Below are 121,896 nucleotides of genomic sequence, written 5' to 3'. Positions count from 1 at the left end.
TGGCAAACAGACTGCGACAGCACTCAGGAGGGTTGTTTTTGTATTTTTCCATTCTCGGGGGCGGGGATCAGGAAGGACAGGAGGCAGCCTGCAGAGGGTGGACTGGCCGGGAGGGAAAGCAATGGTTCCCCGGGTCTCAGGGGAGGTGCTGCCCAGAGCAGCCGTGTTCCCACGCGCCCCCAGCACCGGGGACACCAGGCGGTCCACGGGGCGGACGGAGCTCCCAAAGGCCTGTGTCTCCTCTGGCTTCCTCCCCACACCATGGGAGAGCGTGTGCAGGGCAGCCCAGCCTCTGCTGTCGACGACGGGGACTGTGTTGCTTCCCCTGGGCTCACGGGGACAGGGGATGGCTCTCCCTCAGCAGGCGTCCGAGTCAGAGATTATAAGGGTCAGAAACCTATTCAGCCGAAACCGGTTTGGCTCAATGGATAGAGCGTCGGTCTGTGGACTGAACAGAAAATATCAGATCAAACTGCCCTCCCAGGAGGTCCCAGGTTCCATTCTGGTCAAGGGCTTGTACATTGGTTGCGGGCACATCCCCAGTGGGGAGTGTGCAAGAGGAAGCTGATTGATGATTCTCTCTCATCAATGTTTCTAACTCTTTGTCCTTCTCTCTTCCTCTCTGTAAAAAATCAATAATATATATACATTTATTTATTTTTATTTTTTTTTAAAGAAGGCCTCCCGAAAACCATCGCAGACAGCCCAATCCATGATGCTCTGCTTTTTCCCCGGTCTCTCTGCCAGAGCTGGAGCTTGCCCACCAGTCTTGTCACGACAGGGCAGCATCTGTGGTGAAGGTCACCTGTCCTTCTGTCCCAGCCCCGCACAGCTTCTGTGTCCTGGGACAGAGTCTCAAGCTGTAGGAACGGACTGATTGCCATCAGTTCCATTTTCCACCTAACTCCAATACCAAAGGTGAGGCCCCTTAGCCCAGACGTGTCTACCTAAGTGAGGAGAGGGCATTCATGACAGAAGAGTCCAAGCTTTTTTTCTCTTCAGTAAGAAATCGTTCATCTCCAGGATAAAGGAATTGACAGCTGTGCAGCACCACCCCAAGACATAAGAAGGTTAGCTCAGATGTTATAGAATTCAAAGTTTCCATTAAAAAACATCTCATGCCCTGGAGGGTGGCTCAGTTAGTTGGAGTGTCCTGTGCACCAAAATGTTGCGGGTTCAATTCCTGGTCAGGGCATTCCTAGGTTGTGGGTTCAAATCCCTGTCAGGGTGCATACGGGAGGTAACTGATCAGTGTTTCTCACATCGATGTCTCTCTCTTCTTTCTTTCTCCTCCTTCCTCTCTCTCAAAAAATCAGTAAAAACATATTGTTGGGTACGGATTAAAAATAATAATTACAAAAAACAAAAGACAATGCATGTTTCTTATAAATATATAACTTTATATATTATATATATTCACAATATATACAGGGTACAAACGTTTTGTAATGTAATACTAATGGCATGTTTTCAAAACAAAAGATGGGTACATCCAATGTGGTTCCTGGTTCCTCCAGAACCTGCATCAGACGGTGCCCCAGGCCCAGATTGCTGTGGAAGTGAAGGGGAAGAGACGGGTTGCTGCAGCCTGGCTCCAACACCCGTGCCCTCCCCAAACTCCCTGGTCTTCCACTGGCACCAGCCAGCATGGCCCAGGTGCACCCTCAAGTGGGTGACCCTGGGGCATCGGCATGGCACCCCTGTGGGCACGGAAGCCTGTGGAGTGTCTGAGAGTGCTTTTAACCACCATCTCTAAGGCAGCATCTCCATGACCTGGAAGACTCAGTCATGGGGCTCAGGATGGTCTAAAAGCAGAGGCGTGAGGTGTTTTCAGTTTATCAGTAAAAACAATCTACATATCCACACGCTAAATAAATTAAGAGTGAGCTACAAAGTGCCGTTTCTTCCTTGTGCTGCGGAATCCGGAAGCCACTGGTCCCAGCACCCCTTATCTTCCAAAGGTTTCCTCACACTCCACCAGCTCATCGATGGTGCGCAGCAGGTCTTCAAAGGAAGGCCTCCCCTCAGGTTTCTACGATTAAAAACCAGAGAGAAGCGGTGGGTTCCAGGCTCCATTCCAAAAATGATTTCCCAAACTCATATAACAGAGCGCTCTAGAGCAAGGTACTCGTTGCTCTGGGACTGGAACATGCAGGCACCTCCAAAAGGGTCTGACCCAGCCTGCATGTACTGCCGCTGGCCTGCGTTCTGCTTCTGTTTTTGTGCTCCCACTCAAGAACCAAATGCAAAATCAAGTCCTGCTAATCAGCTCTCTATAACCTGTCCACCCCCACCTCCTTGGGACCAATTTCATTTCCCTGAAAAAAAACGCTCACATGGCCTCTCTGCTCAGTCAAACCAGTCTCCACCCTCGAGTCCACACACCAGGGTCATTACCACATCCCTGCCTTTGCTCATGCTGTCCTCTCTCCCCCTGACCACTCCCTGGCCAGAGCCTCTGCCCATCCTAGTCAATGTGCTTAGGAGGCTTATGGCAAATGACTGGGAGCTTTGGAGTCAGATGGGACTCAGGTCCTCTGTAGCCAGGTGGCCTCATCAGCTTCATGAGTCTTGGTGTTCCCATCCAGAGTCATCACAGCACCTCCAAGGGTTATCTTTGGAAACTAAATCTGAAGCATTCAGTACAGGGCCTAGCATATGATACATGTGAGCTGATGTTATTATCTTTAATTATGGTCATCTTTCAAAAGTCATTTTGGTCTTTAATCTCGTCTATGAGATGACAGTTCAATGCAGTTGGAAGGTAAACTTCCAAAGAATGTGAGTAAAAAGACCCGAGAAAGTTGAGGGCTGGAGTGAGGAACCCTTACTGGAGAAAGAGTGATATTTCAACCGTAAGAGACTCCCAATGAACGAAGAGCCCCTTCTGCAGGCTGGTTCCTGCGTCCCTAACTCAGTGGCAGGGTCCGCACTCCGTCGTGGGGCAGCCTGAACCCATCATCTTAATTATTAGCATTTTCCACTTCTCCCAATTCTTCTTCTCATTATTCAGAACTGAGTCCAGTTCTGAGACTCGGCTTCCTGCCTAAGGTTCAAACCACGTAAACCATGCACTCACCCACAACTCACTGAACCATAAAGACTATACATTATTCATCTACCAAGACAAGATCCACCAATGGTTTAAAGATTCCAAAATTAAAAGCACACACAAAAAATTCCATACCTCCTGCCAACATCTCAGCATCACTTCGTAGACATATTTGGACGCCAGCTTGGGCCGGTGGAGGCGGTGGCCGCGAGTGACCATGGTTACCACCTCATAGTTGGTGTTCTTCTCGAAGGGCATCCTGCCCTCAGTGAAGACTTCCCACATGAGGACACCTGGAAGGGGCACGGGTTACCACGGGAGGCACAGCTTCCCCTTCAGAGCGGGCGGAGGGAAAACGGGCAGCGGGTCTTACCGAAGGACCAGACGTCCGATTTGCTGCTGAAGCGGCTGTAATTGAACACCTCGGGCGGACACCACTTCACAGGAAACTTAGCACCAGAAGAACTTGTGTACTGGTCATCCAGGACGTACCTTGAGTAAGAAAAACACAGTATCGGTTTACACCTCTGAGTTCTGATCTGCATCTAGAACATGTTCTTGCTTTCCACCACCCTCTCCCTCCCTTAGAATAAAAAATAAAAAAACACAGTTGGCTGAAGTCCAACAAGCATCCGGTGGAAGCTGAATGCTTGCTTTGGTGGCCATGCCTGGTGATTTCCACCTCAGCTTTATTTACTTGAAATGGATGGACGGTGACATTAGTATCTGTAGTTTCACTTTTGTCTTTTCTTTTTTATAAGCAACAGAGGCAGAATGCAATAAAAAGAGCTCGCAAACGTTTCTTTGTGAGCAGTTCTGGTACAGAGTTTTACCCAAAGGCCCCGCTTGTAAAACATCTGAAGCAAAGCTGTGCAAAAGGAAGTGGTGAAAGGCACTTGGAGACATACGTGGTTTTAGCCCCCACAATTCCACAGAGCGCAACTTAAAGCTATAGCAAATTAAAAAAGCAAATTGCAAAATGACATGTGTAAATGGTGGAGTATATATTCATAAACCAATGATATTGCTCCTACACACACACACACACACACACACACACACACACACAAACAACAACAAACTACTATATACTTTTTCTATGGGCGCATACTTCTATCTTTCTAGAACACTATGACTTGGGAGAATCCTTGATTGGCATGGTACACATGGCAACTTCAGCCCTTTCTGTCACGTGTTCAATATGTATTTACAAGAGGAATGTGTTTGTGTGTTACATGAACATAGAAAGTTAATTTCTAAAAGCTCCTTGTTCCTGGGGGAAATATTCAAGCCATCGCACGGGCCTCCTTTGCTGTATAGACAGAGATGGTGACGATGCCACCAGGGGCTGGATCAACCTGTCTGTCCATCGGAGGAGACTGAATTTGTGCATAATGAGTGTGTTAGAGGGGCTGACACAAAAGCACACATTTTCTGAAAGCCAACCACATGAAAATGGAACATGAAGGCCTGCCTGTCAAATACAGAACATCTTTGTACAAAGCAAACCAAGAGCAGTGGGTAACTAACCCCCTGACTGCCAGCAGTCCCAATCCCACTGCTGACAGTAACACAGCTTTCTTCCTTCCTTCCTTCCTTCCTTTCTTTCTTTTTAAATGTATTTTATTGATTTTTTACAGAGAGGAAGGGAAAGGGATAAAGAGCTAGAAACATCGACCAGCTGCCTCCTGCACACCCACTACTGGGGATGTGCCCGCAACCAATGTACAGGCCCTTGACCGGAATAGAACCTGGAACCTTTCAATCTGCAGACAGATGCTCTATCCACTGAGCCAAACCGGTTTCAGCAGTAAGAGAGCTTTCTAAGCTCCCAGGCCCTGAGTCTCCTTAGGAGTTGACCTTGACCTGTATGCCTGTTCCTGCATCCCTTTATTATTGCTCTTTGTGTTGGCCATGGGCAAGCCACCCTGGCTCTTTAAATTCCTTGAATAGGCCAAGCTTGCCTCAGATTTCAAACGTTTAAAAAATATATATGTGTTCTTTTCTTTTTTCCATCATCATCCCCCCATCCTCTCCTCCACCTCCACCAGCTTTCAAACTTTTATACTTGCTGTTTCTCTACCTGGAATATTTTACCCTCAGGTTTTCACCATACTGGCTACTTTCTGCCTTTTTTGGTTTCATTTAAATATCTGGGTCTCAAAGAGGCCTTCTGGAGTGCCATCACCCCTCCCTTACTTCATCACCCAGCACCTGCCCCACCCCCAACACCAAGCTTTCTCTATCACAGGGGCCAGCAAACTGTTTCCGCAAAGGGCCAGATAATGAGTATTTCCAATTTTGCAGGCCGGTTTCTGTCACAACCACTCCACTCTGCTTTTGTGCTGTGAGAGCAGCCACAGTCAAAACAAAGCACAAGCAAGGCTGTGACCCAGTCACGCTTTACTTATGGACACTGACACCCGAATGCCAGAAAACTTTCACGTGTGTATTCCTCTAATTCTTTCCCAACCATTTAAAAACGTGCAGTCCTAGCAGGTCTGGCTCAGTGGACAGAGTGCTGGCCTGTGGTCTAAAGGGCCCCAGGTTCAATTCCAGCCAAGGGCACATGCCTGGATTGCAGGTTCAATCCCTCCCCAACCCCCACTAGGGGGTGTGCAGGAGGCAGCTAATCAATGATTCTCTCTCATCACTGATGTTTCTCTCTCTCTCTCTCCCGTCCTCTCTGAAATTAACCAATATATATATATAAAATAAATAAAAATGTGAAAATTGTTGTTGACTCACAGGTCATACAGAAAGGGGGGTGGGGTCAGATTTGGCCCAGGGGACGTAGTCTGCTGAACCCCTGCTCCATCACATCACTCCGTCCTCTGTGTTTGCCCCTCTGTGTGTCTCAGGTCCTATGTCTCACCTTCCTCTTGAATATAAACTGCATGTGGGTGGGGACTCATATGTCTTCCTCTCTGCTATGGTTCAGTCTAACACTGTGCCTGGAACATATGAGGCACCTAATCTCTTAATGATGGATACATGGATGAATGAATGCACACAGAGGAAGAAGGACAAACTATAGAAGGACAAATTAAAATTTCAAAAATTAAGCAAATACAAACAGAACAGATTTGGGTATTCTAAGAACTTTACCCCGAAACAGATTTCTGTAAAAACAAAAGATTCTAAAAATCTAATCCACACCAGGGAGAAAAGAAAGTAGTGTATTTAACAGGCTATACCACCACCTAGTGGGGAGGATTAACAATAATTAACAAAAATGTATCCACATTTTAATGACTATATGTGTCTCAAAAGAGCCAGCTAATAAGCTTACCTTTCTGCTTCATTAGAGCAGATTATCCCCATGCTTATTCATTCTACATGCCAATATGAACATCACATAATAAAGCATTAAGCAATCATAATTTCTCAACAATTTGTTTACCTGAGGAAAAGCCACAGCTAACAGTAAAGGACACGCTCAGCAAAGAAATCTTCCAAAAAGGCAAGTAATTTATTTTATTAGCTTATATAATAAATACTAATAAATGGAAAAATCAATTAGTTCCTCTATAAAAAATGAAGGGTACTATCAATATTTTTGCTAATGTAACAAAACATGTGGTTTCAGAACAGCGCTTACGAAGGCTTCCGAGGAAGAAGCTGACAGTCAAACTGCAAGAAAAAGTCAGACTTTCTGTACTTTCAAGGGAAAGGTCACAGTTTCACATTAATTTAATCTAAAAGTTATAATAAAAATGGTCACATATACTCAGACTTACCTGGCCATTCCAAAATCAGATACTTTCACAACTCCTGCCTCATTTACTAGACAATTTCTGGCAGCCTGGGAAACAACATTATAATGGCATGTTAGTTACAAAGTTCTACAATAACAGTGGGAAAATATAAGTTCTGTTTATATTGAGTTTAGGATGGCCCAGTCAGCATCTGCAGAGGGTGGAAATGTCTCTTCAAAAGTTGTTTGTGCCGGGACCAGTTTGGCTCAGTGGATAGAGCGTCGACCTGCGGACTGAAAGGTCCCAGGTTCGATTCCGGTCAAGGGCATGCACATTGGTTGTGCACACATCCCCAGTGGGGGGTGTGCAAGAGGCAGCTAGTCGATGTTTCTCTCTCATCGATGTTTGTAACTCTCTATCCCTCTCTCTTCCTCTCTGAAAAATCAATAAAATATATATATATATTTTTTAAAAAGTTGTTTGTACACCTATGGAAATGTCTCCAACATACAGTTGATCCTTGAACAACTTAAGTTTGAACTATATGGATCCAGTTACACATGAATTTTTTTTCAATAAATACATACAGTACTGTAAATGTATTTTATCTTCCTCGTGATCTATAATAATAAGAGCATAATACGCTAATTAGACCAGACATCCTTCCAGACAACTTCCGACAAAGCCGGGGATACGAGGGAAGCCCTGGGTCCCGGGTGCAGAGGGAAGCTGGTGCTGGCAACCAAAGGAAGGAAGGCCTACTCTTACACAAATTCTGTGCATTGGGCTTCTAGTTTTCTTAATAAGATTTTTTACTAATTTCTTTTATTGTAAGAATACAGTAAATAATACATATAAAATATGTATTAATGGGCGGTATGTTATTGGTAAGGTTTTTGGTCAACAGTAGGCTATTAGCAGTTAAGATTTGGGGGAGTCAAAAGTTATACACAGATTTTTAACTGTGTGGGAGTGGGATTCCCCTAACCACAGGAGGCAACCAATCAATGTTTTGTTCACACATCAATGCTTCGGCTCACTCTCCCACCCCTCTTCCTCTCTGTCTAAAATCAGGAAGGAAGAAGTCAAATTGTCACTATTTGCTAACAATAAGATCTTACATATAGAAAATCCAAAGCCAATAAAAAAAAAAAACCCTGTTGGAATTAACCGGTAAAGTGGCAAGTTACAAAATCAACTTATAGAAACCAGTGGCATTCTTTTACACTAATGATGAAGCATCAGGGGAAAAAAACAAAAAAAACCTATTCTCATTCACAATAGCATAAAAGTCAATACAATACTTAGGAATAAATTTAACCAAGGAAGTGTAAGATCTGTACAATGAAAACACATGATTTTGCTGAAAGAAATAAAAGAAGACACAAACAAGTGGAAAGACATCCCAAATTCATGGATTGGAAGAATAAATATTGTTGAAATGGTTATACCATCCAAAGCCCCTTATAAATTCAACACAATCCCCATCAAAATATCAAAGGTATTCCTCATAGAAATAGAAAAAACAATCCTAAAACTTGTGTGGAACCACAAAAGACCCTGCATAGCCAAAGCAAAAAAGAGCATAGCCAGAGGTATCACCCTTCCTGATTTTAACCTATACTACAAAGTCACAGTAATAAAAACAGTATGGTACTGCCATAAAATAGACCATGGAACAGATCAGAGAACCTAGAATTAAATCCTGGCATTTACAGTTAACTAATATGCCACAAGGGAGCCAAGAATACCCAACTAGGGATGAATGGTGCCAGGAAAACTGGAGAAACACACAAACAACAATGACATTGAACCTCTATCTCACACAACTCACAAAAATTAACTCTAAATGGATCAGACTTAAACATAAGACCTGACAACATAAAACTCCTAGAAGACAACCTGGGGAAGAAACTCAATAATATTGGTCTTGGCATTTTTTTTTTTTTTTTTTTTTTGCATAACACCAAAAGCAAAAATCAGCAAATGGGACTATATCAAACTCGAGAGCTTTTGGATGGCAAAAGTAATAATCAACAAAATGAAATAACAGCTTACATAATGAGAAAAAATGTTTGCAAACCACATATTGGATTAGGGGTTAATATTCAAAATATTTAAAGAACTTAAAAAAATTAAAAAATGGGCAGAAGAAATAAATAGATATTTTTCCAAAGACATCAAAATGGCCAACAGGAACATGAAAAGATATTCAACATCCACTATCATCAGAGAAATGCAATTCATAACCACAATGAGATGTCTCTTTACACCTGACAGAATGGCTATCATCAAGAAGACAAGAGACCACAAGTGCCGGCAAGGATAAGGTGAAATGGGAACCCTTGTGCATGTAAATTAATGGATGTAAATGAGTCCAACCACTATGAAAACAAAAAGTTAAAAAGAGACCTACCATATGACCTAGGAATTTCACTTCTGGCTGAATACTCAAAGGAAAGGAAAACAAGATTTTGATGAGATACATGAGCACCCATGTTTACTGCAGCAGTATTCACAATAGCCAAGATATGGAAACAACCCTAAGGCTCATCAATGAATGAGTAGATTTTTAAAAAGATGCGGTATATTATATACACAATGAATATTATTCAGTCCATGAGAAAGAAAGATATTCTGGCATTTGTGACAATATGTGTGGACAGGTACCTCGGATATCACTTAAAAGTGGAATCTAAAAAAAGTCAAAACTGGAAAAAAAAAGTTGAGAATAAAATTGTGGTTTTAGGGGAACGAGTGGTTCTACCAATAGACACATTCTGAAAAATAAGCAGAGAAGAAAAGAGAAAGAAAACAATGGGACAGAGGGGGCAAATGAGTAAGAGAAAGTAAAAATAAGGAAGTGTCTCCATCATAATCATTTATAACCAATAATAAAAGATTTACTTTTTCTGGTATTTTCAGGAATTAATATGGGTTCCACCTTTTTTTTTTTTAAATATATTTTATTGATTTTTTACAGAGAGGAAGGGAGAGAGATAGAGAGCTAGAAACGTGGATGAGAGAGAAACATCGACCAGCTGCCTCTTGCACACCCCCCACTGGGGATGTGCCTGCAACCAAGATACATGCCCCTGACCAGAATCCAACCTGGGAACTTTTAGTCCGCAGACTGACGCTCTACCACTGAGCCAAACCGGTTTCGGCGGGTTCCATCTTTTGAGAGATTAAAAAAATAATAATAAACCAAGGATTTCTGTTACATCATTTCTGCTGATAGTGTGTAAAGTGGAAAACAGCTTTGTATTTAGTTAAAACATGAGTCAAGCTTAACTTCCTAATTTAGCACCATTTGCAAGTCCTTTTGTGTCTCTAAAGTTAATTTTCTTATCTATAAAAGAATAATGGTCAGAAACACTCTCATGATTAGCTATTTCATGAGATTCTTATGGAGATCAACGAATCTATGCATGGTAACTTGCTGGGACATATTACCTGTCATTATGTATTATTTATACAACTGCCTATGTAATTATCTATACAGATAAAAGCCCAGCAACTGGAACAGTGTAATGACCAGAATGACTGGCTGCTATGACATGCTCTGTGGTGGCCAACGGGCCCCATCTGGGTCCTAATCAGCCCCCACAACCTCCTGCTGCCCCACCCCCCCAGCCAGCCCTGCCCCCAATAGGGGGCAGAGCCAGCTGACTAACTGCCCATGGCCCCTCCCAATCTGCCCCCCCACTCTAATCAGGGGTGGGGCTGGCCAGCCAACCTCCCACATCCCCTTCCTCATCCCAGTCCCACCCATGCATGAATTCATGCACCAGGCCTCTAGTGTATTATATAGATTTTTAAAAGATCCTTCTGTTAAAATTATGGCACATTAAACTTACCAAGTTTAAAAATAATAGTGAAATATTGCTGACCATAAAAATTGGATATTAACAGATTCTTGCTCATTGGCAGACCCTGCATTACAAAGGAATTTGGACAATGAAGGGGAATCGGGTGGCTCATAATTTACCAGATCTCTGTGGATGAAGCTGTTTCGCTCCAGGTACTCCATCCCTTCGCACACATCTTGGCACATGCTCAGCAGCACATCTCTACTGAAATGGCCTTGCCTCTGCCGGAGGAAGTTCAGCAGGCAGCCCCTCTCCATGAACTCGGTAACGATGTAAATCGGCTTCTGCTGGGTGCACACGCCATAGAGCTGCACTAACTTCGGGTGTGTCAGTTTCCTGGGAGGGAAGTCAGGCACACACACCGTTACTACAGGAAAAGGAACCATCGGGGCTCAGGCCGGGGAGGGGACACTGTTTAGTGCAAAAAGGGGAACCGGAAAGAACACGGAAACTTACATCATCACTTTGGCTTCTTCTATAAAATCTTCCTCGCACATCGCGCCTTCCCGAATAGCTTTGATCGCCACTTTGTACTGAGCTCGCCACTTGCCGAGCCTCACCACTCCAAACAGTCCACTCCCCAGCTCCCTCATAAAGGTCAGCTCTGAAGGGTTGATCTCCCATTTCTCTGTGAGACAGATGGGGAAAGTGATAAAATCTCATAAAGAGAACAAAGCACACATCAGTGGGAAATAAAGAATTATAACTCATGTCCATCTCATAGTCACAGGGTGGACGTCAGTGTATTAACAATGACTGGTAAAAAAAAAAAAAAAAAAAAAAAAAAAAAGAAGAGTAAACTTGCTGAAACCGGTTTGGCTCAGAGGATAGAGTGTCGGCCTGCAGAGTGAAAGGTCCCAGGTTCGATTCCGGTCACGAGCATGTACCTTAGTTGCAGGCACATCCCCAGTAGGGGGTTTGCAAGAGGCAGCTGATCGATGATTCTCTCTCATCGATGTTTCTATCTATCCCTCTCTCTTTCTCTCTGTAAACAATCAATAAAATATATTTAAAAAAAAAAAAAAAGAGTAAACTTGCAGCCTGCATTGAAACTGCACATGTGTCATGGACACGGACAACAGTGTGGTGACTATCGGGGGTGGGGCGGAGGTAGAGGAGAGTAGAGGAGGACATATGGTGATGGACAGAGACTTGCCTTGGAGTGTGAACATACATTGTGCAGATGACATGTTGTGTAATTGTGCACCTGAAACTTGCACCATTTTGTTAACCAGTGTCCCCCCAATTGAAGAAAAAAAAAAAATTTTTTTAACTGCAAATGGTGGCTCTCCACTCTCTGATGAAGGTGTACCTCTTTCTAAGTTGTCACAATACAAGCAAAGTGAACTGATCAAGGCAAGAAGATGTTGCATAATAGGCTAATCACAACAGAGTTTGAAAGTTAAACCTTAAAAACAATTCCTCCTTTACCACTCTTTCCCCTCATATTTTTTTTTGTTGTTGTTTGGTTTGGTTTGGTTTCCAATTCCAGCAATTCCTGCTATTTAAAAGTTTTATGCTGGAAGCAACAGAGACAATCAAGTGGAATGCCTTCTCTATGATCACCATCCTTACTTTTCTGGGAGTAACCAACAAAGCCAATGAGGACCAGAAAAGGCTCTGATTCGTTTTAGGTGTAAGATGGTAACTAATGCCTATTTTCCATTGACAGAGAGTTTTCTGTCGAAGTATGTCTATGATGAAAACAGAAAACAGAGGGTAACTACAGCTGTTAAGTATACTAGTAATCATCTAAAAACCCAGACTACAACACTTATCAAAACAGCTCTGCTGTGTGGAATGCCATTCATCTAAAAGGCCTTGCGATGATGGCTTCTTTTCAGGGAAACCTGGCAGGGCAAGAACAAACGCGAGTTACCGTAGCTGAATCCCGCAGTGGTGGGCGCCTTCTTCTCCTTTGCACTGACAGGGTACCGCAGCCTTGTGACAAGCCCTAGAAATCAAAGAAAGTATTGCCGTCAAATTCATTCATAATCGACCTGCATGGCCAAGTGGGAAGCTAAAATCCATAAAATCCATCCATTTAGTCACTCAGTGCTCATCCTCTGTGCGTGCATACAGCTCTGTGCCATATCCTGGCAAAAAATAAAGACAGGAAGGCAAGAAGGAAGGATGAGCCTACTGTCTGAGCTGACAATTTCATATTCTTATGTAGCAGGAAAAACTTGAATATATATGTATATTCACACTTTTATTAATTCAATAAAAAAATTTTAAAATACTACAGTGCTTATCAATATGCAATCTGTACTATGAAAGGGAACTACAATATTTAATAATAATTGATTCTCTGGCCCAGTTGCTGTGGCTCAGTGGATTGAGAGTTGTCCCATGGACTAGGAGGTCCTGGGTTCAATTCCTGGTTAGGGCACATGACCAGGTTGTATGCTCAATCCCCAGTAGGCGGTGTGCAGGAGGCAGTCAATCAATGTGTCTCTCTCTTCAATGTTTCCATCTCTCTCCCTCTCCCTTCCTCTCTGAAATCAATAAAAACAAAATATTTTTTTAAAATAGATTACCCAGACATAATATTAGGAATCTTAACATAAAAAAAATCAGGCTCTAAAATATCAACAACTGGTAATACCAACTACTGGAAATCAATGAGGAACATTAAATCTTTTCATCTAAATTGCTAAAACACCAAATAAGAAAAAATGGCAGATATCTCTCCTATAAATACCCATTATACCCTGTATTTCCTCTATTACAGCATATCTCATACTAACTTAATATCATTATATACTTCTCTGCCTCCCATGCCAAGTGGTAAGATCTGAGAGAGACAGAAGATCTGGGAGAGACAGAATCAATGACTACCTAATCCACCATAATCTCCCTAGAACCTAGCACATTTCCCAGCATGCACTAGACAATACATGTTCATTAAATGAATGGAGATAATGGTGAAAGAAATAGTGTTATACAAACACTGAAAATAACATAATATAGTCTTAAAAAAAAGTCCTTTGAGGAATATATTGATAGGAAATGTTCAACACTGAGTTACCAAATGCTCAACATTGAGTTACCAAATGACCCAGAAAATCCATTTTACCAAAGGAATATGAAAGATATTTCCATGCCAAGACTTGTATATAAATATTCATTGCAGCATTATTCATAATAGCCAAAATATGGAAACAACCCAAATGTCTATCAACCGATGAATGATAACAAAATGGATAAACAAAGACCATACAATGATTTATTACTCATCAATAAAAAGGAATCGAGTACTTATATAAACTACATCATAAACTAACATCAAAAGCATTATGGTAAGTCAAAAAAGGTAGTCACAATTGAGCACACATTGTATGATCCCATTTATATAAAATATCTAGAAAAGGCAAATTTGTAGAGACACAAAGATTAGTGGCTGCCCAGGGCTGGACTGCTGAAAGGATACAAGACTTCTTTTGGGGTGATGGAAGTTGTTTGTAGATTATGGTGAGAGTTGGCACAACTCTGTAAATATTTTAATGATCACTGAATTGTACACAACTCTATAAATATATTAATGACCACTGAATCTCAATAACTGTTCCAGTCATTATCTGAGAAAAGTGAACAGTCACAAGTAGAAACAGACTTTGTAAAAAGTGCCTTCAATAAAATTTCAAAAGTTACTTTTTCATAAATTGGGTTAGACTCTTGGCTATCCCCTATTGGTTACATCTTTAAAGTCAAAGGCTAGACATGTTTCCTCTCTCACTCTGTGGAGCCTCAATGGGCATAAATGTGGCTTCTGGTGTTTGGTTAGTTCCCACTCTGCATGGTGAGGGTAGTAGAGATCCAGGAAGATGGAAACTCTGTCTGGGACATGATTACTCCCGTCTTTGGAAGCCTCTAGCCCAAGCCTAAACCTTGAGCTTGTCTGGAAGCTTCTGTGACAACTCTGACATATACATATCTAAGATTTTATTGAAAAAAAGAAAAAAATCCAATGACACTTTGAAAGACGGTATGGCAGGCTTCATTCAGGACCATTGTGATAGGGTCAGAGACCACTGCAATGGGATTTTAGAGTCAGGGAGACAGACTGGACTCAACCCCAAATACAACATGGGCAAGTGGGAATATATTAATATATCCAGGAACGGGATGGAGGTCAGTGGGTGGAAAATCACTAAGAGAAACATCAGAGGAAGGGAGGTGGGCAGTTCTGGCTAAACCAATCTAACAGGGTCTTGTGGACGATGAGGAAGTTGCTCAGACACTGAGGGTGATCAGACATCAGATATCGAGGGTAGGGGGTTCTGGTTCAGCTGACTTAGCAGACCTCCAGCTAAAACTGGATTTTACAAAAGTGCATGGCCTAGGGCAGCAGTTGCCAACCAATGGCCAGTGAACTGCTGGTAGCCCATGAGGTCCGAAAGGCTGACGACCACTGGCCTAGGTGACAGTTCAGAAGTCTGACTACAGTCTGGTCAAGCAAAAAATCTTTGTCAGTACCAAGGATATAAACCCCAGAAATGTGACATTTACCATACACAATAAAAATAGCTCATGCCCTGAGGTCCAGACTGAGCGTTTTATGGGACTTGATATTATTTCTGATTTTTCTTTGTATATAGCACTTTTTAAAAATATATTTTATTGATTTTTTACAGAGAGGAAGAGAGAGGGATAGAGAGTTAGAAACATCGATGAGAGAGAATCATAGATCAGCTGCCTCTTGCACACCCCACTGGGAATGTGCCCGCAACCAAAGTTCATGCCCTTGACCAGAATTGAACCAGGGACCTTTCAGTTCACAGGCTGATGCTCTATCCACTAAGCCAAACCGGTTTCGGTGTATAGCACTTTCTTAATATGCAATAATTTTAAGTCAATCAATCACATTTTACAAGTAATTACAAAATACAACTGCTCAGGGAAGAATTCATATAAATTCTGATCATTTTAATCGCTCCCTCTATTGAAATGGGCACTAACAGCTCACCTACCTGCTGCATTGTGCCTATGATATTCAATTATCTCAGGAATGGAACCAAACGCGTGTTTTTCAGCCAGATAATACTTCTTGGGGGAGGTTGTTGTTTCCTTTATATGATAATGCCTGAAACCTGATGAGCCTTCTCTACAACAAAAATCAAAATGTGTTAGAACCAAGTTGGAAGAATGTAACTTCACTCTGAAGACATGTTCTACCAGGTCACCACAGGGTCCCTACATATAGCCCCTCCTACTTGCTGCACACATTTTGTTTCTCCCCATGCCCACCTTAGCTTTGCTTTTCACATGTAAAGGCAGAGTTTTTACAGTGGTCACTGATAACATTATTGGCCCCTTGCCTGAGATTGTAACAGAGAGCATTTACCAACTTCGTTTACCAGCAGTTAAAGTCTTAACAATAGCTATTAGCTGGCTACCTCTGTCTGTCCCTGTTGTTGGAGTAAAATTGCAAATATTTAGAGGACTTACATCCACTTAAAAGTGAATAAACTAGACTCGTAAAAAATGTACAAAGTTCTATTTTAGATATCTTTCTAGAACACAGGGATTCTGGAGTCATCTCTTGCTAATAATATTACAAAGATAACTCCTACTGCCCTTAAGATAAAGCTCAGACCCAGATGATGTGGCCCACTGGTCGAGCTTCCACCTATGAACCAGGAAATCACAGTTCAATTCCCCATAAGGGCACAGGCCCAGGATGCAGGCTTCATCCCCTGTAGAAGGCATGCAAGAGCCAGCCAACCAATGACTCTTTCTCATCATTGATATTTCCATCTCTCTCTCCCTCTTCTTTCTTCTCTGAAATCAATAAAAATATAATTTTTAAAAATATATATATATAAAACTCAGACTCCTTGACATTGACATGACCTGTCCTCCACATTTATTTCTCAGATTCTCTCTCCTCTCTTCATCCTGTCTCCCTCATTCTACAATCCAGCTGCAACACACTCTTGTCAGTACCTGGTACTCATTCTATCTCCCTCCATCCCCCTGCCCCCTGCTTCTGGGCCCAGGCAGTTTCCTGGGTCTGAAACATTCTTTTCCCCTCCCTCCAATTTTTGCCCGCCTCACCTGTCATGTCTGTTTGCATGTCACTAGACAACATTAACAACCAACTCAGAGGTGTTGGGCTATGTACCCCATTTTCCCTATCCTACGCCAGCACACAAGCATTGCCCTCCTAGCATAGCACTTATTCATATACTATACTGACTGTTTCCTTTTCTGAAGCAAATTTGCTCACTGTGGTATCTGTAGTGCTTAACACAGTGCTCAGTAATTATTTGTTTAATATTGCTAACATTTTTATAGCTATTCTCAACTATGAAGCAAATTATTGAAATATCAATTAAAAATTTTTAAAGTACAGACTTTAAAAATCAAGTTCAGATTTTCTTTTTAATGTTAAAAATTAGGAATCCATACGAACGATAGAGGAACTTCATACCAAAACTATAAATTTAAAAGAGAGGGAGAGAGAGAATAGGATTACTTACCCTCCAAACTTTGTATAAAGGGAGACTGTGTACATGCCCGGTTGACTGGAATCCCTTACCATAAAACCGCCTTCTTTATCCTGAAATGCAAGTGAAGAGAATTGTTTCAGTTCAGTAACACATACCAATGCCATAGAGAAGAGTCAAGAACCCAATCTTGAACAATTATTAGCTTTTATCTAGAAAATCTGCTTTGGAGAAGCACAGCTTCCAGGAGGTTTCCTCCATATGACTTCCCGAGAGATTAAAGAAAGCACACCCACAATCCCCCCATCCGCAATCACACGCTCAGGATGAGAAGTCTCAAAAGGATGCTCCCTCGGGGCCCTTTCAGAGCAGCAGACAAGATTCTGCGACTCCTTCAAGACTTGGACACGAGGGGGCACAAGTTACTGAAAAATGTATTTCTTAATGATTGGGTTTCATTTCATACATCTTTAATAACTGCTAAAGGTCTGATCCTGACCCAATATCCTCTTCTATCCAAACAGCAATTTTTTTTCTATAAATATATCAGTGCTCTTTACAAACACATGTTAAAAAATCCTGAGTTCCCCTAGAAATCAGTGTTAAATATCATTCCTTACAAAAGGAGAAATGGAGGCACAAGTGACTTAATTAGAGAAAACCAAAAGGCAGAAGCAACAATAAGTGACTCAAGGATGAATCATCATAAATTTCAAGCCAAAGAGCAAGAGAGATAATGGAGTTAAATAAAACCCCACAAATAAATCTGATAAGAACAATTAGGGACAATGGTATAACATTTCTTTGGTAAACAGAATAGTAGCTACCATGTATTTACTAAGAATTTACTCTATTTTAATATGTTCTCATCTGTGGATTTACTTAATCCTCAAAACAGTCCAATGAGTAGGTACAAATGCTACCGTGTTTTCCCCGAAAATAAGACATTCTCCGAAAATAAGACCTAGGGCAACTTTGGGAGAAAAAATTAATATAAGACACTGTCTTATTTTCGGGGAAACAGGGTATCCCTGGGCACAGAGAAGTTGGATAATCTGCTCTAGGTCACATAACTATAATAATAAGTAGCAGACCCAAGATTTGAACCACAGGTCTTCTAGCTACCCACTCCCCTAGAGTTGCTGCTAATTGTGGGGTCACCAGGGAGGCATGTAAGAATCCTGCAAGGAAGTCACATGGTTAGGTGTCATTTGAATCAAGCAAAGTCACCTGCTATTGCTCTCTCAACATAAACTACAGAAACAATTGCCCAACAAAACCTTGACTGGTGGGGAAACACAGGAGATAAGATGAGAAAGCATGAGTTTAAAAGACTGGAAACCATTCGTGAATGGAATAGCTAGATACAGAATGCAGAGAACTGTAGAGGTCACCTCCCAATCCAACTCCTCACCTCACAAATGAGAAATGGGCTAGAAAAGTCACCGTTAGACTTGGGTCACCTTACTTAGCCCATTATAGTTCCCTCGATACTACATGTTATCCTTTCATGTTAACCCTTTTTAAAGTGTAAGAATTTCAGCACATTTATCTCCAAAGGCAACTAAATACTTTATAAAAAGCTAATTTCTAAAAGCTATCATGTACTTGTCACTAAGGGAAATGTGGGTCTCTGACTCCATCTTGTCCAAGGCTGTCTGTTCCTTTGGCCTCAGGCGAGTAGCTCTGCTTTGTTGCATATGGACATACAAATCACTAGAATTCTGCTAGCCCCTCCCATTTCCCTTTCCCTTGACATAAAAGAAGCCTGAACTCTCTACTTTCTTAGGATGGATTTGAGGGTTGGTCTCCCATCTTCTCGGTTGGCACTTTTGGATCAATAAAGCTTTCCTTACTCCAAAGTCTGAGGTTTTGAGTTTTGGCTTTTCAAAGTATCAGGCACACAGTCTTTGGGCTGGTAACATATTATTGATATTAATTATTTTAAAACAAATAACTTCAAATAAAAAAGGAAAAAGACATTTTAGTACCAAAGCAAACAATAGATCAGTAAAAGAGTAAAGAAAATGTTACCCATCTATAGCTATTACCTACTGTTATGGGTTTAACCTATTGTTAAAAGCTTGGTGGAGTCCTAACCCTCAGGACTTTCAGGATGTGACCTTATTTGGAGACTTACAGAAGGAATCAAGTTAAAATGAGGTCATGCAGGGCAGCCCCTAGTCTCAATGACTGGAGTCCTTAGAGAGGATAAATAGCAACACAAAGCCAGACATACACAGGGTGAGCAGAGAGACCTGGAACAGCTCCTTCCCTCAGAGCCCTCAGAAGGAGCCAACCTTGCCTTCACCTCGATCCGACTCCTCGCCTCTCGAACATGAAATAAGATATTTCTACTGTTGAAGCTACTTGGTTTGTGGGGCTTTGTTACAGCAGCCCCAGGAAACTAATACACCAATGTTCACTATTAAATGGTTAAGAAAATAGACCCTGTACTTACAGTATTTTTTAGGCTTTAGGGACAGGAATACATTAAATGATTGGATTCATTACAATTAACTGGTGCTAAAACCAAAACCATGAAACAAGTATAAATACTTACTTCACTCCTGAGGAGTAGTTCAGCTTTGCTTCTATTCATATTTCTGCAATACCATCTGAACAGAAAAAGATATATCTAAGACCTCAGATTTCCTAAATTATTTGCTATTCTTTTTAGACTTAACAAGGTGATATTTCTCATTTATTACAAATACAATAAATAAGAACAAGATATTACTCATAATTTCAGTAATACAGACAACCACTAGCAACATTTCATGTATATACTTCCAGATATTTTCTACCCATATTTTTATGAAAGTGGGATCAAACTATACTTGTTATAGCATAACTTAAATTTTTCATATAACTGCATGACTGACATCTTTGCAAAACAATATAGTTCTATGTATCATGGTATGGCTGTGCCATAATTTACTTAAGCTATTCTTCCTTATTTAACATAAAAATGATTTCCAATTTTTCACTATTATAATAATACCAAGAATAAAATTTCCTCCACAGACTCAAACGTGCAGGAATGTCACATTATTGTCTTGAATTCAATTAAATCTTATCCCAAGCCCCCATCTCACCAATAATCAACAGATTTTTTAAAATATATATTTTATTGGTTTTTACAGGGAGGAAGGAAGAGAGATAAAGAGCCAGAAACATCGATGAGAGAGACATCGATCAGCTGCCTCCTGCACACTCCTCACTGGGGATGTGCCCGCAACCAAGGTACATGCCTTTGACCAGAATCGAATCTGGGACTCTATCCACTGAGTCAAAACTGGTCAGGGCAGTCAGTAGATTTTTATCTCAAGTCATCATGGAGGGTCCCCATTGAATTTCAGGAAGAGTCAAAAGAAACAGAGCAAAACAGAAGAGCAGGCCTCCTGGGTTCTCCAGACTCACTGGTTCTATCCCTGGAGGTCCCCAGAGGCCCTGCTGTAGGAATCTGCCATGGCGAGGCAGCAGAGCCTGCCCTCCGTGCCACAACCCCAAGTGCCTGCTGATCTGTGTCACTCATTAGCCCTCAGGAAATCTTTTCTGAGGAAAGATGGACACTGCCATCACCCACCTCATTCTCAGAGGTGCTCCACACTCTCTGCTGCCCCACCCCAACCTCTCCATGAGATATTAATTGACCCTTGAACACACACACACACACCTTCTCACCCCAGAAGTCAAAAAAGTTATTCAAGTATAACTTTTGACTGTCCCAAGACTTTACTAATAGCCCACTGTTGATCAGAAGCCTACGGAACAGTCAATTCATACATATTGCATACATTACATACTGTATTCATACAATAAAGTAAGCTAAGAAAAAAATGTTACTCAGAAAATTATGAGAAAATACATTTACAGTATTTAGTGTAAAAAAAAAAAAAAAATCCGTGTAGAAGTGGACCTGCGCAGTTCAAACCTATATTGTTCAAGGGTCAACTGCATAAGCAAGGAGGCCAAAGAGCATGAACTCAGATTTTCTTTGGACTTTTGTTTTAAACTTAACTTCTTTTGTTTGTTTTCAATGCCCTTCAGTGGGCAAAAACTCTCTACCAAGGTCATATTTCCTGAGGTTCCAATGTTATGAAATCAGGCTGGCCCCTCTGGACATCTGAATTTTCCACCATTGGGTCGGCCTTTTATTAAACAGCCAGCACCTGAGACAAGCAAACACAAAGGCCTTCCCAAATGAAGGAAGGTAAAGATACAAAGAACAAAATACAATACAAGGTCTTTCTTGGTCTGGGTTCTTTTATGCAGCTGTAGAAGCCAAACGCAAATTACGAGCTGATGACTGTTATTTCACTGGGAGCCTGAGGTGATTACCCGGGTCTCAACATTATGGGCACCGAGATCTCACTGCTGAGGACCGCACTCTGTGAACTGAGCCCAAGTTCAACAAAACTGCAGTTCTGATCAATCAACTTCTGAATGCAATTAAGAAATATATTAATAATAACTGAGAAGAGAATGGATCCTCTCCCTAAAGCTTTTCCATTGATACAAGAAACATTGTCAGATGCCAAAAGCAGTCACAAAAATTAATTAAGGAAAGGTAACTGGAACTCTCATTATGCATTATAAATCAGCAAAAAGATTGAAAACAAAAAACAAAAATCGGCGTCACAACCAAACAACTGGTCAGAGGTGGGCCCCGCAGCTCCGTAAGGTGCAGAGGGTCTGGGTCTAGTGCAATTTCACGCGCTGGGCCTCTGGTTAGATATAAGATACTCAGAGAAAGAAAGAGGCCTTTCCCCACCCAGTGTATTCAAGCTCCCAGGAAAAGATAAAGGAAATAAGGAGCAAACAGCATTGCTGTTCTGAGGGGTTATTTTTATGCAAATTCCCCAAAAAGTCCATGTTCCCTCCCTAGGTATCAACTCAGAGTTTTAAGGATGTGATGAAGGAAGAAGAAAAGGAAGATGTGGTGAACACACAAACAGATGAACCAATTAGTGGTGAGTATTTCCTAACAATTTCTGTGGCTTCTCTCCCTCTTCTCTGAGACGTATCACCAGGCAATAGTGACTCTGCTGAATCAGTCCTGTCAGGACTGATATACACACAGGGGGATAGTGCGAAGGAGCTCACGTGGCAGGAGAGAGTGCTGACACACAGATGCCAGCCCACGTAAAGCTTGCCCTGCCTGTCACAGAAACGCCTCTGTTAGGGGGCATTTAGCTCTGCTTGGGGAAGGAGCTATACTAGAAAGCAAGCCCACGATTTGTAAGTAACTTGTCATCCCATTCTTAGATATCACAGCCCCAATGTGAACGATGTTGGCAGATCGGCTAGCCACTTCAAAATACCCCAGATGAACAAGATGTCATAGCAGTGTTTGATCCTGCTCAGAGAGAACGGAGTAGGATCCCGGCCAAGCTTCTTAGGTAGGGTGGGTTGGGTAAATCATAAGAAGAAAACAGGTATAAATGAAGAAAAAAAATAGAAAACATTCAATGAACCAGCTATCAACCTTTGTCAGTTCTTAATTTGGCCCTTGCCACCTATGCCCCCAACTCAAAGCCTTATTCTAGACTTTTTATTGTGTAAGGGCCCTTTCATTCTTGTCACCTTCTTTTTTTAACATTTTTTTAAAATTTCTTTAATGATTAAGGTATCACATATTTGTCCTCAACCCCCCATTCCAATCCCCCACTGCACCCCAACTCATGCCCCACCCCCCTATTGTCCTTGACCACTGGTTAGGCTCATATGTATGCACATAAGTCCTTTGGTTGATCTCTCCCTTTTTTCCCCACCCTCCCTTTGAGGTCCACCAGTCTGACCCATGGCTCCTTATCTCTGGGTCTGTTCTTGTTCATCAGTCTATGTTGTTCACCATTTCCCCTAGATGAGTGAGATCATGTCCTATTGGAAATATACTTATAAGAATCAAAAATGAGACAAGCAATAATCATTATGCTGAAAGGCATATGAATCAGTCTGTAGTGAGCTTCTTTCTGGGCCACCAGTTCTTTTGAGACCCAATTTCAATGTCAAACAGTTCCTTATGTATATATGTCCTTTAACACCTTTCCATCAAGAACATCTTATTGACCATCACAATGAACCCACTTTCTTTCCTGCAGCTGTTCCTCTGAGCATTTCCTCCCCAAATTGTAACCTGAGAGTGGAGGGAGCCCGGACTAGGATTCCGACAGGCCCAGGAGCTTCAAGCCAGCAATCCTGAGTCTAGCCCAATGGACTGGGCTGCTCCTAGGCCCAAACAAACAGCAGAACTCTTGACTTAACAGCTGCCAACAGGCGTTTACCTTGGGGACATTTAAGAGCGGAAAGACAGCAGGAGAAGAAGGGGAACTCTGGCTGTCACATTAAGAACAGGTTTCCCCTTTTCATCCGGCAGGCGTGGCACGATGCCATGTGGAATCCCTGACCTCTGGCACATGGCCGAGGAGACGCCCACGCCGAGACCTTACATAAGCTCACTTAGTCACACAGAGGAGGAGAATACCTCAGAGGAGAGAACATTTCCATCCTAAGATAGACCCAAAAACTCATGGCACTGAATCACAAACTTCGTAAAATCCTTACTTGTAATTCCGTGAGTCATAAGGGAGTTCTCACATTTTAGGGGATTATCTGGTTGTCAAGTGCACCCTTCTCCTCAAGGTCCCAAACCTAGCCAGCCCTTATGCCTAGGTCCAGAGCCCTTCCTAATACTCCATGATGCTGGTCTTGAATTCAAAACTTCATGGGATGTTTTAAAGAAAGCACTACTTCAGAAAAGTTAAGTTGTTGGATAAAAATATCCACCACTCCAATATCTCAACAGTCCATTTCATAGGAGACAGTCCTTGACCTGTTAGTTCTCAGATCACTTTAAAATCAGGTCCAAGTTTTCATCTTTTAGAATCTTCCCTAATTCTAAGGATTTGGCTATATTTTTCTAAAATATTTTTTAATATGTTTTATTGATTTTAGAGAGAGAGGAAGGAAGAGGAAGAGATAGAAACATCGATGAGAGAGAAAACATTGATCGGCTGCCTCTTGCACCCATACATTCATTGGCGGCCTCCTGCACCCCTCTACCGAGGATGGAGCCTGCAACCCGGGCATGTGCCCTGACCAGGAATCAAACCAGCAACTTCTTGGTGCATGAGATGATGCTCAACCAACTGAGCAACACTGGCTGGGCTCCAAAAATATTAAGAATAGTAACACTATTATTTATAATTTTCATTCCCTACTTATAAACAACCTTGAGGAATCATACCACTAAATGCTGTCACTTTTGAACCTATTAATCTTTTTTAGATCTTTAAGGTATACTCATGTTCTAAAAAGTGACATGGTCAGAGGAAACAGCTTTTCGTTGTTGTTATTATTGGTAGTAGTGTTTTTAAAGAAGTAAATGGAAACATCAGTACATTTCCTTAGTATAACCACAAAAGAGAGTTTGTTATATATAAGCCTCTCATTAACACCTGGCCATGCATGGCCAGTGGCATATGAATAGTATGCCATTGCTTTCTTTGTAAAGTAATCTGACTGCATTCACTAGGGGTCTTAACCCATTCATAACTAGCCGTTAGCCCAGTACATTGATTTTTAGAGATCTGGTTTAAGACAGTAAGCAGGAAGAGGGTTATCTCAGTTATTTTTACATATAAAGATGCCTACACAAACATAATGCCACACAAATAAGAAAATGATTATATAAACTACTGCATATTCATATGCCACATGTCTGGCTATACCCCCCAAGGCCTAGCACAGTACCTGATACATTCTAAGGTTTCAGCAAATATTTGATGAATTTATTACAAAGAAATATAATGCAGTTATAAAAGTGTTTCTGAAGAGTAATTAATGGCATGAGGAAATAGATTCATAATGTTCTATTAAGTGGAATAAACACAATATAAAACAGTTATCTACAGCATGATTCTATTTTTTTTAAAAAATTGAAGCAAAATATGCTAATGTTGACAGATCAATTCTATGTTATTTATGAGTAATTTTTCTAACTTTTTAATATTTTTCAAACAATTTTAAAACAATAATCATATATTATTATACTTAGAAAAAAATAATCAAACATGTTTTTTAAAGGCCACTCTGAGAAACTATATTCTGATTTTTTGAATGCATGAACAATGACCTGCATTTCAAAGTCAGTTAACGTGTGATTTGTTTACAATAAATTTAATTGTATTGCTATATAAAACCATTTATACACAGTACCTTCAGGTAAAGTGTATTATAGAAACTAATTCTCTCAGCATCTTTTACAACCTAGACAAGTAAGTGAAGCCTATGTTAGTACCACCTTCTAAAGATAATGAAAGATATCCATTAACCTCCAAGATTCCTTACATAATTAGAAAATGAACACATTTCCTGGTTCTCCACATTCACAAAATAAACATTTACTTACTCATATTGATCTAAGTTGTTTGATTTCTTTCCTGTTACATAATTGCTTGGGATATATCCTTCACTCCTAGAAAGAAGAAAAATACTTTAGGTAAACTGATATTATCTTACTAAGAGGTTGTTAAAAGAAAGATTATTGCTTTCTTAAAATAATGAAAGTATAATATTGCCTAAAGCTTATAAGAAAGACCAGCTGACCTTTGGTAAGTCAATATAGCAAAAGCATTTGATGCTTTACAAAGTACTTCCTCATTTGATACTCACAATAAGTCTGAAATAGGCAGGTATTTTGTACCTACTTTCTGGTGGGGAAACCAAGGCTTAGAAAGATTAAGGGACTTTCTCAAGGTCCCAAACCAGGAAGAGGATTATCTCAGTTATTTTTACATATAAAGATACCTACACAAAGCCAGCAACACTGCCAGCAATTGATCTCATCTCTAAACTTGTGACTAGGTTCAAGGCCCTTCCTAATATTCCATGATGCTAGCCTTGAATTCAAAACTCCTTGGGATGTTTTAAATAAACCATTACTTCAAAAAAGTTAAAGTGTTGGATAAAAATACCCACCACTCCGATACCTCCATATAGAACATTATTTCATAGGAGGTAGTCCTTGACCGTCACATCAATATTATCTGGAGTGCTTGTTAAGGCAAATTCTTGTGTCATACCCCAAGAGATCTGAATTGAGAAGGTCTATGTGAGGCCAAGAAATCTTTGATTTTTACCCCATATGACTCTTATACACACTACAGTTAAAGAAGAATTCATAATAGGTGGAATCTTGGTAGAAGCTAAGATTCTCCACATAAGAAGGAAGAGATTCATGTATAAAATTTAAAAATTGAGTGCAAACCTTGCAATCTTCACTCTGAATTTGAACTATTATTAAGAACTCATAATACATTCACAGCGAGTATGTACGTGTAGTCCTATTACATTGAGAAAGACCTAAGAGCAATAACAATCCAGTAACAGAATCCCAGCACCCCAACTATTGTCTCCAGGTATCATTTCTTGCTAAGAGGAGCTAGCACATGCCTGGCTGTGCAAGTATTTTATACATACAGTCATGCACATGTAGATATTCTCTCTCTCTCTCTCTCTCTCTCTCTCTCTCTCTCTCTCTCTCTCTCTCTCTCTCTCACACACACACACACACACACACACACACACCTCAGGGTGTCTCTCTCTCTCTCTCTCACACACACATACACACACACACCCCTCAGGGTGTAAAAACATAAAAACGCAGGGTTTTTTCAAGATCAAAATAATCCAATTAAACCTATCATGGATGAGAAAGAGACCAGTGTAATGCATCCTAATTTCTGGAAAGAAGTGGTCGATCCATTCATATTTATTGCAGAACTGATAAGAATCCATTGTGCTACTGCAAAGTAATAATGTTTAGTTTCACTTATGGCCGGCCAGCAGAACCAGTCTCCTTCCGTGGGAGTTACACGTTACCCTCTTCTCCTCAGCACTTAACCCCCACCACCCACCGTGTGTCATACTTACCCATATTTATCTCTTGCTCTCCACCAATGAACATCATTCTTCTCTAAAATGATATACTCCTGGCCTCTCTCTAACCTGAGGTCATGTGCTTCTGTCGCTTGGAAATCATACATAGCTACCACTATTTCTTCGCTATTATCTTCTTCTTCGGGTGGAATTGGTGGGGGAGGCCTTCGCTAAGAAAAGGAGAGAACGTGTGAAAGTTTAGTCTTCCCTCTGTGAGCAGTAACACACTGAGTGATTCACACATCACCACAGAACAGAGCAGAACCCTCGAGTCTGCCTCATATCATCTGGTGAACCCTCCCATAAGTCTGATGCTACTGGACCTCTCATGGGTTTCAGAAGATAGGGCAGGCACAAAAACTATCTTGAAACTTCAAAAGGCTTCTGCTCAGGGGCAGGGGCAGCATTCCAGGAAGAAGGAAGGGGTGATAGGTGAGTAGAAACCACAAAAGCGAGACCCACCGCACCAAGGGCCTGCAATGGGGAAACACAGCATGGAATGGAGACTTTTATCTGGTCTCCTCCCACCCAAAGGAATTTACATTTGTCTTCCTGTGTGCAAGACACACACTTAGTACATAATTCCCCATTTACAACTGAGGAAACGAGGGTGTAAGTAACCCACTCCAGGTCACTCCCACCAGAGTCACGTTGGATCAGGCCCTGCCTGGGTGCAGCGTACCTGTGCTTCCCACCATATCCCACTCTCCAAAGGAGTGTCACTAAATCTGTGCCGTAAGACTGCGGTTTTAAGACTAAAATGTTTCTGTGAAGTCCCACACCTCTTACACAATTCTCTTTTAATTATATATAATTTCAAAGAGGAAGAGGGAGAGAGAGAGAAACATCAATGATGTGAGAGAATCGTTGATTGGCTTCCTTCTGCACACCCCCTGACTGGGTGGGAATCAAACACTGACCTGGTTCATAGGTTGATGCTCAACCCCTGAGCCACACCAGCTGGGCCTCTTATACAATTCTTGAAGCCGAAATGCAGGCAAAATGCCAGATGATAGTAGGGGCCCCGATGATAATATCTGATACAAATAATACTATCTGATACCCCCAAAATCAAATCAGCTATAGCATATCTGTTTCTGATATGATGGGGGGAGGGGGCAAACAGCATCACCTGAAGGAATATAAACTTTCTCAATAAACTGCAAGTGCTTCCGAAAGTTAAAGGCCACCTACCTTCTTTGTTTCCGGTGCCGGAGGTAGTGCTTTTCTTATACCTGGAAATGACAGCAACAAGAGTAGGTCAAAATGCCATCTACCAATGATGGGTCATTTTTTTTTTTTTAATATATTTTATTGATATTTTACAGAGAGGAGGGAGAGAGAGAGAGAGCTAGAAATGTCGATGAGAGAGAAACATCGACCAGCTGCCTCTTGCACACCCCCTACCGGGGATGTGCCCGCAACCAAGGTACATGCCCCTGACCGGAATCGAACCTGGGACCCTTTAGTCTGCAGACCGGCGCTCTACCACTGAGCCAAACTGGTTTCGGCCAATGATGGATCATTTTAAGGAAAAATGAAAATGAACACATTGGCAAGAAGTCCACTCTGACTGTCTCACTGTAGTGGTTGCTCGTATTAATATTTGCAACAGGATTTTAAAGATTTTTAAATGCTGTTCAAATTGGTTTGTATTTCTGTCTTTCTGAGCAGGTTGTAAAGGCCACAGGGAATGGGGCCTTGTTTAGTCTTTGTAAACAAGTAGGATTATATAAAACTAAAAATCTTCTATTAAGCAAAGGAAATCGTCAACAAAATGAAAAGGCAGCCTATGGAAGAGGAGAAAATATTTGCAAGTCATATATCTAAAAAGGGATAAACATATAAAATATACAATGAGCGGAAACCGGTTTGGCTCAGTGGATAGAGTGTCGGCCTGCACACTGAAAGGTTCCGGGTTCGATTCCAGTCAAGGGCATGTACGTTGGTTGTGGGCACATCCCCAGTAAGGGGTGTGCAGGAGGCAGCTGGTCGATGTCTCTCTCTCATCGATGTTTCTAACTCTCTATCCCTCTCCCTTTCTCTCTGTAAAAAATCAATAAAATAAATTTTTAAAAAGATATATATATATATATATTGAACTCATACAACTCAATGGCAATAGTAACAACCATCAAAAATGGGCAAAGGAGCTGAAGACATTTTTTCCAAAGAAAACATACAAATGGCCAACAGATTTATAAAAAAATGCTCAACATCACTCGTCTTTAGGGAAATGCAAATCAAAACTACAACGATGTTTCACCTCACATCTATTATAAAGGCTGTTATAAAAAACACCAGGGATAAATGCTGGTGAGGACATGGAGAAAAGGGAGCCCTGTTGTTGGGTATGTCAACTGGTACAGTCAGTATGGAGGTTCCTCAGGAAAATAAAAATAGCTCTACCATAGGACCCAACAATACCACTCTGGGTATATACACAAAGGAAGTAAAATCAATACCTCAAAAAGATATTGCCCTCCCATGCTCACTGCAGCATGACTCACACTATCCAGGTAGAGAAACAACATAAGAGTGTTGAAAATGTGACATACAGGATGTCCCAAAAACACAAATATACCCTTTAACACCTGGTAGCTCAACTGATGTTTCATTCTTTTCAGCCAGATTAAGCTTTGAACAAAGGAATTTCACCCTAAAACGCTACTGGAAGTTTGAAAATGTAGTGGAAGTACAAACACTGACTTTATAATGATGCAAAGTGTCCCAAATATGTATATGCAGTTGAACACCTAGTAACTCACTTAATTTTCACTTTTTTAAGTATAGCTGATTTGAAATAATGAGTGAACCAGACTAAGCTTTGACAAAGAAAATTTATCCACTGGACTTTTTTATGGGGACACATACAAGATAAAGTTTACAGTGCAAACTGGCAATAGTTGATGAATTGAGGGCACACAGATGCCAAACAAAATGACTCCTGATGTTTGCGATTCCACTGCTTCACATTACCGGCAGAGCCTGGACCAGAACAGTCATTGGTTTGAGAACAGGCATTAACCAAAAAAATTTATTTATTTCTGTAGATTCTTTCAAATTTTGAAAATGAACTGTAGGTTAATAAACACTGACTTTATAATCATTCAAAGTGTGTATACATTTTGGGGGATACTCTATAGGTGTCACCCATATGGTATCAGTTATATGTGGAATCTTAAAAAAGTCAAACATCATAGAAAACTGAGCTGGAAATAGGAAAACAGGAATGTTAGTAAAAGGGAACAACCTTTCAATTGTAAGATGAACAAGGTGTGAGGGTCTAGTGTATACCATGGTGACTATAATTGATCTCTGTAGTGTTTTAAATGAAGTTTACGAAGCAAGTACAACTTAAACATTCTCACTCATACATAGAAAAGGGTAAACACGCGAGGTGATGGATGTGTTAATGGGAGGAATCCTTTCACAACTCATAAGTTTATCAAATCATCATGTCTTATTCTTTAAATACATTACAATTTTATATGTCAATTATACCTCAATAAAGTTGATGAAAAGGTGATGGCGGTGCCATACTAGGCTCACATTTTTAATAGTCACTTTTAGCAGCTTCCACATTGTGATAAAAGGCCCCACAAGCTGATTAGATGTTTGGATCCCATGAAATGGCCCCACTGCTAACTAAATATAATTATTCTTACAAGTACACCTGCCCAATGTTTTCTCTTTGCTAGAAAGTGCGAACGAAGGCCATACTTCAACAACCTCAAAATCAAAATATGTCACTTTCTCACTACACCAATATTATGTATAATCACTGAGCACAATATAATCATAGAACAAAACGAATACTTACTACTTTCAAAAAGATTGTATTTTTCACATCCAGGTGCTAGCTTTTCAGTTTGTCTGCAACACTGATAACTCCCATCTGCCCAAAATTTAGGATGATATTTAATCATAATATTATTGTTGTTCTTTATTTCTGCAATTCATAAACACATTAAATGATTAGTGAAATAAGGCAGAGATGATAACGTCTCCTTAGTAACAGTCAATCCTTCTTAATTTCTCAGATTCCATATCTATTATGAGAACTTCCTCTAACATCATCCAGCCCAGCATTCAGAAAAATCCACGTGGCTCTCTTTTGCCTCCTTTTTTGGTGAAGTCTCCTTGTTAGCAGAAGTAATCTGGGCTACACGGTAATGGATAAGCAAAGAAGTCAACCCACCACCATTCTGTTTTACAGAAGAAGCAAGGAGGGTTGTATGGGACAAATCCCTCATTTAAATACTTTTAAGCAAAGTCAATTCATCCACACCGAATGTTGACTGCCTTGTGAATGTCTTAAAAAATATCAGATCCCATTATCATAGAAGCCAAGTGTTTTATCACTTTAAATATATCATGCACTAAATAAAAGCATACTTTTCTTAGAAACTATATATATGCCACTAGAAGGAATCAGATTATTTAAAAAAAAAAAAAAAGTTATCTTCAATAAACAGATGTATCACTTAGGTAACAGAATGTCCTTGGAGAAATACTTATTGTATAGTAAAAGATTATAAATGCAAGGTACACTAGCTGTGTTTCTGTTTTAGTGATAACAATGGCCTGTCCTACAATTATATACAGATTATATTCATTATAGGAGTTTTACCTTCTTTCAACTTCTTCACCCACTGGTCCCTGCTTTGTGCACTAGGTGCAAAAATGTAAAGTGTGTTAGCATCATGAACAACCTAAAATAAAAGATAAGACAGAGTCGGTGAGAAATACTCAGACACAGCACTTTGTCTAGCACAGAGCCCTTGGTACCACAGACACTGATAAATGATTCTGAAATAAGTGAATAAAAGTCAGTTACTTGGGACCCAAAGAACCTAGATTCCTGCCTCAGAAAACGCATCTGTTTCTTCATGTCTACATCGAATAGGATACACGTTTTGAAACGGGCCAAGCTTTATAGAAGAAAAGGTTACAGAGGCCAGGATGCTTCTGTAATCTGGTTTCTTCCCGTGACCTAATTCACTAAAGCTCCTTAGGTAAACCCGGTGTAACAGGGATGATTCTCATCCAGTGTTTTTCTGAATACTATTTAGGTAAATGGACCACTCCTGAGGCGTCACTGCTGTACTTTCTTTTTGCCACTATAAATAATTGCCATAACTAACTATTAAGCACTGACTATTCTAACTCTATGCTAAGTGCTTTACACACCTTCACTCAAGGATTCCTACCATCACGCCATCAGTATTTTATAGATGAAGAGACTAAGGCCTACCCATGGACTCTTCACGCCTGTGTAACACCAGGAGGCACCCTTCACATAGAATGCACTGCGAGCGGTACCCAGAATGCTGTGCTCCTTAACTTACTTGTCATTATTTGGCAGGTATTCCAGAAAGCCACAATCCTGATTCCAAAGCCCAAACTTCCTACCAGTGTCTCTGTGAGAGGTAACTTCTGTCAAACAACTGGTGCGTCTTATGGTCTGGAGCGTCTTATGGTCCGAAAAATACGGTAAGTAGTCTTATTACTCATGCTTTTAGAATCTTATGTACTAAAGAGCTAATATGATAACTAGATTAAACAGCAGAACAACTGTCCGGACAACCTTCTGGAAAAAGCCAGGGCTGCGAGGGCTGAGCCCCTTGCACGAATTTTGTGCGTTGGTCTTCTAGTGAGTAATAAAATTAAACCTGGGAAAGTAACCCAAGAATTTTATCTTTGGTCTTAATGTCTGTCACAAGGCAGAAACACCTTGATTGTGTAAAAAACATATATGGACAATGGAAAAAGAAGGGGACATATGTAATATTTTTAACATAAAGATTTAAAAACCTATATCATAAAAGCCTAATATGCAAACTGTCCCCTCAATGGGGAGTTTGACCAGGGAGTGGGACCGGCCAGCTAACCATGGGAAAGGTGGCCCTGGCTGGCGGCAGGCAGCCACTAGGGACCCTACCTGTGCACAAATTTCATGCACTGGGCCTCTAGTATCTATAAGAATAAAAGCATAATATGCTAATTAGACTGGATGTCCTTCCAGAGGAAGCCAGGACTGCGAGGGCCAAGGCAGCTGCCATGGATGCCTCAGGCCACAACTGCAAGGCCCGAGTCCCTTGCACAAATTTCATGCATCGGGCCTCTAATATATATATATGGCTAGCAACCTCTCTTCACCACATCCACAGCCACTGGATTGAACACAAATAGCCCTTTCATTGGTAAATGACTGTTCCTGGACATCTTCAATAGGTAATTCTCATTCATTTCTATCAAATAAACTTAGTCAAAGAGCAATGTGAGCACCATAGAACAACAGTGGTATATTTCATTCAGCGATGAATTCATCCACCTAGCATTTTGATGGGGCTACATAGATACAAAAGCGTATCCAACAATAACCTTATTTTCAAGACACGGATAGAAATACTTTACAACAAGACAGAAAATGAGACATGATAGAGAGGTAAAGATAAAGCACTAAGAGAGATGTGGCGATCTGTGTTGCCTCGTTTGGTCCATGATTGTCACACCTGTGATATTGTGATTTATAGTAAGAAAATAAATATCTATTTGAAATTCATCATGGTCCCTGGCACAGAAATCCTAAAACCCTTGGACTATCCAGTGCCTACAGTGACAAAGATGTCTTTTGTTGTGCTAATGAGGTAACTTCCAGAAAGTACCTAAGCATGAGGGCTGGTTGTCAACAGAGGCAACCTTGTGATTAAAGGGTTGGCACTTCCAGTTCCCCTACCCCACCCCACTCCAACTCCAGGGAGGGGAGAGGGACTAGAGACTGAGTTCCATCAGCAATGGCCAATGATGTCATCAATCATGCTTATGCAAAGAATCCTCCATAAAAACCCTAAAAAGGAGCAGGTTCAGGGAATTTCTGGGTTCATGAATGCGTGGAGACTTGGGGAGAGTGGAGGGCATGACACCTCCATGCCCTTTCCCCAGGCCCTGTCCTATGCATCTCTTCCATCTGGATGCTCCTGAGTTACAATCTTTCATAATAAACTTGTGATCTAGTAAGTAGAATATTTCTCTGAGTTCTCTGAGCTGTTCTGTAGCAAATTACTCACACCCAAGGAGGAGCCTGAGGAAACCTCCGATCTATATAGCCAGTAGATCAGCAGCACAGGCGATACCTTGGGGTTGCCACTGGCATCTAAAGTGGGACCAGTCTTGAGGGACTGAGCCCTTAACCGATGGAATCGATGCTATCTTTGGTCAGATAGTGTTAGAACTGAAACGAATTGTAGGACACCTAGCAGGTGTCAGGGAATTACTTGGTGGTGTGTTAGAAAACACACAATAGGGTGGTGAAGGCCTGGGGTGGGGTGGGAACTGGCTGGTGTGGGTCAAGGAGGAAAAGGGGGGGAACATCTGTAATACTCTCAACAATGAAGATTTTAAAAATTAAAAAAAAAAATATATATATATATATATATACACACACACATATATAGAAAACACACATACACACATTGGAATTGGTACCCAGGTTCATCAATGCAATCAACTCTGTACCTAAGAATTAGGTAAAAATGTACCATGTAGCAATCATTCTGAATTGAACAGGGATATCTGGAAAGAACTGCTAGGGCTTTGAACCTTCCAGAAACCTGGCTGGGTGGTGATAATTCATTACAATAATCCACTTTACTGAGTCTTTACATCAGGCTACATACACTGGCCCATGTACTCCATGTGGCAGCCCATGTCTCTATTAGCAATAGGACCCTCATTTTCCAGATGAGAAAACCAAGGTAGGTGAGCTTGCGTCATCTGAGTAGGGCCTGTTTGACCTCCAAAGGCTCTTCTTGTTCTTGTTTGCCCCAAACACCTTCACGGGGCTCCCTGACTAGAATCTGTCTTTTCAGGGTCCAGTCTAACTTCTCCTCAAAACTCACCTCTTGACAGTATGGTGAGCCTATAACTTTGTTAAAGGTTGTTCGAGGCTAGCCAATCAGAGGAAAACCAATCCAAACACAGAGTTCTGATAACTAAGACTAATACATTACCTAGCTAACTCGGGACATTTGTATTCCCATAGAGAACTATCTATAGACAGCACCCTCAACCTAAATGATAGCCATGGATTTGGCATCTCAGACAAGCCGGTGGGTGAGCTATCCGGGTCCAGTATCCTTCTCTCAGCAAACCCCGGAGCACACCTGGAAGCCACCTGTGTCACCCCCTGGGGCAGCTGACTGGGGCAGAGGGCATGCAGGGAGCCACAGGCTGCTCAGTATGTGCCTCATCTTCCGGTGAGTCATCCTGCCACAGCAGACAGTGTCAGAGAGGGAAGAGCTTTGCAGACCTGGAGGCACAGAAGCCAGTTCAATGAGGAAGAAATCACCACCAGCACCACCACCACCCCCTTAGCAACAATCCTCAGTAGTTACCCTCCCTCCTATTTGCTTCTTCATTCACTCATTCCTTATTCAAGAGACCTTCGCGGGCAATGCATCTAAGAGCTGCTAGACAGACAGATCTGGGTTCCATACTCAGGAAAGAAATGCCGCCTCCTAGGGAACCCCCTTGCCATCAGCAGACTCAGCTAAGGAAGCAGCTGGCTCCTCCTCCTATGTCCTCTGTTCCTTCCCGGGTGAGAATATGCTGAGGCGGGAAGCCACCTCTTCTTCTTTCTTAGTGTCTTTTGAAAATGTCTACTTCTACTTTTCTTTTTATCTGGCATTGCATCTGCATGTGATACAAACTTCCACTGTGAAGATGTGAAACTAGAACCCAAACTTTAAGTTATATTTAATAAGAGAATACTTTCTACCTTTTAAACCTTGCTGGTTTAAATCACATAGTTAAAGCTCAACTTTACCTCTTCTTCTTTTCTAAGATGATTTTTAAATTTTTCTTGTATGTATTCATTTCAACAACTAAAAAATGGTTCTAGGTGGAATGCTTCCTGTTCTCATGTTTTCCTCATCATCCTAAACCGATCCAAAGTGTGCAGAGCAGATCTTTCTCAGGATTCCTAATCCTGAGCCGAGAACATGAGAACCGCAGCTCCCCACACCCACCTGCCACCCCGCAAATGCATAGCAGCCATTGGGAGTGTGATAGGAGTGGTTCTCTGCTAAACTTCCAATCACACACACATACACACACACACACAATTATACATGCGCTTAACTTACTTAATCAAGAACAAGATTTCAATTGGGCTTACTTCTAGATCTGAGGTAGGTGTAGTGTTAACAGTATCAGTAAGAGAAATAATAATAACAACAACAATAACTGTTACAGTAGTTAGTTAGTTAGCTAGTTAGTAACAAAGAAAGGGAGCAAATGAAATCAGACATTAAGCCTGATTAGCTAGGAAGGGCAGTTTCACAGACTCCCCAAGGGACAGCCGCTTCCTCCACAAAAGGGACTTAATCCCCAGGCAGACAGGAAGAACTGCTTTCCACATCCCCCGGGACAGCCTGCCAGTGCGCCTGCCCGGGGTGGGATGGGGGCAGGCTGACTCAGAGGGAAATGCCTCTGCTGAGGCCTGCATCAGAAGCCAGACGACAAGCGGGAGTATATGCAGTGGGAGCCCAATGGCAACACAGCGGGAGGAGTCCCACCTGGGGAGATGGGGAAAGGATAGGATAAAGGCAAAGAACGCAGGAAAATCCAGGAGAGGGATTGGGTGAGGGAGGGCCAGCACACGCCGGAGAAGAATAGGGAGAAGACTGGACAGTTTGAAAGAAAGCCTGCCTGTTACCGAAACCAAGACAATGTATGGAGGATGAGTAAGGGTCCGGGGGCAGTTGCTGCCCACCGCTACATCCCCGAGGGAATATTATTTCTTTTCACCCCGATAAAACTTGCCACTCACGTGTGCCCTCACAACACTGCAAGGACCCGTTTTCTCTAGCAACACAACTAACACTTACTTTGCTTTCACTGTGTATATAAACTATTTATACACTGAGTGGCCAGATTATTATGATCTCTGAATGCAAAATAATCTGGCCACTCAGTGTATATCACCCTAGTTAATCCTCACACCAACTAGGAAGCGAATGCTAGTATTGTTATTATTCTCATTTTCCAGAAGGGGAAAGAGACACAAAAGCAGTTAAACTTGCACAAGGTCACAGAGCTCATCAGCGGCGAATCGGGTGGTATGGCCTCTGATTTGCCTCTCTAAGCACCACACTGTCCCTCCTCTTCAAGCAAAGGAATGACAGACCTAAAGTGAGTGACTGGGGAAAGGGAAATTAATTGTAGTCCCTCCTCCTCCTGTGTTATTCTCACCTGAGTGAAAATAAGCAGATGCCGCTTTAAAGCTTGAATATCTTCATCTCCCCAACCGGGAAACGTTCATTTCAAATGTAAACTGGTAACTTCACAGTAGCCATGAAAAACACCCACGCTCTGAACTGTGCCTCTATGTTGAAAACACTTTTGCAACTTTTCCCCTCAGCACGCAGTGAGACCAGAGCCCTGGGCACGGGCGACTTGCACTGGAGATGCTCATTGCCCAGGGGAGGGGTGGGTGGGAGCTGGAGAGAGGTCCTGCCTGTCTGCTTCCAGGTCTGAATGCCAGGGCCCACCTCTGCACCCCGGTTGCCAGGCATGAGTGCACCGTGAGGGGCAGGGGGTGACCAGGACGCTCGGATGCCCCATGGATCCTCCAGGGCGTGACAACACGTGTGCTTTGTAGGGAGGTGTTTTCATTCACAAAAGGAACGTGGACGAGAGACATTGGACATCTGTGAACCTCAGTTTCCTGCCATAAGTGAGAATAGTGTACTTACCTCCCTTATAGATGAGTAGAAGAATCATTACGAAGGAAAACGTGAAAAAACACAACCTTTTTAGAAGGCATGCTTTGAGGGACAGGCAATGCTAATACACTTTGCATCACAGGCAGCCTTTGAATCTCATTTTTGTTCCAGGGGCTCGCACCTACCCCTCCTCCACTTCACAGAAAACACCTCACTCCACCTTTTTCCGTCTCAGTCTCCACTCCCTTTCCTAACTGCTCTATGACCAATCTGGATAATAAGCAGCACGTTAGGTCTGAGGCTTAGAAACTCGGGGCATTGGTAGAATCTAACAGACCAAAAACAAGAATAAGAAAATGTCCCAGCCTGGCATGTATGGCTCAGTGGTTGAGCACTGACCTATGAACAAAGGGGTCAGGGTTTGATTCCAGTCAGGACACATGCCTGGGTTTGGGGCTCGATCCCCAGGGCGGGGCATGCAGGAGACAGCCAATCAATGATTCCTCCCATTATTGATGTTTTTATTTCTCGCTCCCTCTCCCTTCCTCTCTGAAATCAATAAAATATTCCTTTAATGTTTCAACCAAGACTTAAAACGTTTATGAAAAAAAAAACAACACACAATTACTATCCAAGTACAAACTAAACTAAAAATCAACTACCATATGATTCAGCAAGCCTACTTCTGGGTATTTATCTGAAGGAAATAAAATCTGGATCTTGACGCTACCTCTGCACTGCCGTGGTCACTGTAGCATCGTTGACAATAGCCGACATATGCAAACCACCTAGATATCCAGACAGATGAATGGACAAAGAAAAGGTGTTGTGTCTATATACCATGGAATATTGTTCAGCTTTAAGAAAAGAAGGAACTCCCATCATTCTTAACTAAGTGGATAAACCTGGAAGACATTATACTAACTCAGGTAAGCCAGACACAGAAAGATAAACACTGAATGACCCCATTTATGTGGAATTCGAGTCACAAACACAGAAGCAGAGAATAGAACAGTGGAAGTCAGGGGCTGGAAGATGGGAAAATGGGGAAATATAGGTCAAAGGGTCCTGAGGTAGGCAGTTAGACAGACAGGAAAGACAATGGGCCAGGTACATATAAGGTCCCCAGGCGGAAAGTTCCAGGTGCCTAGCAACAGACAAAACTGCAAAAACAAGTGCCTGCCCCAAGGGTAACCTTTCCTCCCCTAGCAGACTCCTGGTCATGCAGTTTAACCCCCTGATCTCCCATAGTGCCGGCCAGGCAGTTCGGGATCGTCCCCTGACCTCTCCTCCGTTGGCCTGTTGCTAGTCCATGTGGTAGACGCCCTGGGGGAAATGGATAAAGGGGCCAGAGAACAGCCCTTCAGCACTCAGGCCCCACGACAGGAGGTTCTGACCCACGTCAGATACATCTAGGCCTCGGTGGTGTTTCAGCTCCAGGCCCAGAAAAGCAGCAAATCCGGACGAGGGATGCCACGGATGACATCAGATCCGGGTGCAATGACCAATGACCCTGGTACCAACCAATCAGTGGAGACCACGACCCTGAAAGGACACACCTGGAGAGCTGATGACTATTCTACGGCAGTGGTCACCCACCTTTCAGCCCGGCGGCTGGCGACCACTGTTCTATGGAATCCTCCCCTGGCCTCAGAGAATTTTATCCTTAAGATGGAGGACCCAGCCGAAACCGGTTTGGCTCAGTGGATAGAGCGTCGGCCAGTGGACTCAAGAGTCCCAGGTTCGATTCTGTTCAAGGGCATGAACATTGGTTGCGGGCACATCCTTAGTGGGGGGGTGTGCAGGAAGCAACTGGTCGATGTTTCTCTCTCATTGATGTTTCTAGCTCTCTATCCCTCTCCCTTCCTCTTTGTAAAAAATCAATAAAATATATATTTTTTAAAGACAGAGGACCCAGTATGGCTCTCACTAGGTAGCATGCCCACACCCCTATTTTGAGTTTCCCCTCTTTCTCTCTCCCCGCCCCTCCCTTCTTTCTTCCATAAGCTCTAAGGGCCCCTTCTTTTGCCTCTGTACCTTGTTTCCTGAGCCTATTTCTTCTATGACTCACTTCTACTACTGTGACTTTATAAATAAACTTTGCTTTATAGGTTGAGTCTTGGCTCTGAATTCTTTCTTAGCCAGAACTCAAGTGCAGAGGTTGCTGAAGCCAGGTCTGGTCTGACTCTACGGGTCTCACCCCTGGTGCCATTATCGCCGCCAACAGTACCGAGTGTCTCAGTTACGCAAGACAAAGAGTCCTGGAGATCTAATGCACAACCTGGTGGCCACAGCTCTCCATACCATACTGGATACTTGAACTCTGCTAAGAAGGGAGCTTTCACGTGTTCTCACCACACAGAAAAGAATGAAAATGGTATGTGAAGTGATGGATGTGTCAATTACTTGGCTGTGGTGATCATTTCTCAGGGTATAGACATATATCAAAACATCAGGATTTTATACCTTAAATAGATACCATTCTCATGTGTCAGTTATACCTTAATAAAGCTGAACTTTTAAAAAAATCAACCACTAAAGCAATGACAGGAAACAGTAATGTCAAACAGTATGACTAAAAGCCCAGAATAACACTGTCACAGAACATGCCAGCTCACCTGAAATGGATATTTATTCTGACAGGGAATGACACCGTCATCATTCTTCACTACTTCCACACACTTTATTTTTGAAACATCAATAAATCCCTTTCTGTATTTTTTCTGTGGAAAGAAAGAAAAAATAAAGAACTATTACAATCATAAGATATAAGAAAACATGACTCATGGTAGCATTTGCTAATGAAATCACTGACTCAATATATTATAATTTTAAAAAATTATTCAAAACACTAACACTGTGAGGACTATCATCAAACTAATTAAATCCTTTAATTCCTAAAGATGAAATGGTTCTGCCTTGCCCCCCCAAAACCTCTGGAACAGAACAACGGACTCCCTCTCATGGTTGCCTTCCCGTCTCAGACACGCATCTTAACTTCTTCAACTTCTTTTTTTTATTATTCTTTATCGTTGAAAGTTTTATATATGTCTCCTTTTTCTCACATCGACCTCTCCCCGCCCACTCCCGCACTCCTTCTTCAACTTCCTGAAGAGAGCCCCCAAAAGATAGCATCAATGACAGAACCAAACGCTAGCCAGGTACCTCTCCCCTCCAGCACACCGAGCCAGGAGGGCACAGGGTGGCCTCGGCACGTCCATGTGAAGCCTCTGCTCAGACTCGGACTGAAGGCTCCACTTTCTCCCCTATCGTCCCCTCCTCTCCCCCCCCCCCCCCCGTACCCCTCACTGCAAATCTCCCTGCAGCAAACACCTGATGGCATACCAAGACAGCCCTCCCCCCCAAAAATCACTCATACCCATAGAGATTTCTCACATGAGTAAGCTCAGATTTGACAATTCATTCCAGGAAAAAACCCAAAGGAGTACAAAGTACGTGCGAAGATAACTTGACATATTGTACATTAAAAATATTGCAAATACAACGTAGAAATAAAGAATGTTCGCTGAATAATATTAACTGATACATGCCACAGATAAACCTGTATAAAGACTAAGGCTACTTAGGGGACGGGATGGGGGGATAGATATACAGAATAGAAGAAGAAATATAATAGACAAATGAAGAGTGTAGTATGGGGGGGGGGGGGGGAATCTCAGTCATTCCCTGGCCCCAGTCATACAAAATTGCTTCATCTAATACTTGGAAATGTCCCTCTGGCCCCAATCTGTGGGCCCCCTGCCCGCTCCCAGGAACCTGCTCAGCACCCTCACTGTCACCAAAGGACTTTCAGACCTGCCAACTGTCCCAGCCACCAGCTCCCATTGGACTAGACTGCTCTGGGGGTCATTTCACCAGTACTTCCCCCTGCGTTGCCCTCCCTCCCGCTTCTTTTTCTGGCTCCCTCCCCTCCTCCCCTCCTCTGAACTCCTCCCCACTACTCCCTCCACCCCCCACCTCACTAACCCCACACACATCCCTTGACATTTTTGCAGCCCCTATTCATGCCTTTCCCTGTTCCCGCATGCCGGGCTGCAGAAGGTCCAAAGACAACACTGTCTCCTTGACGCTTGGCCAGACCTCCACGGCTACCTCTCGGTTCTTCCGTAGCATCTCCAGCAGAGAGACCTGGTTCTCCATGGAACCACGGTCTCATCGGAACACAGACCCTTCCCATTCCCCTGCTCACAACCGCCCAGGACTTTACGGAGAAGAGAGCCTCCATCCCACAGGCACACCCCCAGCCCCCTCTCCTGCAGGTCAGCCACATTTTAAGGTTTCCCCTTTCCTCTTTCATCCTGTGTCTAAGAGAAGATTAATAGGATACAACAGTTAAGATGCTGTAGGTTAGGGGTGTCGAACTCAATCAGAAAAGGGGCCAAAATCTAAAATCCAGCCTAAATCGCGGGCCGAATGGTTTACTGAACAGTCATAAACTGTCATTGTGATGGAAACGCAGCGGAGAGCAGTGATGACAGCGCGGTGCGGGCCACATTGCAAGGCCTGGCGGGACGGATTTGGTCCGCGGGCCTTGTGTTTGACACATGTGCTGTAGGTGGTACTTCGCAGAAGACGTTTCACTTTAGTGCTCACAAATCCCCCTCCTCTCACAGATGAGGGACCTGCTGCTCAGACTATGGACTCACATTGCCCAGCTGACCCCAGCGCCACCCAGACCCTGGGAGGTCCAGCTGCAAGCAGGTGACAGGATTGGTGGAGACACGTCCCCTAGAGGGCAGCAAGGCTCCTGGGCATGGACTGAGCCGTCACCAGGAGAGGGAGAGGGACACTCTCCTCCCCAGCCATGCTCTTCCAACCATGGCCTTCTCCTGCCAGAGCCTCCTTCTCTCCCAGCCACACCGAGGGCCCTTCTTTGGGCCCCGCCACGGCCGAACGCTTCTCTTCCCTTCCTGCAAAGACATGTGCTCGCACCCCCAGCCTTTCATTTCCTTCCCGCCCACTCCTCCTTCACCACGTGCAACCTGCCTCCCCCACGCACCCCCACCCCGTCACCACAGCCGGCTAAAGCGGTTCTCAACAACATCACGTGCACAAACCCAACCTCGGTGGTCATCATCAGCTCACACCTTCCTGAGACATCGGGGCATGCCGATTCCCTTCGCCTTAGTGGTCCTGACGTGGGGGCCTCTGTTTTCCCTTCTCACCCTCCCCTCAGTCTCCACAGGACACACCTAGTCCAGATCGGGGAAGCACACGTCCTACGCGGAGAGTCCAACTACTGTGTCGTGTGCTCCTTCCTCAGAGCCACTCTGGGAAGTCAGACCCAGAGGGAACACACTAAAATTCCGCAACTGTCCCATCTCTACCTCTGAGTCAAAAAAACAGTATTTATTAAAAGTAGGTTTACAGTCGTGAGCATGCGAAACACGGAGTTTACCCTTGTATTATTATGGTATTATTTTCCACACAAACAACTGTAAACCTATTTTTGCCTGAGCCTGTAAAATGCAGTGAGTACTGTACATTAGAAAGATGCTAAGAGAATACAGAGGAACTCTGGCTTACATGACAATTTAGGCAGAGAAATCCTGATGTATGATGGGGGCGGGGGTGGATGAACAGCACACGTGAAGAAAAACATACTTCAGAATGACCTCAGTTGCCTCTTCTGTAAAATGGAAATTATAATAGTACCTACCTCATCGATACTATTGCAGAGCTGTGAGAATTAAATGAGTATTTGCAAAGTGCTTAGAAGAGTGTCTGACCTGTAGTATAGTATCTGTGTTTGCTACATAAAATAAATAGCCAATTGCTTTGACGGCTGATGCACAGTTGCATGCAGCGGGATGGTGCTCGATTGGGGTCAGCTCATAAGGAACCCGCAGCCCCGTGCTGAGAGGTCTGGCCCAGCATGGCCACCCCACCCCGTCCCTGGGGCTGGCACCTGTCAGCGGGCAGAAGGAAGTGCCAGAGCCCCACCCTCGTGTGAACGCGTCACACATCACTGCAGAAGCCTCAGAAAACACTGACAGCAACAGAGGGCCAAATGACCCTTCACCCCCAACCCCGGAGGACATCGCTGCTGGCATCACCGACTTTTCCAGACTTTGCTCTGGGATCCTGGACCACCCGCCAGCTCCCGCAGCCCTGGAGCCTCAGGCTACGTACGCTCTGCTTCCAGGACACCCATCTCCACCCACCGCCTGCCCCCGAGACTAAAGGCAGCTGTTAGACGCAGTCCATCGATACAGAAAAGGGGGTGACTTCTATAGTGAGTTTACTTACACCCCCTAAGTCCATGTTCTGTGATATAGAATTATGTTGCTGTGCTAGTATTTGGGCTTATGGATGCAAATACCTTGCTATGAAGTTGGAGGATAAATGTTCAAATTCAGGTTGCTCCTTCCTGATGTTATCCATCCACCAGCAAGCACCGATGAGACACCCAGCACCGCGGCTTCCGAGCTCTGGAAGGGATGCGGGTCTCCTCTGGAGGGGTTCACAGGAGCGTGGCGGATGGAGAAATTGGGGGGATGATCCGGCATCGAGTAATGATGAAGCCAGGGAGCACGTGGCGGCTGGGGAGGGGCAGTGGCTGGGCCAGGAGAGGCTGGAGTCGTTTCGGGGAGGAAGTGATATTGGGATTTGGTTTTTAAAGGATAAGTAGGACAGTTTCCTGTGGAGAACGTAAAGAAGAGTTCCAAGCCGAGAGGAGAGAGGGATGGGGGGAAGCGTTGATTTAGAGAACGGAAAGAAATTCATTATGACTGAGGTTCAGAGTGGTGCAGGGGAACTGCAGGAAATGACACCAAAAAGGCTGAGACCGCCCTAACCGGTTTGGCTCAGTGGACAGAGCGGCAGCCTACACACTCAAGGGTCCCAGGTTCGATTCCGGTCAAGATCATGTACCTTGGTTGCGGGCACATCCTCAGTAGAGAGTGTGCAGGAGGCAGCTGGTCCATGTTTCTCTCTCATTGATGTTTCTATCTTTCTATCCCTCTCCCTTTCTCTCTGTAAAAAAATCAATAAAATATATTTTTTTTTAAAAATAAAAAGGCTGAGACCAAGTTAGAAAAATGCTTATATGCCAGACTAAGGAGTTTGGTTTATTCTTAGTGGATCTAAGCAGGGAGTGAGGAATGCTGAACTGAGGTTTGTTTTAAAAAAGATATTAATGGCGTGTGAGGAACGGGTGCAGACAGGTGGCTAGCTGGGAGACTGCTACAGGAGTCCAGGTGAGGACCTGGCTGGCCCAGCTCAGTGGTTGAGGTCCATCCTATGAACCAGGGGGTCACGGTTCGATTCCCAGTCGGGGTACATGACCAGGCTGTGGGCTCAATCCCCAGTGTGGGGCGTGCAGGAGGCAGTTGACCAATGATTCCTCCTTATTGGTGATTGTTTCTATCTCTCTCTCCTTCCTTCCTCTCTGAAATCAATTAAAAAAAATTTTTTTAAGAGTTCAGGTTAGGGATAGTGAGGTTGTGAGCCCAATAAGTAAGGTGGGAGAAGCAGGGATGCCAGAATATTAGGAGGCAGAGTCCACATGACTTTGTGGTTAGTTAGAGCTGGGGATTCAGAGGGGAGAAGCAGTTGGGGAGCCTCGGGGACTTTGAGTTTGAGTGCCGCAGACAGATACCAGACTCCTGAGGGAGGATCAGGTTTGAAGGCAAGGCTGGGAATGCTGGTGGAGCTGACTATTGGACACCAGGTGGATATGTTTGCAGGGAGCTGCTCAAACTCAGACGTGCTCAGCACTATCTTTATACAGTTCAAGAGGATTCTGCTTTTCATAAGACATTACAGTATAGTTAGTAGTACGTGATTCCAGACACACCTCGGGGTAACTCTGAGAGGTTAGGCGGGAGCGAGGAAGAAAAGGGTGGAAAATTTAAGAAACCCATCCTAGGAAACTCCGAGTTAACAGAAAAGCCACATACACCCCAAACACCTTGCTTCTTCACACCTGGCCCTCACACTCTGGTTAAGCAGTTAATTCCGAGAAAGGACACACAGCACAGTTTATCTCCACTTCTTTTCAGAATTCTTCCGAGGAGAAAATTACTTCATGATGATTGATATGTGCTATATATTATTGTTAACATTGCGGCTCAAGAAGAAATATTCAAGATCATTGCTCTTTTCACGTGAAGTTTTCCTTCTATCTCTATAGCCTTCACCCTGCCCACTGGGCTAAAAGTCCCAATGAAGCTGAGACCTCCTCTTACTCATCTTGGAATCCTCCGAGCTGAGAAGGCTGCCTGGCATTCAGTAGACGTATATTAAGCAGTATGTTGAGCCGGTCTGCAAAGAAGTATGAGTGACACTCTGAGTGTGTGCGCACATGAGTGCGCATACACACACACACACACACACACACACACACACACACATATATATATATATATATATATATATATATATATATATATATATCCCCACAAGTATCCAGGGCCAGCCCCAGGTAAATTTGAGAAGTCAGCTGTTAATTTGTTAATTTTCAGGATACCCTCATGTCCACCTTCCATATTCTTCCCTCAGGATACCCACTCTGCACAGTGAAAGATACACCAGAATTTTCCTATATACTGCAAATGATCCTCCCTTTTCCCGTCATAACTTTTATTCCTAACGTGCAATCCCCAGCTGCCTGCCTCAGGAGAAACGTGCTGCATGCACCCTCTGCACTGTAAGAGGACCTCAGCAGGGAGCACGACATTGGAGACAGGCAGACCCTGACTCCAGCCTCCGCTTTGCCACTCGGAAGTCCCCGGCGGAGGGCAAGCTGTCTCCTCTCAGGTCCTTCTCTATAGAATAGGATAATACTGCTCACGTGGTTAAGCTTTTAACAGGACTAAAGATACACGTGTGTAGGTGCTCAGCACGGTGTCTGGCCTGGGAAAGTCACTCCCTGAATGGCAACATTTACTATTAATCAGTTTTCACAACAACTCCGAGAAGTTGTTAGGAAGGAGCAGTTATGAGGTTGGCTAAGAGGCTGAGCCAGATTTGAACCCAGATCTCTCAACACTATGGAAGCCTTGACCTGACTCCAGGTCTCGAAAGCTGGAATATTTTTGGATGTTTATTGTAAAAAAGAAAATTATTGTGTGTCAAAACCTAACAGATATAAAGCACTCCCTATGAACTCGGCACTATCTCTACATGTGGATAACTCAGTGACTCCTCATTGCCACCCATTTAACAGATAAAAAAATCAGAACTGAGAGAATTAACTTGCCAAAAGTCATAATAAGACCAAAAAAGGTGACAATAAACCAAGATTTGACCTCTAATCCCAACCCTGAACTCTTAAGTGCCCCATATACCTTGATACCATTTTACTAAGTACAAACATAAACTCAGTGGAAATTTCCTGTACTTATAGCTCTTAACAACTACAAGACCAAAGCAAGTTCACAAATTAAATACAATGAAGCTAATACAATAAATAAGATTTAAATTAACCCCATTTCTTGATGAGACGGATGGGAGGGCTGTTTGCTGGAACTGAAACCCTCTCCCAAAGCCAGTTCTTCTGGTGTCCACATGCCCTGTGATGCCCTCTTCTGCCCTTCCAATTCCAGCCACGGAACCTCTGCTTGCACACACCCTGCCATCCTATCATCAGGCCTCCACTTGGCACCATTAGATTGTTTTGAAAACAGACCACAAACACAGCCCCAACGATGGCTGCTGGCAGGGCAGAGTTTAGAGACAAGGGACCCTCCAAAGAATACAGACAAAACACATGTTACATACAATAATATATCAATAAAATTCCTAGAACTTGCCATCCTTGGCAGATGGGTAGCACCAACACCTACAAGATGATCCCTTCATTCAGCCACATTCACCAAAGATTGAGCCTGGCTTCCTTCTACCTTCAGCCAGGCCTGGAAACCAAAGGATCACGGTGGAGATTTTTTAAAAGTGCAAAATTTCTTAATCTTAAGGATTTTCCAAGGAGACATTTGTTAAGGTTAAAGAGAGGAATGATGATATGGACAATAAAAGTTCAGACAGGTCAATACAGCTAAGGAGCTCCAATCAACTCTTGAAAAAGAAAGATGACACATTCTACACTAAAAATTGCAAATGAGCCAAAAAGCCATTCTGTGCATGAGGGCAGCTCTTCCCATTCCACTCAGAACAGAGTGAAAAAAAACAGACCTCAAGGGCAGCAGGACACATCAACCAAAACCTCAGGAGGGATTTTGCCTTTTTCCTGTGGCTATTAGAAATAATTTTAATGGAGAGCTTCCTGGTATCAAGAGAAGTAGAATCAATAAAATATAAAGTCATTTCCAACTTGATGGTTCTATAATCAAATGTCTTCTCTTTACCAATGACTAAATTCTGGTGAAAAATAAAAGAAAGCAAAAAAATGAAAACCTGACATCCTAATATTTTTTTCTCCCTTTAACCAGCTCATAATCATAATTACTGACATAAGAACTTCACATTTATCTACATTAAGAAGCCAGTAGTTATAGACATGGTCATGAAGATTTATGAAAACGATGATTTTTAGTGTAATACCCAGAATAAAAACAGGATGTTGAAAAATCTCTATAAATTTATAAGGAATCAAAAGACAAAAAATTCCATTTCCGGAATCACAAAATAAACTTCATATTAAATTGTGCTGATATAGTTATTATGAAGTTTCTGGAGTTTGTTTGTTTTTGTCGGGGGGGGGTGTTATTTTTTACTGCATGTAAAGCTTTAGCTTTAGCTTGTTTTTTCCTGATGGTCATTCCTCTTAAGATTTTCCTATACTCTTAGCAAACTCTCTTCCCAACTCCCCAAGGGCACTTCTAAAAACTAGTACCAGGTATGTTTATGACAGTTGAAAGCAAAACATACTAACATTTAAGTATTTTAGATAAATCTAAAAGTGATTTACCTACTTTAAATTTTAAAATTAGTGAAAAATGGAATGAGTTATATAGAAATATATGTATATGGATCCCTCATAAATTTAATGTAACAGACTTCGAATTCAAGGAATTCCAGAATTAATACATTCAATCCAAAGATTACAAATGCTTTGGAGCAGCGAGGGTGCCAAGGATCTGAGACAGCCACGTTTTCCTCTTCTTCCTCAGTGCCCAGGTGGGCTGCGTTTTTCCATTCATTCAGGCCAGGCCACAGGACTGAGCCACAGTCAAGGGAGTGGAGATGGAAGTGATGAAACTCCACTGCCTGCCTCTAAAACTTTCCACCCATTGACCCATCTCCTCCCTTGCCTCCCAGTTGGATGTAGAAAACCCAGTGGAAGATTCCATAAGACAAAACTACAAGATGATGGACTGCTAACAGGTACAAGATTTCTATTTGGGGTGATGACTATGTTCTGAAATTGATTGCAGTGATAGTTGCATAGCTCTGTGGACATACATACTCTAAACCACTGAATTGCACAACTTAAAAGGGTGAATTGTATATGAATTTTATATATATATATATATATAAAGAGCTAGGGTCCGTAACGTCCAAAATGACCGAATAAATGACTGAATGCCAGGCTGCAGGCACAGCAGACTCGGGTGGGCAGGGACTAGTGAACAGGCTGAGCTGCTGACCTCTCAGTCCCTTCCCCCCACAGCTCCCGCAGGTGCCACGTGACCCAGCACTGGCTGCTGAGAGGGCTGTGGGCCCTGGGACACCATGGCACTGCGACAGGAGGAGGCTGTGGGCCCTGGCTGGCCAGAGTGTGGTGGAACTGTGGGTCTCAATTATCAGGGCGAGGCTGGCCTTCAAACTGGACCCTGAGAGGAGGGAGGAGGGAGTCCCATTCCTTGCAGAACTGGCTGTTGGATAGCTTGCTGTCAGCAGCCTGTCAGCCAGGAATCCCATTCATCTGCACCCTGGACCTGGTGCTCAGGCAGGCAGAGGCAATTAGGGGAAGGCAGTTAGGGGTAAGATCAGGCAGGCAGGCAGAGGCAGTTAGAGGAGGGCAGTTAGGGGTAAGATTAGGCAGGCAGGCAGAGGCAGTTAGGGGATGGCAGTTAGGGGTAAAATCAGGCAAGCAGGCAGAGGCAAGTAGGGGCAATCAGGCAGATAGGCTGAGGCAGTTAGGGGTGATCAGGCAGGCAGGCAGGCAGGTGAGTGGTTAAGAGCCAGTGGTTCCAGATTTTGAGAGGAATGTCCAACTGCTGGTTTAGGCCCAATCCAAGGGATTGAACCTAAACCGGCAGTCAGACATCCCCCAAGGGGTCCCCAAGTGGAGAGGGTGCAAGCTGGGCTGAGGAGAAAATCTAGTATATCAATAAAGCAGTTTATATAACAACAACAAAAACAATACAATGGTACCACTAGATCACATGTGTCAAACACAAGGCCCGCGGGCCAAATCCATCCCGCCAGGCCTTGCAATGTGGCCCGCACCGCACTGTCATCACTGCACTCCGCTGCGTTTCCATCACAATGACAGTTTATGACTGTTCAGTAAACCATTCGGCCCGAGATTTAGGCTGGATTTTAGATTTTGGCCCCTTCTCTGATTGAGTTCGACACCCCTACACTAGATGGAAGGAGCCTGGATCCCTGAGTCTCCATGTGGAAGGTAGTTAAATATAAGAAATAAACTTTCTATTGTGTAAACTTGTTGGGTTTGAGGGGACTGTATATTATGGTAATGAGCTACCTTGAATAAGAAGATACCATATCTCAGCTACTTGATACTTCAGACTCTGTATCCAGAAAAGGCATATGTTGAACTAAATCAGCATATGCGAAAGCATGCTATATGTTGTTAACGGAACTGGTTTCAGGTGGGATTTGAACAAACATGTACTTTTATTGTATTTAGTTTTATGGTTAGCTCTTATTAATGGTTTTTCACTTACTTAAAGAGTTTTCTTTTAATAATCAGTGTATTTTAGGAATAAATGTGAAGTTATTCAAAGGAAAACATTAAGCAAATTACATTACAATACAAATGGTATATGTCAAAATCATGGAAGTCATATGCATAAACACTGAAGTTTGGGCAATACTGGGTTAAATTATCTCTTTATATCCAAGTCTATGAGTTCTTGATTTTTTTGTCACTGTATTCCTCCACCACCTGCTCTGCCCAGTATGGTTCCCACTGCATGAGTTAATTGATTTATGTGAAGCAGGATTCGGTCCACAAGTATACATTCAGCTGGAACCCCCATGAATGTTATCCATAATGATTCTTAGCCACCTCTCTTTAGTGACAAGCATTCTGGCACAAGTCTCAGATGTCTACTTGTTCCTACCACCATCAAGTTTCAATATCAGACCTGTCAGAATGGCCAACATCAACAAATCAACAAACGACAAGTGTTGGCGAGGTTGCGGAGAAAAAGGAACCCTCGTGCACTGCTGGTGGGAATGTAGACTGGTGCAACCACTGTGGAGAACAGTGTGGGGTTTCCTCAAAAAACTGAAAATGGAACTCCCATTTGACCCAGTAATCCCACTTCTAGGAATATATCCCAAGAAACTAGAAACACCAATCAGAAAGGATATATGCACCCCTATGTTCATAGCAGCACAATCTACAATAGCCAGAATTTGGAAACAGCCTAGGTGCCCGTCAGCAGATGATTGGATCCAAAAATTATGGTACATCTACACAATGGAATACTATGCTGCCATAAAAAAGAAGGAATTCTCATCATTTGCAGCAACCTGGATGGAATTGGAGAACATCATGCTGAGTGAAATAAGCCAATCAATGAAAGAGAAACACCACATGACCTCACTCATTTATGGATAATAAAGAACATTATAAACTGATGAACCAAAAGATAGATATAGAGACAGTAAAGCAACAAGCAGACTGTCAAATTACAGTGGAGAGGGGAGGAAGATCTGGGGGAGATAAAAGATCAACCCAAGGACTTGTATACATGCATATAAGTACAACCAATGGACATAAAACTCTGGGGAGGGAGGGTATGTGTGGGAAGGAGGGAGGAGGGCCAAAAAAAATCAATAAAATATATTAAAAACAAACATTGAAATAAAAAATAAAAATTAAAAAAAATAAAAACTGTAGAAAGTTCTGGACATATATTAAAACATTCTCTATACATTTCTGTATTTTTAGTTTTCTATATAAAATATGTATTTCTTTAAAAAAAATAATAAAATAAAATAAATAAATAAATAAAAACAACTGAAAGTTGCGCATGTGCGGAGCAGGTGATATCCAGAAAAACTCTGTATCATCAGTTCAAATTTGTGGTGTACCTAAAACTTTGCTTAAAAAAACAATACACCTGTCTTTAAAAATAAAAGTGCTAAATGAAAAAAAAAAAAAAAAGTTTCAATATCAGAAAATGCAGAGAGAGAATAAATTTTTATAGCAACATTTTGTTTCTGGGGCAGACTTCTCACCTGGACACATTTCCTGCCTAGAATTGTGCATGGGAAAATGTTTTGCTGAGAAATTACTTATATGAAACTCAGTGTTGGGAGTTAGGCTCTGAATCTGGCAGCATAGGTAAGAAGGATGAGATTCTCTGGGGTAAACTTAAAAATACTAATAAGAGCATCTAAATTAACTCAGATTCAAATAATAAACATAATAATAAATAACACTTACACAGCACTGAGGGTCAGTGAGGTTACATACATTAATGCCCCATGAGGTTACATACATTAATGCATGTAAGCCTTCTAATAACACTATGCAACCCCACCTCTCCAAAATGTAAAGAGCAATCTGGAAGAGGGTCACAGTGGCAGAATGGGTTCCCCCATGGTAGACCTGCGAGAAAGGACCGCCCCGGCCTGCATCTACTACATGAAATGCCTACCCCATGCCTAGCACACTGAGCTACCCATCATGGGAGGTCACCATCTACTACCACCGTATGCATTAGCATTAGGTTTGCAAGCGCAATGCCATAGACATTCTTCATCTCTCTTAAGTACTTTCCTGCAATTTGAATATGTATGCTGACTCCGGGAGACTTGTTTCATAGAGTCGGAGATGCCAGATAACTGTTTAGCAGATTATAACCATGACTTCTCCAGTTTTTTAAACCTAATTCTACTAATTACTGTAACTAAACACTAAATTCTTGTGAAGCCAATCTGGAAAGAAACAGAAGCCCAGAGAGTCACCTTCCACACTAGATTCTGGTTAATTTGTCACCCCAGATTCACAAAGCTCTCTACCTCCCATGTCTGCTAAAATGTTCTCCCAGGTCCATTTGGCATCTTACTAAGAAACAAAACTCTCCAGGATTGCCAGCTATTGGGATGTCAGAGCCTCCTGAGCAAGAAGTGAAGAAATACGGGATACACGTCCTACCTGCAGACACGTTATAACCTAGGTAGCAAATAAGACACACCATTTTTATGCCCTCACAAGACCAAGGAGGGTTCCTGGCCAAGTTATTTTAAATTTCAGGCAAGATATAGAAGAGTAACCACAGGCAAAGCATTGTCATGGTCTGTCAGAGCTGCAGGATGCCAAACAGGCTGGTTCCATTCTGGACTGGATATTTCTGTCTTGCCTAATAGGAGGTGATTAGAAGCAGACTGGCCAATGCAAGTGACGGCAAGAGTATAAAAAAGCGACTTTAAATAGAAAGATAGAAGGTTCTAGGAAAGAAAGGTGTCAAGTCAATTAACTTTATGGAAACTTAAGTAAACAATGTACGCAACAATTGGCGAGACTGCTAGAATCTCTTTGCCCACATAAACTTTTTAAGACCTTACGGAATATGCCATAATATTTTGAGTATTGTTGGGATGTTTTAACATAACCATCAATGTTTCATATAGTTCAGAGCACAGCTTCAATGTCAGGCAGACCCGCATTTAAATGCCAGTTCTGTGGCCCCATGTAAATTCATTAACCTCTTTGTCTCCACTTCCTCGCCTCTAAAATGGGGGGACACTACAGTAAAATAACCTCTCCCCTAGACTGCTGTGAAGGATGTAAAACGCTCATAAAGCACTCAGCATAATATCTGGCCAAATGTAATCACTAAAACAAGTTATTTAGTATAATTATTTGTGCCTTTAAATATAAGAATCCTAAAATCTTTCCATATTAAACCCTTTTTCATCCACTAATAGATCCTTAGTGTTTTCAACCATGCAGTCTCTAATTTGTTATAAAACTCATCCAAAAAAAAAAGGATTTAACAGAGATCTTTTAAATATTAGTGGTTTTTACAGTTTCTTTAGGTTAATATACCAGGTTTGGGTGTGTTTTTGTTTTGTTTTGTTTCACTTTATCCTTGGAGGAATTCAATAAATATTCCAAGAACTCAAAAACTGCAGGAGTAGACAATTAAACTTGACTATAGTGCATAAAATATCACAGAACTAGAGAAATAGAATAATAGCAGAACCACTCTTTATCTTGAAACAAAGCAGTTTTTTAAATAACTATTTTTAAAAATAATTTCGTGCTATCTATCAATTACCACAGAAATGCAAGCAGAGTGCAGACCAGCAAACTACTTGGGACAATGTTTGCTGAGCATCTACTATATGCTACATAAGGTGCTAAACACAACAGATGTGAAAGTTAAAAAACACAGCTACTGTATTTACCCAAGAGAAATGAAGGCCTCTAGTCACACAAAGACATGTACAAGAATATTAATAGCAGCTTTATTTGTAATAGCTGAGAACTGGAAACAACCCAAAAGTCCATCAACGGGTGAATAGATAAAAATCTGTGGTATGGCCAGACAATGGAATTCTTCAGAGTAATAAAAAGTGAAATATTGGTGAGACAAAATGGATGTACCGTGCGTGGAATCTCATTTCTAGAAAGTCTCCCATCTCGAACAATTCGCTTCTCAACCGGAAAACCCTTTCATGTTGTTGCTTGTGTGATGAATCACGCACTCTCAGGTGACAAAGGAGAGAATGCGCAAATGTGAGTCCGTTTATCACTGTTAAAATCTCAGGATATTGTGCTGTGAATATTTGCATGGGTTATTTTTTTTTTTTTTTGCTGCTTATTGTTACAATTATTGTTACATTTTCATTTTTTACTGTACATTTCCTTTCCTTTTATTAAATTTTCATTTACATTTCAGGTCCTTTTTGTTTTTAAAGTGTTTATTTATAGGTTAAACAGTACATTAGACATGTACTTTATATAAGAAAGGTTAAAACAGGGAATCATTTGGGGGTCTGGAATAGATTAATTCAATTTACATTATTTCTAATAGGGGAAAAAATGATTCAAACAGCCTTTTGGAACCTTCTTGAATTAAATTCAAGGAACAAGATTCCACTGTATTTCAAAATACTCTGCTGGATGAAAGATGCTACAGCATTTTAAAAAGAACACATGCTATATATGTTTATTCTAGAATTCTGGTATATCTGAACTAATCTATAGTATCAATAATCAGATCAGTAATTACTTAGGGAGAGTGGGAATGAGAGAGGAGGTATGAATTACAAAGAGGTATGAGGATATGGGTATGTTATGAGGTGATGGATATGTTCATTATTTTATGGTAGTGATGGTTTCACAGCTATATACATGTCATAATTTATCAAGCAATACAATTTAATTTGATTATACCCCAATAAAGTTGAAAAAATATGCCCCTGCCCTCAGGGACCTTGAAACCTGGGAAGTGTTGGAAACTATGAAATTCTTTGCTAGAACTTTAGTGTTCTAAATCACAGACTTAAAAAAGAACAAACAACAAAAAGAGTGAAAGAGAACAATAGGTACAATGGCTAAACAAAATAACTTCAGTATATAATGGGCCAATCAATCAACTCTTTTAAATGAAGGCTCTGCCTTAGGATTTATTCCAAGTGAGAGAGAACTCATCCATTCATTTGATTCATCCAGTATTATATGAATTTCTGGTTAAAAAAATAAATTAAACATCCCCTCTTCTTCCCCCCAACTGATGCCTGATCATATCTTCTTTCTTCCTTTCTCATCCCGCCTTCTTTGAGTCAGGTATGATAAAGCTCAGTGAAGACATACCCTCCTCAGCACCAACAGCCGTGCCTGGTGTGGGTAGCCTGGCACATGGCAGGGGCCCCATGACTTTGTGAATGAGTCAAGGAATGGAAGAGGACATAAATGAATAGGAGGGGCGTTGGCTAAGCGGGGAGGAGGCCTTACTGGGGTCTACTTTCACAATATCCAGTCACAGCCATTGCTTTTTCTTGGCTACACTATTTCAGAGAAGAGCTGAGGCTGGCTTATTTGTGCCACACCAGGGGGGCACCGGCATGCCAAGAGTCTCCAGGACCTCAGAGGCCCCGCTTTCGCTGCCCTTTGTTCCACCGCCATGTCGCAATCCTCAGAGATGCTCATCACTACTGTCAGCGACCATCCTCAACCACAGAGATGGTAATCATTGGATGTCACTGCAAATCTCGACTTGTTTTCTCAAGCAGCAAAAGAGAAGAAGGAAGGCACTTTAACCTAGATTTCAGTTCTTGGGTTTGCATGGTTAACACTTACTATTGTAGTAAGTAGCACTTTGCATCTGTACTACGGATTCTGTGTGCCTGGGTCTGTGTGAGTGTGAATGTGTGTGCGTGTGCCTGTGCCTGTGCGTGAGTGTGAGTGTGAGCGTGAATGTGCGTGTCCCGAGGCTCCCCAGCGGATACTTCAGGTGCTCAAGATGCATTTGTTCTTTAATGACACTTGAGAGCTTTTTATGAAAGTGGAAACAACTACAACCACACAAACACCATCTCTTATCAAGAGGAACTTGGGTAGATACGCTTTGTAAGTTTCTGGTGGGTGAGAGCTGCGGACAGCAAGCAAAGCACAATAGAAAACTCCATTTCCGGAATGCATGGTGGGTGGCAGTGACAACTCGCAGTGCAGACACACGGTGACGAGCTCTGTGGCTAGTGTGTGTGGCACACACCTGCTGCTGCAGCACCGTACCCCTGGGCCAGTATTCCGGTCATGGTCACGTGGATTGAAGAAGGGATGCAGAGACGTGACAGCTCTGGAAGCGGAAGAGCCTGTGACCATGGCCCCACTGCCTCACCCTAGGAGGCTGAGCTAGGACTTACAGGCAGGACTGGTCTGGGCAGTAGAGAATTTGAAAGGCTCAAAGCCTCTAGGGAGTTTTACCTCCACATGGCTCACACCAGACAAGGTCCTCTACTAAGAAAAACCCCTCTCTCTGCTTATCTGATGTTAATGGGAGGCAAGTATGAATTGGAAACATGATCGATTTAAAATGGAACTGAGCTTTGCTAGGGTCCTGAAAAGGGGGTAGGGGGCATTAACCTGATCTTTTTCTTTTTTAAAAAAAATATATTTTATTAATTTTTTTTACAGAGAGGAAGAGAGAGAGATAGGGAGTTAGAAACATCGATGAGAGACAATCATCCATCAGCTGCCTCTTGCACACCCCCCACTGGGGATGTGCCCGCAACCAAGGTGCATGCCCTTGACCAGAATCGAACCTGGGACCTTTCAGTCCACAGGCCAACACTCTATCCACTGAGCCAAACCAGTTTCAGCTAACCTGATCTTTAAGTGAGCTTCTACTAAACCATACGGAAGGTTTCTCCAGTTCTCTCCGTGGTAAAGGGATCGCACTGCAGTCTGCTTTCTAAATACCTCCGCGTGTTATTCAACTGCATGTCTGAGCAGCTTCCCTGCACTGCTTGCTGCCCCAGAGGGAGCAACAACCCCTCCTAGTTTTCCAAAAAAAAAAATGTAAGTGGCTGTGCTGGGAAAGTTCCTTCTTTTGCTTCTAAGGGGGTCTTGGAGAATGAAAGGGGGAGTGAGTGGGAGAGTGAGGAGGTGGAAATGGGGACAAGGAATCATCATGAGAACACTGGCCAGAAAGAGAAAACATGTGCCTTTGATCGAAGTCTCAAGTAAGAGAAGATGAATTGGCCATCAGTTCTCCTCTCAGTAACACATTCAAAGAGAAATACACAGAATTGCCTAGTTCTGTGGATTTCTGTGGGCTCAATGGGTTCAAATCACTGCTTTTATTAGGGTTTCTATAGGAATATTCACTTTGTGTTATAATGGATCAATTTCTGGAAAACTTCTGTAGCACAACCCCACTAGTGGAAACATTCTAGGGATAAAATCATCATCATCATCATCATTATTATTATTATTATTTTGGTTAATCCTCACCCAAGGGTATTTTTAACTGTTTTCTTTTTTTTTAAGAGACGAGTGGAAGGGAGGGGGAGAGACACAGAGAGAGGAGCATCAATGTGAGAGAGACACATTGATTGGTTGCCTCCCATATGAGCCCCAAGCGGTGCTGGGGATCGAGCCTGCAACCGAGGTACATGCCCTCGACCAGAATCAACCCAAGACTCTTCAGTCCATGGCCGACACTCTATCCTCTGAGCCAAACTGGCTAGGGCTAGAGATAAAATTATTTTTAAAGCAATTTCATCCATGATCTGAATGACATCAAGGAAGTTCCACTGATATGTTTTGAAGTGTGGTGACAGCATTACAGTTCTACTGAAGATAATGGAGGGTGGGGGAAGTATGAGTCAGGGTTATTAGGGGGATGGTGGGTCCATGGGGTCATTGTACTATTCTGGCCTCTCTTGATATGTCTGAAACTTTCCATGATATACATCAAAAATACTTCTTCCCATCACACTTTTTGAAATTCTGATCAAAGTTGTAGTTGGGTTTACTTACAACAAATTTTTAGGAGATTACAGAAATAAATTTACCATTTTAAATTGGTAAAAAAGTGGGGATGTGCACATTACTTGTCTACTATTAGTAAAGCTTTGGCCAGCCTGTGGTAATATGCACCCTGGATTCAGAAGAAGAAACAGCAATCACTGATGTTTACACAACAGTCTCAGAGGTCATGTTTACATGCCTCTTGCAACCATTGATCTCCATAATTAATTATATATACTACTGACCCTGATGAAATCATGAGCTATTCAGCATCTGCATTTTGCAAATGTGGCACAAAGGTTAAACCAACTGACCAAGGACAAGTGATGACCCAGAAGTCCAAGCTGCAGAGCTCTACTCTTTATTGGCTATCCCAGCTGGGGGCCACGATTGAACTATCCATGCCCTCTCAGTTTGCTATTACTGATGCATTTAACCCTCAAACACTCTAGTAAAATTAATCCGAGTTGCAGAATATATGGACACTCCAAGGCAGGGGTCTTCAAACTACGGCCCGCGGGCCACATGCGGCCCGCAGAGGAGTCTGATCCGGCCTGCCAGGTTTTTTGGGCAGTGAGCGCAGCCGAGGTGTTACAGTAGGAATTAGTAGTTCATATAGTCCGGCCCTCCAGCTCTCTGAGGGACCGTGATCTGGCCCCCACTTTAAAAAGTTTGAGGATGCCTGCTCCAAGAGATGCCCCTCAATGCCAATACAAATCCCCACAGCCCAAGAGCCAGGCCACTCACTGCCAGCCCAGCAGCACCTGCAGTGGGGGCATAATCTGTTGAATTTTCTCTTCCTTGATCCCTTCACCTCCCTTCCAGCGGTGCAGGTAGCACATCACACCACTGTGATAGCAACCAGACTTGGAAGGCTTTCGAGGAAACCTGTAGGAGTAACCGTAGTAACTACACTGAGTATATCTGAAACCTCCATATGACCAAGCACAGGGTTTCAAGTGGATTCAGAAAGAGAGTTTCTATTGGCTTTTGTTATCTATTCACTAAGGTAAATTAGGTCAAACCATAAGAAACTGCCATTTTTTTAAGTCAAAAATGAACAAATACTGGTGATTTCAAATGGTATGCACATTTAGTACCTTTTATTCCTTCTCAAATGTTTCACACTCTGAAATAGAATCCACCTGTACTTTTTCTAATTTCTACATGTCATGTTAGGGAGACTCTTTTGTTGTTGTTGTTGTTTAAAGTATTAAAAATAAAAACAGTATGGCGTTTCCTCAAAATATTAAAAATGGAACTGCCATTTGACACAGTAATACCACTTCTAGGAATATATCCCAAGAAACCAGAAACACCAATCAGAAAGGATATATGCACCCCTATGTTCATAGCAGCACAATTTACAATAGCTAAGATTTGGAAACAGCCTAAGTGCCCATCAGCAGAAGAGTGGATTAGAAAACTGTGGTACATCTACACAATGGAATACTATGCTGCCATAAAAAAGAAGGAATTCTTACCATTTGCAATAGCATGGATGGAACTGGAGAGCATTATGCTAAATGAAATAAGCCAGTCAAAGAAAGATAAATATCGCAGGTCTCACTCATTTGAGGATAATAAAGAACATTATAAATTGTTAGTGAGACTCTTGTTGGACATCTGATGCCCACAGCAGAATGATGATTCACTGGTATGGGCATGTAGTGGAGTCACCACCAGCACCCGAACGGTCAAAACTCAACCAATATTTGGTGTGGACAATCCAGGAAAATATTAGAATTTGAATTTAACACAGCCAAATTAAAACATTAGAAAGTTAATCTAGAATAACAGCATTTTGTTATTGTTGTCATTTTTTTATATCAATACTATTTTGATTGCCAAAGTGATGTTTCACGGATGTCATGATTGTGAACTTCACAATTTGTAAACTTTTTAAAATCTATTATTATTGATTTCAGAGAGGAAGGGTGAGAGAGAGATAGAAACATCAATGATGAGAAAGAATCATTGATTGGCTGCCTCCTGCATTATCCCTACTTGGAATCGAGCCTGCAACGCAGGCATGTACCCTTGACCAAAATCAAACCCAGGACCCTTCAGTCCATAGGTCCATGCTCTATCCACTGAGCCAAAATGGCTAGGACCAATGTGTAAACTTTTAATTCCTTCTTGGAAAGGAAGCAGGTCACCTTGAATAGTTTGTGTCCTGAAATTTAAAAAAATCTTATACTATGTAGACAGGATATTAAATGAAGTCAGGAATCAACTCAAATCTCCCCACACGTTTCTATGAACCTCCCTACACCTCCTAACCCCTTCAGCTCTTTTAGCCAACATTTCTGTGGCATCTGCTCTAGTCCTCAGGAATTGCCAACTGAATGGGAAGAGATGACTACTCACGGGCAGTGTGAAAAGCTCATCACCGAACAGCATGCAGTGGAACACCAAGGTAGAAGCAGTTAATTCTTCCCAAAGAGGAGTCAGAGAAGGCTGCACCAAGGAGGTGCCTCTTTGAGCTGAGCCTGACTCATGAATAAGGGCTTTCTCAGCAAAGAGAGGAGAAAAGGGAACATCGCAAGTAAAGACGTGTAGCTTCCAGCCGAAACCGGTTTGACTCAGTGGTAGAGCATCGGTCTGCAGACTGAAAGGTCCCAGGTTTGATTCCGGTCAAGGGCATGTACCTTGGTTGCGGGCACATCCCTGGCAGGGGGTGTGCAGGAGGCAGCTGGTCGATGTTTCTCTCTCATCGATGTTTCTAGCTCTCTATCCCTCTTCCTCCCTCTCTGTGGAAAATCAATAAAATATATAAAATAAAAAAATAAAAAATAAAATAAAGACGTGTAGCTTCCAAAGAGCACAGGGAGTATGGGGATCGGATCGCAGTGTGATAGTGTGTTCAGATGCACTGAGGGACTCAGGCGGCAGAGGCAGGAAAGGAGGCAGGGAGGGCGGGATGCGGCCAGACTCTGAAGGGCTCTGTATATAATGCTAAGGGGATGTCCTCAATCATCAGGGCGATGAAGAACCACGACCTTCAATAATTCTATGTTGTCATGCACGGGCCCAGACTGTTAAAACAGAAAGCGGAGCCTGGCTCTGTTACTTGGTATGCTATTATTTTTTCAGAGGAAGAAATGCTGGGTAGCTTTTAAAAAATAGAAATAGCCCTAGCCAGTTTGGCTCAGTGGATACAGCACTGGCCCACAGACTGAATGGTCCCAAGTTTGATTCCAGTCTAGGGCGCATACCTGGGTTGCAGGCTCTACCCCCAACCCCAGTCGAGGAGCATGAGGGAGGTAATCGATCAATGTGTCTCTCTCACATCAATGCTTCTCTCTCTGTCTCTCCCCCTTTCTTTCACTCTCTCTCAAAATCAATGGGAAAATATCCTGAGGTGAGGATGAATAATTAAAAAATAATAATAATAAGTTTAAAATAGAAATAAATGGACAAATCACCTTACTTTGTTTTCATATATTTTATATCTCATTAGATTAAGAACCAGCAGGACTCTAACAAGAGTTTATTGCTTAAGAGCAAAGACTCTGAATACAGAATGCCTGAGTTTGAATCCCAGCTCTGCCACTTACTCCCTGTATCTCCTTGGACAAGTTACTTAATGTCTTTGTGCTTTATTTAGTTTCTTTAGCTACACAATGGGATAAATAATAGACACAGAACTTTATTAGTTAGTGTTGGAATTAAGAGTCAATTCATGTTAAGCCCTCAGAACAAGGATGACAAATGGTAAGGGCTTGATACATTTAACTATTATTATTTTTCAAATAGTGTTAGTCCTCTTAGGGAAAATAAAAGCAAAAGCAACTAATTTTGTTTAAAGGAAGACTCTCACACCTACCATCTAAAAGCCAGGAAAGATCTTAGAATTAATGTCAAATTTGACTGTGTCTTATAAATAAAATGGCATGAATGAAATTCTTCCTTGGACCATGACAAACGTCAGTTCCCTAAAATTACAGGAGGCCATAATAGAAATAACCAGTATCTACCAATATCCACTCTTTTCAACAACAACAACAATAAAAATTAACCTTTACATCATAGGCCTTAAAATTCAGTTTTGAAAAAAGGACGGTTAATGCTTCATGTGACTGTACTATTTTTAACCTTTGGGGGTGTTATTTTAGTTGTCATACAGTATGAAACCAATACTGAATCAGCAAGCAGCTATATCAGCACTTCCTCTTTACGTTAGAAACAGTTCATTGCTGATAACTCACACCTTAACACAACAGAGCAGAGAGCACCTTTGGTTAAAAATGTCTCTTCTTTGGAAGTATAATAATAATATTACAAAAACACCCTTTACCAATTCGTTAGGCTTTCTTGATGGCTTCGAGTATATAAAGTTTCACTTTATATAGTGAATATAAATATTAATATAAGCCAGCCAAAAAGGATCCCAAAGTTAGCCAGAAGCAGTGCAGTACGGCCGAGGCTGGGTTCCGGGCTCTGCCACATCCTGGCTCTACAGCCTTGGACGAGACTCTCCATCCACCTCCTCATCCTTCAGTTTCCTCTTCTGTAAAATGGGAATGCTAACTGCATTTACCTTACGAAGTTAAGATGATTAAAGTTAATACTTACAAAGCACATAAGACCATGGTGAGCATAACAGAAGTATTTGGTAAATTTAAAACAACCAACAACAAAAAACACCTACAATTGGCGCCCCCATCCTTCTGTTCCTCAGACCAGAAGGCGATCCTGATTTTCACTGTGCAAAGGGTGTGTGGGCACTCAGGAGGACCAGGAATATGTTGGCCATTGTCTCTGTTTTTAAAGCAGGACTATCTTTCTTCTTAACGTGTTTTTTGAATCAAACAAACAGAAGAGCTTATAATAGTCTATGTGCAAACAAATGGCCTGGCAGGATAGGTATCTTCGTTTAGAGATACGAAATAGAGACTCCGAGAGTTTCAGCAACTGCCCACTGTCAGAGCCAATCAATGAGAGACCCAGAATTCGGAGCAGATCTTTCTGGCTTCAAAGTCAATTTCCCTCAGGAAAATGCCTCCTTATAGTTTGATAAACAGCATTAAATGGACTACTAGATATGATTACTACAAATTTACCACTCTAATTCCAACTCCTCACTTGTGCTGGATCTTGCATCTCTGACTACTTAGCAAGATATCTCTCCTTATGTCTTTCCCTTTCATGATTTAATGATTCAAAATAAACCCATACTATACATCCTTAAACCTGGATCCCACTTGGTTATTCAACAGTCATTTATGATTGACTACAGGTCAGCTACTGGACTAAGGGAGATAGGGAGGGAGGGAATGGGGGAGGGAGAGAGAGAGGGACGGAAGGAGGAAGGGAAGGAGGGAAAAAGAGACTGGAAAAATAATTGTACTAATAATTTACCAAATAGAGATTGGTGGTACAAAGTAAAAAGTAAAAGCATAAGGTGATATTATGCAGGGAAAACTGATCTAACCTGGAAGATCACGAGGTTGTACTGAGGAAGTGATGTTTAAACTGAAACCTGAAGGAGAAGTAGTAGAACCTGGATTCTGCACAGAGAGCACAGTATACGCTCTGGGGTGGAAAGGAGCCAGCTGCCTTCAAGGAGCAGGAAGACTGGTAAGCGGGAAGGTTGGAAGTGAGGAAGAGGATGAACTGCAAATGAATGCAGACAGGTGGGCAGGCTGGACCACAGGCCATGAGGACTTTGAGAATTAAACTGGGGATCATGAGAAGCTCCTGAAGGGTTTTAAGCAGGACGGGGACGTGGTCGCTGTAGCCACTGTGTACAACAGACTGGAGAGGGCAGGAGTGGGAAGAGGAGCCTGTTACAATGTGCAGAGACTCTGGTTGTCCACCCACACACATATCAACCTCTCCTCGGTAACATAATTCTGACTCTTCATTGGTCATGTGCATAACTCGGAATAAATGACTCTTTCTTAGCTCCCTTTGCAGCTTTGGAGGGCCATGGGATTAGGTACCAGTCACTGTGACACAGGCAGAAGTTCTGCGTGGAACGTAAGGGAAGGCTGTTAAAGAGAGCTGACTCGGAGGAAGATGTCCCTGCTTGCTTTTCTGTCTTTCTTCCTTCGTCCAGCCTGCAATTCAGACAAAATGGCTGAATTCAGCAGCCATATTGGGCCAAAATAAAAATTATAAGCTAGGATGATGGAAGGGAAAGTCAGAACCCAAGATCCACCACACCAGTTGAGGGCAGCCTGCCTCCAGTATTTTTTTCCTACATTGGAAGAGGAATATATATATACATTGTTTAAGCCACTATTATTTACTGATTTTATAGAATATACAGCCTAACTCAATCTAACGGATACAGAGGCTGCTGTATTCTCCCATGTCGGCAATGGTGGCTTGGGTCATGGCAGCAGTAGAGTTGGGAAAGGATGGCAGCAATGAGATATGTTCAGAATGTAGATCAACAAAACCTGTTGAACATGCAGACTTGAGAGAGGGTAAGGGAGAGGGGTAAGTTTAGACCAAATCCCAGGTTGGTACAATTCCTGTGCTAGAAATGGGGAGGGGGGAGACATCTTAAGTTTCTTTTCAGATATTTTGAATTTGAGCTGCCTGTATAAACCCTTAGACATCAGAATAGACACCAGGCTGGGAGATAAAGACTGGAGAAGTCATCAGGACCTAGATGCTAACCCGAAGCCACCGGAATGGATGGTGTCTCCTTGGGCAAGTGCAGAGTGAGAAAAAAAGGCCCCAGAACAGAACTTCAAGGAATCCCAACTCTTGAAGGAGACAAGAGGGAGTAGCCGAAAAGGAACCAGGAGCACCATGGGGGTCACAGGGGGAGATAAGCAACAACTGTTTGCTGCATGAACAACAGGGGCTAGGGGCCATCACAGAGGAGGGAGGTCACTTCCTGCTGGCCTTGCCAGAACAAGGAAGCGGGCCCAAGAGACTCAGACGAGCCAGGAGGAGAAGGAAAGAGAAAGGAACATGGGAAGCAGAATGTTCTGAGAGGCTGGCATGGGGGAGTGGAGGTTACCGGAGAGAGACTCCGGAGGGGCCTCCATTCCAGAAGAGAGCGAGGAGAAACCATCCCCTCCGGGCTGGCCCCCCAGAGCCGAGAGCCCCATCAGAGCTCAGTCAGGGTCAGTCACAGGAGGCCCCGGGGGGCCCAACTCTGGCCGAGCGGCTTGGTTTAAGGTGGACAGGCTTTCATTCACCACCCTGAAGCTCCTTTCAAACACTGTCTTAGTTTCCCATTGTTACTTGAATGAAGACTTAAAGGAGTGTAGGGTAGAAATAAGGGATTTTATTTACTCAAATCTGCATGAGCAGTCAAAAAGAAAGAATCGATCTTTAGATACCGAGGGTTAACAATCACAGCAATATTACTAACTTTTCTTCAAGGTCCACTATTTGGAGGTTTTGCTTTAAATTCATTTAAATTCAACTGATCACCACAGCACTATGAGGTAGTGACTATTATTCACATATGAAGAAACTGGCAAAGTAGTTTGGTCTGGTGTCATATAGCCTAGTGAGTGACAGAGCCCAGGATCTGAATACTGTCCCTCTGACATCAGAACCAATGTCGCCTGTTTTAGTAAGAAAATCTTTTTCTAATGCTAAAAAGGAGCATTCTGAGCCATTACATTGACTCGTGGAAAAATTAAAATTAAAATTTCTACTTCACTTGAGAACCGAGGGAACTGGTCAGAGACGGTGAGTTGTTTCTGTTGCTCTCACTGGTCTGTCTGGTAACTCAGAACGAAAGGAACCCGGTCTTAGTCAGCTCACGGTAGCCTGGTCTGCTGGTTCCCAGGCCTGTTCCTTTAAGGCAGAGCCCTTCCATGTGCCTGTGACAGCTGGAGACGGTTCAGACAACACTGTCAGTTCTGCCCACGAGAACAAAGGAAGAGGTCGTGACCCCGCATGTGACCCAGACACAGAGGAGGTCAGGTGGGCGAAACTGTTCCACTTTTAGTCAAAGTTCACCTATGTAAAAAATGAGTCTGAGGCGGTGTCTGGGGCCCTGGAACAAAAGAACCAATATTTCCGCTGAAGACACAAATAGACCCCAGTGTTTCAACTGAAGGACCTTCAGGAGCAAAACATCGCTGAGAATCCAGCGGGGGTGAGGAAGCTATGCCGAGGAGTCTGGGCTAAGCAGTGGAAGTTCTGGATCAACACAGACATCAGCAAGCGCTTCTCAAGCACGGAGGCTCTTCGCTCCCCACGCACAGACACACGTGGGCGGGAGTCAGCGAGGCTCTGCATGAGGCCGTGAGCGTGCTTAGAAACCCACCATGTACGGATCGTCCCTGCAGGCGCTGGGACAGGGACGGGGTGTAATGACAAGCAGAAGAGGTCTCTGCCTTTTTCGGTTTCCTTTCCTATTTTTGCATTTGGTTGCTGCTCAGAAAAGAGCTAACACAGCAGGCTTACAACTGCTATTTGAAAATTTTGTAAAATATATTTTATTGATTTTTTTTTTTTTTACGGAGAGGAAGATAGAGGGATAGAGAGTTATAATAGAAACATGAGAAAGATTCACTGACCAGCTGCCTCTTGCACACCCCCTACTGGGGATGTGCCCGCAACCAAGGTACATGCTCTTGACTGGAATCGAACCTGGGACCTTTCAGTCCACAGGCTGACGCTCTATCCACAGAGCTAAACCGGTTTCGGCACAACTGCTATTTGGTTGGCCACTGGCCGGCACCTGGGAACTCGGACTTTAGGAAGTGCCCATGGTTCCTAGCTCTGATAAGAACAGCTCATTGTGCCCAAATTGTAGGAACTGTATGGTTTATGCAGAACATCTGCTTCTCCTTCTGAAGCCTGAAATTTGGGTGCCTGCTCGTCAGAGGGTGCCTATATAACCTACCAGCCTCCCATGAAAAACCTCGGCCCATGAGCCTCTAGTGGGCCTCCTGTCGTCATGTGTTGTCAGTATTCACATGTGCTGTCACAACTCATTGCTGGATGTGTAAAGCACGTCCTATATGGCTCCACTAAGAAAGGACTCTCGCAAGCTTGTGCCCGATTTCCTCCGGACTTCACCCTCATGCCTTTTGCCTTTGCTGATTTTATTGTCTCCTTATTGTAACAAACGATAGTCATGAGTATAACAATATGCTGAGTCCTGAGAGTCCCCCTCACAATTAATCAAACCGGGGTTGGCAGGGTCTTGGAAAGCACCCCCAATCCTCTAGAGCACGTGGCAAACTGGAGTGAGCTTTGGAATAAAAAAGACCTGATTTATATGCCAATTTTGACACTTACTAGCTGAGAATCGCTGAGTTAATTAAAATCCCTATGCCTTGGATTTCTCTGAAAATAAGAGTAAAACTTGCCTCAGATGATGAAGGTGGTGAGGATTAGTATGAGGTAGATGCTCAATGAACATTATGTCCTTGTCTCTTTAGACTAACCTGTGAATGGCACCCCTGTGGTTGCGCAGGGCAATACCAGGCAGCCCGAAGGAGGCTCGCTTTACCATCCTTCCTTCCGCTGACGTGTGTGGAAGTCGTTCATGCCAGCTCATGAGAGGCTATTGTGTGCACCACCATTTCCCTGCTGCACTTTCAATGCCAAGGTGGTGGCTGGAAACCAGCCATGGTAGGAGTACTTACACCATGGAAATTGGCAAACCCTAAAAATCAGGACTTCTTCCTCGACTCCCAGTTACTAAACATCTACCACTACACCACTATTCCCTTCCTTTAAAAATCAAATAAAGCCGAAACCGGTTTGGCTCAATGGATAGAGTGTCGGCTTGGGGACTGAAAGGTCCCAAGTTCGATTCCGGTCAAGGGCATGTACCTTGGTTGTGGGCATATCCCTAGTAGGGGGTGTGCAGGAGGCAGCTGATCGATGACTCTCTCTCATCGATGTTTCTAATTCTCTATCTCTCTCCCTTCCTCTCTGTACAAAATTAATAAAATATATATATATTTTTAAAATCAAGTAAAGTTGAAGTTTCTCCCAGACAGGTTTTATTGCCTAACCAAAGACAGTAGGCAGATACACATTTCTTTTTTTTTCTTTCTTTCTTTTTTTATATTTTATTGATTTTTCTTACAGAGAGGAAGGGAGAGAGATAGAGAGCTAGAAACATTGATGAGAGAGAAACATCAACCAGCTGCCTCTTGCACACCCCCTACCAGGGATGTGCCCGCAACCAAGGTACATGCCCTTGACCAGAATCGAACCTGGGACCTTTCAGTCCACAGACTGACGCTCTACCACTGAGCCAAACAGGTTTCGGCCAGTTACGCATTTCTAAAAAGAAATAGACTACATGAAAAGATCCTCCATGTTATTAGGCATAAGGGAAACTCAAATCAGAAACACAAGGAGATACCAGTTCACACAAACTAGGGTGGCTGGAATAAAAAGAGATGATAAGTGTCTTAAGGAGGATGTGGAGAATGAGAGCCCTCCTACACTCTTGGTGGGAATGTAAAATGGTCCCCCTTTTTTAAAGACCCATTGTTTTTCTTTCTTGGTCTTCCTAGTACCCTGTTTCCCCGAAAATAAGACAGTGCCTTATATTAATTTTTGTTCCCAAAGATGCGCTAGGTCTTATTTTCAGGGGATATCTTATTTTTCCATGAAGAAGAATACGGTACACATTTATTGTTAAATGAAAATAAAGGAAATTTATTACCTGTATACAGTACGGTAGTACAGTAGTTGTCAACACAAACCAGACAAACTGTGAATCCCACAGTATCAAGAATTTACTCATTTATTCAATGACAATCATGTCATCATCTTCTGGAACATCATCATAACAATCCAATTCCTGAATTTCCTGGTGAATTTCTTGTGACTCCATTTCTTTCAGAATCAGTGGACCAAATCTCTCATGTTTAGCCTAGGGGGGCCTTATTTTGGGGGGATGCCTTATATTTCACTCAGAAGGAAACCTGTAAGTAGGTTTTATTTTTGGAGGATGTCTTATTTTCGGGGAAACACGGTACCAGTCTTTAGGACTCTATGTCTATTCCTTTACACGGGCAGCTCATCCCTTTGAACATTTTAGTGACCCTTTTTAATAATTTCCAGCTGCTTTTTCTTTGTCTCAAGGAATGGTTAAAGCTATATGCAGTTTTCCAGTTGTTAATTATGTAATTTTGTGCCATCTGAATTTATATGACTTCTTCCTCGACTCCCAGTTACTAAACATCTACCACTACACCACTATTCCCTTCATCTATTGTAATAGTTTCTGACTTGGCAGATGATTTATGGATCATGGCAATCACATCAGCATCAGTAATAACTAATTATTTTAAAGCTTCAAAATGTCTTTACCACCTTTTCTAATTCGATTTTTACAATTGTGTGAAATAGATAAGGCAGATGCTAAAGGTAGAAGTGCAGATGTTATGTGTAAAGTTTAGTAATTTAAAATCATGGAATAGAAAACAAAGAAACTAAACCTCTTTCTGAATAAAAGTAAAACAGAAAATATTTCTGGTGGTGTGCCAGAGTCCCCGTGGAGGAAATGAAAACTACATGTTGACATGTTAAATAAGGGTCCTTTAAGTTTCTTTTGTGTAATCTTTGTGAATCTCAATGCCGAAAAAATTTAGGAACCAAAAGATTATCTTAGAGTATGGAAAGCAGCTCACTTTTACTTTCAAAAGATGTTTTAATGACTTTATAAATTTACTGTAAAACCAAGGAAACTATAAATTCTACTTTATTTTCTTTTTTTTGCTCTTGATCATTTTAGTTTTAATTTTTTTTTTTTTTTAATATCTAATTTCTTGCCTGACTGGCATGGCTCAGTGGTTGAGTGTCAACCTATGAATCAGGAGGTCACAGTTCAATTCCCAGTCAGGGCACCTGTCCAAGTTGCAAGTTAGATCTCAGTGTAGGCAGGCAGGAGGCAGCTGATCAATGATTCTCACTCATCATTGATGTTTTTATCTCTCTCTCCCTCTCCCTTTCTCTCTGAACGGAATAAAACTTTTATTTATTTATTTAATTTCCCATTCACCCATTTCCTCCACCCCCAACTTCCACCTCTGGCAACCAATCTGTTTTCTATGTCTGTAAGTTCGTTTTCTTGTTTAAGATTACACATATAAGAGAGATCATATGGTATTTGTCTCTCTGATTTGTTTCACTTAGCAAACTGCCTGAGAGGGTCTATCTATGTTGTCACAAATGGCAAGATTTCAGTCATTTTTATGGCTAAATAATAATCACATCTCCTTTATCCATCCATCCATTGGTGGATAATTAGGTTGTTTCCATATCTTGGCTATTATAAACAACTAGAGGCCTGATGCACAAAAGTTCATGCAAGAATAGGCCTTCCTTCCCGGCTGCCAGCGTCAGCTTCCCTCCGCACCTGGGACCCGGGCTTCCCTCCCCCAGCAGGTGGTAGGCACCCGGGTCCCAGGCTGGCTTCTCTCTGGCCCCGGTTTCATCAGAAAGAACATCCAGAATGATGTCCAGTCTAATTAGCATATTATCATTTTATTATTATAGATGCTGAAATGAACAGCAATATATACAATGGGGTTGTGTATATCTTTTTGAGTTAGTGATATCATTTTCTTCGAATAAATACCAGAAATGGAATTGTTGGATCATGTGGTAGTCCTGTTTATATTTTGAGGAACCTCCATGCAGTTTTCTATAGCAGCTACACCAATGTATAGTCCCCACCAACAGTGAACAAGGGTTCCCTTTTCTCCACATCCTTGCCAACACATTATTCTTGTTTTGGGGGTTTTTTTTAATAATAACCATTGTAACAAGTGTGAGGTGATATCTCATTGTGGTTTTGATTTGCATTTCCCTGACACTTTTTCATGTACCTATTGATCATCTGTATGTTTTTTTGGGGGGGAAATGTCTATTGAGATCTTCTGCCCATTTTTTACATTAGATTTTTAAAACATTTTGCTATTGAATTATACGTGTTCTTTACGTATTTTTGAATATCAACCTGTATCGCATATATTATTTGCAAAAACTTCTCCCATTCAGTAAGCTGTCTTTTCCTTTTTTTTGGGGGGGGGGGGGGTTTGCTATGCTGTATAAAACCTTTTTATTTTGATGTAGTCCCACTTATTTACTTTTGCTTTTGTTGACTTTGGTTTTGGTGTCAGGTTTAAAAAATCAACACCAAGAACTATGTCAAAGAACTTATGCCAATGTTTCCATTTTTAGGAGTTTTATGGTTTTAGATCTTACGTCCAAGTCTGTAATCTATTTTGAGTTTATTTTTGAGTGTGATATAAAATAGTGGTCTGATTTTATTATTTTGCATGTGACTTTCTAGTTTTCCCCATGTCATTTATTGAAGAAATTGTTCTTTTCTCCATTGTGTATTTTTTCCCCCCTCTTAATTAGCCCATTGTATATTCTTAGCTCCTCTGTCATAAATTAAGTGACCATATGTACATGGGTTTATTTCTGGGTTTTCTACTCTGTTTCATTGGTCTATGTGTTGGTTTTTATGCCAATACCGCCTGTTTTAATTACTATGGCTTTGTAATATAGTTTAAAGTCAGAGAGCATGAAGCCTGCAGCTTTGTGCTTCCTACTCACAATTACTTTGGAAAGTCAGAGTCTTTGTGGATCCATACAAACGTTAGGATTGTTTATTCTACTTCTGTGAAGAATGCCATTGGAATTTTGATAGGGACTGCATTGAATTTGTAGATTGCTTTTGGTATTATGGACATTTTAACAATATTAATTCTAATCCATGAGCAATAAATAGTTGTAGTTTTCAACAAACAGGTCTTTCACCTCCTTGGTTAAATGTATTCCTATTTTTATGTGTGTTATGCAATTGTAAATGGAATTGTTCTCTTAAATTCAATTTCTGACTGTTTGCTATTATTGAATAGGAATGCAACTGATTTTTGTGCATTGATTTTATATCCTGCAACTTTATCGAATTTTTTTATTAATTCTAAAAGTTTTTTTTAAATATTTTTTTATTGTTTAAAGTATTACATGTAGTAGTACATATGTCTTCTTTTCCCCCTTATTGTTAATGGAGTCTTTAGGGTTTTCTATATATAATATCATGTCGTCTACAAACAAGAACATTTTTACTTCCTCCTTTCTCATTGGATGACTTTTCTTTTTTTTCTGGAAGAATCCTTCTGGCTAGGACTTCCAATGCTGTTGAATAAGAGTGGTGATAGAGGACATCCTTGTATTGTTTTGATCCTAGGGGGAAAGCTTACATCTTTTCACCACTAAGCATTATGTTAGCCATGATCATCATGATTTTATCCTTTAGTTTGTTAATGTGATCCATTACACTAACTGATATGCGATGTTGAGCATCCTTGCATCCCTGGAATAAATTCCATTTGATCATGACATATGATCCTTAAATTCACTTTGCTATTATTTTGTTGAAAATTTTTGTACCTATATTCATCAAATCTATCAGCCTATAAATTCTCTTATAACATCCTTGTCTGGCCCTAGTTGGTTTGGTTCAGTAGATAAAGCATCGGCCTTCGGACTAAAGGGTCCTGGGTTTGATTCCAGGCAAGGGTACAGACCTCTGTTGCACGCTCCTCCCTGGTCTGGGCTTGTGCAGAAGGCAACCAATCCATGTATTTCTCTCACATCGATATTTCTCTCTGTCTTTCCCTCTCTCTTCCACTCTCTCTAAAAATCAATGGAGAAATATCGATGTGAGAATAAAAATAAAATAAAATAACATCCTTGTCTGGCTTTGGTATAAGCTAATGTTACCCTCATAAAATGAGTTGTGAAGAGTTCCTTTCTCTTCTGTTTTTGGGTACAGTTTGAGAAAAATTGGTATTAATTATTCTTTAAATGTTTGGTAGAATTCATTAATGAAGTCATCTGGCCCTGGACTTTGGTTTGTTGGGAGGTTTTGATTACTGATACAATCACTGTTCGTATTTTTTTTCATTTTTTTTCATGACTTAATCTTGGTAGGTTGTATGCTTCTAGAAATTTCTTCTAGGTTGTACAATTTGTTCATAGTAGTATTGTATGATCATTTATATTTCTGAGGTACTAGTTGCAATTTCTCATTCATTTCTAATTTTATTTGAGTTCTCTCTTTTTTTCTTGGAATTCTAGAACAGGTGTGTCAACTTTGTTTTCAAAGAACCAGTTCTTAATTTCATTGATCTTTTCTATTGTCTATTCAGTCTTTATTTCACTTGTTTCTGTTTTAATCGTTATTTCATTCCTAGTACTAACTGTGGGCTTCATTTGTTCTTTTTATCCTAGTTCCTTGAAGTGTAAAGTTAGGCTGTTTCAGATATTTCCTGTTTCTTGAGGTAGGCATTTTGTGCTCTGAACTTCCCTCTTAGAACTGCTTTTGCTACTTTCCATAAATTTTTATATATTTTCATTTGTCTCAAGGTAATCTTTTATTTCTCTTTTGAATTCATCTTCACCCATTAGTTGTTTAGTAGCATGTTATTTAATCTCCACATATTCATAATTGTCCTGTGTTCTTTGTGTGGTTGATTTTTAATTTCATACCATCATGGTTGGGAAAACTGCTTGATATGATTTTAATCATCTTAAATTTATTAAGACTTGTTTTGTGGCCTAACATGTTATCTATTTAAAAAAAAACACACACAAAAAAAAAACAAAAAAACACAGAGCTTCTCCCAGAGAACAGCTTACGACTTATATACTCACCTGGAATCCCAATTTTTGCCACTGCTACCAAGCACACTTCCAGATTGCCTGGCTCTGGTAGCCAGCAGAGCTTACGCTTACAGTCCCATAGGACTGGATATATTTGCATACTTTAAGAAGTTGCTGCCCGCCGAAACCGGTTTGGCTCAGTGGATAGAGAGTCGGCCTGCGGACTGAAAGATCCCAGGTTCGATTCTGGTCAAGGGCACGTATCTTGGTTGTGGGCACATCCCCAGTGGGGGGGTTGGGGGGGTGCAAGAGGCAGCTGAATGATGTTTCTCTCTCATCAATGTTTCTAACTATCCCTCTTTCTTCCTCTCTGTGAAAAATCAATAAAAAATATATTTTTTTTAAAAGTTGCTGCCCTTCCTGGTTTGGATCAGTGAATAGAGTGTCGGCCTGTGGACTGAAGGGTCCCAGGTTCGATTCCGGTCAAGAGCACATGCCCAGGTTGTGGGCTCTACCACCAGTAGGGGGTATGCAGGAGGCAGCCAATGATGCTCTCTCATCATTGATGTTTCTATCTCTCCCTCTCCCTTCCTCTCTGAAATCAATAAAAATATATTAAAAAAATAAAAAGTTGCTGTCTGTGGAACTGACTTCTAATCAGCCTGTATAAGTGCTAAGATCCTCCCTTTAGGACACTGACAAACTTGGCACAGCCTCGTCTATGAGGAGCTATTAAAAATACAATAAGCTTCTTGGACAAAGATTTGACAGACAACTAAGAGTTGGGCAAAGGCTGGTGGCAAGGTTCATCTCCTGCATGAAAACACTTCTTCAGGATTGACTGGGAGAGGTGGTTGTTTCAACTATTGCATAAAAACCAACACAGAGAGTCAAGCAGAATGAAACAAGGAAATATGTGCCAAAATGAAAGAACAAGACAAAATCTCAGGAAAACACTTACTAAAATGGAGATAAGCAATTTACCTATAAAGAGTTCAAAGTAATGAACATAAAGATGCTTACTAAACTGGGGATAAGAATAGATAAACACAATGAAAACTTCAACAAAGGATGAAAAATGCAAGAAAGTACCAAGAAGAAGTCACAGAGCTGAAGAAAACAATAAATGAACTGAAAAATACACTAGAGGGGTTCAACAGCAGACTAGATGAAGCAGAAGAGTTCACTGAAGGGTCAGTGAACTCAAAGACAAGGCAATGTCCTTAAACAAAATGTAGACAAGATTGACTTAGCAGACATATACAGAACATCCCAAAAGCAACAGAATATACATCCTTCTCAAGTACACATGGAACAAGCTCAAGGTTTCTGTTTGGGGTGATGAAAAAGTTTTGGAACCAGACAGTGATAACTGTTGCACAATATTATTAAGGTACTTAATGCCACTGAATTGCACACTTTAAAATGGTTTTAATGGTCAACTTGTTATGTGTATTTTGCTGCAATAAAAGGATTGCTTAAGAAAATTAAAAGACAAGCCACAGTACAAACATGTATTTGAAAAGAATATACAAACAATGGGTTTGATTCCGAATATATATTTTATGTAATTCTAAAACAAATAAGACAGAACACCTAATAGGAAGAAAAAAAAAGGGGGGGGGGGTATCTGAACGGGCACTTCAACAGAGTAAATGCCAACAAACATGAAAATATGTAGACCTGCTCATCCTCCTTAGTAAACAGAGAAATGCAAGTCGAAAAAAACCAGCAAACAAAAACCAGTGAAACACTTCTACCGCCCAGAAGCAGGAGCGAGGCTCAGGGCTGGGAACAGGAAAAGTCCAAAGTCTGAACACAACGTGAAGAAAGGCAAGTGTCCTCTCCTATTCCACATAGCCAACAACCACTGCAAATATATCTGAATGCTTACTAACTGTTTTAAGATCTGAGAATTACATTTGGCCATGAGAGAGTCTAGTGACCACATAATCTACCTTCTTCATGTAGGGTGGAACCTGAGGCACTGACTGGATAACTGACCTCCCCCCGGTCACATTAGCAGAGCTACACTTTATTCTAATCTTTTCTTTTTTTTTTTTTTTTTAAGAAAAAATGTATTTTTATTGATTTCAGAGAGGAAGGGAGAAGGAAAGAGAGATAGAAACATCAATGATGAGAGAGAATCATTGAGTGGCTTCCGCAGCCTATAACCCAGGCATATGCCCTGACTGGGAATCGAACCGTGACCTCCTGGTTCATAGGTCGACACTCAACCACTGAGCCATGCTGGTTGGGCATATACCCTAAACCTTCTAACTGCTAATTAATGTTCCACTATGCTCCAGTGTCTTGATGTATAGGAATATATGGGTCACATTTTGTCACTCCCCACTCATAATCCTCCAGAATCTGCCTATCACGTTAAAAAAACCCAAAGATTTTCCCCAGGGCCCACAAAGCATCCATGCATGATCCTGCACAGGTATCCGGACTCTTCCCCTATGCCCCACCCCATTCCACTTCAGCCCTTCGACCTCCAGGCTGCTTCTTTAGCAGAGAATCACCAGCTGCCTCCCTTGCATTCCTGGCTTCTCTGCTGGAACATCCTCCCCCAGGCTTCTAGGGGAAGCCTAATGTCTTCATTCCCTGAACACACAAAACACACAAAACACAGACAGGCAACGCCCCATCCTGTCCTGCTTTCCTTTTCTTGGTGGGCTGGGAGACACGGATTGGTATAGCTGTACACTGTCTGTCTTTCTCCTCTAGAAGGGAAGTTCCCTAAGAGCAGCACATTCTCTATACATACTCTTGTGTCCCCAGAGCCTAGCACAGTACCTGCCACGAAGTAGGCACTTGAAGTATTTTTGTTTAGTTAATTAATTAAAGTAAAAAACATTTTTTGCTAAAGTTAGGGTAGAGATATCCACGAAGGCCTTCCTAGGCCTGGATTTGCATCCTATTACCCCACTAATGGTGGTGCTTATGAAGTACAAATCTAGGTTTCTCTACTTCTAAAACTTATATTTCAGGTGATTCAGAAAGTTTAATGTTATTGGTTATGTATGTTCCTCCACCATATCCCTGTCCAAGACACAATTTATAACTTTCTAGGCAAAGAAAGATTTCCTCCCAACCTTTTAAGTATCCCTGTTTAAAATTTAAAATGCTTTTATTTCTTCTAATATTTTTATTGCTTTCTCCTCATAATTTGGATTAAATTTAATTTAATAATAAGTCTTTTATAGCAAAGTTGGGAACAGAATATCATATCCTTATATAATATTTAGAAATAGAACAGTATACCAATTGCTTAAAAAACAGATATAAAAATCAAGAGCTTGATTATATATCAACAATATCTAATTACAACATATCACGAAAAACAACCTAGTCATAAGAATAACTACAACCATAAAATATTCAGAAAATTTTAACATTTAACAAAAAAAGTATATAATTTAAATAAAAAAAATTCAGACAATGGGGTGGTGAGGCCTGGGGAAAGGTACAGAGTGAGCTGGAAGCGATTAATAGAGGCGAGGCGGACTTATATAATACTTTCAACCATAAAGATTTAAAAACTAATAAATTAATTGAAAAAATAAACTCCATAAAATAAAATAACAAAACAACTCTGATACTATTAAAGGGAAATAAATTAAATGGATTATAGTAGACATATGCCACTTAGCTCTTGAAAGAAAAACTTTTAAAAATATAAACCAATTACAAATGTGCTTGTTTTTTAGCTTGTTGGAGATGCTTGGGAGTATTTCACTGGCAAAATTGATAGATATTATCAAATATTAGAACAAAGTAAGTCTTATGCACTCTTTAGAGGTAGATTCAGGTTTTGAATAACCTGAAGCTTATACATTTTGGAGAGAAGGCTCTCTTTTTTCAAGTGTAAAATTATGAAACAAAATTGCTAGGGCTGTTTCGGGGACCCTAGAAAAAGCTGTGGGATTGAAAGGCTCTATGCTTACTCTTCTTTAATGTGATTCAAGGCAGATCCACCTCTGGTGTTACAAAAATGTAAAACTAGAGCAATACATTTTTCCCAACTGGCACCCTATCATGTGCCCCATAGATCAACATCCAGAGAAAAACACCCAGAATCCAGATCAGATAGTCCCCAACAAGAGTTCCACCAACATGGGCTCAGAGATGCTGAGAATGGCAAGTCACCCTACCCCACCCAACATTCCCCTTCTTCTTCCTCCCACCGCCCCCCCTTACCAGAATACAACGCAACAAGATCAGTGACCCATTTAAAGTGCGAATCACCTGGAATTGGTGGCCTACCAGGAGAATGAAACCATTATGCTTATTGCAATAATTTCCAAATATGGGAAGAGCCACACACAAGAACAGAAACTCTGAAATACATTATACAAAAAGATAAAAGTCGGCAACGATGCAACCTACCCAGGATGGCAGCCCCGCTGATACTTACAACGGAACTTAACTCTATGCCAGCAACAGTCCTAACTATTTCATATCCATTTACTCCTCACAAAAACCTAGGGGGGAAATAACATTATTTGCCCCAGTTTATTCTTTTTTTGTTTGTTTTTAATATATTTTATTGATTTTTAACAGAGAGGAAGAGAGAGAGATAGAGAGCTAGAAACGTCGATGAGAGAGAAACATCGGCCAGCTGCCTCTTACACACCCCCTACCGGGGATGTGCCCGCAACCAATGTACATGCCCTTGACCGGAATCGAACCTGGAGACCGACGCTCTACCACTGAGCCAAACCAGCTTTGGCTTATTTGCCCCAGTTTAAAGATGAGGGAAATGAGGGAGATTAAGTAACTTGTCCACGGTCACAGCTAATAAGCAGCAAGTTTGGAATTTGAACCCACGCAATCTGGCTCCAGGATACAGTGTCCACTCTAACTCACGGAAGTTCTACTAACTCAGAGGTGGACCTTAGACTACAACCTGAGTTCCCTATAATGAAGAAGGAACAGAAAACAGGTGAAAAGCTGGTTCTCAAACCTCAAGGAAAACTTTATCTCACCCAGTGGACGCTGGTCTTGTGTCCTACAGGCATTTTAGTCAGAACACATATTCTTTGAGAGTGATTGCTGAAAATAAAGGAATGACCCTGTTTTTAAAAACTTCTGAATTATATATTTGATTTTTAGCATCAATCTACTCAGCTTTTTCTAAGAAAATTCAACTCTCTACCAGGTATTTTGATACTGTACTATAATCAAACAGGACTGAGTTCATCTAAAAATCTGCCCGGCCGGCATGGCTCAGTGGTTGAGCATCAACCTATGAACCAGGAGGTCACAGTTCAATTCCTGGTCAGAACACATGCCTGGCTTGCAGGCTCCCAGAGTGGGGCGTGCTGAAGGCAACCGATCAATGATTCTCTTATCATTGGTGTTTCCCTCTCTCTCTCTCTCCCTCTCTCTCTCTCTCTCTCTCTCTCTCTCTCCTTCTCTCTTCTGAAAGCAGTAAAATATATTTGAAAAATAAATAAGTAAATAAATAAAAGTCAGCTTACTTAACTTTTTAAAAGTGCTAACCTACCTTACTAATGTATTGCGGTAGATTTGTAAGCGTCTTTTTCACTGTGATGATACACTCTACTGTTGGGATAGACTATGAATGTAATAAATTCATCTTTGAGTTACTTGTGAGTTTTCTCTGTCACAAACCATTTCACGTATCTATGAAATGCATTTTTGTTCCTATTACTTAACCAAAAGCACTGTGAAGTTCTTAGGTGTTTCAAGCTAAGTATAACCCTTTTCAACTTCTCTCATGGAAGCATTCATAGAGAAATGTCCCTGCTATGGGTCTCCTTTCTGCACAACTCCCACTGACTGGAATGCTCAGGGCTCCCACCGCCTGGCAGGGTGCAATGAGGACAAAACAAGCACCAATGAAAAACTGTCACAGGCGCTCTTTTCAAGCCGGCCAAGGGCAGGAGGAAGGAAACACATGCATAGAGGTGGTCAGTGAAGCTGCTGTTTAAGGAAGTCCCCTTGTGAGAAGTAGCGGAGTGTGGTTTAACAGCACACTAGCCAGCAAGATAAGACATTTCGCTTCATCTAGTCAAATGCCACATGTGTCACTTCGGGGAAGGAGCCTGACTGTCCCTCAGTGCCTTCACTTGTAAATTACAAGTTGGGCAAATTTGATGGCTATCCACTTTATAGAGATGCTAAGGAGAACAGAGCATGGCAAATAGGTGTGCAAAACCCTTCTACTTTTGTGAAACCCAGGCGGTGGAAAATTTAAGAACAGATGGAAACCTTGAAGCCCAGTAGGTGGAACCACCCATGTTACACCTGGTAACCCAGGGCCAGAGAAGTTAAGAGTCCGGAGTAACCCAGAAATGCGTGCGTGAGTGCAAAGAGCAGTGGCACCTCAGGATAAGAACTCTGGTCTCAGGAGGCCCCCTCACAAGAGAGTAAATGCAGCATAAGAGAGTCTGCTGGACCCATGAACTGTGGCTTAGAACTATGGCTTAATCAGACTGCACTGAACAAAGCCAGAATCACTCATCTTTTAATTCCTCTATCTTAGCATACTGTGTGTACACTCACTAAATCTTTGTGGTACAGATGATGAATAGGCTAAACCAAATGAATTCTATATAATAAGTAAAAGTGTATAGACTCTGTTCTGTCAGGAAAGATAATTATAGATACAGATATAGATGATAGATGTAGACATAGATATAGACATAGACATAGACATAGACATAGACACATAAATTATAGATATAGATATAGATGATAGATGTAGATATAGACATAGACATAGATACAGAAACAAAGTATAGATACAGATATAGATGATAGACGTAGATATAGAAATCGACATAGACATAGACATAGACATAGACATAGACATAGACATAGACATAGACACAGACACAGAAACATAAAGTATAGATACAGATATAGATGATAGACGTAGATATAGACATAGACACAGAAACATACATAATATAATATATGTATTCCTCTAAAAGGAGTAAAATTCACATGCTACAATCTCACTAGCAGGAACTTACATCTATCCATGTTACTTTTTGCAGTGGCAAATAAAAGTAAGAAACATGCTGAAACCGTTTTGGTTCAGTTGATAGAGCGTCAGCCTGCAGACTGAAAGGTCCCGGGTTCGATTCTGGTCAAGGGCATGTACATTGGTTGCGGGCACATCCCCAGTAGGGGGTGTGCAAGAGGCAGCTGATTGATGATTTTCTCTCATCAATGTTTCTAACTCTCTATCCCTCTCTCTTCTTCTCTGTAAAAACTCAATAAAATATATAATTTTTAAAAAGTAAGAAACAGCTATATCTGCATGATTATTTGGGATAAAGGCAGAATGAAAAAAATTTTCTCATACAACTAGGATAATGGGGAAAAAATTCCTTTCCCACAATCTACTAAAAATCACTAGAGATTTCAATAAAGTCTCTTACATAATTTAACAAAAAAGTTATATTGCATATATTTTGTGCAATTTTTCACTTCTGGTGATACCAATTGGAAGCATGCAAGTATTAGAGACAGTTCGCTAAGAATAAAAAATGAAAAAGGTACATGAAAAACTTTGGTGAAAAGTCAGTAATGAAAAGGCAGTTTTTAATTCTCTGAGATAGTTATCATCAAACTTAAGTATTTATCTCAGAAATGCAGTATATTTATAAAACCCAAAGGCTAATAATGGCAGACATTCTCCTAAAAGTCATAGAATTAATTGCTGAATAGCACAGGCGCTTCTAAGCTCCCTCTGCAGATAACTCTCTACATATACATGACCACCACCAACCAGTGGCTAAGAGTTAGTGTGTCCTAAACAGTTTTGGAAACAACTCAAAATACAGTTTCACTTTCTCAAATTGTTATGTGATTTCTTCTGACAGTTCATATCTTGATTATTTATAATATCCAATTTTAATTATGGGGAGAGGTTAGTACTAATAAATACCAAATAAAAACACAGTTGTACTTCTAAGCGTAGATAAAGCATCTCCTCAAAAAGCAAAATGGAGCCCTGGCCGGTCTGGCTCAGTGGTTAGAGTGTCAGCTCATGGACCAAAGGGTCATGGGTTCAATTCCCAGTCAAGGGCATGTTCTTCGGATGCAGGTTTGATCTCCAGCCCTGGTCAGGATGCATGTGGGAGGAAACCAGTTAATGTGTCTTCCTTACATCATTGTTTCTGTCTCTCCCCCTCCTCCCTCCCTTCCACTCTCTCTCTAAAAAATCAATGAGAAATATATCTTCGGATGAGGATTAAAAAAAATAAAATAAAATGGAGAAAAACTGCATGGGAAATCCCCCCACTATCGCAAGGTCTCTCAAGATCTTTTTGCTTAGTCAAATACTAACTGATCATCACCATTGTAATTATCACCAACAAAAACTGTTGGAGGCCTAATAAGTGCAAGGTATCGTGTGCTGTGTTTAAATTATGAGGCAACCACCTCGGCCCTCGTGGTTATTATGTAACTGGTGAGAGAAAAACCACAATAAGAATAATACATCAGTTTAACAGTAATTCACAAAAAGGCATTTGCAACCAGAGAGATGGGAAGGGACTCCCACTTAAGAAGACTTGTGAGGGAGATTGGGTAAATGGAGGAGAGAAGAACTGTTAGTCACAGCAAGAGCAAAGCTCCAAAAGCAGAAAAGTTACAAGTATTTTAAGCAAAGGGGTCTGAACAGTCACTAACTGGTGTCCACGTTGTGAATGGCAATATTGTTTAAGCTGTGTAAGTGCCCTCACCGGCTTGGACATCCATTCCAGAACCAAGGCGGTGCAATCAGAGGCGGACCCAGAAACATTTGGGTCCGAGTTTTGGTCCGGCCTTAGCAACCAACCGGTTTATTGGGTGACCTGGGCAAATAGCTCCTTATCCTTGTTTTCCAGAAAGAAAACATTTGGAGGGTCATTCTTTAAAGTTCCTTCAAGCTCTAAAATTCTATCATTCTTTTTTATTACTACCCTGTTTCCCCGAAAATAAGACAGTGTCTTATATTAATTTTTTTCTCCCAAAGTTGCGCTAGGTCTTATTTTCAGGGAATGTCTTATCTTTCTATGCGCTAGGTTAGGGGTGTCGAACTCAATCAGAGAAGGGGCCAAAATCTAAAATCCAGCCTAAATCGCGGGCCGAATGGTTTACTGAACAGTCATAAACTGTCATTGTGATGGAAACGCAGCGGAGTGCAGTGATGACAGCGCGGTGCGGGCCACATTGCAAGGCCTGGCGGGACGGATTTGGCCCGCGGGCCTTGTGTTTGACACATGTGCGCTAGGTCTTATTTTCGGAGGATGTCTTATTTTCGGAGGATGTCTTATTTTCGGAGGATGTCTTATTTTCGGGGAAACACGGTAATAAAATAAATTATCCCATTGTATGGGTTAATTGTCAGTTATACAAATCTATATAGGTCTAGAGCAGAACAGGTCCACAAATACACCAAGCTCCCTTTCACTCCAGGGCCTTTGCACATGCTGTTCCCTCTGTATCAAAAGGTCTATCTCTGCCCAACATTGCTTATACACTAATGTTTCTCTATGTGGAGGTCTTCCCCAATCCCTCCCAATCTCTACCACCCCGCAAAACTACATAATCTAGACTTTTCTACCTAAGCTTCCTCCACTCACACCATTTGTTCTCTTTTTTAACTGTCCCTCAAGAAAAAAGTAACATATTTATCCTCATCAACAAACACTTTAATAGAAAATAATTACAGAAGTAGCTTCAAAGATTTCTAAGAATCTGCAGACCAGTAGTTCCTGATGCAATAGAGAGAAATAAAACTCGGGTTGCAAAATTGATTACGTCAAATATAGTTATTTTCTAAAATAAAAAAAATAAAAATTGCAAGCCCAGCCAGCATGGCTCAGAGGTTGAGTGTCAACCTATGAAACAGGAGGTCACGGTTTGATTCAGGGCACATGCCCAGGTTGCGGGCCCAATCCCCAGTATGGGGTGTGCAGGAGGCAGCCAATCAACAATTCTCTCTCATCATTGATGTTTTTATCTCTCTCTCCCCCTCCTTTCCTCTCTGAAATCAACAAAAAAAAAATTTTTTAATTAAAACAAGTTATACACACTTCCAATTAAGACAAGTTTCTTTCAAAATAGGCAGGTGGGAAAAGAGGGCGAAACACTGTTTATTTCAACTATAATGCCATTTCCCAAGCATTCTGAGAATTGTTCTTTCACAACTGCCTTCCCGGCCTTCACAGCACAGTCCTTTGAATATAGTCAGTGGCAAAATTGCTAAATAAAACTCTGATGGAAATTTTACTTTTGGATATCACTAAAAATTGCTAAGAGCTAAGTCTTATGAATAAAATAAACTAGGTAATGTCATTTCTGAACAAAAACACTGGGTTTTTTTCTTACAGCCTTTTGTCTCTCTCATCATCATACAAATAAGCAATGAATAAAACAGAATTATCATAGCCAGATATAACACCTACAGTGTTTTTCAAAGTCTAAAATCTTTGTATTATTTCTAGTTTTAAGTAGAGTATGAGAACCAAACATGTTCCTCATGAAGTATTTTACATGCCTAACAACTGTTTAACACAGAAAAATAACAAGTTAAACCCAAGGCAAGAATCAAGATTGGAAAACAGGAATAGTAATTTTTTACTCATTGTAGTGGACCAGGCTACAGTAAACAATTTCTTTGATGAGATATTATGGCCATCCTAATGACAACCATGAGAATGAGAGTAAGAGAACAGACTATAATAATTTTAAATCTGACTTCATGTTTGTGGAGTCTCAGACAATCGTTGACTATTCCTGAGATAGCTGGCATTTTATAGGATGCAACAAACGACAGCACTTCTTCCTTACATTTCTTTTCTTCCTCTCACCACCAACATTTAAAAACTTTATGTCTTGACCAACTAAATGCAACAGGTGATGAAGGATTAGATCCTCAACTTGGCAAGGGAAGGAAGTTGAGAAATAGCTATGATGATATCAACAGAAAAATAAATAAAATCTGCCACCGAAACCGGTTTGGCTCAGTGGTAGAGCGTTGGTCTGCGGACTGAAAGGTCCCGGGTTCGATTCCGGTCAAGGGCATGTATTGTACCTTGGTGGCGGGCACATCCCCGGTAGGGGGTGTGCAAGAGGCAACTGGTCGATGTTTCTCTCTCAGCGACGTTTCTAGCTCTCTATCTCTCTCCCTTTCTCTCTGTAAAAAATCAATAAAATATATTTTTTTTAAAAATAAATAAAATTTGACTACAGACTACAAACTCAACAACAGTATTGTATTCGTGTTTAAAGTCTTGGATTTGATCATTGTACCGCGATTATAAAAGAGAATGGTCTTGTTCTTATACAATTCATAATGACCTATAAAGTGATAAAAGGGGCAACATCTACAACTTACTCTCAAATTGTTCAAAAAATAACACGCATAGAGAGAGACAGAGACAAAGAGAATGATGGAGCAAACTGGACAAAACTATAAGCAAATTCATAAATCTGAGTCCAGGTTACTTGAGAGTTTCTTCTATTCTTGCAACTTTTTCAAAAGTTTGAAACTACAGCAAAATAATAAGTTATTAAAAGATTTTTTCAGGATCTGGATGAAAGGAATGGTACCCTCCCACCCACCCACCTTCTGTCTTAAGTAGGTTTCTGCTTCCTAGAGAGAAAAAAAACATAGTAAAATGTTATAAAAATGAATAAATTGGTAAATTAAGAGGATGGATCAGATCCTAGTAAATGATTAATAACAAGGAAGTTCAGATCCAGGACAGTAGATTAAAAAGGCAGATATGAATCAGAAGAAGAGGCATAAGAAAGGAAATTGAGACACAAGAGAGGAAGTGAATACTGCCTTATTTCAGAAACAAAGAAACTAAACTGCCTACAAGAAAATGAGTTTTCACCTTGGCCAAATAGCTCATTTGGGTAGAGCATTGTCCAGAGATGCCAAGGTTTCAGGTTCCATACATGGTCAAGGCACATAAAAGAAGCAACCAATGAATGCATGGGTAAGTGGAACAAGTCAATGTTTCTCTCTCTCTCAAATCAATAAATAAAAACATTTTAAATAATGAAAAATCATCTATACTAATAAAAGGGTAATATGCTAATTTAACCAGGAGACCTTCTGGGGGTCCTTTCAGACAAAGCCATGGTGGCGGGGCTGAGGCAGAGGCAGTTATGGGGTGATCAGGCCAGGAGGAGAGGGCAGTTGGGGATGATGAGGCTGGTAGGGGGGGTAGTTGTGGGCAAGCAGGCCAGCAGGGGGGGCAATTGGGAGCAAGCAGGCTGGCAGGGGAGGGGGGGGCATTTAGGAGTGACCAGGTCACAAGGGGGGTGCAGTTGGGGTTGACCGGGCTGGCAGGCAGAGTAGTTAGGGACAATCAGGCAGGCAGGCAGGTGAGCAGTTAAGAACCAGAGGTCCCGGATTGCGAAAGGGATGTTCGACTGCTGGTCAGACATCCTCCAAGAGGTCCTAGATTGGAGAGGATGCAGGCCAGGCTGAGGGACACAACGCCCTCCTCCCATGCACAAATTTTGTGCACTAGGCCACTAGCTTAAATAATAAAAGAAAAAAATTCTGGGATAATATAGTTGAGAATTTTCATAGACAAAAAAAGTTTCCTTGTACAATAAGCACTGTACTGCCTCTATTTAGTGTAAGAACGGTATCATTTTTTACAAACTACTGAACTATCTGGTAACCAAAAGTGTGATGCAAATGCTTCCAATTTCTCTATAGTAAACAAAAGAAACTTTTCCCACCCCACATCCATTCTCCAGAATCAGAGGAAGTGCTGAAAGATGCAAATCTTCAGGTACGATTACAAGTGTCCTGGAAACCTATGCTTCCCACTGGGAGGTCCATGTAGTATAAGGATACAACCAGGAGAGAAATATGTGATCATCCAGGACTTTAGGAGGCTCTTATCTCTATATCACAGTCTCCAGGCTCCCAGAGCTGGTCAAGAAAACCATCCTCTATGACCCAGAAGACTCCATAGAAATAGAAGAGTTTCCCCAGGATATTTAAGAGACTCGTGTCACATCATACTCGTAACTGATTGCTTCAACCATCCTGTCAGTTATCCTGGGTAAAAGACTAAAATTTCACTGAGACCAGTTTGGCTCAGTGGATAGAGCATTGGCCTGAGGACTGAAGGGTCCCAGGTTTGATTCCAGTCAAGGACATGTACATTGGTTGCGGGCACTTCCCCAGTGGGGGGTGTGCAAGAGGCAGCTGATCGATGTTCTCTCTCATTGATGTTTCTAACTCTATCCCTCTCTCTTACTCTCTGTGAAAAATCAGTAATATATATATATATATATATATATATATATATATATATATATATTTTTTTTTTTTTTTTTTTTTTTTAACTAAAATTTCAAGCATCTCATTACAAACAATGTTCAATTTCAGTACAGCTGGAATGAAATGATAAGGGATGCACTGGTGGCATTGTGGAAAAAGCACTGAACTTAGAGTCAGAATATCAAGGTTCAAATTCTGACTCTTCTACTTGCAGTGAGACCACCTGACCACCTTCCTGGTTATCATGGTTCGTTATGTACTAGTATGTTAGGATGAACCTGCCCTGCCTATGTCTAAGAGTATGGTCCCTCCATCTCTCCTTCCAGCCAGCCAGCCCTCCTCCCTAGTACCCCCTGTGCACTGATCCCTCACAAATGCAAAGATAAATAAGCTGTGAACCCTGCCCTCAAAGAGTTTAAAGTCCAATGAAGGATGCAGATATGTAAATAGTCAGACAACCAAGATGCCATGATAAAGTGTTTACAGGGCCCAGAGGGTTGAAGTGAGGTGTGGATTCTACTTTTAGTGGGAAAGAATAGGAAAGGCTTCAGAGGAGGTAGGGAGTGAGCTGAATCAGGAAAGATGACTGGCGCATATACTTGCAATTGCCCTTTCTCATGGTGCCTTTGTTAATACTGGTATTGATCCGTCTACTTGGAGTGATATCCTTCTCTACCTTCCTGCTAGGCACTCAACAAATTTTTGGTGGCTAAAAGAGACAGTGGGTGGAGAGATAGATCCTGGCAGAAAGGTAGAGAAGGATATCACTCCAAATAGACTGATTAATATCAGTATTAACAAAGGCAATGAGAAAAGGCAATTGCAGGTATATGGCTGAGCCGGAGGAAAAGGGTTGGAAATTAGAAAATTGCATTATGCACCTTGAATTCCAAGCTAAGGAGTTTTAACTTGATCCTAGAGAAGATACAAAGCTATAGGTTTTCACTATCTCTCTGAAGACTCTGTAAACAAAAGATAAATATTCAAGAGTGGAATCAGGTACAACAGTAACCCACCTAAGAGAATGGGGTGGGGAGCCACTTTAAAGTTGTAACAAAAGGAAGGAGAATTCATGGGACCTGGTAATAGAAGGGATAAGTGCTAGGGTTGAAGCAGAGATGACAAAGGAGGAGTTCAGAGTATAAAGAGATAAAAAATGTATATAAAAGTAATTTCTAAACTATACACTGAGTGGCCAGATTATTATCTCTGAACGCATAATAATCTGGCCACTCAGTGTACATCCGATATAATAAAAGGCTAATATGCAAATTGCCCCCTCGACCAGAAGTTCGACCAGCAGGCAGGCCAGCCAACTGTCCATGTCCCCTCCCCCTGGCCAGGTTGACCAGATCCCACCCATGCATGAATTTCTGCACTGGGCCTCTAATATATATATATATATATATATATATATATATATATATATATATATATACTCACACACACACACACATACACACACACATATATATATTGTACATATATATATATATATACACACACACACACACACACTGAGTAGCCCGATTATTATGCATTCAGAGATCATAATAATCTGGCCACGCGGTGTATATACAAATTGAAGAGCACTGTTAACAGTGTCCAGGTAGACAGTGGCAGAGCCAGGACAAAAACCCTGTCTAGTGTTAATGTTCTTCTATTGCAAAGAAATTTTTAAAAATTCATAACTGAAAGTAATTAAAATATACTTTTTTTAAATTCAACTCTACCTGTATTACAGAAAGATTTAACAGATTTTTTCCACTTTTTGGAGTATCAAGATGGTTTCAAAGATAGGCTTTGAAGAAAACAGCCCTGTAATTCATTAGGTGTATGATCTTGTGCAAGTTTTTAAACTTTCTAAGCCTCACATCACTCATCTTTTAAATGAAGATACTAATAATACAATTTAGCATTGTTTTGAGGGGGAAAGTAATGCATGTGAAGTATTTAGCACAGTACCTGGCATACATTTGGTGCTCAAAAATTTTCATCAGTATTACTACCGATTTGCAAAAAGAGTTAACATAGCTGGCCTACGAGACAACTATCCTGGGAAAGGCCTGCTTTTCAAGGGTTGGCCCTGGGCTTAAACTTGAACTCTGGGAGGGCCCTGCCATTCTGAGCACCCATATGAATAGCTCACTGAGCCTAAACTATTTGTACAAACAATATGTTTAAGCTGAGCACCTGCTTTCCTTGTGGAGTCTTTAGTGTTGGTACATGCTAAGCAGAGGGCACCTATGTGATCAGCCTCCAATGAAAACCTTGGCTACTGCCGGGACCGGTTTGGCTCAGTGGATAGAGCGTCAGCCTGCGGACTGAAAGGTCCTGGGTTCGATTCCAGGCAAGAGCATGTACCTTGGTGTGCAAGAGGCAGCTGATGGATGATTCTCTCTCATCGATGTTTCTAACTCTCTATCTCTCTCTTCCTCTCTGTGAAAAATTAATAAAATATATTTTTAAAAAAAAGAAAGAAAAAAAGAAAAAAAAAAAAACCTTAGCTACTGAGTCTCTAACAAGCTTGCTGGTAACAACATTTCATAACTGTCACAATTTGATGCCAGAGAGTTTGTGCACACCCTTTGTGACTCCATGGAGAAAGAACTCTTACAAGCTTATGCCTGGTTTCCTCCTGACTTGTCCCATTTGCCTTTTACTTTTGCTGATTTTGTTCTTACTCCCTTCACAGTAATAAACCAAAAAAGCTGTACCTGACTGCAACTACATACTGAGTGCAGTGAATTCTCCTAACACATCATCTCACCTGGAGGTGGCCTTCGTGATCCAAGTAGGCTCCCTACTCCCAGACTTTATAAACCATTTGCCAGTATCCATACTGGAGCAGCATAGAGAAAACACACCAACCAAATTAGCAGTACCTAAGTCCGGTTATAAAAAGTTCCTGATTTCTTAGCTAGCAATTGTTGATATAGAGATTTACTCACTTGAAAATTTTTTATTCCACATCGCAACATAGAGAGATCTTTCACCCCTTGTTTTCTCACTATTATTTAGTGGCCTTTTTCCTGGTTAACCCCCAGCCCTGTGCTCCCCTGGATTCCCTCGCAATACCACACAGAGCGTCCCTAGATGTGTCAGATCATTTGACCTACATTTAGTTCCCTGGGCAGAATGCAAGATCACTGATGAAACCCGCTTTGTTCTGCGTTATTATGAGTAAGATCAAACAACATAAATTGCCGGGAAGATCAATTACCAGTTCGTTAGAATATGCAGAAATGTGAGCTAATTGTGAGTAATAAGCACAAGGAGTGCACACCAAAGAGTGGCCGGTCACGGAAACTGAAAATACAGGTTTTCCAATGTCAGAGTTGGAAGGTTTGGCTTGCCTGCATTTCCACCACCCAGAACAGAATTTTTCAACACACTCCCAAAGACAATAAGCTGTGCTTAACAGGAAGAATTTCAATAAAAGCTTATTGCCATCATATTGGAGGAGCCTGCGGTCCAGAGAACCAAGAGAGGGCAGAGGTCTGTGCCACTTTATGATGAATTGATGCAGACACAGTTTCTACGTGTTAAAGAAGACTTTGATATGTAATACAGTAACTTATGGGAAAGAGCCATGTATATTATACAATATACTTAATGAATTCCATAAGGATTTAATTTGTTTTCATTAACAGATTAATGTAGTAGGCTGATATATAATGTTTACCCATATATACCAAACCCATAATTAATGAACTTATGAATAATTTATATCCACAGCCTAAACTTTATCTTTCAAAACCAAATAATGTATTATTACCTTTACTTCATTATTAACTTCCTTAATCTAAAGCTTATTCCATAAAATGGGAGGAAGTATTACAAAATAGTAACAACACAGAAATCAGCAAAGCACATTTTGATTGTCTCCTACCTCTGCTCGACCTTCATAGTAGGTTAACATGGACTTCGTTAGCACAAAAAGTCTCTCTTTGTAGTTTAAGGGCGATGTCTTCTTTCTCTGCTGTGACCTTTTAATGAGAATCTCTTCTAGAATAGTGTTAAAATTCATCTCGGTCTTCTGATCACTCTTTCTCCTGCCATTGAAGATTCCAGTATTCTAAAGAAAATGAGCAGTTGAAATAAAATGTGACATTTTAATTTTCCAAGGATGTTGTCATTTCAAATCACCAAAAGAGCCTTTATCCTCCCCGCACCCAGAGCCAATAAATGTTATTCTACACACCTGGACTGAGAATGCCAGGTCACAAAAGCTCAACCTCCATTCTACCTCCAGCCTCATTCTCTTCACCCATACCACCCAGCATTTTATAGAAAACCTAATCAAGGTTTGCCATGATGATGATCCTCTCCTTTGTACCTCCTTAGGCAACCCTTAACTTTCTGGCACGCTCTTCTGCTATTTGATTGCAAGGAAACAAACATCTCGGATGGAAAAGTACAATTCATCACCTGGATGGCTGATTTAAGCTTCTATTTGAATAGGCCCAGGGTGTTGGTACACAAAATGGACAAGCACATAGATAAGGTAAATGTGTGAACAAAGTGAATTACCACAGTGATGGCTATGGTTCAATCTCCAGCTCTGACAAGGATGCAATCTTGATCAAACACCCTAATCACCAGAGCCATGAGGATGTTCTCTCGTGTCTATACTACTACACTCCACAGTTCTCTTCTCAACCACCAGGGAAAAGGAAACCCAGTCACAGCTAACCTACTCAGCCCATATTTGAAGTCCCATGTCCAGACTAAACTTTCTAATACTCAACAAAATGTAACTATCTGAAAACTCAGGATACACAGAAAAGGGCTAAATATTCTTATTTGAGACAAGTTGAATTGGTGGCAGCCATTTCTTCCCTTCCTTCACCACACCTTTATCAGACATCATTGTATATCAAACCATAAATGCAATGGAAGTGGGTGAAGCAGCAACCTATGAACCAGGAAGTCATGGTGCGATTCCCAGTCAAGAGTCAGCACGTGCCCAGGTTGCGGGATCCATCCCCAGTAGGGTTTGTGCAGGAAGCAGCTGATCAATGATTTGCTCTTATCATTTCTATCTCTCTCTCTCTCCCTCTCCATTCCTCTCTGGAATAAACACATATTTAAAAATAAATAAATAAATAAATAAATAAAAACATAAGGGTTTACTTGAGACCACAGCCAGAGATTTGACACTGAGTTAGTCACTAAGGAATTCCACCAGTCCCAGGGGGTGGTATGTGGGTGGTGCAGCCCGACTGGACTGCCTCTAGGCAGATCCGGCTGCACCACTTGCCTGCTGCTGGAGTCCCCCAGTCCTTTCAGTCCCGCCAGCGACAGTGAGCAGGCAAGTGGGCAAGCGAGCCCCCGGCAGAAGACAGCCATTGGAGAGGGTGTAGGTCGGGCTGAGGGACCCACCCAATCCCCATGCATAAAATCATGCACCGGGCCTCTGGTATATTAGAACAACCTAAGATTTTCTTCTTTGTTTTTCTTTTTTTAATCCTCATTGGCAGATATTTTTTCCATTGACTTCTGAGAGAGAGTAGAATTGAGGGGAAGAGACAGAGAAAGAGAAACAACAATATGAGACACATCGATAGGTTGCCTCCCCCACAGGCCCCAATCAGAGTGGGGAAGGAGCCTGCAACCAAGGAATGTGCCCTTGACAAGGAATCAAACCCACAACCCTTCAGCCTGAGGGCCAATGCTTTAACCACAGAGCCAAACCAGCTAAGGCAAGAGTTTTTCTTTCTAATGTACATGCCCAGGACCCATATACTTTTAAATATATTTTTATTGATTTTTTTACAGAGAGGAAGGGAGAAGAGAGAGTTAGAAACATCGATGAGAGAGAAACATTGATCAGCTGCCTCCTACACACCCCACACTGGGGATGTGTCCACAACCAAGGTACATGCCCTTGTCCAGAATCGAACCTGGGACCTTTCAGTCCGCAGGCCGACACTCTATCCACTGAGTCAAACCAGTTAGGGCGAGGACCCAGATATTTTTATTCAGTTGTTCTGGGGTGAGGCCCTGGGCATCATAATTTAATGTGCAAGCAGATTTGAGAGTCACTTCCTTAAAGAGCTTGAGGTCTTCCACTAACTCTTTATACCATTCTTGCTGTTTTCAGCAGCCTCTGAGTCAATAGTTGGATAAAAGATCTATTAACCCATTAGCTAAACTAAGACAGGAAAAAACCTCTTGTTCCTTTTGCATCTAAGTTGGTCTTCCTTGTTCTAAATTAAAAATTTGGTGCTCTCTTTTCCTTTTTTCCCCCTGAGAAGCTGATCGGTAAATATCACATCCTTGGACATTATCTTTTCATCTATGTGCAGCACATCTTCAACACAGGGTGAAAACAATTTACAAAAATTGACTGTAAGAGAAAAGCAAGCTATGCCCTGGAAAACAGGCCACATGCAAATTAGTTCCCAGCCCAGTGAGTAACATGATAGTCACCAAAAGGAAGGCTTTTGGAAGTCCTGGAGGATAAGTGGGGTGTGGCTCGTCTTAAGCTCTAGAGGCAAAAGGTCTCAACACCAGGGGCAGGTGATTCCACAAGCTTAAAAGTGGGTTTCACAGAAAGGACTGAAATTCAGAGCGGCAATCATCAGGGCAATACAGGATGATGGCGAAAAATCCCAAAGGAAACTGGTTTCTAACCCAAAATTCTATACTCAGCCAAACTAGCAATGCAGTGACAAGAGAATAAAGGCATCTTTCAAATATGCAAGGCTTAAAAAATCTTACCTCCTATTCAGCCTTCTCAAAAAGCCACTTGAGCCAAAACCGGTTTGGCTCTGTGGATAGAGCATCAGCCTGCGGACTGAAAGGTCCCAGGTTCGATTCTGGTCAAGGGCATGTACCCTGGTTGCGGGCACATCCCAGTGGGGGGTGTGCAAGAGGCAGCTGATCGATGATTCTCTCTCATCAATGTTTCTAACTCTCTATCCCTCTTCTTCCTCTCTGTAAAAAATCAATTATATATATATATATATATATATATATATATATATATATATATATATATATATTTTAAAGCCACTTGAGGATGTACTCTACCAAAAGAAAGACGTAAGCCACAAAATACACAGAAGACAGGAAACAGAGGTTCCAACACAAAAGAAAGGTAAAAAGAATCTCCCAGACAATGCTGAAGGGAAAACCTAAAATGACATTGAGCAGCAGGCCAACAGAGCAAATAGGCCAAATTAGATCAAGTTACGAGTTTTTTTTCAGGATATGAGCCTAAAGGTATTGAGAGAAGATCTACAGTTAATCAGTGAAAACTTTGCCAACTTAACAAAATAAAATAAACAATTCTCTAAAGAAGACAGGAATATTTTCCTGGGTTTTTTTTGTCTGTTTGTTTGTTTTTAAGTTTTAATAGACTTTTAGGGGAGGAGAGTAGAGAGCATATACCTTCCCACTGCCATCTTCCAATAATTTTCTGATTCTCAGAGGCAAACATTTTTATTTTTTTATTTGTTTGTACCGTCACTCTCTAAGTAACCTACTTATGTTGCTACTTCTTGGTTTTTCAATTTGAGGTATGCTCTAATGACTTCCTACTAGTACTGTGAAGGATATAGGTCTTTCACAATGCACTCCCCACCCACACACAAGCACGCTTCCTGTACTCACTTATCCTCAATATATTTATATGAGTAGTAAGGTTACTATTTTTTGTTTACATTATTATGATGTTCTAGATCAGTGGTCACCACCAGTGGTCTGTGAGGTCCGAAAGGTTGGCGACTGCTGTTCTAGATGTATTCCACAGAGCTGAACTTGGTAGAATACTGAGATTATTTTTCCTTTTCAGCAAAATTCTTTATTTTCCCTGGAATTGATTTATTTTATTTTTTTATTTTTTATATTTGTAATTAAAGTGTTATTACAACACAGCCATACTCAGTTATTTACATATTGCCTGTAACTGCTTTCACACTACAATGGCAGCGGTACGTCGCTGCAACAGAGACCTTATGGTCTGGAAGGTCATTTGTTTCAACTTTATTTTTATTGTTAACACTATTAGAGATGTTCCTATTTCCCCCCTTTGCCTGCTCGCACCCAGCCCCCCCACCACCTCCCTTCCCTTCTGCTGGCCATCACCACACTGTTGTCTGTATCTATGACAAGAAATAAGTGTGGCAAAGGTGTGAAAAAAAAGGAACCCTTGTTCACTAGTGGTGGGAATGTAAATTGGTGCAGCCACTATGGAAAATAGTATGGAGGCTCCTCAAAAAAAATTAAGATTAGCATTACCATATGATCCAGCAATCCCTCTCTAGTATATACTAGTATAGCTGAAAAACTTAAAAACACTAAGTTGAAAAAATTATGCAGCCCTATGTTCATTGCAGCATTATTTATAATAGCCAAGATATGGAAACAATCTAAGTATCCATCAATGGATGAATGGATAAAGAAGATGTGGTATATGTACACAATGGAATATTATGCAGCCATAAAAAGAAAAAAATCTTACCACTGCAATAGCAAGGATAGACATTGAGGGTATTAAGCTAAGTGAAATAAGTCAGACACAGGAAGAAAAATACCATATGATATACCGTATTTTTCGGACCATAAGACGCACTTTTTTCCCCCCAGAAGTGGGGGGGAAAAGTCCCTGCGTCTTATGGTCCAAATATAGCCTACACATACACTTTAAAAAAAAGTTTTTTTACTTGCCCGGCTCTGTGTGGTCTCTGTGTGCTTGCCCAGCTCTAAAATGGTTCTAAATGCTGCTGTTTACTTTACAGGGTTGATTACATGTGTTTATGACTGTGATGTTGGGTTTTAATGCACATAAAATATTTTAGGACACTATTTGTTTCAGAATCTTTTTTTCTTCATTTCCCTTCTCTAAAAACTGGTGCGTCTTATGGTTCGGAGCGTCTTATGGTCCGAAAAATACGGTAACTTTCATATGTGAGTTCTTTAAAAAAAAACAAAAAAAAAACAAGCTCATAGGATTAGAGGGTGGGCCAGATGGGTAAAGGAGATCAAAAGGTGCCAATTTCCAATAATAAAACAAATCAGTCCTGGGAATGTGATGTACAGCATGGTGATTGTAGTTGATAATACTAAACTACATATTTGAAAGTTACTGAGAGTAAATCTTAATGTTAACTAGACTTATTGTGATCATTTTTCAATATATTCAAAAATCCAATCATGTTGCACAACTGACACTAATAATGTTATATGTCAATTTACCTCAATTTTTAAAAAATTAAATTTTTAAGAAGTTTAGAAAAGATAACACTGTAGTCTTTGAACACCAATATTCTTTTTATTTTATTTTATTGTTTAAAGAATTGCAAACAGTACTACATTTGTCTCCTTTTATTCCCCATTGACCTTCCCTCGGCCTTCCCTACCACCCGCCTCTGCCCCCACACATGCCCTCACTGCCCGCCTCCTTCCCCTGCCAGTGTCTTGCATCCATTGGTTATGCTTATATGCATGCATACAAGTTCTTCAGTTGATCTCTTACCTCCCCTCCACAATCCTCCCCAGTCTTATCGCTGTAGTTTGACAGTCTATTCGATGCTTCTCTGCCTCTGTATCTATTTTTGTTCATCAGTTCATAATGTTCTTTATTATCTATAAATGAGTGAGATCATGTGATATTTCTCTTTCTCTGACTGGCTTATTTCACTTAGCATAATGCTCTCCAGTTCCATCCATGTTGTTGCAAATGGTAAGGATTCCTTCTTTTTTATAGCAGTGTAGTAATCCATTGTGTAGATGTACCACAGTTTTCTAATCCACTCATCTGCTAATGGGCACTTAGGCTGTTTCCAAATCTTAGTTATTGTAAATTGTGCTGTGAACATAGGGATGCATATATCCTTTCTGATTGGTGTTTCTGGTTTCTTGGGATATAATCCTAGAAGTGGGTCACTGGGTCAAATGGGAATTCCATTTTTAATTTTTTGAGGAAACTCCACACTGTTTTCCAGTGGCTGCACCAGTCTGCATTCCCACCAGCAGTGCATGAGGCTGCCTTTTTCTCCCATGCTCTCCAGCACTTGTTTGTTGATTTGTTGATGATAGCCATTCTGACATGTGTGAAATGGAATCTCATTGTTGTTTTCATTTGCATCTCTCAGATGATTAGTGACTTGGAGCATGTTTTCATATGTCTCTTTGCTTTCTGAATGTCCTCTTTCGAAAAGTATCTATTTAGGTCCTTTGATTGGATTGTTTATCTTCCTTTTGTTAAGTTGAATGAGTTCTCTGTAAATTTTGGAGATTAAACCCTTATCGGAGATAACATTGGTAAATATTTCTCCCATGCTTTCTTATTGTTTTGTTGATGATATCTTTTGCTGTGCAGAAGCTTTTTATTCTGATGTAGTCCCATTTGTTTATTTTCTCCTTAGTCTCCATTGCCCTAGGATCTGTATCATTAAAGATATTGCTACAACAATGTCTGCTATTTTGCTGCCTATGGCTTCTTCTAAGATTTTTATGGTTTTCCATCTTACATTTAAGTCCTTTATCCATTTTGAGTTTATTTTTGTGTATGGTGTACGTTGGTGGTCTAGTTTCAATTTTTTGCAACTATCTGTCCAGTTTTCCCAACACCATTTATTGAAAAAATTGTCTTGACTCCTTTGTAGGCTCTGGCCTATTTTGTCAAATATTAATTGAGCATAATGACTTGTGTCAATTTCTGGGTTCTCTGTTCTGTTCCACTGTTCTGTATGTCTATTCTTGGAGCACCAGTATTCTGAAGTAGATAATGGAAACTATCACAGTTTCATCCATGAGAAACCCAAGCCACCAAGAATTTGTATTCCTGTCCAGTGTTGCAAATCTGAGTACCAGCCTAATGATTCTAGTTTCACAGTTGGGCAATTTTAACCAAAAGATCTTAGTACCTTCTTCACCATAAAGGGATAGCAGAAGCTCACAGCAGCAGGCAAGGCAGCTCATGGTGGCTCACAGCTCACATTGGCGGGCAGCGGGCAGGACCGTGAGCGGCAGCAAACAGCAGCGAGCTATGCTCACATGATTTCATGCACTGGGCCTCTAGTATAGTCGATATTATTGTAATAACTATGTATAGCAGATGGGTACCAGACTTACTTGGGTGATCACTTTATAAGTTATATAAATGTCTAATCACTGTGCTGTACTATTCCCTCAGATCAGTAGAGTTTAGTTAAAGCTCTCTGTTTCAGAATTTCTACTCCTACCTGAAACTAATATTACATGTCAATGGTAACTGAAAAATAAATGTTTGGGTTTTTTTTTAATATCTAGTAAAACCCTTACCTAAAGAGATGACAAAAGGCCAAAGTTACAGAGGCCAGCTGACTTCTCTTTCCTGGTAATGTACCCTGGACCCCAGCTCACTACCATATGGTGGGTGACTGGACTAACGAGGCAGGTGAACCTGGAAACAGACCGAGCAGTGCTGTGCGGAGAAGAGCTGTTCCATATTGTCCGTGTGACAAAGGGATAGGCACAGACAGCAGGTGTTCTTCAGCACAGCGTGGGCCTGTACTGCAATTCCCCTCTGTGGCCTCTGGCTGCCACTGGGGTTGGGAACCTCACCATTTACAAAGAGGAAGAAAAAAATAGCAATAAATGGAGGGAAATGTTTCAGAAAATAAACCACGTGCAACACTTCCAAGAATCAACACATAAACTTATTATACATGAGATCCATAGTTCAATGGTTCTAAGGAGAAGCAAAAGTTATCATAACATAAAAATGGTCCTTTATCAACAGACCACATAGGCCCCCAGGAAATATCCCTTTCATGTTACTAGGTTCTGCTTTGCTGGTCTTAATACAGGTGCCAATAATACAACAGTCAATAATACAGGTGCCAATGAACTAGGAAACACTCGAAAGATGAGGATCAAGACATGAATGAGAGCGACACTGGAGAATTGCTGAATCACACTAAAAAATAACACAACAGAAGTGTCAAAACAGAATATAGAATGATTTATAATCAAAATAGTAAGATACACAGTACAAAAGTGCTCTTTGCTCCCTTTTCCACCACCACCCAACCCCCCCCCCCCCCACACACACACACACACACCAATCCATTCTCCCTTCCTGGACATATGGACTAGAGATGATATTTCCCAGCCTTCTCTGCAGTTAGGTATGGGCATCTAAGTTAAAGCCTACTAAAGAACAAAATTCAATTGAATATATTTAGGTATTTAATCGGCTTTATATAGTGATTCATGAATTGGGCAGTATCCCATCTAGCAACCAGAAGGGAGCTCCAATGAGCTGCACAAAATAGAAGGTTTTCAAGGCAGAAGGAAGGAAGGAAGGAAGGAAGGAAGGAAGGAAGGAAGGAAGGAAGGAAGGAAGGAAGGAAGGAAGGAAGGAAGGAAGGAAGGAGGAAGGGAGGGAGGGAGGGAGGGAGGGAGGGAGGGAGGGAGGGAGGGAGGGACTGTAGGACTAAGAAATTAAGTGGAGTGTTCCAGGCAAGGACAGCTTCCCTAAGAAGAATGCTGGGGTTTTATCAAACAGATCACCTCACCAGTGCTGATCAGGAGATTCCACTCCTGGGAGAGTCTGGAACTGCAGTTAAGCTAGTTACTGCGTTTTGGTTTGGTGACCTAGCTTAAATTGTTTCTTTCCTCAACAAGCCTAAGGGGTATGTGCAGAAGTGAGATATGGATCGTCTTCAATTTAAAGACAAGTGACTTCCCCTGGGTAGAGCATTCTCCGCTTTCCCACCAGCTGGAAAGCGCGGAGGGCAAACTCAGCTTCCCCTATGCATTCCAGGTGTGGAGGAAAAGAGCCACATGCTGACCTGACAAGCTCAGGGGAGGCCTGCATGGCAGTCTTGCAAACTCAGAGACCTAAAATAACCGCAAAAGATGGTTTGAAAATTAAATATCTAACTACAAACAGGTTATAGTGGGTAGTCATGTTCTAGGCCGATATCTCACCTGACAAAGATCAATTTAGATCTTCTTTACTGAGCCCATTGGCCTTCCTGCCTCTAAGATAACATATCTATGAGATGTCTGGGTAACTTGTAACTTCCCTTTTTCTGGAGCCCCTGGGGCACAACCAATTGTGGTGGGTGCCAGGACAGATGCCTCAAATTCCTTCGTTATCATGTTAATTGCTCCTGCACTTCCCGCCATTTTACTTATTATCCAATCCCAGGGGTTTCCCACCGCTTTGCTTTATCCCACCTCGTTACTCCATCAACAATGAATTTCATGTAACCCACCTGTGTCCCTCCTTTGATTGCAATGTATTAATAGAAATGTAACCCGCCATTCTTTGGAGCATTATCTCAATCCATTGAGGTTCTGCTTCACGACAGATATCGACAGTTTGGCTCAAATAAACTCACTAAAATTCTTTACAGATTTCAATGGTTTTGTGTTGGGTTTTTTTTTTTCCGTTAACACTATACATTCCAGGCAACACCCAAAGGAGCCAAAGTGGGAATGAAATGGAACTGGAACCTGGTCTTTGAATGACTTCATGGAGCAGAGCGGCCCCTCCCTCCAGCCTAGACATTGTAAGAAATAAACACACTTCTACCTTATTTTTGAAATTACACATAATCGTTCTTTGTTATAGTGGTTTACCCTTTATTCTACCTAGTAGACACACCCATGCAAAAACTGATTAAGCTTTCTACTGCTTTTGAAAAAAAATGGCCCTCTTTAGATTGTGCTGACAAATTCAAATGAAGTGAAGGAAGTAAAAGTTTATCATGCATTTCCATCAGAAAAAAACTATCTCAAGAAAACAATTAGTACTTGATTCACTCTTTGTTCTAAGAGTTAGCAAGCATAATCTAAGTGGTGCCATATATGAGATAAAATAAACATGTTAAAAGTCTGAATCATACTGGGCTTTTTCTTTTCTCTTACTGCTTGCTATGATATTTAAGTGGATTCACTTTAAGTGACAATATTCTGGCACTAATCCTCCCCAGATGCGGGAATTTCTGACATAAAACAAATACTTCTCTTTTTGCTTCATGCTATTTCAAAGGGAAACAATAACCATTGAAAACAGGCATAAATAGCAAGTATCCCAAGTGAGTACCTTTTATTAGAAAAAAACATAAGAATAAAGAAATTTGGAAATTGTATGTAAAATAATCAAATGCCTATATGTGTTCCCTGACTGCAGTATTCGAAATGGTTTTTAATGAGGACCATATGTCTATGTCAACGTATTTTTTTCCTTATGGTTTTTAAAATAGGAATAGAGAATCCAAGGCATTATTGCATTCAACTGTTTTTACAAGAATGAGAAAGCTTTTTAACAAAATAGTTCAAGAACAAAAAGAATGACTGAGGAGGATTCAATGAAATTTAAAAGTCCTGAGACAACTCAACTAGCTGAAATGTGTGATGAGACACTGTGGCAACACTAACTGGATATTAATAACATTATGGTTTTTGTAACATTGGTTTCCTAATATTAAGATTTGATAAAATCAAGATAGTGTTGAGCCCTGGCTGGTTTGCTCAGTGATTAGAGTAGGGGTGTCGAACTCAATCAGAGAAGGGGCAAAAATCTAAAATCCAGCCTAAATCGCGGGCCGAATGGTTTACTGAACAGTCATAAACTGTCATTGTGATGGAAATGCAGCGGAGTGCAGTGATGACAGCGCGGTGCGGGCCACATTGCAAGGCCTGGCGGGACGGATTTGGCCCACGGGCCTTGTGTTTGACACATGTGGATTAGAGCATTGGCCTGTGGACCTAAGAGTGGCAGGTTCAATTCCAGGTCAAGGGCATGTACCTTGGTGGCAGGTTCCCCAGCCCCAGTAGGGGTGCAAGCTGTAGGCAGCCAACCTATGCGTTTCTCTTACATCGAATTCCCTCTCTCTCTCTCTCTCTCTCTCTCTCTCTCCTTTCCACTCTCTCTACAAATCAATGAGAAAAAATATCCTCAGATAAAGATTTTTTTTAAAAAAAAGATTGTGTTATGCCTTAGCTGGTTTAGCTCAGTAGCTAGAGTGTCAGCCTGAGGACTGAAGGGTCCCAGGTTCAATTCTGATCAAGGGCACATGCCCAGGTTGCTGGCTCCATCCCCAGTAGGGGGTGTGCAGGAAGCAACCAATCAATGATTCTCTCTCATTATTGATGTTTCTATCTCTCTCTTTCTCTCCCTGTCCCTCTGAAATCAATAAAAAAAAATTTTTTTTTAAAGATAGTGTTGGATTGTTTTAGAGTTTTTTGGGTGTGATAATAGTATTGTGTATTTTTTAAGAATTTTCTTTTGCAGCTACATACTGAAAATTTTAGAGGTACAATAATACCTGTGATTTGCTTCATAATTTGGTATGGGGTAGGTGGGTGTACAGACAAAATAAAATTGTTCTTGAGTTGATAACTAGTGAAGCTAAGAGGTAGATACAGGGGTTCATTATACTACTGTTAACGAAAACAAAACAAAACTGAAACCTGTAAAGAATTTTTGTGAGTTTATTTCAGCCAAACTGTCAACATATGCCAGGAAGCACAACCTTAATGGATTGAGATAATGCTCCAAAGAATGGTGGGTTACATTTCTATTTATACATTGCAATCAAAGGAAGGACATAGGTGGGTTACATGAAATTCATTGGTGATGGATTAAGGAGGCAGAAGAAAGCAAAGCGGTGGGAAACCCCTGGGATTGGATAAAAAGTAAAATGATGGACACTTAGGTGGGTGCAGGAACAATAAACTTGATAAAGAAGGAATTTGAGGCATCTGACCTGGCACCCACCACATTTGGTTGTGCCCCAGGGGCTCCAGAAAAGGGGAAGTTACAAGTTACCCAGACATCCCATACATATGTTATCTTAGAGGCAGGAAGGCCAATGGGCTCAGTAAAGAAGATCTGCCAAAACTGGTTTGGGGTTTGGCTCAATGGATAGAGCGTCAGCCCATGGACTGAAAGGTCCAGGGTTCGATTCTGGTCAGGGGCATGTACCTTGATTGCGGGCACAGCCCCAGTGGGGGTGTGCAGGAGGCAGCTGATCGATGTTTCTCTCTCATCCATGTTTCTAACTCTCTATCCCTCTCTCTTCCTCTCGTAAAAAATCAATAAAATATATTTTTTTTTTAAAAAAGAAGAAGAAGAAGGTCTAAGTTGATCGTTGTCAGGTGAAATATCGGTCTAGGACACGACTACCCACTATAACCTGTGTGTAGTTAGATATTTAATTTTCAAACCATCTTTTGTGGTTATTTTAGGTCTCTGAGTTTGCAAGACTGCCATGCAGGCCTCCCCTGAGCTTGTCAGGTCAGCATGTGGCTCTTTTCCTTCACACTACCCTATTTTTGTTTGAAATTTTCCATAACAAAAAATTTTTAAATATGTTGAAGAGCTTTCCTTTAAATGGTTTTCCATGCCCCTGTCATCCAACACTTTAGCACTGAGAATAGAATAAGTCGAAAGGAGAAGGACAAGGAGAAAGGGAACCAAGGCAGACAAGTGAAAGTAAATAAAGGTGGGTGAGCTCTCCTTTATAAGAATGTCTTCCTCGCCCTAACCGATTTGGCTCAGTGGATAGAGTGTCAGCCTGCAGACTGAAGGGTCCCAGTTTCGATTCCAGTCAAGGGCATGTACCTTGGTTGCAGGCACATTCCCAGTAGAGGCTGTGCAAGAGGCAGCTGATCGATGTTTCTCTCTCATCAAAGGTAACCAGCATAACTGAAATCACAGAGCATACGAAAACAAGAAGGCAAATTTGACCAGAAAAATAGTTAACCTTACTTCTAAGGTTGGTGGAGCTCAGTTATTAAAGAGCTGTTATATACGTGATCTCTAAGAGGAAAACAAACAAACTGACAAAAATACTAAGTCCACAGAAAACCTTCTCATATATTACTTATAATAAATAAAAATTACAAACTACGTTCAAAAAGTATCAGGGATATAAAGCAAATAAAAATGTGTGGCTCCTGCCTAGTTCTTTTGGACTCTCACGCTTAAAGCCCAGCAACCAGAGTAAGGGAAGCTTGCGCCAAATGGAAAAGCCACACACAGGTGTACCAGCGGAGAATTCTAGCTGAACTCATCTTTCAAGTCATCCCAGCCTAGGAGCCAGACATATAAAGGGAGAAAACTTTCAGGGGATTCTAAGTTGTCTGAGTCACACCCAGCTATCAAGATTTCAAAGATAAGAGCACATTGTGGAGTCGACATCTTGTGCTGTCCAATCCTTATAGATTCTACTAGAGGTCCATTACATGACATTTGTGGATGGGAGGCCGGGGGGGGGGGGGGGGAGAGGGTTCCCTCAGCCCAGCCTGCACCCTCTCCAATCAATTCAAGACTTCTTGAGGGATGTCCGACTGCTGGTTTAGGCTCGATATCCCTCTAACAATCAGCAGTCGGATATCCCTCTCACTATCCTGGACCGCTGGCTCCTAATCACTCACCTGCCTACCTGCCTAGTCACCCCTAACACCCCCCACCGCCCCCGTTGCTGGCCTGACTGTTCCTCACTGCCCCCCCTGCCAGCCTGGTTGCCCCTAACTGCCCCTCAGTGCCAGCCAATTCGCCCCCAACTGCCCCATCTCTGCCGACCTGGTTGCTCCTAACTGCTCCCCGCCACCAGCCTGGTCACCCCTATTGCTCCACCTGCCAGCCTGGTCACCTCTTACTGCCCCCTCCTGCAGGCCTGGTCATCCCATGCAGCCTGCTTGTTTAGTCATTTGGTCATCCCTCACTAAACCCCCCCTGCTGGCCTGGTTGTAGGCAGCCATCTTGTGAGGGTGTGAGGGTCAATTTGCACATTACCTCTTTATTACATAGGATGAGTATGATAAAATGGTGGTTGCTGTTGTATGCCTTTAAGTGGAGGGTGGTTTGTTATGTAGTAATAGATAACTGAGACATATGATACTATATAATTTTGTTGTTGTTGCTGTTGTTTGTATTTTTTTACATAAAGATTGTTAAATTTATTGGGGTAACATTGGTTTACAGGATTATATAGGTTTCAAATGTGCATTTCTATGATACGTGATCTGCATATTGTATTGTGTGCCTACCACTCAAAGTCAAATCATCTTTTGTCACTTTATACTTGGTCCCTTTTATACTTTATTACCTCCCCCCCTACCTTGATAACCACCATACGTACCCACGGTACAAAACACATATCCCAGGACGGTTGATAAATATAGTTACTTAAATACCACCAAATGTACACAAAATACATTTTAAATTGCCATTTATTTAATACATTTGCTTTACATTACCCTTTAAAATTAAAGTTTCACTGGCTTTAAAAACACAAAAAAAGCAAAATTTCTATCACTTTGCTGAAATCCTAGAATGCGAATCTTGTCTAGGATCTACTGAACTACATTAGCCAACCATCCTAAAGTCTGCTAGTCTATGCAAAAAAAGTGGTATTACCTGCATTGCTGGGTGAAATTGGTACTTTATATTTATCAAAACATCAAGTCATACTGGTATAAAACCTGAACAAGGAAGTGGCACATTAATTCATACTCCCTTCTTAGCTCTCTGCTCAGAACCTGCCCAACTTGCTATCCATATCAAAAATCTAAGAAACTGAATTTACCAGTTTCACCATCATCATAAGAAACACTGAGCACCACCTACAGAGCAGAATGATTCCAAAACGGTACCTTCTCCACAATAGTAGCTGAGTAATAAGCCTAACACAGAGGCACTCAACCTGCCCAGTGTGACAACAATACTCAGATATGTCCCAGTCCTGGCTGTGGCTGAAACTGTCCAAGTGGTGGACATATCCTTTCATTACAAAATTAGAAATAAAATATAGAATGCAAATTTCTCTGAAGTAAGTAATATACAGACTGGTTTATTTTTAAATTCTCAATCCCATTGTCTCTTGCCATCTCAAACATGGCTGGCCTGCTGTTTCCCCCTCTCTTTGATGCCCCTGATCCCTCTATTGGGTCATCCCCTTTGGCAGAGTAGCATCACTTACGTGCCCGGTCATAAACCATTCCCCTGACCTACATTCACCTCCAAATACCAAGTCACTTCTGTTTCCCTTTGCGGCACCAGCTCTTAAAAAATGGAATTAGGATTGCTGTTCCTACTTCTCATCATGAGCTTTCCTCCAAACCCTCCAGTTGGAGTTCTATCTCCAGCATTCCACTATGACCGAAGTCACCAAGGACCTCCTTCTTACCAAACCCATTGATTGTTACTCTGTTATTTTACTTGACCTCAGTTCTTTTTTTTTTCTTTTTCCTTTTTTTTTTACCTGTTCTTATCTGACTTACCACAACTGACCATCCCTCTCTTTGAAATGCGTAACTTTTCTAAGTTCTCTGTGACACCAAGTTTCATGGATTTTTCTCTGATCTCAGAGGCTGTATCTTATGTTCTCAGTCCCATTTATTAGCTTCTATTTTTTTCTGCTTTACTTATAAACACGGGTGTGTACCAAGGCTCTATCCTGGGCTTGCTTTGCTTCTTCATTTATATATTCTTCTCAGGAATGACCTCATCCAATTCCATGGTATGAAATACCATCTGAAATCTACATTTTTAGCCCTGTCCCCAAGAACTTCAGATTTATATATCCAATTGTAAACCAAGCATCTTTATTTAAATCTCAACAGGTATCTCAAACATAAAATGGCTGAAACACAACTCTAGATACTCCCCTAAAACTGGTTCTTTACCTACTCTTTACCATCTGAGCAAATGATCTGACCACCTCTCCACTGCTCAGCCAACATTTTTTATATATATATATATTTTATTGATTTTTACAGAGAGGAAGGGAGAGAGATAGTTAGAAACATCGATGAGAGAGAGTCATCAATCAGCTGCCTCTTGCACACCCCCTACTGGGGATATGCCCGCAACCAAGGTACATGCCCTTGACCAGAATCGAACCCAGGACCTTTCAGTACACAAGCCAACGCTCTATCCATTGAGCCAAACCAGTTTCAGCATCAGCCAACATTTTAAGAGTTACCTTTGATTTATTCCTCTCTTTCATACTTCAAATCTAATCCATCAGCACATTCTTTGGACTGTACCTCCAAAATATTATAGCCCTTCACTCTTCTGGCATTACACAATAGATTGACTGTACTACTGGCCCTGTGTCTTTTCACATTGCTTTATTCCTGTCCTTGAGCAATGCCCTTCCACACTAACTGTGGGTAAACCATGTCACTTTCTTGGTCCAATGGGATAGCAGCAAACTTAACACAGGTTAAGGCTTAAAAATCTGCCTGCTTGTTTGTACTTTTTCTCTTACTTTTTTTGTGATTACCATGAATATATGACCTTGCTAGCCTATTAGAGAGATGTAACATAAACACAGAGGAGAGCAGAGTTGTCCCAGCCATCTTAGCTGAGGTCATCCTAGACAGTCAATAGCTATCTGCCCCCCCCCCCCCCAAATACATCAGAAACCCCAGCAACATCACAGAGCTGCCTACCTGACCTACATTTGATTAGAGACACATGGGCAAGACCAGTCACAATCAGCTGAGCCTGGTCCAGATCAGCAGAACTACCCAGACGTCCCATTAACTGATGAACAAAAACAAATCCTTATGTCTATACACCACTGAGTTTCTGGGGATGTTTGTTACTTGTCATTACTGGGGCAATTAATTGACATAGCCACCATCATCCCTAGTCAGGACTATTGCAATATCCTCCTAAGAGGGCTCACTATTTCTTTCCTCATCTTGTTATAATCCTCTCTCCATTTCATCAATCAACACAACCTTATAAAAGCATAAGTCAGTTCATGTCCTAAGTCCTCCAATGGTTTCCTCGCACCTAGACTAAAACCCAATTTTTGTAACCTAGCGTAACACCTACTGGTATTGTGATGTATTTATTTTTGTTTCTAAGAGTTCTTCTTTTGGAGCTTCATACTGAAAATTTTAGGGGTAAAATAATGCCTGTGATTTGCTCTATACTCTGGTAAGGGTATTCCAAATTGTCCCTTCTCCCCAAAAAATAGAATGAGTGTAGACCTAGAACCAAATGAGTTGGGGTTCTGGCTCTGGTTCTGCCCCTAACTAACTGGGTGACTTTGGACCAAGTAACCAACTTCTGAGGCCTAAAAGTTACCTTGTCATCAGCTATGTCTATGCCGAAGGCAGGAGGTGCAGGAAACATTCTTCAAAGAAGTTGGGGCACTGGTGTAACATGGAGACATGGGGGCAGAGAGACAGGCAGTCAATCACTCCATTCTGTTCCAGAGCACAAACAAGAATATCTAAACACCTTAACTCAAGGTTTCCCAAATTGTGTTTCTCAAAACCTGTCAGATTATACCAGTCTGGGGCAATTAATTGACATAGTTTGCCTAATCCCCTAAAGGCCATGGCATTGGCTGATTTTATTCTCTTCTGTGGGACCAGTGGCCAGCACAGTGCCAAAAACATACTATCATAATATGTGCTTACCACATGCTTGCTGAATGAATGAATAAATATATTCAGGTAAAGCTGGGTTGAACAATGTCAAACTGGTTTCTTGTGTGCATTTCTGAGCCTTTAATACATGAATAGACTCTATGAATCATACAGCATGCAGCGTTTCCCAACCTTATTTGATCATAGAACTCATTCTATTTCCCTTGAACCTTATTTATATCTCCAGTAGTTGTAGTCTTCTATAAATCAGTTTGAGAAACATCTTAAGCTTACATAATTTAAGTCACTTTTACCGTCATGAAATAAAGTTTCCTATCTTTATGCATAAAGGTAATTAAAAGACCAACTAATTTGATTCATATCTACTATGCAGCTGTTTTCTCCCAGCATCCTACATCTTCAAATCTCCCATCACCAGGCAGGGCCTCAATCTCGCCCATCTCCTAAGCAGCAGGTGTCTAGTCAGGTTTCTCAACTCTGCTCCCTGCCCCCTCACACCCCTTCTTCCACTACTGTTTCTCTCTGCCTCTGTAGTCATATTATAAACTTTCTTAAACTGTTTTAATTACTCCCCTTCTCCCTTTACAATCAACCCAGCAAACTTTTGATCTTGTCATTGACAATATCATCCCACCTCTGAAAAGTTTCCAAAGTACTTCTTCTCCCTTTTGTAGTAAAGTCTGTTTCTTCCTTTGCATTCTCCACATTGAACCCTCCTTAGGATCATGCCTTAATTTTAAGTAAATATAATCATGTCATATTCCTCTTCCCTTCCTACTACTTATTTCCAAGTGCTCAAGCAAGTAAATGTCCCGACATTTTCATATCTCCATGCTTTTGCTTGAGTTGTTCTCTCTGCCTAAAAGATCACCTGTTGAAATCCTATTCATTTTTTAAGATCCAGATCACAAGTAATCTCTTTCGTGAAATCTCCTTTATTTTCCACTCGTACCACAATGAATGACTCCCTTCTACTGCCCCCAGGCAACTGCACCACTCATCTGAGACATATAAAGTTAGTCTTAGACATATAAAGTTATGGGTGCAGAGATGGCAGAGTTGGGAGAGAAGACCAGGAACCAGGTAAGTCTTCAGGGACAATGCCCAAGAGGTTGGTGGCAAAGGGGGAGACCAGGAGGTTATTTGCATGAATCGCTTGCCCTCTAAATTAGGAAAAGGGGCTTTTTATGACCTGCAGGCGGCACAGCAAAGCCAGAGGAAGGCCACAGCAGAGAGAGCTGCAGAGAAAGAGTGTTCTCATTCTGTGCGGAGGCTGGGGGTGTGGGAGAGTTGATTCACAATGGAACAATGCTCTCAGAGGGGCCCCGGAAAGATTTGGGAGGAAGCCAGTGGAAGGATGGAAGTTCAGAATCATAGGGGAGTGGAGAGCTCATAAGAAAACAGCTGATCAGAAAGGTTGGGAGCCAAGGAAAAGAGGCAAAACCATGGCCAACGCTGGCTGAGATCCCAGCTGGTGTCAGAGGCCAGATGAGTTAGGCGTTCAACAGTTTTTGATCAGCATTCAAAAGGAGGCTGATGAGTAATTTTTCCAATGTCTATGAAGAACAGATTTCTCTAATGCTCATGGCACAGTTCTTCATCTTGTGTGAGGGAAGGGTGGAGGGCGTGTGAGGAAGGGTTAGGTGTGGTATCTCCTTTCACTAGGGCAGGGTTCACAGGCCTAAAAGAGAGGAAGTCCATCAGGAACAATTCACAGGGATCCCAGGCCTCCGGGCATGCCACAGGCAACAGCAGGCACCAAGGCCCAAGGAGGAGTGAGCTCACCCAAAAGTAGATAGAGAATGGCCGTGTGGAATCCACAACAGAAAAAGTCATCTTCTGAAAAGTATGCATATCCGGCAGGCTCCTTCAACCGCAAGTAACTAGGTTGAAGCAGACAACGAAAGGAAATGGCTGGCTCACGTGACAGAGAAGTCCTGGAATGCTTCTGGCCACACCTGAATCCTAGGGTTCACATGGTGCTGCCTGTGCTCCCACCACCACTCCCTGCTGCTCCCCACTGCGTGCCGGCCTCAGTCATCCTCCCCTACTTCAAACATCTTCCTGTATAGAAGGGAAAGAGGGCCACTAGGAGCTCCAGGGTCCCTCACTCTAGCTCAGGGGTCTTCAAACTACGGCCCGCGGGCCACATGCGGCCCGCAGAGGAGTTTGATCCGGCCCGCCAGGTTTTTTGGGCAGTGAGCGCAGCCGAGGTGTTACAGTAGGAATTAGTAGTTCATATAGTCTGGACCTCCAGCTCTCTGAGGGACCGTGATCTGGCCCCCACTTTAAAAAGTTTGAGGATGCCTGTTAGCAGCAAAAAAATTCCCAGAGGAAAATAATGCCTCCTTTCCTAAACTGGAGCCGAAAAGGAGCCTGGTTGGAGTGACCCTCCGCCATGGGCTAACCTCAGAACCAACCACTCGGTCAGGTGGACACCGTTCTCAGATTGGCCAAAGCTGAGTTAAAGGGCCACGCCTGGGGTTAGCGTGTACCCCACCCAAACCACGCGGACTGGGAGGAAGACATGCCCCAGAGGAAGGAGTCTGGGAAAACAGTAAGTCCTCCAGAGTGGTCATTTGTCAGTCAGGTTCCAGATCCCAAAAGAGAAGCCTCGTCCTGCTAGTTAAAGAACAGAAGGGCTTTGAAGTCAGACAGAACTGGTTTTAAATTTTAGCTTTGACACGTAATAGCTGTGTGACCTCGGGTAAATTACTTCATTTCCCAGTGCCTCCATTTCCTCCTTATAAAATGGGGATAATAGTGCCTACCTCCTTGAGATGCCTGGAAAGATTAAATAAAATAATGTACATAAATGGCTAGGCGTAATGCTTGACACAAAGTGATCAATAAATGGTAGTTCCTGTTAGTAATAATAAAAAGAATGGCAATTATTTTTATTTAAGACAAAGGGTGAGCTGTGATGAGGTGAAAGACAGCCATGTCGGCATCTGGATAAATCAGCCCCAGGTCTCGTTTCACTAAGGGAAACTGAGGGCACAATACAGGGGGGGCCTGAATGGACACTGAGATACAAATTCACATCGATAAATGAGTTAAGCACCTATTTGTGTCAGGAACTAGAGATATGATTATGAGTAAGACATATGGCTCCATTTCTCTCTCACCAATATTTCTATCTCTCTGTCCCTCTCCCTTCCTCTCTCTTTAAAAAATCAATAAAAACATAACTTTAAATGTTTTTTTAAAATAAAAAATAAAAGCTTTAAAAAAAAAAAAAAAAAAAAAAAAAAAAAAAGACATAGGACTCCAAGGTAAACTACCATGAAGAGTGACTACAATGAAGCTTTGTGACACTATTTGGGGGAGAAGCGGACAGGTTGACTGAAGTTGCTTCCTTACTTTCAACCACAGGATGTGGGCACTGGGTCAGTGCTGAGTGTACAAGAGAACAATGCCTGGGCCCAACTGTTGGAATGCTGGGAAGGAACAGAAGGGCTCCAGTCACCCCGCACCCACTCTATCTCACCCCCAAAAAAACCACATTTGCATGAATTAGGAAAAAGAATCTCTTCCTTTAAAAAGTTTACTTCCATCTTTCCAGAAACTGCCATAGTAAATAAACAAATCTACCATATGGACAATGTGAATGGCACCCCAGAGTTTTGCAGTGTATAACTAGCACAGCTGTACTATGGCAGCCCTGGGCTAGGCAGGGAAGATGACATGGGGGTTGAGAGAAGTTAGGGGTGCTAATGGAATATCTGGGAATCCCTGAGCTTTTGGAATCCCTGAGCTTTTGGAAACAGAATACAAACTTTTTTTTTTTTTTTTTCAAATTATAAGAGAAAGTTTATTTAGAAAGTCATAGAGGGTCGAAACTGGTTTGGCTCAGTGGATAGAGCATTGGCCTGCGGACTAAAAGGTCCCAGGTTCAATTCTGGTCAAGGGCATGTACCTCGGTTGCGGGCACATCCCCAGTTAGGGGGTGTGCAGGAGGCAGCTGGTTGATATTTCTCCCTCATTGACATTTCTAGCTCTCTATATCCCTCTTCCTTCCTGTCTGTGGAAAACCAATAGGATATTTTTTTTTTTTTTAAGGAAAGTCATAGAGGAAGAAAGAAGTGAGCCAGCTGGGCTGCATGGGCTCAGGAAACAAGTTACAGAAGTAAAAGAAGGCCCTTGAGGAAAGGGGTGGGGAAAAGCTCAAGAGAAGAGCATGCCAACAGAGAATAAAATAAGTTCTGCTGTTCAGTTGCACTGTTCAATATGATAGCCACGCACCACAAATGGCTGTTGAGCATTTGAAATGTGGCTAGCACAACCCAGGAACTAATTTATTTTATTTTAATTAATTTTAATTAAAAAGGTAAAACTGAACTAGTATAAAATATTTTGCCATGAGCCACAAGTTTATATTGTTTGTAAGGACTACAAATGATATTGTATTGCACTGTATTGTATTGCTCATATCCTGAGTTGCTTCTAATATCTCATTAGTAATTTTATATGATTATATAACATTATAGTATTTTTTTATATAGTGGGTTACACAAAGCACATTATTAAAATTAATTCTGCCTATTTCATTTTGCCTTTTTAATATGACTACTACCGGTAGCAATTTTTAAATTATATTTCTGACTCAGACTATTTCTGTTTGACAGTGCTGCTATGAAGACATCTTAGATCAAGAGGGTTAAGGGGCTTGGAATGATACCCAGAGGGAGAGAAGAGGAACATAGACCAGTGTGTATAACTCAGTAAAGCTCTAAGAGTACCTTTTGAATAACTGTTGTGTTGATTCTAGCTCCATCACTTAACAAAACTCCCTGCATCTCCTTGTGCTCAGGCTCTTCCTTGCCTGGCACATCTCCTGTGCTCCATAAACACTAACTATTGAGGGAGGGGTCACTATGTGGGAATAAGGATGATGCAAATGAATGGTCTCCCTGGATCACTAGCCTGAAGAGTTGCATGAGGGCTTTTACTCAATCTTGAATAAAAACATATTTGCTTTTCTCTACGTTCATTATGTCTTTCTAGCATACCGAAGAAACTATTTTAAATGCTAAAGCGTCATGAAAACAGGGTATCATGGCATTTCTGAGTTATTAGTTGGTTTTCGTTTTTGTTCCAAGGCATACACTTACTAACATCTTCCGTTAAGAGTTTACAATGACATCTGGATCTCTTTCTTGAGGAAAAATTCGATGCTCATCTGCATGTACAGATGGATTTTTTCTGTAAATGACTTCTTTACCACGTCCCTGCCATTTTGCATGGAGCTGAGACAAGCAGTTTGACGTGTTAGTGTCCCAATAGGTTCACGTTGACAGTAAACTTAGAGTTTACACCATGTACTCCTTCTTTTGCATTATTTTTTAAAATAAAAATAATAAGACTAGTTTACTCATATTTATATCCTGAAAATTGTCCATCCATACCTGTCTTTGTCCCCTCCTGTTTGGTAAAAGCATTTCTCCCAACCTCCCACTGACACAGTTTGTTTAACAGCCTTTGTGGAGTCTTTCCAAAGTCACTTTGAAAATCAGTTTATCCCTAGCTTCTTTAATTACTTAATGCTCTTTAAAAATTCTAGTAAATCTGTCAAACATGATTCTTCCCCTCCCCCCCTACAAAGAAGTAGCCTTCCCACTAAAAGTTTGTATTTTCTTAAAAACTGTTAAATCCATTTTTCTGACAAATATACACTCACGCAGAATTTATTTTCAATTCCACTTGTTCCACAAAATCCAGGAAAAAATTCCTTGGACACATACTACCTTAAGTTTACCCTCAGGTTCTCAGCAAGCCATTAACCTCTCTGGGGCTCACTTTTCTCATCTATATAATGGGCGTGCTATAGATGCCCTTTGCCAAACAGAGCAGGCCATCTCATTATTCATGAATGTGTGTAAAACACTTTGTGAGAAAAGCTCAAAGTCCTTTACAAGCAGGAGGCCATGAATCTTTCTGAAGTGAACTGTTAATTATGTGTCATTATGCTTTGTTTAATAGGTGGAAAACCTGAGGCCTGGGAACACAATACCAGTTAATAGCTGACTTAGAAATCTAGCCCAATCTCCAAACATTAAACAGAAAGATTGGGGGGGGGGGGGGGGGGGAGAAGAGAATGTAATTAGGAATTCACTCTGCTCTAGTTCTTTATCAAGACTCGCTAATAATGCAAAATTCCCTTACCTTACTGGCTGCCCTGCCCCTCCCATTTCCTCCTGAATGCCAGGAATGGGGAAATGGGTGGGAGGGTTGGAGTTCCCTGTGGAACTATAATGCCCTCCCGGCTGCTTACAGGAAGGTTCATGAACCCTAGACCAAGCGCTAAGGTCAAATATAACATCATCACAACAGATAATATAATCACCTCTCCACCTTTTGTTACTGATTCCTGGACACTTTTCCTACCAAACATGCAACAAAATGAAATGAGACTCTAGACATACCCTGTTTCCCCGAAAATAAGACAGTGTCTTATATTAATTTTTGCTCCCAAAGATGCGCTAGGTCTTATTTTCAGGGGATGTCTTATTTTTCCATGAAGAAGAATACGGTACACATTTATTGTTAAATGAAAATAAAGGAAGTTTATTACCTGTATACAGTACCTTAGTACGGTAGTTGTCAACACAAACCAGACAAACTGTGAATCCTACAGTATCAAGCAGTATCAAGAATTTACTCATTTATTCAGTGACAATCATGTTGTCATCTTCTGGATTGTCATCTTCTGGAACATCATCATAACAATCCAATTGAATTTCTTGTGACTCCATTTCCTTCAGGATCAGTGGACCAAATCTCTCATGTTTAGCAATAGCACTGTCTTTAAATGAGTACTTCTTTATATATATATATATATATATATATATATATATATATATATATATATTTTATTGATTTTTCACAGAGAGGAAGGGAGAGGGAAACATTGACCAGCTGCCTCTTGCACACCCCCTACTGGGGATGTGCCCGCAACCAATGTACATGCCCTTGACCGGAATCGAACCTGGGACCTTTCAGTCCGCAGACCGATGCTCTACCACTGAGCCAAACCGGTTTCCGCTAAATGAGTACTTCTTGTCAAGGTAGCCTGCTTGCAGTGCATTTGCAATGCAACTGTCAGTGATTTTCTCCCATGAATTCTTCACCCAAGTCACAACTTCTTGCAGTTTAGGTTTCACAAAGTTTCCACGCTGATTTCTCTCCATTCTATTTTCAATGTAGTCATTAATTTCCATGCGCAAATTGTCTTTGAATGGCTTGTTTATTGCAATATCAAGAGTCTGGAGATAGGCCTTATTTTCGCGGGATGCCTTATATCAATGTTTTCAGCCTTTTTTGGGCAAAGGCACACTTGTTTCATGAAAAAAATCACGAGGCACACCACCATTAGAAAATGTTAAAAAATTTAACTCTGTGCCTATATTGACTATATATAAAGTAATTCTCTTGAATAGGAATCAAATAAACACAAAGAAAGTATTTTATAATTACTTTATTATGAAATATTAAGTAAACAAAATAGTGAAAAATTATAAAATTCTTGTCTTGTCTGCACCTACGGCACACCAGGCAACATCTCGTGGCACACTAGTGTGCCGCCGAACAGCGGTTGAAAAACGCTGATCTAGAAGATTCATTCAGTGCATTAAGCATTGATCAAGCACTGTGCTCTCCCTTAGGAGAGTTTACAATCAGCTAAAGACAAAAAGAACTTATGTGAAGCACTTAGCACAGTAGAGCGAAACTAGGCTGCATGGAAAGAGAGGTTGCAATGGCTTCTAATGTTTCATTTAGTGAAGGAAGAACACCTGTGGACACACAGAAGCAGGAAGGAGCACTGCAGGTAATCCTGTTGGCCACGCTTTCATTCCTAATGGTCCCTAGTGGGTTCTAGCAAAGTACATGTTTTCCAACCATCTCACCCTTCACTGTCACCCTCCAGAGAGCGAGTCACTCCTGCACCTCCCGCTCCATAGCAACTGCAGCCCTGGTGTTTCCTGTATTCCCAATGCATAGCCACCACCCTGGGAGCAGAGCTTGGCTTTTTCCTTACAGATAAGGAGGTTGGGGAACAATGCTCGTCCTATTTCAGTGGAAGTTGACTTGTCATCATTCCTCTGTGGGCAACCATAAAGTCAGGTTGATAGTATCAAGCTGCTGGTGTAGAAGGCCTTTAGAAGTCACTGTGCCCTAAGGGAGCCTGAGGAATGGATGACTCAACTGGTGAAACAGGATTGGGAAATGTGTGATGGTCTGGAGGAGCAGTCCTCTCTGCTCAGAAACAGGAACTTGGTGCACATTCCAAGAAGGGCATGAGCTTTGAAACAGGAAGAGAGGGTGCTGCTGCTTGTAAGGCAATTGTGCGACAAAGTGGCCTTCAGAAGCAAACAATGATAATTTCCATCCAGGCCACAGGGCCACCCATGACACCAGGCCCGCCTTTATGATTAAAATACTAGAGTGACAGAAGCTGAGCTTCCTTGAGAGGCTACAGAGTCGGAGGCCGAGGTGATGGGATAAGTCCTCATAGACAAAGTGAATTTGAGAAATAGAAACAAGGGCTCTATGACCAATAACTATATACTTACTATCTAAGCTAGGGCTAGAGAGCTTCCCCATGACAACTGTGACCGATTGGGAATGGATGCTGAGAATGGTAAAAGAAGGAATCTGAGGTCTCACCTGGACTCGGAGAGAGAATATGTCCAGACTGGTCAGAAAATGTTTATTACTGGTAAAGCAGGGAAAAGGGCAGTACAGTGCCATGACTGAACCATCTACTCTCTGTAGAGATTAGTTGAGAAATCTATAATTCCTCTAAACAAAAGAAAATGTAATTTTCTAAACCACAGTAACTGTGGTCATCTGAGCTCTGAGTTGAGTAGTCAAAGGTGGTGGGAAAGTTCATAGTTATAACTCAATCCAAGGAAGGACTGGTTGAGCTAGAGTAGAGACAATAAGTTGAGGCCAGGGGAACACAAGTTTGGAGATGGAGGCAAGGACTAAGCCCCTCACCTCTGGGTTCTTTTCACCAAAGCTATTATTCTCGTGGCATAACCACATGGTACAGAGTAACTTTACAACTGCCAGTGACCATGGGCCAATTTCACTTCTTTCTAACACAGCTTATGACCCTAATCGAACCAAGGCAGGTACCCCCCTAAGCAGCTGATCTGAGTTCAATTTCAGTTGCTCCACTTTGCCTGTGTAGCCTGGGTAAGAGGGCATTAGTAAGAGCTCTGAAACAAGTGACACTGTTGTCAGCAGAGAGTTAACTGAGCATCCATGAGGAACGCAGCACAAAGCTTGAGGATCAACACTCCTATCAACCATGTGGACCAAGTCTCCCTGTCCTGTCCAATAAGGTGATTCTCCCCAAGGATGGCAACTGGGGAGGGGGAGGGCCCACCAGGAGCTAGAAGAGAGCGGGTAGGCACCAACCCCATATACCTGAGGAACCAGTAGGCGAGGTGTCCTTGGAGACCCAAGGCCCAGACTCCCAGCACTCTGGATGCTCAGAAGACGACCAACAATTCTTTCCCAAGCATTAAGGTGTCCAGACACTGCCCACAATCCCTTCAACCATCTTGTCAAGGGCCAGCTTCAGGGAAAGTTAAGCCACCATTCGCTGAGCTTTGCTATGATTTGATAAAGCATGGCTCCTGCCTGAGAGTAACTATTAGCTGAGAAAACATGACTGTCTTGGTCTTGATACAGAATAAATAGGCACACTTCAGGTTGAAAGTGTAGAACATCCTATATAATAAAGAGGTAATATGCTAATTGACCCTCACACCCTCACAAGATGATGGCACCCACAGCCACAAGATGGTGGTGCCCAGTCCCCTCAGTCCTGCCAGCAGTGAATTTTCAGGTGAACATTACCTTTTTAAAAAATTCTTACCCAAAGATCTGATTATTTCTTTTAGACCATCTGTTCTCAGAGAACAGGCCTAAGCCAGCAGGTGGGCATCCCCCAGGGGTCCCAGACTGTAAGAGGGTGCAGGCTGGGCTGAGGGACCCCATGCACATAAATTTTCATGCACTGGGCCTCTAGTACATTAATATCCTATATTCTAATCAGGAAGATATAAAAAGTAGCTTAAGGACCTATGTGGGGCAAAGGTGTTGCCAATTAAGCACAGCACTGATTTGCATGTGTTTACTATACAGTTCCACAAGCCATCCTTCTGAGAAGAATCAAGTTCATTAACAGAAACACACTGCAGTAAGCATGAGTTGGCAAGAGTAGTAATATATTGAGCAGATTAATTGGAGTATGGGGAGTCTAGATCTTCCCTAGACACTGAAAAAGTAACTAAATTTAAAAAATACTTTCAAATACATAATGAGAAGATTACACACACTTCTCTTTTCTCCATATAAATCATAGCATTTCCTACCACTTGTGATTCTTGCCGACTAAGGAGCTACCAGTGCCACAAATTAACCTGCTAATCACTAAACTCATTTAGGAAGCTCATTGGTTTGTCGGGTTTTTTTTCTCCCCAGCTCTTTAAGGGGAGAACCATCTGGAAGAGAACAAACTCTCAGAATTTCCTAAGTGGAAAAAGGGGCACTCACTGGAAAAAAAAAAAAAAAAAAAAAACCACAGGCTATATGCCCAAAACGCTTAACTGTCTTGGATCGCCTTCAAACCCAGTAGCCACCAACCATCCCGTTGTGACCAGTTCCCACTGAGATCGAGCCTTCGCATCAGATATGCCGGTTTCCAACCAACGAATGACCACAGAGGAGACGATTTCCAAACCCTGAGGTTAGGATTCGAGGAAAGGGGCACACTCCTGGGTCACGGCCCTAGTTTTTCCGATACATGCATCCCCCGAACCCCTGTGTGTGTTTGTTGTTGTTGTTGTTGTTGTTGTTTGTTTGTTTTAATGTATTTTATTGATTTATTGATTTTTTACAGAGAGGAAGGGAGAGAGATAGTTAGAAACATAGAAGAGAGAGAAATATCGACCAGCTGCCTCCTGCACACCCCCCACTAGGGATGTGCCCGCAACCCAGGTACAAGCCCTTGACCGGAATCGAACCCGGGACCCTTCAGTCCGCAGGCCGACGCTCTATCCACTGAGCCACACCGGTTTCGGCCGAACCCCTATTTTTAAGATTCAAATACAACTTCCTAGAAAGAGAGAGAGAGAGAGAGAGAGAGAGAGAGAGAGAGAGAGAGAGAGAGAGAGAGAGAGAGAGAGAGAGAGCGCTTGGAGGGGCGAGGCGCTCGGACACGTGCAGTGAGGAATGTCTCCGTGGATGCTGCCAACTTTCACCCCAGCCCGCGCAGCCGCCCAAGCAGAAAGGGGGCTCTCCCCCGCCGCGCGGCTGGGCAGCGAACCCGGCGCCGAACTCGCCCCGAGCAGAGCGGCCTCGGCCGGGGAAAGGGGCGGCTGCTCCTGGGAGAGGCCAGCGCCGGAGGCCGGAGGCGGAGAGGCGGCGGCCGCCGGGACCGCGCACCTGTCCCGTCTCCGGACCTTCGGGGGCCGGGTCCCTCCCCGCGGTGCCGCGCCCGCGCTCACAGCTCACCGCGGGGCGCAGGAGAGAGAGACGCTTCCTCGTTCCACGAGGGTTGGTCCCTGGTCAGTCTCCGAGCGCGAGAAAGCCATCTCGCCCCGCGCCCATCCCCGGCCCGCGTTGTCCCGCCCCCACCCGTCCCCGTCCCTTAGGGCCGCAGCCCCGGCCCCGGGCAGCCCTGCGGACCGCGGCGCCCTTACCTGGCTGGAGCGCGCCGGCTGCGCGGAGGCCCGGAGAGTGTGAGGTCCGGCGGGCGCCGCCGAGTCCTGAGCTCGGCGCTCGCCAGCCCCGCCCCCGGCCGCCCCGCCCCGTCCTCCCATAACCCCGCCCCTTTCCCGGATGCCCCGCCCTGGCCCCCAGCCGCCCCGCCCAGTCCTCCCATAGCCCCGCCCCCTTTTACTACTGCAGGTGGGACCGGTTCTCCGCCCCGCCTGCCGCCCCTTTGAGACCGGAGGCCGGAGTGGGTCCCAGCAGCGTCCCGGCCCCGCAGGTCTGCCTAGGTTTTGGGGAAGTCCCAGGAGCGTCCCCGGTGTTCCGGGCGCGACTCTGGGCCTCCCTGGCCGGGCCTTTCTGCCCTAGGAGAACCTCCCCGCGAGGGCTCGGACATCCCCGGCCTGAAAGAACCCCGAGTAGTGCCACCGGGGGGTGACAGGGGACTTCTGTCTAATGAGGGGCCGCGCCTCCCCTTCCGCTGAGCAGCGAGGATGACAGTGCAGTGGGACGCTGCAATCAGTTTTACCTAAAAGCGTAAGTCTTTACATATGCGGAAACTGAGCATATCTGAAACAAAAGATCAAGTGTCCTCATAGTAATGTCTTAACACTCCATTCATTGAAGAGAAGAAAAAAAAAACAGCTTAAGACTCACCATGGGCCGAGCACTGTTCAAGGTACGTCACATGTATTAACAAATCTGTGCAGTACACGTTATCAGAGTCCCTCATTTTCACTGAGAAGCTTACCTGCCGAATGTCACCCACCTAGTAAATTTAAAATCTGGGTTTCAAAGCCAGCTAGACTTCAACCATTGCTATCCTGACTCTCCAAAATTTGAGCGTCCACCATGTCTCAAGAACTGTAGCCATGTGACAAGTTTAGGGGATACAAGACAGGGCTCTGCCCTCGAGGACTTTTATTTTAGTGTGTGAAGAGACTCAATCAGTAATCAATAAGCAAGCAAAAATGAAACTATCGAGCCATATGTGAGAAATGTCCTGACTAAAATAAAGCAGGATGGTGGACTTGAGAGTGATGGGGAAGGGGCTCCTCTGGATCCGGTGGTCCCGCAGGCTGCTCTGAGGAGGTGACAGTGGAGCTGAGAGCCGAATGATGGAACTGGCAGTCAGCGTGAAGATGAAGAGGGAACTGGCAAGTGCATTGAAAATGATCATTCCTCATGCTTGTTTGGGACTTTAAAATATGTCTTCCTATATTATCTCTCCTGTAATCATATAATAACCCTGAGAGGAAATCTAACAAGATTCCATTTTACACATGTTGACTGGTTGACATAATTTCCCCCAGAGCATGTGTTCTCTAAGCAGAGGTCAAGAACCTTCTGAAATAGTGTGGGGGGGAAAAAAAATGTGTGTACGTGCTGAAACGCAGAGAGACAGAGACAGAGATAGAGATATAGAGATAGAGATAGAGATAGAGATAGAGATAGAGATACAATTATGTGATTGTGGTAATAAAGTTAGTTTTCTCCCCCAAAAATGCTCATATACATATAAGCATAAGAGAGGACTTAGAACTTTCATCACATTGATCACAAAAACAACTGTCTTGAAGGG

At 41.9% G+C, this 121,896-nt stretch overlaps 1 protein-coding gene across 11 annotated transcripts; it reads right to left on the bottom strand.

The window, feature by feature from the left end:
• Positions 1-1,379: 1,379 nt before the first annotated feature.
• TEC (tec protein tyrosine kinase) lies at positions 1,380-120,408 on the bottom strand. Of its 11 annotated transcripts, none has more exons than XM_036416902.2 (19): positions 120,305-120,408; positions 108,280-108,401; positions 91,114-91,299; positions 40,368-40,472; positions 31,653-31,734; positions 30,843-30,971; positions 28,214-28,254; positions 27,014-27,189; positions 25,491-25,556; positions 19,638-19,692; positions 17,108-17,187; positions 15,596-15,729; positions 12,502-12,576; positions 11,079-11,250; positions 10,742-10,958; positions 6,793-6,857; positions 3,426-3,544; positions 3,188-3,345; positions 1,380-2,032 (listed from the first exon to the last, which is right to left on the bottom strand). In XM_036416902.2, the coding sequence occupies exons 2-19, from the start codon at positions 108,325-108,327 to the stop codon at positions 1,949-1,951; spliced, it is 1,992 nt and encodes a 663-aa protein (XP_036272795.1). In that variant the 5' UTR covers positions 108,328-108,401; positions 120,305-120,408; the 3' UTR covers positions 1,380-1,948. The 11 variants fall into 11 exon arrangements, 10 of the variants coding, with proteins under 10 accessions (XP_036272795.1, XP_036272805.1, XP_036272832.1 ...); XM_036416912.2 differs by having other exon boundaries at positions 108,280-108,347; positions 120,305-120,345; XM_036416939.2 differs by lacking the exon at positions 30,843-30,971.
• Positions 120,409-121,896: the final 1,488 nt, after the last annotated feature.

The sequence above is a fragment of the Pipistrellus kuhlii genome, unplaced genomic scaffold, assembly GCF_014108245.1.
Source record: "Pipistrellus kuhlii isolate mPipKuh1 unplaced genomic scaffold, mPipKuh1.p scaffold_m20_p_1, whole genome shotgun sequence".
Lineage (NCBI taxonomy): Eukaryota > Metazoa > Chordata > Mammalia > Chiroptera > Vespertilionidae > Pipistrellus > Pipistrellus kuhlii.
Note: the sequence above shows the minus strand (reverse complement) of the source record. Positions and strands in the feature narration are given on the sequence as shown.

Excerpts from the sequence above, each read along its gene's own strand:
- TEC (XM_036416902.2), bottom strand. The coding sequence starts at position 108,327 with ATGTTTCCTGCACCTCCTGCCTTCGGCATAGACATAGCTGATGACAAG. Across the intron at positions 40,473-91,113 it reads ACTATGAAGGTCGAGCAGAG|AAAAAATACAGAAAGGGATT; the intron begins GTAGGAGACAAT and ends TTCTTTCCACAG. Across the intron at positions 11,251-12,501 it reads CACTGCGGGATTCAGCTACG|AGAAATGGGAGATCAACCCT; the intron begins GTAACTCGCGTT and ends TCTGTCTCACAG.